At 42.5% G+C, this 129,163-nt stretch overlaps 1 protein-coding gene across 6 annotated transcripts; it reads left to right on the top strand.

Annotated features, from left to right (window-relative positions):
- Positions 1-15,804: 15,804 nt before the first annotated feature.
- On the top strand, positions 15,805-108,730 carry LOC133282714 (nuclear factor of activated T-cells, cytoplasmic 3-like). Of its 6 annotated transcripts, none has more exons than XM_061478906.1 (11): positions 15,805-15,911; positions 29,320-30,451; positions 60,482-60,644; positions 72,092-72,291; positions 73,455-73,627; positions 74,413-74,553; positions 76,842-76,897; positions 77,510-77,636; positions 78,987-79,834; positions 79,950-80,039; positions 105,200-105,330. In XM_061478906.1, exons 1-10 carry the CDS (start codon positions 15,812-15,814, stop codon positions 79,995-79,997), a joined length of 2,988 nt encoding a protein of 995 aa, XP_061334890.1. In that variant the 5' UTR covers positions 15,805-15,811; the 3' UTR covers positions 79,998-80,039; positions 105,200-105,330. The 6 variants fall into 6 exon arrangements, with proteins under 6 accessions (XP_061334890.1, XP_061334893.1, XP_061334889.1 ...); XM_061478909.1 differs by having other exon boundaries at positions 78,987-79,291; XM_061478905.1 differs by lacking the exon at positions 105,200-105,330 and adding an exon at positions 89,304-89,385.
- The last annotated feature ends 20,433 nt before the right edge of the window (positions 108,731-129,163 follow it).

Here is a 129,163-nt window from a genome sequence, read left to right on the forward strand (position 1 = left end):
CTGTTATATTATGTCTGACCATGGGTAATGGACAAGTATACTGGGCACATTTGTTGAATACACCATTATTCCAATCTGTTACATGGTATGTAGGATTCACTGGTATGCCACATGTTATAAAGGTTCAAGTGACTTCAAATCTGACTAATCTTACTGAAATAATGCTGCCTGGAGTAGTGTGTGGTTATGTTAATTACACAGGTCAAGCAGTGATAGAGCAGGCACACCAAATTGTTTAAAAAAAAAACAAACCCAACCAACCAAACAAAAAAACTTTTAGTAAAACAAAAAAGGGGGAATGATAGGGGAGATCCCAAGTCCACAAATCAATAAAGCAGTGTTTGTCTTAAATTTTCTAACATTACCCAGTTCTGATTTACACACAGGCAGGAATGTCCTCCCAGTGATTAGGCATTTTTCTGCACTAACCCATGTAGGCCCAGATCTGATACCAGGGAAATAACCCTTTATGGTAATGGTAAAGTCTTTGGAAAATCATAACTGGGAAAGTCCTTTTAGGTTAATAACTTGGGGAAGAGGCTATGCTTTTGTCTCTATAGAACGAGGACCCCGATGGATCCCGACGCGATGTGCCCATCCGTTCATACGCGCGATGGCTGCCAATGAAGATTGATGCCGATTCATCTCTGGTTTGAAGTTAACTCGTGGGAACTGTACAAAGTTAACCGGTCTCTTTTTGGAGAACCAGTCAACAGAGAGCGTATCTCTTCAGGAGCGTATCGCAACTGGACTTTCCAGCCACTAGTAACAGACTGGGAACATTTAAGTATGGAAAGGGTACCACTGGACAACAGGGTTGCTTTTAGACGTTGATTCTGTAAGGCATGCCTCACTACAGAACAGCTGTGTATTTTTATTGTTAGCTCAAGACCATGGGTGTGAAGATTTTGATGGTATGTGCTGCACGAATTTATCAGATCATCCATAAAAACATTCCGGACTTAATAACAAGGACAGCACGCCTTCAGGAAGATGAAGGACTGAATTGGTTGAACAAAGTGTTTTCTGGCTTGAGCATTACAGAATGGCTTTACCTTAATCATTTTCTTAGCCTTTTTAGATATTCTAATGTGTGTTCCTTAGTCTTTTTAGGTATTCTAACCTGTGTGCCTTGTTTGGATTAATCATACTGTTAGTCTTTTTAGGTATTTTTAATTTGTGTGCTGTGCTTACAACAACTTATTGATACATCTATAGAGGCTGTCTTTTAGTAAAACAGAAAGGGGGAGATGTGGGTGATGTATAGAAATAGTTAATGAAATGGATCCAGACATTACCGCCCTGGCCCGGCTTAAGCCTTGGGAACAGTAAAGAAAATACCAGGTGCTGTTGCCCTGGACGGGCTCAAGCCTTGGGAACCGTGAGGAAAACACCAGGTGTTAAAGCCCTGCTAGGGGCTAAGCCTTGGGAACTGTAAAGTGAACTATGAAGGGTAAAGATCTGTTAGCAAAACAAAGCAGGCGGTTTGCAAGATAAAGCAGGATGTGCATCTCAAAGACAGACCAAACTGTGAATATTTGTAACCCTTAGTAGTGTTGCTAAATCGGGATGATAAGGGAGTAAAAGAGTGGAAAGTTACTGCTTAGCACTTACTAGACCATAAAAGGGATGTGAGATGAACAATCAAAGAATGCGTGATCACGTGTAAAGGAAGTAGAATGTTATAAATATGTGCTTGTCACATAATAAAGGGTCTTATGCTGGATTTACATTGGATCGGGCATAGTCCATTTCTTCCCTCAGGAACTGACAAAGCATTTGCAAGAGGGAAACAGTCCCTCAGCCTTTGGAGGTGGGTCTTGGCAGATGTGAGAGAAAGGTTTCCATACAAGGATGATGTTATGAGTTGTTCATCCAAGTGAACTACTCTAGAGAAAGGCATCCACTCTCTGAGGGAATCAGCCATTGTAGAGATGATCTATCACAAGCCAGATGACAGGGTTGCACCCAGAGATCCAGATGAAGTCGAATGTACATGACTCATTTGACAGAAATTTACACGGAATGCACCATCATCATATGCCCACTCATTGGCATCAATAACCTGGCATGAAGTAGCACCACCAACAGAGGATGAAATGATTCATCATCTCCAAGAGCTGGAAGACAATCTCAACCTTTCCATCATTTCAGCTGTGGAAAAACTGTCTCAGGAGTTCAAAGAATTGAGAGATGATCTATCCAATCTATTCAGCTCCCCACATGTACCTACCCATGTCTCAGCTATCAACAAAAGGCGTCCTACTGCTCGAGAGAGAAGATATAGGCAGTACACACCATGGGTCACCCTATGGTTTTAACTGCGGGATCACGGAGAAGACATGACAAAGTGGGATGGAAAACCTACCTCAGCTCTGGAGGAAAGGGTGAGTGAATTGAAGAGGGGAGCAAGAGCCAAGACTGATCATCCCATGAGAGCTGCGGCTTCAGTCTCTGGTGAGCAGGTTCCCAGATGGAGTGAAAGAGCTGATTTTATTTCAGCTCCTCTGATAAAGAAGACTAATCCCTTTCTACAAGACATATGTGACCAATGTTGTAATGACTATTAGAAGGGACCTGCCTCCAGCCAGGTGGAGGTAGGGGACAATCAGGTTTACTGGACTGTGTGGATCAGATGGCCTTGCACATCAGTCCCACAGGAACATAAGGCTCTAATAGATACCGGTGCACAGTGTACCCTGATGCCATCAAGCTGTCAAGGGGTGGAACCCATCTATATTTCTGGAGTGACAGGAGGATCCCAAGAGTTGACTGTGCTGGAGGCTAAATTCAGCCTGACTGAGAGGAAGTAGCAAAAGCACCCCATTGTGACTGGTCCAGGGGCTCCGTGCATCCTCTGCATAGACTACCTCAAGAGAGGGTACTTCAAAGACCCAAAAGGGTACCGATGGGCTTTTGGTATTGCTGCTTTGGAGACTGAGGAAATTGAGCATCTGTTCATCTTGCCTGGTTTCTCAGAGGATCCTTCTGTTGTGGGGTTGCTGAAGGTCAAAGAACAACACGTGCCAATAGCAACCACAACAGTGCACCGGCGGAAATATCGCACCAATCGAGACTCACTGATTCCCATCCATCAGCTGATCCGTAAACTGGAGAGTCAGGAAGTGATCAGCAGGACCCGCTCATCCTTTAATAGCCATATGGACAGTGAGAAAGTCTAATGGAGAGTGGAGACTAACAGTAGACTATCGTGGCCTGAATGAAGTCACACCACCATTGAGTGCTGCTGTCCCGGTCATGCTAGAACTTCAGTATGAATTGGAGTCAAAGGCAGCCAAGTGGTATGCCACGACTGATATTGCCAATGTATTTTTCTCAATTCCTTTGTCAGCAGAGTGCAGGCCACAGTTTGCTTTTACTTGGAGGGGTGTCCAGTTCACTTGGAACCGACTGCCCCAGGGGTGGAAACACAGCCCTACCATTTGCCATGGACTGATCCAGTCTGCACTGGAACAGGGGCAAGCTCCAGAACACCTGCAATACGTTGATGATATCACTGTGTGGGGTGATAGACAGGAAGATGTTTTTGAGAAAGGGAGGAAAATAATCCAAATCCTGCTGAAAGCCGGTTTTGCCATAAAACGGAGTGTGGTCAAGGGACTTCCTCAGGAGATTCAAGTTTTGTGAATAAAATGGCAAGATGGACATTGCCAGATCCCCGCAGATGTGGTCAACAAGATAACAGGAGTGTCTCCACCAACTAATAAGAAAGAAACGCAAGCTTTCTTCGGTGCTGTGGGGTTCTGGAGAATGCACATCCCACATTGGAGTCTGATTGCAAGCCCTCTCTATTATGTGACCCGGAAGAAAAATTATTTTAATCATTCAGGGCTCATTGCCCCTAGCAAAAACCAGCCTTTGAACAATTTAAATGAGAGATAGTTCATGCAGTAGCCCTTCGACCAGTCTGGACCAGGCCAGATGTACTCTACACTGCAGCTGGGGAGAATTTTCCTACCTGGATCTTCTGGCAGAAAGAAGACTCTGGAGAATCAAGTTCAACCCCTCGGTTTTTGGATTCCGGGATACAAAGGATATGAGGCCAGGTATACCCCAAATGAAAATGAGATACTGGCAGACTGTGAAGGGTTTCGAGCTGCTTCAAAAGTGATTGGCACTGAAGCACAGCTCCTCCTGGCACCCCGGTTGCCTGTGCTGGGCTGGATGTTCAAAGGCATGGTCTCCTCTACACATCATGCAACTGATGCTACATGGAGTAAATGGGCTGCACTAATTACACAATGATCTCGAACAGGAAATCCCAGTCATCCAGGAATTCTAGAAGTCATCATGAACTGGCCAGAGAGGATTTTGGAATGTCACCAGAGGAGGAAGTGATGTGTGCTGAAGATGCCCAATCGTATAATAAACTGTCAGAAAGTGAAAAGCAGTATGCCTTGTTTATTGATGGGTCCTGCCGTATTGTGGGAAAGCATTAGAGATGGAAGGCAGCTGTATGGAGTCCTGGACGACAAGTTGCAGAAACTGATGAAGGAGAGGGTGAATCGAGTCAGTTTGCTGAGGTGAAAGCCATCCAGCTGGCCCTGGACATTGCTGAACGAGAAAAGTGGCCAGTACTTTATCTCTATACTGACTCATGGATGGTGGCAAATGCCCTGTGGGGGTGGTCGCAGCAATGGAAGCAGAGCAACTGACAATGCAGACGTAAACCCATCTGGGCTGCTGCACTGTGGCAACATATCACTGCCCAGGTGCATAACCTGGTGGTGAAGGTACACCATGTAGATGCTCATGTACCCAAGAGCTGGGCCACTGAGCAGCACCAGAACAACCAACAAGTCGATAAGTCTGCTATGATTGATGTGGCTCAGATGGACTTAGATTGGCAACATAAAGATGAATTATTTTTGGACCCATGATACCTCAGGCCATCAGGGCAGAGATGCAACATTTAGATAGGCTCATGATCGAGGGGTGGACTTAACAAAGGAAACTATTGCCCTGGTTATTCATGAGTGTGCAACATGTGCTGCAATTAAACAAGCCAAGCGGTTAAAAACTCTTTGGTATGGAGGACGATGGCTGAAGTACAAATATGGGGAGGCCTGGCAGGTTGACTATATCACACTGCCACCAACCGGCCAAGGCAAGCACCATGTGCTTACCATGGTGGGAGCAACCACCGGGTGGCTGGAAACATAGGCTTGTGTCCCATGCCACTGCCGAGAACACTATCGTGAGCCTTGGGAAACAAAGCCTGTGGCGACACGGCGCCCCAGAGAGAGCTGAGTGGGACAGTGGAACTCATTTCCAGAACAATTTTATAGACACTTGGGCCAAAGAGCATGGCACTGAGTGAGTACATCACATCCCCTATCATGCACCATCCTCTGGGAAAATTGAACAGTACAATGGGCTGGTAAAAACTTCACTGAGAGCAATGGGTGGTGGGACTTTCAAACATTGGGATACACATTTACCAAAGTTCACCTGGTTGGTCAACAGCAGAGGATCTGCCAAAAGGGCTGGCCCAGCCCAGTCAGAATTTTTGAATACTGTAGAAGGGGATAAAGTTCCTCCGGTGCACATAAAGAATTTGCTGGAGAAGACAGTTTGGGCATTCCTGGTTCAGATAAAGGCAAACCCACTTGTACGATTGCTTTTGCTCAGGGACTCAGATATACTTGGTGGGCAATGCGGGAAGATGGGGAAGTCCAATGTGTACCTCAAGGGGGTTTGATTTTAGGGGAAAACAGCCAATGAACTCAATTGTATGCTGTTGCCTGATATGTAGCACTTTTATAGCCCACTAACTAGATGTCTTCAGGTCACCAGAGACTGGGCCTGACTTCTCTCTGATCATCATCCCAACAAAGAATGAACTTTGATGAAACCAGACAAGCTCAGCAATGATCAAACGAGTTCCGCAGTGTCATCAACAGGCAACAACCCAACACTGCACACAGCCTCTCCTGCTCTGAAAGACTGTTACAAGAGATGGAGCCCTACATCAGGGACCAGATGAGCTCAGCAGCTTTACGGGGATTGGTCCGTGCACTAAGGAATGATATCTCTATCTTTGTGTGTGTGTTTGGTTATATATATATATATAAAACAAGGTTGATGGTATATTTAAAAATGTGTGATCTGAGCATGATGTGAAAGGTATGGAATAAGGGGTGGATACTGTCCTGGGTTCAGCAGCAGCAGTCATTTTTCTCCTTCTTTCTTAGTAGCTGGTGCAGTGCTGTGTTTTTGACTTTCAGCCTGGGAACAGCACTGATAACACCAATGTTTTTAGTTGTTGCTAAGTAATGTTTCCTCTGACCAAGGACTTTCTGAGTCGCATGCTCTGCCAGGGCTGAGAGGAAGTTGGGGGGAAGCAGAGACAGGACACCTGACCCAAACTAACCAAAGGGGTATTTGATACCAGAGCATGTCATGCCCAGTATATAAACTGGGGGCAGTTACTCAGAAGGGCTAGATCACTGCTTGGGTCTGGCTAGTTGTCGGTCAGCAGGTAGTGAGTGGTTGTACTCTCTTCCCTTGTTATTTCTTTTATCATTATTATTATTGGTGGTAGCAGTAGGGGTTTTGTGTTATACCTTAGTTACTGAACTGTTCTTATCTCAACATGTGGGAGTTACATTCTTTTGATTCTCCTCCCCATCCATCCAGAAGTGGATGGAGGAAAGGCGGATGGTTAGTGAGTGGCCACATGGTTCTGAGTTACCGGCTGGGCTTAAACCATGACAATCTGTGATTCTATGAATCTGTTTACAGTGACAGTGTCACAGTCATTCTACTGTAAGCTTTGGAAAATGTGTCCTTTCTTGTCCTATATTGGATCTCAATCCGGCACCCTCTATTCCTGGTGTCTCAGTGGCTAACCAGGTAAGAGTCTGTATATAAAGCACCTATTTCCTTCAGTTTATTTGCTGTGGTTCTGTGGAGGGCGTTTTCAGTGTTGCCTACGTATAAGTGCATTTACTCAGCTCTTGACATTCCTCTTATAACATCTTCCTCTTCTAGATGTTTACATAAAATCCCCTTATATCTACAGTCTACCTGTTTTCTTTTTTTATAATCATAGAATAAAAATTTATAAGTTAGATGTCATATCAGCAGTAGATATTTTACCTTGGAAAATTATCCATCTTTTTTGAGAATGTTTTGCTTGGCTTTTAGTCTATAAAAAAAGGAAGAGTAAAGGGAGACAGAATAGGCAAAATGATAGTCTTCAAGCTTTTTCCCCTTATAATTAGATGAATTCCCAGGTGGTGGATCTTTCTTGTTGTTCCTTGATTTTTTTATTTTTGTTCTTTTTCTTTCTCAAATGGTCATCAAATTCCCCATTTTATTATCGTTATCAAAAACTTATCTTTAAAATCTCATTATGTCCCTATGAAAGAACATTTTACTCTGTGTCATGCAATAGTTCTGACTTTTTTTTAGATATTCAGGGGGTTTGCATTCTTTTTCATCCAGATACTTGTTTCATAGCAGTCACTGCTAAAACTCTGGTTTGTTTTAGTCTTCCGTCTGTAGAAAATGCCTTGAAGATGGCTTTCAGAAATCTATGGCATCTTTTAATCTTCAGGATATCAGTTGAAACATATTCTTTCCCTCCCAATTGCCACTACCATTCTGGATATAACTGCTATGCGATTTTTGCCTAACAACAACAGAAACTAGATGTAATTGACAGGATTAGAGAGTAGCCTGCATGCTGAGCAATTTTCCAGTGACACATTTTGCAATTTTAGGCTGCGTTTTGATTAATTAACAGATTGTGAGCCTTGGTATCAGCAAATGTTTTATTAAAAAAAAAATCAAACTAAGAAAGAATAAAAATTAATAGGGTTTTGTTTGTTCTTTTTAAACAGTAACCAATGCAGTCTTGAACACTTTAAAGGTAAAGTGGATGACATTTTAAGTGATAAAGGCACATAACATATTGTACACTTAATTGTATCTTCAGTCTGTCAATCCTGAGCAGTTTTAATGCCTCAAAAGGATATTATGCAGTGAAGTACATAAGAAAAAAAGATTTTGAACTCTCAAAAGTCATGCTTCAGAATGGATGCATTCTTTATTTTAACATGAATCACTGTTAATGTCAGGGCTTATACAATTGTTTCAGACAAATTTTATCTTATAATGGGAAGATAATCTATTTAAATTTGGTAAGGACTTCATAGAATTATTTACTGATCAAATAATAATGTCATAATATTGAATTTAACAAGTTTAGTCTTTTCTTACCAGTTTTCTTAATCTGAAAATATTTGTTCTGCAGCATATCATTACTTCCTTGTGGGATATTGATATTATTTCAGCATATGGGAGCAACAGGCCCTGGTCTCCAAAGGAGTAAGCAGCAGGTCAAGCATTTTATTTTGCATCTGTGGACAGATAATTTGTGCATATTCAGACATCTGTGGCCTTATTTGTAATTAAAGCAAAAGGACTGACCATATGATTTGGTTTTGCTCACCACCTAGATGATATAAATCCTTGGGATAAAATGGATTTTTAACATGTATTCAAAATAGAAGCCTTATGTGAGCATTCATTGAAACTCAGTTGTTTTGTTCAATATAAATTAACAGCTAAACCATTCTTTATACACCTCTGATGAATTAAGATACAGGATCAAAGACAGCAAAAATAAATTAATTTTAAATGGGTGAACCTTTACTGAGTGATAGTCTTCCAGATCTTACTGTGATCACTTTATTAATGGAATAGCTCATTCTCCAGCTTGGAAGAATACTTAGTTATTCCTTTCTATGTTTTGTCTTTTTTGCTGTCCATACATTTTTAATATACAGCAGTACCTTTATCCCAGTCCAGTCTGACACATAAAGAGCCAGAGGCTGCAGCTAAGCCCATTCCTGAGAAGGGTTTAGGGTAGAAAGATATGGACCCAGACCAGCACCATAATATCAGATGACACATTGTAATGAGGATTGATTCTGTGACTGAATTAAACCTCCCAGCCCCTGCTCTGTCAAAGAACCACCAGCGCCCTTACACGCAATCTGGACAGCAAGCCAGGCAGAAACTCAATCAACTAAACAACTGAGAGGCAGGAGCTGCTAATGAATACTACTGCCTCTATTCCAATGCAAAGTTATAAATAAATGCAAACCACCTGTCTGGCCTGTTTGACTTTATACTGGAATGGATCACAGCAAATAAGACACACAATCACCTGCCACAGTTGGGATATGGCAATCCTGCTTAACACCTCTTGCCTCTCAGCTGAAAGTTCTTGTAGTCAAATTAAGATGTCGGGTCAGAAAGCTCATCAGGCAAGCGGTGTGAGCATATGTAATCTAATGACTACAAAATGGATCCAGTTCCATGAAGAAAAGGTTAGACGTCCAAGATCCAAACTACCAGGGAGCATTTAAAGTTTTTCCGCAGCATTAGAAGCTATTGTTTTATGTTGGCTTAGTCTGATCTAAGTAAGGACAAAAGAGTGATTTGCAAAAGGGTAACAGTCCTTCTCACTGAACAGTGAGCCCATCAGGCTTCATACAGAAACCTGGGAATATGCCTATCAAGAAAAGATTAGTAATACATTATTCCGGTTGCTTATTATGAATTATGGTGAAAAGCTGTAATGAGGGAAAACGTTATTTTGCTACCCTGAAGACAACTAATATACTGATAAAGAAACCTTAATTTACTGATAAGCAAGGGCTATGTATCATTTATTAAATTACAATTTAAAAGGAGTGACTTAAGCACATGAAATTGTGGTTATATCTAAACTAATCAAAGGACATCAAATGTATATATGGAATACAGAAAAACTGGTGCACCTTAAACTGCACAGGCATTACACTTGAACAAAACAAAACCATATCACAAGAGTATTACATTATATATAGATCCTATAATAGAATAGCTAAAGGCTCAGAGACTGGGGTTCCATTTTGCTCTAATAGTTGTGTGATGCTTTTCCTTTTCCAGTACAAAGATAATATTAGCCCAAATCATCTAGTCAGGCTGCTTGACTCTTCAAACACAGTGTATAAGTATTCCAGACTTGAGAGTTCTTACTTGGAGCCATTTGCAATCTAAGTGAAACAACAGAAGTTTTATTACCCTCACCTAAATAGGAACAACAGAAGTTTTATTACCCTCATCTTAGAGAGAAATGAAAGCTGTGTTTTCAGTGTCTATATAAAGCACAAGTTATTTGTGCTGCTTTGAGAAAGTCTGAAAATTAGACTACAAGAAATTGGAAGCTTGAAACAGAATCTGTATTTTCTATATCCCAGTCCTGTACCGGAGGACTGTTTGCTGGCTAATGAACAGTAAAAAAAAAAAAAAAAGTTAAAATATAGAAAAGTAAGTAAAATGCTGCCTTAGTCTTTGTATCAAGCCTAAGAGCTTTTATGAAACCTCATTTGAGTTTCCACAAATATTTATCTTATGTAAACATCACTGTGCATTAGAGGAGTTTGTTCTTGTTCTGGTAGCAATCTCAGTTATTATCTGATTTCACTCACAAACCACTTTAGGCTTTGTAATAAGACTGTAAGGTATCTGTAAAAGTAATAATTTCAGAAGCAAATACCCATGCCTGGAGAGTCCTTATATATTGATATATATAATGTATAACGTATACATATAAAATATAATGTAGCTGATAATTTTACATTGCTCTCAGATCATCAAGTGAAAGCAAAATACTATGTAAATCTGTGAAGAGAGCCATGCAGTTAAGTGCCAGATTTCTAGACTTTCCAGTCTTATTAACATGTGTGATGGGGGGGGGAGGAGGGGATTCCAACCTGCTCCATAAAACTATAGGAATATAAAGCAGCATCAAACTTTATGAGGTAATGTCTGCTTTACATGGCAGAATGTTAAACAATAAAGCAAGGCAATGATTGTTTAATGTAAAAATATACTGAAGAAAAAGATATTAAAGTGTACTAATATGACTGCAGTAAGTTTAGGAGAGCAATGAAACTTCTTGGGGGAAACTGTAAAATGGTTAAATGAGACTGTGTGACATCATTAAGTTTTTATGTAGGTATGGTTTTGTCAATGCACACCTTGTAGGCAATCTCTTTTTTCCCTTTTAAACTTTATAATCACTATTACAAATGCCCCATTGATCAAATGCTGAGCACAAGATCTAGATAGGAGTCCTGTAATTAACAGTCATGACACAGAAAGTCTGAAAAGGATGACTGCAGATTTTCACCGGAAACTTAAAATTCACCCATAGTCAGTTACATTATTCCCTTTTACTCTATCTTCTGTTACCATGTATTCTAATGCCTGAATTAGGACAACTCCTAATTTTCCTACAAAGCTTTCCAATGCTATACAATCTACTTTTGGTTTTGTTTTCCTTTTAATTCCCCAATGACAGAAGTTTCATATTTCACTCAGACACTGGTAATTAGCCAAGGAAATTATTTTAAATGCCAGATGTCACATATTAAATATAAATACCCTATGACCCTGAATGCAGAAAGCAAGCCCTTTTTCTATATGACTGCTCAATTTAACTTTCTTGAACATAGCTTCTATACTGAAATAGCGTCTTTCTCACACATAACCCCATTCTTCATGCATAAAAAATGGATGTGCCTTCTTAGCTGTAAGAGACATAAAGGTAGTGATAGTTTTTTTTGTATACCATTTGCAAATGAGTTAAAGTGTGTAAGTATACATTCACACTGGTCAAAAAAAAATCCCTTGTTGTACCTATGCTTTCTTCAATAGCAGCTGTAAAAGGCATAACCATAGACACAGGCAAGGAACACTATCTGCTGATTCCAGGAGTCTTTCTCTGTGCTTTCTCATATGCCCTTTCTATGCCATGCTGGTATGTGTGTCTTCTAAACAGGTCCCGATTCAACCACAAATGGGAACGAGATCAAGCACACAAAATGCAACCTCATGCTTTATATTCTTAATTTGAGGCTGTTTGGTTTATTGAATCATGCAGAACAAATGCCTGACCATGCTTCTTCCAAAGCCTACTCTGGCTACAATTGCACAGCTGGGTTTGATTTGCTACCCATAGGAAGGGGGGAGGAATCCCTATTGCTCCAAGACAAATACAGATCTGGGATGTGGCTGAAGATCCAGAATTCCTAGCTATCCAGCATAGGATGATGTGTGGAAAATAAAACACAGCACAATGCAGCCCTTAGGTTTTTGCAGCCGAAATTCACAAAATACCTAGAAAATAGCCCCAGTTTGGAAAGGATTCCGATACCACAGGAAGTGCATTCCTTCCTTCTTGAGCCACATGCAATATCTCCAGCTTCTGACCAGATCAAGGTGTATTCCATCTGGATGCAATAATGCAGCCTAAAAGCAGCAAGGACAGAAACCACCTATGCATATTAAATAAATGAACAAATGAAAGCACCCCTGCTCACAAAACCACAAGTGAAATAAATTTGCCCTTATTACTGACACTGTTTCACCTCTCAATAGCAAGCAAAAGCCAAATCAGCCATCCATGCCATGTACCTCAAGCACAGAGCTTGACATAAGTCCCTGGAAATTGATGCAAGTTCACGTCAGTCATTTCAGGGCTTCTGCCAACTCACTCTCAGTCACACCGCCAATCGTTCTTTAGCCATATAGAAAGGGATTGAAAACAGTTTTATTTTTATAAATTCAAATGGGAAGGATGCTCATTTTGGTGCAGCAGGACAGAGATAGCAAAACAAAAATTAGGGTGAAGACAAGACAAATAGAAAGGATATTGCTGGCAAGAAAGAGAAGTTCTGAACACAGATATATCTGATTTTGATATAAAAAGCTGAATGAAGATGACTGTAAATAGCTATTAATTGCTCACAATGCCACCTTAACTTCCACATATTCTGTAAATTCTTGTTAGTTAGATGGTCAAGACATAATCACTCTATTTTAGGATGTATACTTCTTTTTCTTTTTAATTAACAGCAGTAGGTAGCACTTAAAGCACTGCCTCATGACCTGCATATATCAGTTTTCTGAATGAATACTATCTCAAACAGGGGAGAGAACATTTCTTTTACAGTTAAGGGAAAGGAACAAGACAATAATATACATATTTTTCATGTAGCATTCTGTTTAGAAATATACTTGGAGCATCTTATTAAAGAACACGGGTCAAATACTTGTTTGTGTTCACATTTCCCCTTATGGAGAGGACAAGTTTGGTTGTATTTTTCTCAGGCATAACGAATAATTTACTGCTATAGCAGAAGAGGAAACTGCTAGGGTTACTCCACCTGCTGTAATCTGACGGAACAATTAACAACAAGAAAAATTCTAATATATCTGCTTTGAAAATGTGAAAGATCACCCAAAAGTTTTTAGACAAAAATAAGCTGCTAAGAGCCATTTTATAGACAGTGTATTTTACTGAATTGTTCATCATAGATCTGGTTTCATTCAAGAACGCATGATGTTTTTTCTTAACCACGGCTAATGCAATTACACATTCTTTTCCAGCTTCTCTTGTTACATGACCTTGAATTTAGAAGTAAAAATAGGCTACAGGCCAATGGGCTTCCTTCAGGAGAGGGAGTTGGCTACTCTAACAAGAGCATCAACCTTTACATATTGTAGGAACAGTAGCTGTAGTTGCTCATGCATTTTAGATAAAGAAATAGCTAGTGGTGTGGAGGAAGCGACAGCAGAAAGGACAGTGCATTAGAAGAGTAAGTAAAAGATAAACACATGGCTGCTTTGTATTCTGGGCACTAGAAGCAACTTCCCATTTTCACTTGGGCAAGCTCTTGTTGCAAGTTCTACACAGTGTTTTTTAATATGATGCTTTCTGTTTCCACTAGAATTGCGGGGTCACAAAGTAGCTTTTCACTTAGGCTTGTTTTCTTCAGCATAGATTACCCATCTTCCTCTAGGAGTGCACAGACAGAATTAATCAAACTCTTGTAAAAGCCTGCTGGACTGGGAATTTTGCACTGTAGCCAATATCTCTTCATGTCAGCCTTCTTTTCTCGCTTTCATTCAGAGTCTGTAAAGGGAACATCTAGATAGAAAGCCATGCATGGGATTATGATATGCCTAAACTGCAACAAACACAAAAAGACCCTGTGCATAGAAACAATTTGAATTATTTATGACTCAAATAGTATAAACCAATAAACCTACAATTTCCACATTCATGTACTCCAGTTAATTTTTCAACTAAGTAATTAAACCTGGTCCTTTGATGTTTAAAAGATATAGCAATGATATTTTTGATTAATGAGTTTCACAGTCCATAACATAAAGCTGTGCATATCACATAACTGCCTATAAGCAAATGGGACTGGCTGTGAGTAGCTTAATTCCTATCAATGCCCAGCTTTCAGCAGAAAGCTAAAATCTCCCCAAATTCCATAATTGAGTGCACTCAGTGATGGTTTCATTAATTTGTTCTGGGATTTCTTAGACTGTGAATTCCAGACACATCAGGCCAGTTATGGTTTCTGCACCACCATCTGCTGCTGAAAACAGATGCTCCTGCTAGAAAAAGAGCTTGAATATTTTTTTGTTTTTACCCTTTTGCTTTTCAACCTTAATGCAAGGCAAAACAGTAGGCAATGGTATGTTATTGTGCTGGCAGAGTATTCTGAAACATGTCTGTTCTTTGTGACATCTCCATAAGCTCTCTTTGTTATAGAATGTGGCTCAAATAAATTGACGAGAGCCAGACCAATGAATCAAATCGGTTTATTGAGCAAGCGACAGCAAGCAAAACAGCGCTGGGCGGCCGGGGAGTCTCTGCTCCGCCAACGGCACGCAAACCACTTCCCCAAAGTCACTGGTTTTATACTCTTCTTCATCCAATATACGTGTCACTTCCTGGCGTACTCTGCGTCTGTGTGACCTATTGATAAGCGGTCTCATTCTGCCTCCCGGTGGGTGTGGGGAGGAAGGCTCCTTATCTCCTTCCCCCATACATCGTTTACTTTACCGGACGCCTGCGGTCTATAAGTAAAATGTTGAAGTGTCGTAATTTTCCAGTAACTCTTAAGCAAGCAAGATTTGATTAACAAACAGGAATTTACTCATTACACCTTCATTGATGCCACACGTTACTAAGGAGTTTTTTAATTCACCTCTTCGCAGTTGCTTCTAAGGAGTCCGGAAAGTAAGTAGCTAACAACGCAGAGTCCTTCAGCCAGCATTTGTTATGCAAACTGCATTCCTCAGCCCCCGCTAACGTCCCTAATTACCCGAGTCGTTAATTGGTACAAAGAGCAGCACCTATTCACACACAATGCTTTAGCAGACTAACACAAAACCTGTGTCTCAGAGAATTCTGGGCCGGGCCAAACGAAGGTCGAATACAACTCACTCCACTTGCCCAGCCCCTTTATGTCAGCTGGCTCTCGAGGATTGGGAGCCCGCTTCAGCCTGCCCAAGCAGCTACAACCAACTACAATATCCGAGGCGGTCTTTCCACAGCATGTGATCTGCCGCGAGGCGTCCCCCCACCTCCCTCTGTAGCGTTGGCGCGGGTCACGAGGTATCGCTGGTGTTGCTGACGTCACTGTGCGAGGGAGAGTGAGAGAAAGGTAAAGAAAGAGAGAGAGAAAAAAAGAAAGAGAAAAAAAGAAAGAGAAAGAAAGAGAGGGAGAAAGAGAGAGAGCCTCCTCCGCTGCCTCCTCCTCCTCTTCCTCTTCTTTCTCCTCCTCTTCCTCCTCCTCCTTTTCTTCTTCTTCTTCCTCCTCTTCCTCTTCTTCTTCCTCCTCCTTCTCCTCCTCCTCCCCCCCTCATCATCCCCCCCCCCCCCCCCCCCCCCCTCCCACGCGCCACACTTTTCTCCCTCCTCCTCCCCATGACTACAGCAAACTGCGGCGCCGCCGGTGAGTTCGACTTCAGACTGATTCTCGGGGAAGACGGCCAGCCGGGTCCCGGGCCGCCACTGGGGCCTGCAGGTGCGCTTCTCTGCTGCCGGGGGGATGTTGGCTTTCAGTTTCCTGTTTTCAGCCTAAGCCGTCCTGTCGGGACTGAGGACATTGAAGAAGCCGGGACACTCTAGGCCACCCACCGTCGGTATAACTTTCTGTGGGAAAAGTAACTCTAGAGTGGTCGTCGCGCGGGAGGAGCCTCCTCGGGTGTGGTGCTTTGGAGGGGGGTAGGGTGGTGTTGAGTTGAATCGGATCGGGTGGGCCTAGACCCTTCCCGCACGTGGGCGGCTCCGCGTCCCGGCGCAGGTAGCTGTGGGGACCTGCTCGTGATCCCCCTCGGTGCCGGTTCCGGTGCCCCTGCAGGGTTTGGGTGAGTGTTCCGTTAAACTTGGCACAGGGCACGGAGCGACAAAACTGATGGGTCTGCGTTCGAGACTTGTCGGGGCTCTTGTGATGGAAAGTTTCGACCCAACTGTTCCCCGTACGAAAAGCATTGTACTTACTCCAGTGTGTTCTTAGAAACTTGGAAACAAATGGGTTTCCATTTTATTTTGTTTTGCAGTATTGGAGCCTGAAAATGCCTTTTAGAAAATCCTCATATTTCTTTAAAATGTAGAATATAAAATATTCCCTCTGAATCGTGATGTAAGGAATCAGTAAGAGCCAGCTGTGCTGTGTGTAGCTGTACCAGAGCTCGATGGCTGCGTGCTGTTTTTTCTGACTTACTTGAAATAAGTATTAATCAGTAATGCATTATCTTAAGTCTAACTGGATAGATGATAATGTAGCTCTGGAACATGACTGTCCAGGCTAAATGATGCAGCCATGTTTTGTTCTCTGATTTGGTTGTCTGCGTAAGTTGATGTCCTGGGTTCAGCAGTAGCAGTCATTTTTCTCCTTGGTAGCTGGTGCAGTGCTGTGTTTTGACTTTCGGCCTGGGAACAGAGCTGATAGCAATGTTTTGGTTTGGCCAAGGACTTTGTGAGTCTCATGCTCTGCTAGGGAGGAGGGGAAGCCGGGAGGAAGCCGAGACAGGACACCTGACCCAAACTGGCCCAAGAGGTATTCCATACCACAGCACGTCATGCCCAGGATGTAACTGGGAGTGAGCCAGAAGGGCTGGGAGACTGGAGGGTTGTAGGAGGTATCGGTCGGTGCTTGGTCGGGCTGAGGGGGGCAAGTTATCAGTCGGCTGGTGCTGAGGTGTTATGTTCTTTTCCCTTGTTATTTCCTTTACCATTGTTATTATTGGTGGTAGCAGTAGTGATTTGTGTTATACCTTAGTTACTAAACTGTTCTTATCTCAACCCGTGGGAGTTGCATTCTTTTCGATTCTCCTCTCTGTCCCTCCGGGAGTAGGGGGAGGACAAGAAAGGGGGGGAAGTGAGCGAACGAGTTACCTGACTGGGTTTAAACCACAACAGTTGATTATAAAAAATATTTGTTTGATACAGTCTGTGTGTAATCCAAAGTGAACGCTTGGGGTGGAATTCTTACGAAATCTCGAACTTTCTTGATGCTGTGATTTAGTTTTTACAGATTTCATATAAAGAGAGATTTCCTTTGCCCGTTTTCCAATTTAGTGAAATAGGAAGATGGTGTTGTTGGGAAGGGGGCCTGAATTCTGCTGACTAAATAAATGCATTACAGGGCTGGAAGAAGACAATGGGAAATGTTAACAAATTACAACAACAGTAATTATGACACCCCTATTAGTATTCTTTTAATGTAAAACTAGTGGTCTGAGCTATGTTTCTTTGTCAGTGATAGCTGAGAATGAGAAAACAAGTTGCTCAGAAAACTGGAAATACTAGTGGTACTCAATTCACTTTAATATTTGTATTTTAGTAGCATTCCTTAAAAAGCACTTCAGCTTTTACTCTAAATATAGAGAATTTTCCATGCTTGATAAGTTAAAACTGTTTTTAAGGCAAATTTGAAAATGTGATCTTTGGACCATGACCTATCTGTTTGTTGGAACTTTCGGTAAGAAATCCTGCATCTGTAACTCAGTAATTCCACTGCTTTGCAGAATACTGGAGATGGTCTTGCCTGCTGTGCACGGATGTGGTCTTCAGGGGCAAGGTTTAGAATAGGTTTCTGCCTTCAAGTATCCTATTAAAAGGATTGCCAGAGTTTAGCTGTTGATTCTGCCTTGTGTTTTTACATATGAAGAGCTAGATTGCATATAAGAGAGGATTTGTATTGGAAGTCTTATTAATTTTTTTCCTTTCCCCTTTTCCAAGTATATTAGTTATACGAACAAAAGTTCCTGTTTCTCCCCAAAGCATATACTGAATAATCCCCTACTGCCTGCTTCAGTGTTGATGTCTGTTGTGCAGCAAAGTAAGCATAAGGGATTTTTTTTTTCCTAAAATATGCTAATAATAAAATGCATAGGTCACAGGGGAAGTTGCTGAATTTGATATAAATAATATTAAAATTACTGAGTTTTCCATGATCGTGGAGAACACTTGACACTTTCTCATGCTTCATGCTGTATCTCTAGAAGTTTGGGATTGGCATCCTTGTAAAAGAGGTGTTTAGTACCAAGTTCTTGTGTAAATAACATGAAAATCTACATAAATGCTTTCTTTTATGCTGAGACTGCTTTAGTGTTCTGAGGGTTTTGCTCTTTTATATATGAGCATATATAAATTGGTAACTGATTTTTAATCAAAAGCAAGAAAAAAAGTGAGCTATTATTTCATTTCCTTTAATATACTTTTGAGTTCTGAACTACTAAGAAAGTGCTAGTCCTAGGCAGTAATTACCCTTATTGTGACATTGAAAGGGCAATAAGAGAAATTAAATCAACTGGAATTCTGAGTAGTTGTACAGGACAGTTTTTGTGGGTTGCTGAATAGTAGAACTAGCATACTTAGTTTTGTGCTAAGTGCAGGACTAATGTTCTGCAGTAGTGCTTGTGTGCTTGATCTGGAAGTTGTGGCTTGTGCTGCAGAGGGGAATGAATGAAAGATGTTTTAAGGATGTTGAAAGTCTGTACTTTAATATTGCAGTCTTTGCAGCATCCTTCACTTGGAATCAGAGGGATAGCCTATTTCATACAGCTTGTGAGCTGAAGTAGGAATTTGCTCAGGTGATTTGTAAATAAGAGATCTTCAAAAGTTTTTTGGCTACTTTTAAGTGAAAGTTAGGTACTAAGAACTTTCTGCAAAATCTTGTTCTCTTTTTCTCTGATAGTTTAGTGTCATTGTCCCAAGGAAAACAGAAATTGTCACTTTGATATTGTAGTGCTCAGCACTCAAAACAGGATGTGCAGTTCTAGGTACTATGAGCTTGTTCTTTTTCTGACAAAATAATTTGGGCTCCCAGTGCCCAAAGGAAAAATGCTGTAGAGTACTCGGAAGGGAGCCAAATCTCTTTGTTCTTCTCTTCCTTGCAGAACTGTTTGGTTAGTTGCAGTAGCATCTTACTGCATCTTGCCACCTTATATCAGTTATGTTTGAAATGCCTAAATAAACATTTGAATTACAGTATTGTTCAGGTCCTGTACAGCCTACCAAAATAGATTGTCATGTAACGAACTTTGTCAGTTAATGTATTTGAGATGCCACCATGTTTGGCCCTTTTAATGAAGAGAGTTTGGGGATGCAATATGTGACATTGGAAAAATTGAATTTATCTTTAATATTTTTCTAATGATACCTCCAGTTTTACAATGCTATACAGTATAATTTTGGGAAGTTTGCCTAGAATTTATTAAGCATTAAGCAAGCAAACTGCATTAAGGTCTTCACACTACTTTAAAAATTTCTACTGAGAATGCAATATGCTGTTTAACGTCAAACTGTGCGAAAGAGGAGCAGATACAAGTTGCTGTGATTACCTATTTTTTTTTTTTTTTTGAGGATTCACCTAACTTAACAAATGAGTTTTTATAAAGGTAAGGGCCTTTAAAGAACTTGGAATATGTAGTACTAAACTGGAAATTCAGGATCTTGTAAGGTTCTGTAACATCCAAAGTTTATTTTTTGTTAGTTTGTAAAATGGGGACTAACTTAAAATTAGAAGCTGCAAATGGTTCAATATTCAGAAAATTATTTAATTACTTGGGAAATTCTGAGTGACGAATTATTGATACTGCTGTTTAGAGTCCTGTCTAAAATGTTTTACTGTGACTTAATATTTGGTTAAGTAATACTATTTAGTAATCTTGTTACAGATGAGTCTTACAATCTCTCTTACTTTTCTCCTGAACAGTATGGTATGAAAAGTATTGAAAATATCCCTATCCTGTGATGAATTCAGTGACAGTTCAAAACATTTTTGTGAGCTAGAGCCTCACTCTGGATAAGGACATTTGACCTGGCTTTGGATCTTTAGTTTATTTGAAAACATCTTTTTTTTAATTTTTTTTTTGAGTTTTTTCCTCTCTAGCCTAGAGCTGTTAGTTTACTGGTTTGAGGTTGTTACTGAATATCGGGATTGAAATATACATTTTGCTGTTGTGACTGTCGAAGTAATACCTGATCTTTTCATTTGAAGGTTTCTGTGTCTGACCTGCTTTCTGTGAGCTGCTTGGGCTGCTCAGCATTTGCCTCCTGCCCATATGTTAAGTGCTCTGACTGTTCATGTGTTAAGGCCATTGATTTTTTTTCTTAGTAGCTAGGCAGAGATCTCTGTAGAACTGGCACTATGTACGTGTCATTTAGTTTAGATGTGTAGCAAAAGTCTTAAAACCAATGATTTGTACTGAAATACCACCATAAAACTAGTCTTTATAGCTTTGCCTTGATGGTTAATATGTATTCTTCACTTCTTAAATGTGTGTTCGTGACAGGTATTGCTGTCAGGGATTGCTGGTAGAGAATAGAAAACAGTCTAAGCTATTTGCAGAAGTTTGCAGTATGCTTGAACTTTTTGTTGTTTTCCCTAAGATGGTGATTAAAGTAAGCAATACTAAGAAAGCCAAGCTGTGGTAGGAAAGAGAGTAGGCTCATAATTAGACTGAGTGCAAAATTAAGGGCTGGATGCTGGCAGTAATTGTGAACTTCAGGTGTGAGCTGACTGAGGGTTGCTCTTGTTAAAATTCATTTTTGTGATCACAAATACTTTTGATCCAGAACTGCTACAAAGTGGGAGTTGTTGCCTAAAGCTGCTCTAGTGGGCCAGAGAAGTAGGTAGAGCAGACTTGGCAGGAAGCCCAGTCTGCAAACCAACATCCAAGTCTTTGCATTTGTCTGGGCATGCCATGAGGGGTTAGAATGACAGTGGAATTTGAGTGAAATGATCAGTAAGGCTAAGTAAAATTGCAAGGCAGGAGCAAGCTTATTAGCAAACCAACATTTTCTTCTACCTTTAATACACCCATCTGTGAGTATTCTTGTGAAATACTGGCAAAAATAGAACATTAAGAAAATTGTGGAACTGTTCAAAGTCATTCAGGGAATACCAGTTTAAATCTGAAGAACTGCGGAACTGGTTGATGTGCAGGCCACAACACAGCCTGAATATCTGCTTATCTTGTGAGTTAACCAAACAGCTGAATTTAATCATTTACATGGCTCTTCTGATTAAATGTCTTGGTGGCACTGAATGCTTATGGTTACTTTTGGGACAAAGGATGATAGGTGTGGCAGAAGACACTTTTGTCAGTTTTCTTTGGGGAGCCCAGCCCTCATTTTTATGTACTTGGGTGAAAGAGAGACGAATCAGCTTTCTGAGGATCTGACTACAAACCCATGATCTATCAGCAATAAATTAATGAAAATAGAACTTTGGGTTTAGCTTGGGTTTGTGTTGTGTTGCTGTTTTGGTTGTTTGGATTTTTTTGTTTAGGGTTCTTTGTGTTTTTTTTTGGGGTGGTTTTGTTTGTTTTTTCTTTGTGTGTGTTCTGTGGGATTGTGGTTTTTGATTTTCTGTTTTTTTGTTTTGTATTTTTAGCAGAAATAAATTTTATTTGAGGCTGCATAAAACATATTTGTAGACAGAAATGTGGGCAGGTACTCACAGCTAATTTATTACTCCAAGGAATTTAAATTATATTATTCCTATTAATCTAAAGATTGCTGGTTTAAAAAATGGCTCTCGGACTGCATTTTGAAGATGAGTCATCACTTCTAAAAAATGAGAAATATTTTTAATATAGCAAAATTGCTGAATGGTGTTGAATTGTTCTGGATTTTTTTTTAACAAGTTGGTGGAGAGATTTATTTTTGAAATATAAATATTCCTCTTTGGACTTAACTCTTAGGTCCTTTCAAACTGTTTTTTTTCCACTTTCTTATGTATGAGGCTCTTCAAGATTGCAGGAGGCAAATAATTTTCAATTCAGTGCTTAATGAGTGTCTTCATGTTTTAGTGGCTGCTAACTTTGCATTTTGGGAACAAGTGCTGGGAGAAATGTGCTTTTTTTTTTGTGCTTTGGTAAATAGAATAAATGGGAAGACTGCTTAAACATAAATTGAGTGATAGGTAGCATTTGTACTGTGCTGGAGAGGGAATGGAATTGTGACTGTAGTTGGGACAGGGCAGAAACCTTCTAAGTAGAGTTGTTTTGCAGAGTAACCCTTCATACCCAAAATGAAAGCATACACTAAAACCAGAATGAGAAGCTGAATACACAGTCCACTTATTAACCATTAGTAACAATGATTCACTGTTTGTGATGGCTGCATAATGGGCTGTAATAATGTGTACAGTGATTTATAGCTACTCACGTGTATCTTGAATGCTTTCTAGTAGTTATTCCCTGCATCAGAAACACAAAGTCAATGGGATAGAATAACTGTTATTACAAAAGGCTTTAATGGTGTCATTTGGGATAACTGTGTTCAAGTGACAAGGCCACAAGAGGATATCTTGTTTAATCCAAAGAAACTAAGAATATCTGTCACCATTTTTTATATTGCATAGCTTCGTTAAATTAGGTCAGTGTCTATATTTTGTCAGTGTAATTTGTCAAATTTAGGCTTTTGAGAGCAAATGCTAGTGTCTTTCATAAAATCATAGAATGGTTAGGGTTGGAAAGGACCTTAAGAGCATCTAGTTCCAACCCCACTGCCATGGGGAGGGATGCCTCACACTAGACGGTGTTACCCAAGGCTTTGTCCAACCTGGCCTTGTATGCTGCTATGGATGGAGCATTTCCCACTTCTTTGGACAACTTGTTCCAGTGCCTCACCACCCTCAGAGTAAAGAACTTCTTCCTTGTATCTAACCTGAATTTCAAAAAACCCTCAAATGACGTTAACTCCATTTACTGCAACAGAAATACATAATTTTCTGAAACATGCTTCATGGCTTAAGCAGATGCATTTGATTTTTCATGTGTGTTTAGTCTGTTTTTCTTACACCCCAAATAAAATTTCATGACTGTTACTTCTCTATTTGGAACTCAATTCTGTTACTTCAGCGTGAATCTGGATGTACACTGACAGCCATTCTAGTTTAAATGCATACCAGGTCAGTAGTTGCATGTTAGGTTTTTATTTGATAGTGAAAACGCCTGCAGTTCCTGGCCTGGTTGATTTCTCCTCATGTCCCAAAGCTTGCCATCCTGTTAGTTATATATATACACAGGTGTTTATGTTAGTGCACTGCAGAGCTGATTGCTAAAATCATCTGGGTTAAGAATATCTCCCTTCTCAGTTCTCCCCCCCTTTGTGTGCGAGTGTGTGTGTGTGTGTATGTTAGGGTAGTTGCTGCTTAAAAAAAGTAACACGTAGTTACACCCTGGGAGCTAGTACGTTCTTATTTTATTCCATGTCAGTTGTAAATATTTATTATACTGCATTATTCTCTTGCTTAACCTAATGCAGCTTCATTATTCTGCATTTCTACCAAGGACAATGAATTCTCATCCAGACTAGAATTTGAAAAAGACTCATTGACAAACTCCCATTATTGAGAAGATTAATTTTCTTGTGTTAAGCAAGAATATTGAAAATGTACAAGAAAAACGGTCGAGTTCTGATGAGCACGATAGAGCTGCCCCTTGTGTACACGGTTGGCAAGTAAAACTTATTTTTTATCCTCTTTGAGTAATCTGATATGCCCATGAAACAGCAGAAAATCATTGAAGAGAGAGAACTGCTTCATAAAATGACAGTTCTTCTAACTTGAAGAACCATAGAATGGTTAGGGTTGGAAAGGACCTTAAGAACTTCTAGTTCCAACCTCCCTGCCATGGGCAGGGACGCCTTGCAGCAGACCATGTTGCCCAAAGCTCTGTCTAACCCGGCCTTGAACACTGACAGGGATGGAACATTTACCATTTCTTTGGGCAACCTGTTCCAGTGCCTCACCACCCTCACAGTAAAGACCTTCTTTCATATAGCTAACCTGAACTTCCCCTGTTTTAGTTTAAACCCGTTACTCCTTGTCCGATCGCTACAGTCCTTGACGAAGAGACTTTTCTGAAAGCATAAACTTGCACTACTGTGTTGTGTGTTGCTAAACTTGGTCTGTAAAGTTGTGTTTTCCTGTTCCACCTTGCTACCTAAATTGCTGTCACAATTTATACTTTTTTAGTATCATATTTGGTGGCTTACTAGCCAGTTATACTCTTATAAACTAATGCATAGCTGTGGTTTATGTGTGTTTTAAGTTGCTGTTTAAGCTTGTAGGAAGTGTCTCTGGAGAGCTTACAGCTAGCAATGGAAAAACTGGAGTTCAAATATGCAGTTAGAGAGCTTTAATGTGGTAGCATACCAGGAAGAATTCTCATCAGTTGCCTTTTTAAATACATAAAAGGAAAGCTATGACTATTGGGTATTTTGGTCCTAGTGGACGACAGGATGACCATGAGCCAACACTGCCCTTGTGGCTAAGAAGGCCAATGGCATCCTGGGGTGTATTAGAAGGGCGGTGGTTAGTAGGTCGAGAGAGGTCCTCCTTCCCCTCTACTCTGCCCTGGTGAGACCGCATCTGGAATATTGTGTCCAGTTCTGGGCCCCTCAGTTCAAGAAGGACAGGGACCTGCTGGAGAGAGTCCAGTGCAGGGCAATGAAGATGATTAAGGGAGTGGAGCATCTCCCTTATGAGGAAAGAATGAGGGAGCTGGGTCTCTATAGTTTGGAGAAGAGGAGACTGAGGGGTGACCTTATTAGTGTATATAAATATATAAAGGGGGAGTGTCACGAGGATGGAGCCAGGCTCTACTCAGTGGCAAACAATGATAGGACAAGGGGTAATGGGTACAAACTGGAACACAAGAGGTTCCACTTAAACTTGAGAAGAAACTTCTTCTCGGTGAGGGTGACGGAACACTGGAACAGGCTGCCCAGGGAGGTTGTGGAGTCTCCTTCCCTGGAGACATTCAAAACCCGCCTGGACGCATTCCTGTGTAACATTATCTAGGTGTTCCTGCTCCGGCAGGGGGATTGGACTAGATGATCTTTCGAGGTCCCTTCCAATCTCTAGCATACTGTGATACTGTGATTTTGGGTTCTTTGTGAAGATTAAGACTCCTCTTTCATCCCCAGAAGTATATGAACTGCTGCAAATCAGTAGGATACTAGAATTAAAAAATTGAGCTGCATATGCTTTTTGTTCTTATTTACAGGTATTTCTGTCATGACAGCTGAAAAACAAGAGGTTGTAATTCTCCTAAGGTTGGGAGTGGAGACAGATTAAATGATTTGCCTGCGAATACACATGATGTCTGTGGCAATGGTCAAGTCTTTCCTCATGCTATTTAAAGGACTTGATTGATACTGTTTTCACAGTAATATTTTTATAAGACCTAGGTCGTGTTGCACTTTCTTAGTACCTTATAACAACTCCTATTGTCTGAACCTGTTTGCTTATGGGCTCACAAACCTAGAATAATATTTTGGATAATTTTGGCACAGGGCTCATATTCAGACATTTGATAGTAATTGACCTTCCTTCTGTAGAGAAGTCTGGCTCACTGAACAGTTGCACATGTGCATGTGCCAGTACATCGATCCTTTAGGAGTGAACAACTGGTGGGCAAGCATTCCAAGTCCCGAATGTACAGTCTGATATGGCAAATAGTGAGCAGAATGTACTTTAGGCGCAGTTGTTCTGGGTATTATTTAATTATATTCTCCAGTTAGACAGCTTATGTTGAAGTGTAGTTAGCAGCTTAGTAAGCTATGAGCCAGTGTTGTTTTTAATACTGAACAGGAGCTTCTGTAAACTAGTCTTTCCTGACTGTAGCAAATGTACATTCAAAATGACAGACCTCCTGCTTCTCATGGATTAAGGATGATACAGATGTCTGATGTAAGGTCTACAGCTTTATATAGTTTATAAGCACTTTGTGAATATAGAGCATCTGCTGACTTCATGACCCCTCAGCAGTAAACCTGATCTCAGCAGGGTGGGGAAGAAGGCTTCACTAAATTTCTGAAGACTCAGTGGATACTACCAGTGCGTGGTAGTGTTAAAAGTCCAAAGTTAAAGCAAAGCTTGAGTTGCTTCCTGTGCTAGCTATCCAGAAGACCTCCTTTGATAGTAAAACAAAATTTGTTTGACATGGTTTTGTTCTTGGCAAACATTGACTTGTTTTGTTTCCTTGTCTCCTTTTAAATGCTTACTGGAACAAATAGCCTATTAATGTTACTTCTAAACCTGAAGTTAAACTTACTGGCCCATAATTTTTCAGTACTTTTTAACCTTTTATTTAGTCTTCTTCACTTTCCATTGCTATTAACTTTGTAAACAATTTACTCAGTTGACTTTACTAAAGGAAAAGCATTTAACACACCTGCCTTTTCAGAGTCATGGCAGGCTTTTGATGTGAATGGCACTGCTTCTCTTGGTCTTTGTATTTTGTTGTGTGCTTGTGGTGGCTTTTATGCTCTGCCTTAGTAATCTGACCTAGTATTTGTTTCTTGAATGCTTCTTATATTTTTATGGGCAGTAAAGGCCTCATGACTTGGCCAACTCCACTTCTTTATTTCCTTTGCTCACCCAGTAGGATGGTTTGGATATAATGGCCCTCCTATTAAGTAACCAGATTTCCATAACTCAATTTTTTCCCTTTGGCTTCTCCATAACTTTCTTTGCCTGGCACTTGCCTATTGTGAGACTTGCCTGAATTTGTTTACTCTCTGCGTTCTTGAAGACCTGTGTTGGAGCTTTTTGAGCCATTGTCACTCCTTTCCATCTTAAGTGTTATTGGCTAGGTTGGGTTTGGTTTTTTTTGGTAGTTGTTTTTCTCCCCCCCCCCCCCTTTTTCTCATTTCTTTTGCCCAAGTTACATTCATCTTTCTATGTTTACTACTTCCTTCAAATTTTAGTGCTCTTCCAGATTCAGAGCAGCCCTGTGGAGAAGGACTTGGGGGTGTTGGTTGATGAGAAAATGAACATGAGCCAGCAGCCCAGAAAGCCAACCATATCCTGGGCTGCATCAAAAGGTCGAAGGAGATAATCCTGCCCCTCTCCTCTGCTCTCATGAGACCTCACCTGGAGTATTGTGTACATTTCTGGTGTCCTCAGCATAAAAAGGACACAGAACTGTTGGAACAAGTCCAGAGGAGGGCCATGAGGATGATCGGGGACTGGAGCACCTCCCATACGAAGATGATAGGCTGAGAAAGTTGGGGCTGTTCAGCCTGGATAAGAGAAGGCTGTGTAGAGACCTTATAGCAGCCTTCCAGTATCTGAAGGGGGGGCTATAGGGATGCTGGGGATGGACTATTCATTCGGGGCTGTAGTGACAGGACAAGGGGTAAGGGGTTAAAACTTAAACGGGGGAAGTTTAGATTGGATATAAGGAGGAATTTCTTTATTGTTAGGGTGGTGAGGCACTGGAATGGGTTGCCCAGGGAGGTTGTGAATGCTCCATCCCTGGCAGTGTTCAAGGCCAGGTTGGATGAAGCCTTGTGTGGCATCGTTTAGTGTGAGATGTCCCTGCCCATGGCAGGGGGGTTGGAACTTGATGATCTTAAGGTCCTTTCCAACCCTAACTATTCTATGATTCTCTCTGCAGGGCAAACATAATTATTGGTGAACGGTCTAATAGAATTAATGACATGATTTGTAAAGGTCATAGTAGTTAGTGTTGCCCTTTTCATGATCAACTGACAGGTTATTTTAACACATCACTCTAAGAAGGGGGGGGGTGGGGGTTGTGTGTGCAAACTGAAATAAAGCTATCTGTTTAATGATCATGTCTAAAAATGGTTCATATGATTTAGACTTCCAAATACATTGTTTCTACAGTCTTAAGCATGCTTTTGGGATTTGGTGTTTGTTAGATGCATAGTTCTTACCCTAGGTCTCTAGCTTCCTGTTTGAGTGTGTGCATGTGTGCTGCTGGGGAAGGGTAATGAGGAGAGCACAGTGCCGAGCTCATTAGACATTGTTTGTTGTGGAGAGGGACCAAAGAAGCCTGAGACAGAAGAGTGCTCTCCTGCCTTCTCCACTTCTTCCTCAGCTCTTCCCATCTGCTGTTGATAATTCTGTGCTAGTCTGATCTCTCTACCTCAACTCTGTGAAACTTAAATTTTGAACATATATCTGCATTTTGTAAATTCCACTGAAATTGAAAGTTGACAACTTAAGTATTTTAAGATTTCTTGAATATTGATGCACACAAAGTAGGACTCTGCAACAGACAAATGTCTCATACTAGCAGTTAATTCAGTATTGAGAAGTGGGGCAAGAAAACCTGCTTTGGTTCTGTGAGACAAAGCTGCTGATTGCATTAACTGGACTTGCACTCCCTCTTCCCTCTCAGTTGCTTGTTTTTCTTTAGAATATTTCCTGTGTTCTGGATAAGTTAATGGGATCTGATAATATTTTTTGGAGCTTTTGTTTTGTTTTGCTGAACAAATCGTGCTCAAACTTCGTGAAACTGCACTTGAAAAATTATATTCTATGGGATGGACACTTGAGAGTTTCTAAGCAACAACAAAAATATTCTTTGTAATATCTTTAATAATCTTTGTTAGGTCTCTTGAATATTTTTAGTTGTTTGTAGTCTTCATTGAAGTTTGAGTCACTGTAAGATGCTTTCTGGTGTTAAATTCTGGTGCTTTTATCTCCTTTAAGTATTGCCTAGTGGGCTTGCAGAAAGTATCATAGTATGGTTCATGTCCAATATATTTTTAATTATGATTAAAAATGTTTATGAATGGAATGTAGTTATGATATAGAAAGTTTGAATTGAGTGTTCTGCCTTAGATACTTTCAAGATTTTAAACCCATTTTCTGAGTATTTTATATTTTCAGCAACTGAAGATGTGTATAAACTATGGAATCTGATTGAAAACAAGGTTTGTGACACAAAGCTACGCTGTAGTCCTATTCAGCTGTAAATATGGTTGGGGAAATTTTAAAATCAAGCATTAGCTTTATTTTGTGTGGGTAATGTGATGGGAAATGCCTAGAATGTTGAAAACAGACCGTATCTGTGAAACAAAGGGGTTTGTTTATGGCGTTTTTACAAGTGTTGCATTCTGACTGTTCCTTTTTTTTTTTTTAATGTTGTTTTCAGATCTTGAGTCAGATGACTGTGCATCCATAGACATCTTTAATGTAGACCAACCATCATCCCCTGTAAATCAGCCAATTTGTATTCCTTGCCATGGATTGCAGTCTCACTTCTCTCCTCTTTCACCACCACCAAGACTTCAGAGTCATAAGAACTATGAAGCAACTGGTGAGGTACCAGAATCCAAATATAATCCGCTAGGTGGATCCAAACCCTTTGAGTGCCCTAGTATTCAAATTACATCTATTTCACCTAACTGTCATCAAGGGATTGAAGCCAATGAAGATGAATTGCACGCAAATAACACAGAAAATGAGTATATGGAAAGGCCTTCACGGGACCATCTCTATCTTCCTCTTGAACCATCATATAGGGAATCATCCCTTAGTCCAAGTCCTGCCAGCAGCATTTCATCCAGAAGTTGGTTTTCAGATGCTTCCTCTTGTGAATCCATTTCCCACGTTTATGATGATGTAGACTCAGAGCTAAATGAAGCGGCTACTCAAATTACCCTGGGCTCTCCTTTGGCATCCCCTGGTGGTTCTCCAAGAGGCCCCAGTGATGAATCTGGACAGCAGCCATATGGATTTGGGCATGCCTTGTCACCTAGGCAGTCTCCCTGTCATTCTCCTAGAACTAGTATTACAGATGAAAATTGGCTAAGTCCTAGACCAACATCAAGGCCCTCATCAAGACCTACATCCCCCTGTGGGAAGCGACGACACTCTAGTGCTGAGATTTGCTATGCTGGTTCTCTCTCCCCTCACCATTCTCCAACTCCATCACCTGGCCATTCTCCCAGAGGAAGCATAACAGAAGACACCTGGCTAAACACTTCCATCCATAACATACAAGGCCTTAATTCTGGCCTTTCACCATTTCAGTGTTGTACGGAAACTGATATTCCTCTAAAAACAAGAAAGACCTCAGAGGATCAGACTGTCACTTTATCTGGAAAAATAGCTATCTGTTCTGAAGAACAGGGTAACTTACCATCATCCCTTGAAACTGCAGTAGATGACTGCTCTGGATCTCAGCACACCTTGAAAAAAGATTTGCCTGGAGAGCAATTTCTTTCTGTTCCTTCACATTTTACTTGGAGCAAACCAAAGCCTGGTCATACTCCTCTATTTCGGTAAGTGATTAAAAAGTCCTTCTCTCCCATTTGTCGCCTCCTGTGCATCTTAAATAGACATGTAAATGTGCTTGTATTTCAGTGATGTATTAAGACTTCTTAAGGAAAACTACTTCTAGGCAGGTAGGTGATATAATTAGGAAAACCAATTTGAGACACCGAACATCCATCTTTTTCTTTTAAGAATACAATAGATGCCTTGTAACATCAGATTAGTTTTATTTAAAGATAGTTTGTTTGCATACATACACAGAGCCCAGCTGAATCAAATGTCTGCAGATTTTCTGTGCTCTTTGCTGTTCGGTCTGAGCAGTTAACATTTTTAATATAGCTAAAGAAATTCATGAGTTTGTAAAACTGTGAGACTGCAGAAAAAAGTAGAGAGCTTATTTGCTTTTGGTTTTACTTGCTTCTTTGGGCTGATAGAATTCTAGAAATAGAATTGAGAAAAAATTTGCATGCCATACTGAAAATCATCCAGAAAGAATTGATTGCTGGGCTGTAGTTCCAAGGGCATTTCCACCATCATGGTGCTGAGTTAACTAGATCTTTTCCTTTTGTAGTCCTTTCATGTGCTAGCAGGAGGATTTGTGGAGGCTCAGAAGAGGGAACTATTTCACTCTGGGGAGGAAAATTCACCCTCTTTCCCATTCTGTTACCTTTTAGATGGAACAGTTCTGTGATCTTTCCAACTGTATAGCGGTGTGTGGAGTAGAAATGAGAACTCCTTAAGCAGCATTGCTGTTGGATGGATGGATGGATGCTATGATTACTTGTTCAAGTTGTCTATTTGATTCCTGAACCTTTCCTTGCTCTACTAGGTTTTAAAAATAAGGGGTAAGGAGGTACTGGGAGCTGCGGGCATATTTTATGTAGACATTTTGTAAGAAAACTATATCTGATTAATGTCTGTAAAGCACAGTTATCTGTATAAAAGCTATATTATAGGTTTAAATGTTAGTGTTTCCATGCTGTTCTGTATTGATTATTAAATAACTGATTAAAATAGTACCATTCTGTCTGCAGGCAGTGCTTAAGATTTGCTCTTCAAGGATGTAGTGGATGAAGCAATTCCTCTTTCTTAAAGTGGGGGCCAGGGGGTAGGGTAGGATCCTCCACATACTTTAATTTTAAAAAGGCAAACTTAAATACTGAAAGTTAATGACAAAATAGAATGTTCTTATTGCAAATTCATCCTTGCAAAGTGCTTGTTTTCATTCTGTATTTTTAATTTTAGAAAGAATGGCTCAGAAAATATTAATGGTTTTGAAATTCCCCCACCTCCTCCCCCAAAGTAAGCAAAGCAAAATAAAATACTTTCAGGGTACAGTGAAACTTCCTTAAAACAAGCAAATAATAGCTTTAAGAGTTTCCTGAAGGGTAGCTTCTTATGGATGCAAACAGATTTCAGTGTCCATCTGAATTCTAACAATGAACATCTTAGGTTTACTGCTGAATGTATTCCTGTGTGTTGGGTTTTATTTATTTATTTATTTATCATCCTTCCACATCTGTTTATGAACATGATCTTTAACAGTAAAGACTCAAAACTGCTAGATGGAAAATTCTGTTTTACTAGATATGCAAATACTGTGTTGACAGATACGTTTACTGTCATAGAATCATAGAATAGTTAGGGTTGGGAAGGACCTTAAGATCATCTAGTTCCAACCCTCTTGCCATGGGCAGGGATATCTTGCACTAAACCATGTCACCCAAGACTCTGTTCAACCTGGCCTTGAACACCGCCAGGGATGGGACCTTTACCATTTCTGTGGGCAACCTGTTCCAGTGCCTCACCACCCTCACAGTAAAGATAGTTTATATCTAACCTGAACTTCCCGTTTTACTTTAAACCCATTACCCCTTTCCTGTCACTACAGTCCCTGATGAAGAGTCCTTCTCCAGCATTCTTGTAGGCCCCCTTCAGATCCTGGAAGGCTGCTATGAGGTCTCCATGCAGCGTTCTCTTCTCCAGGTTGAACAGCCCCAACTTTCTCAGCTTGTCTTCATATGGGAGGTGCTCGAGCCCCCTTGTAGCTGTTTTTTGGGTTTTCTTTAATTATGTTGCATTTTGTTCATCTCTTGGTAAAAGGTGTTCAGTCTGTTGCTAGAATCTTTTCATTCTAACTAAAAGAATAACTTTTTTTTTCTTAATTGTGTGGGTTTGAATTAGATTATAATTATGTAGATTACTCAGCAGTCTGAACTTGCCGTTTTTGTCAGCTCACAGGCTAACATAGTTTGTTAATGGTGAGCAGTACTGAAGGGTAAAAGCACATGAACATATAGGCATGAGGCCAGATGGGGTGTGGATCTATGGTTCTTCTGTAGTATGACTATATTAGTTACAAAAGTAGATATTAAGTTTGCTTCCTGTTGTAGTGGGGGGAACTGAGCAGAACTGAATAAAAATTTTACTGTTTGCATTAAGAAATAAAAGTATTTTTTAAATGTCAGAATTTAAAGTTGGCACTGAAGAACTTCTCTAATTATAAAATGGGCAAATAGGCAGAAGATAGACTCTACACCTATTCACAAGTAAACTAAATTAAATTATTAAACTGTATACATTTGCTGCCAAAAATATATTCTGACTATTGAGTTAGTGGAAATGGCTGCACTGGCAGCTGTATCCTCAGTGAAATGTTCAATTACTTAGCAGTTGTAGCCTGTTCCATAGATGCTGTGAAGGTATGCATCTTCAGTATATTAAAATATTTCTATCTGCCATGTAATATTTTATAATTTGATGCTTATAAAGTAGGGGAGCTAAGTTGACTTTTATGTTTTATTAATAAAAATAAAATGCAAGAAGATCCACTGTTTCTTACATAGTTTATGGCAGATGCCAAAAGTGACTACGTCAGTTGTCATAGTTAACTATATAAATTGCAATTAATATCTATTACATATTCTATGTAGTAGTATATTGTTGTCCTGGGTTCAGCAGTAGCAGTCATTTTTCTCCTTCTTGGTAGCTGGTGCAGTGCTGTGTTTTGACTTTCGGCCTGGGAACAGAGCTGATAGCGATGTTTTGGTTTGGCCAAGGACTTTGTGAGTCTCATGCTCTGCCAGGGAGGAGGGGAAGCCGGGAGGAAGCAGAGACAGGACACCTGACTCAAGCTAGCCAAAGAGGTATTCCATACCACAGCACGTCATGCCCAGGATGTAACTGGGAGTTAGCCGGAAGGGCTGGGAGACTGCGGGGTTGTAGGAGGTATCGGTCGGTGCTTGGTCGGGTTGGGGGGGTGAGTTATCAGTTTTCTGATGGTGAGGTCATGTATTCTCTTCCCTTGTTATTTCCTTTATCATTGTTATTATTGGTGGTAGCAGTAGTGATCTGTGTTATACCTTAGTTACTAAACTGTTCTTATCTCAACCTGTGGGAGTTGCATTCTTCTCGATTCTCCTCTCTGTCCCTCTGGGAGTAGGGGGAGGGAAAGAAGGTGGGGAGTGAGCGAACGAGTTACCTGACTGGGTTTAAACCACGACAATTGTTAATAAACTTTTTTAAATATCTTGATTGCATTATCAAGCCCAAAGTAGTGCATGAAGTAAACTGGAGTATTGATCCAGCAGCATGCACACTTGGCAGCAATAACCTGACCCCTGGTAGAAGTGGGGGTAACTTGCCTCCTATGTGACACGGTGTGAAGTGTGCAGATAGCACCTTCTTCTCTGAATGCTATCTGAAAGTTTGTAATCAAGTTCAGCTATCAACTCCTGACCATGTTTTCCTTCTTTTCTTCTGTGTTCAGTAAGTATGCAATACTTAGCAACATTTAAAATTGTGGAACATGCTTTTGAGCTTTTTAATAGTAGTTCAGATGCCATCCAAACACTTTTCACAGTATCACAGTATGCTAGAGATTGGAAGGGACCTCAAAAGATCATCTAGTCCAATCCCCCTGCCAGAGCAGGAACACCTAGATAATGTTACACAGGAATGTGTCCAGGCGAGTTTTGAATGTCTCCAGGGACATTACCCCTTGTCCTATCATTGTTTGCCACTGAGTAGAGCCTGGCTCCATCCTCGTGACACTCCCCCTTCATATATTTATATACACTCATAAGATCACCCCTCAGTCTCCTCTTCTCCAAACTATAGAGACCCAGCTCCCTCAGTCTTTCCTCATAAGGGAGATGCTCCACTCCCTTAATCATCTTCATTGCCCTGCACTGGACTCTCTCCAGCAGGTCCCTGTCCTTCTTGAACTGAGGGGCCCAGAACTGGACACAATATTCCAGATGCGGTCTCACCAGGGCAGAGTAGAGGGGAAGGAGAACCTCTCTTGACCTACTAACCACCGCCCTTCTAATACACCCCAGGATGCCATTGGCCTTCTTAGCCACAAGGGCACAGTGTTGGCTTATGGTCATCCTGTCGTCCACTAGGACCCCCAGGTCCCTCTCCCCTACACTGCTCTCTAACAGGTCGTTCCCCAACCTATACTGGAACCTGGGGTTGTTCCTGCCCAGATGCAGGACTCTACACTTTCCCTTGTTATATTTCATCAAGTTATTCCCTGCCCAACTCTCCAGCCTGTCCAGGTCTCGCTGGATGGCAGCACAGCCTTCTGGTGTGTCAGCCACTCCTCCCAGCTTAGTGTCATCAGCAAACTTGCTGATAGTACACTCAATTCCCTCATCTAAATCGTTGATGAATATATTAAATAATACTGGTCCCAGTACTGATCCTTGAGGCACTCCACTAGTTACAGGCCTCCAACTAGACTCCGCCCCATAGACTACAACTCTCTGGCTTCTCTCCTTCAGCCAGTTCACAGTCCACCTCACTACCTGATCATCCAGACCACACTTCCTCAATTTAGCTGTGAGGATGCTGTGGGAGGCTGTGTCAAATGCTTTGCTGAAGTCAAGGTAGACCACATCCACCGCTCTGCCATCATCCATCCACCGTGTTATTTCCTCATAAAAGGCTAAGAGATTGGTCAAGCATGATTTCCCCTTGGTGAAGCCATGTTGACTGCCCCTCATAACCCTCTTATCCTTGATATGCCTTAAGATGGCACCAAGGATAAGGTGTTCCATCACTTTCCCAGGGATGGAGGTGAGGCTGACCAGTCTATAGTTACCCGGGTCCTCCTTCTTGCCCTTTTTGAAGACTGGAGTGGCATTTGCTTTCCTCCAGTCCTCAGGCACCTCTCCCATTTCCCAAGACTTGGTAAAGATGATGGAGAGTGGTCTAGCAATGACTTCTGCTAGTTCCCTCAGCACCAGCAGGTGCATCCCATCTGGACCCATGGATTTATGGATGTCCAGATTGCTTGACTGGAGATGACAGCTTGTTATTTGATCACAGAAACCCATAATCTGACAGCATGTAGCATATGAAAAATGAGTGTGTATTATGTGCCGAGTCATGCTTTTGCTTCCTTGTCAAAGGTAAGTCTAGACAAGTGAAGATGGACAGAACCACTGCTGCAACAATTCCTTTCAAATAGGGGAAAAAGGAACTAGGTAGTGTCTCCTGTATCTAGGAATAGTGAGGGTGTCTGTTGATGATGTCATTAACGAAATACCTGGGCAAACGAGCACTCCTTTGGTGGCAGATTAAATTGGTAATTTTATGGAATATTTATTTTTTTATGAATGGAATATTTATTGGAATATTTATTTATTATGAAATAAGCTATTTGATAATTTTATTTGTTGCATAGTTACTCTTGTTACTGTTATTTAAGGTACCTCTTTCTTCTACCCCCTCCCCCAACCTCCCCTCAGGATGATGGATAGGGAAACGGCTTTATCTGTGCGTCTCATGTTTCCCTCCCCTCCACTTGGAAAATCCCTTTCTTTTGGGTATTTTGATGTAGTGATAGTAGATGTGACCTCCCCGTTTGCTTATTACCCCAACATTTCATAAAGATGCTGATTTTACAACTTACTTGCACATCAACTATTAGAGCTTGAGTTTTACTCGCAGAAAAAAATAATCAAGGTATGTATTTGTTTCTCACTAAATCTCTTTGAGGCGTATTTCTGGGCTTTCACATATAGTTGTTTCAGATTCTTTTATTAATTGGATTCTCTTTTTCTTTCGCTCCTTTCCCAAATTCTGTATTGGCCGTTGGAAGGGAAACGGATGCTTTAAGTTCACTTTCTTATTTAGATAGCCTATGTCAGTATAGGTTATAAATAGTCCAGAAGAATACCAGAGAAAGTGTTTATTCTAGAGTGTGTTCATAGTCAAATATCTAAAATTTGGTCTGCTGGCTCACATGAGGCACCATCTGAAAGGGGTTAGTATGCTCATGTGAATTATCTTAAGTTTGTCCTTAAGTCTTTGAAACTTTGTGAAATTTTTTGTTTAGTAGCTGTTTTCATAAATATTAATGGACCCATGTAATATTGGGAAGCTCTTCAAGACTGATCCTTTTTATTAACATTTTCTTATTTAGTTTCCAGTCAGGTTCTCAAGTACAAAGCTACTATATGAGGAAGATGAGTAGCAAATAGTATTTTGAAGTGATATATGTGTGTATATATATACACACACACATAGTTGTTTTAGAAAAGTTAATGTTCTTGGTTACAAGATATATAGCTCCTGTGAGAAAGTCTGTTTTACAAACTTGATCAAGGGGAATAAAAAGAATATAGTGATGATCCAGAAACCTCTACTGAGTGATCAATATAATGCTTCTGGTGAGGACTTGTGACTAAAAGTACAATTTGTAAGAGACTAGCAACATTTATGATGTTAACAACCGTGGTTGGGGTGTTCTGGGGTTAACAACCATCACAGACCTGGCCAGCACTGATGTAGGTAGCAAGGGGCATTTTGTCAGAAGAGTGGGCAATGATGATGCAACTGAAAATTATAGGATCTGTTATTTTTGATTTTAGGCTTATTGGTTTGTTTTCTTTTGCTATAAACTTAAATATGAATGGCTAGTGGAACAGTAAGTTTCAGGTTATGTAAAGTAGATAGAATTTACTTTGTGTCTCAAGCAAATAGGCACTTTGCAGGGTAGTAAATTTAAGGAATCATTAATTTATTTATTTTTTCTTTCTTTAACCCCTGAAGTATTTGATAGGAACAGATGGTGTTTCTGTGTCTGGTAGATAATCAGGCAATATTCAGTAATGCTAAAAAAATTTGAAATAAAACCTAGTTTCTTTTACTGTCTTCCCTCATGGAATTCTTAGACACTTAGACATTGATTTTAAAAACTACTGTATAAATTGATATTTGTCTTCAGTCTGCTGCATCACAAGTTTAATCTAGAGCACCGAGAAGTAATGGGATATAAAGTAGTTTATTTGTTTCAGTGGTGATGAACAAACAGGCTTTGATAGATGTATCCACAGACCAGGAATCTCTTTAGTGATGGATACTTAATGGCAACTTGAGAGTATGTTACGTGCAATTATCTGGTGGTTACCACTGGAAACTAGGATTGCCGGCAGTGTTGCTTAATCTGACAGAAAAGTAGTTTAGATACAGCGGTATATGGCCAAATAGTTGGAAAAGTTGCTTCTCTTATCTGAGACACCTCTTAGAGTACTGTGTGCAGTTCTGATGTCATGAAGCTGTTGAAGCAAGTCCAGAGGAGGGCCACGGGGATGATAAGGGGGCTGGAGCGCCTCCTTATGAAGACAAGCTGAGAAGGTTGGGGCTGTTCAGCCTGGACAAGAGAAGGCTGTATGGAGACCTCATAGCAGCCATCCAGTATCTGAAGGGGACCTATAAGGATGCTGGAGAGAGACCCTTCATCAGGGACTGTAGCAACAGGACAAGGGGTAATGGGTTTAAACTAAAACAGGGGAAGTTCAGGTTAGCTATATGGAAGAAGTTCTTCACTGTGAGAGTGGTGAGGCACTGGAACAGGTTGCCCACGGAAGTTGTGAATACTTCATCCCTGGTGGTGTTCGAGTCCAGGTTGAACAGAGCTTTTGGCGACATGGTGTAGGGTGAGGTGTCCCTGCCTATGGCAGGGGGGGTGAATTAGATGTTCTTAAGGTCCTTTCCAACCCTAATTATTCTATGATTCCTCTTGGAAGTCAGGGTTTAGAGAGGAGCAGAATTAGGTTCTATTTTTAACTCTTTATCTAGATTATTTTAATCTATTGGGATTTTGGTCTTAATTTTAAGAGGACTAAATCTTTCAATGTGAGTGGACTGTAGGCCAGCTTAGTCTGCTAAGTACTTATTTTGATGCATAGAAATAATACTAGCTGTGCTATGTTAGAAAAACTTGAAATTGAAAATATTTAAAAATTGCTGACTTTGAAGGTAAATAACCACTTAAATGAGACAAGCAAGAGAACTTTGAATTTCCTAGTTTTTTTTAATAAGCTAGGCTATTGCTGTAATGTTCACACTCCATTAATGAATCCAGAGAAATTCAGGCAGTGTTTAATATGGGATCTTTGAGCTGTTGTCGTGGTTTAAGCAGTGTGCTATCAGCACTGTTCTCAGGCTAAAGTCAAAAACACAGCACTGCACCAGCTACTAAGAAGGAGAAAAGTAACTGCTACAGCTGAACCCAGGACAGTATCCACCTCTTATTCCATACCGTTCACGTCATGCTCAGATCCCATATTTTAAAATGTGATATTGCTTTTTGTCTTATACACACACAAACACACATACACACACACACATATATATATGTACACCCACACACGGATATCATTCCTTAGTCCATGGACCAATCCCTTTAAAGTTGCTGAATTCATCCAGTCCATGATGTCAGGCTCCATCTCTTGTAGCAGTCTTTCAGGGCAGGAGTGACAGTGTATAGTGTTGGATTGTTGCCTGCTGATGACACTGCCAAGCTTGTCACTGCTGAGCTCATCTGGTTTCATCAAAGTTCATTCTTTGTTGAGGTGATGATCAGAGGGAAATCAGGAGATTCTTTTGATTCTCCTCCCCATCCCTTCGGGAGTGGGGGGGAGGGGAAGAAAGGGGGAAGTGAGTGAGAGGCTGCATGGTTCTGAGTTACCGGCTGGGCTTAAACCATGACAGTTGTACATGGGATTCAGCTCTCTGCTTTGTTCTGAAATGATAGAATATAGATTTTTACTTGGCAGTATACAGTATCAGTTCTCCAAAAGCACAGTTAACTGTGGGTCTGCTAGCAGCAGAACAGTGAGGTTTTGAATGGAAACAGTGTTTAAAAACTCTGTTGATAAGCCACTATGGCAGCTGGAATAACCCCAAAAATCTTAACTCCAAAATTAGTTCACCAGGGAAAAAGTTGCTTTTTCCTAGGTAGCAAAGAGCATCCACAGCAGTATTTTTGGCTCTACAAGCCTTCTTGAAAAGGACCATAGTATTTGGTCATAGTTATAGTTTGAGATTCTCAGGGATTTGCTGTGTTTTTTTTTTTTTTTGTTTGCTGTGTTTGCATTGACTTGTCACAGGAAATGCTGTTGGTTAATCTCTGCAAAAATTTGGGATGAAGAAAAGATGTGGCATGTCCATTGTATGGTCAGTGAGCTTTTCCCCTGTTGATGTGTTGGGAGGAGCTGTAAGTTGAAAATCTTACTTTTGCTAAAACTAAAAGATAATAAAAGAATCATTGTAGGAGAAGTGAACCTCAGCCAACAAAAGAAATAAGAACTGGAGTTAGTGACTACAGAGGCAGGACCATGTTGTACAGAGTGGCTAAAATGATTTCTTATATCATTTCCACCTGTGTTTAAAAGATTTCTAAGCAAGGAGTCCAGGAGAGCATTAGACTAATTTAGCTAATTGCGTATGTGCTTCAGCGAACTGCATTAGCAGTTTGTCTGCACAGAACCCCAGCTATTTGTCCTACAAGTTACTTAGGAAGCCTGCTACAAATGAAAGGTGTGTTAAAGATTTAAATGAATTATTTTTAATGGTTCTCATAGGCTTTGTTTTTCTTTCTGTCCCACATGTACTGCTCTGGGGCCACAGTGAAATGCAAACAAGCAGTCTTGTTTTGGGGATTTGTCTCTTCCTGCACAAGAGAGGTATAGTCAACCCATGAGCTGGGCCTTGACTTCTGCAGGTCTGAATACTGAAGTCCGTATGGACACATTTGGCTATCCTAATGATGAACATTAAATGTCTCCTCATCAGTTTGTGCAGTCTGAATCGGTTCTGTTTTAGCAATGTTAAATTAATATTGATCAAATTGTCACTGAACTGACAATTTTAAATGCAGTGGCTTCTGCTGAGGATGCTACTGAAGGGTTCCTTCTTCTGAGTTCCCTTTAATAGCTGCTGAAGGCAGAAGCCTATAGTCTTGATGAGGTAAGAGTACGAGCTTTTGGAAGCTTGCATTAATGCTGCTGTGCTGTGTGTAAGCTGCAGAAGAGAGAAACCTTTAAACTTTTTGCAATACCAAATTCTTGCTCATTTCTGAAGCAGCTGAGCTGCTTCTTAAACATGTTCCAGGTATTTTAAGAGTAATGCAGCACTAAACTTCAAACTTGGGTAAGTTCTGAACTATCAGAGCTCACTGGAGTTCAATGCACAGTTTCCAACCAATAAAATAGCTGTGGCGAGTTAAAAATATAGCAGTTTTGTTGCTGATCCTCACCTAATAGTGCAGACTGAATGGTAGTGTCCTAGGTTCAGCTATACCAGTCATTTTTCTCCTTCTTAGTAGCTGGTGCAGTGCTGTGTTTTTGACTTTGAGCATGGGAACAACGCTGATAACACTGGTGTTTTTAGTTGTTGCTAAGTAATGTTTACTCTGACCAAGTACTTTGCAAGGGAAGAGGGGAAGTTGGGAGGAAGCAGAGACAAGACATCTGACCCAAGCTAGCCAAAGGAGTGTTGAGTACCACAGCACATCATGCCCAGTATAGAAACTGGGGGGAGTTACCAGGATGGCCAGATTGCTGCTTGGGTCGAGCTGGGTGTTGTTAGGGAGGTGGTGAGCAGTTGTATTTTCTCCCTTTGTTCTTTTCCTTATTATTTTTGGTGGTGGTAGTAGTAGTTTTGTATTATACCTTAGTTACCATATGGTTCTTATCTCAACCCATGGGAGTTATATTCTTTCAGTTCTCCTCCCCACCCCTCTGGGAGCGGGGAGAGGAAGAAGGTGGGGAGTGAGTGAGGACTGCATGGTTTTGGGTTGCTGGCTGGACTTAAACCACGACAGTATTTTGTGGTGCCCAATGTGGGGCACAAAGGGTTGAGATAACAACAGATCTGAACAGAGTTTGTCTAATCATATTTGTGATAGGCATTGATTGTTTTGAATTAATAGTCACTCATCACGGTGCTGGTTTATTTGCTCTCAAAGTTGTTGCTCTTGATCATGGAGTTTCAGCGTGTCGTACCTTACTTAGAGCCAGCATTTGCTGTTTTAGTGTTGTCCTGGGTTCAGCAGTAGCAGTCATGTTTTTCCTTTGTGTTAACTGGTGCAGTGCTGTGTTTTGACTTCTAGCTTGAGAACAGTGTTGGTGAAGCCGATGTTTTCGGTTGTTGCTAAGTGATGTTTACCCTGACCAAGGACTCTGTGAGGCTCATGCTCTGCCAGGGAGGAGGGGAGGCTGTGAGGAAGCAGGGACGGGGCGCCTGACCCGGGCTAGCCGGGGAGGTATTCCATACCACAGCACGTCATGCCCGGGGTGGGGGGGTAACTGGGAGTTACCCGGAAGGACAGGGGCTTCCGGGTGGAACTTGTTTTCTTGGCCGGTGGTATTGTATTCTCTTCCCTTGTTATTTTCCCTTATCATTGTTTTAGCTGATAGTAGCGGTGGTGATTTGTTGCTGGACTGTTCTTGTCTCAACCCGTAGGAGTTGCACTCTCTCGATCCTCCTCCCCGTTCCTCTGGGAGCGGGGAAGGGGAGAGCCCCGGTGGGGGGGGGGGGGGAGACGGACACGGACCTCGATTGTTGTCAGCTTGGCACCACTCACTGGGAGTGAGTGAACAAGTTACCTGACTGGGTTTAAACCACGACAGTTCTTTTTGGCGCCCAACGTGGGGCACAAGGGGTTGAGATAAGAACAGATCTGACTGGATTGATAGTCACTCGTCACAATGCTGATTTATTGGCTCTCAAGGTTGTTCCTCTTGATCTCACAGTTTCAGTATATCATATCTTACGTCCATCCGGTATTTGCTGTATTAGTGTTTTTCAAGTGTGGGGCTTGGGCTAAGGTTTTTGTCCCATTGTACTTTATGGTAATGACTTGTAATACAATAGAATCATTGATCATGAAACTGATCTGGCTTATGTTCCCAGTGTGGTCACCACCTTTATACTTTGGGAGGTATATGATGAAGGTGCTTAGCAATTACACATCTTTTTTCTCCTCCTCAGGTGCTCAACCTGTGAAGGAGACATCCTTTTACCCTCCTAGTTGTCCCCCCCAGACCATTTACATTTGAGAGTTTTGAATTTTTTGAATGGCCTTTTAATGCTGTTGAGACTTGTTTGCTGATGGTGATGGGAATCACCATGCTAACACGCATACAGAGTGTGTTTTGCCCACTACTGATTTCAAGAGTTAAGCAGATTCAGGTTTGGGTCTTGTCTGGGGTCAAACGACGATGTAGGAGGACCAAGAGATTTTCCCTGAGGCTAGACAGCCATGAGTGGCAGGGTGTGTGGGATAGTAAGGGCAAGTATCTAGGTCAGTGGGCCCCTCCAGTACTTTGGAATTTCACTACCGAACAACTGCAAAATCCAGAAGAATTAGTAAAACACTTAAATGAGGTGTGTGGTCATTCTGGCCATACCAGAGATGGACAAATCACGGTAACGTGCTGGGGCTTGACCTATGCTTACAGGGCCTTGTTCAACACTATCCAGCACCTTCAAAAGGAAAAGAATGTCGGCGGATCTGAGGGCAGGGTGACGGTCGCTACTCAAACTTTGGCTGCAATGAACAGCACAGCTACCCCAGTGGCAAGTACAGCAGCTGCTCAAACTTCAACTGCAACAGACAGCGCGGTTACCCCAGCTCCAAGCTCAGCAGCTACACCACCCCCAGCAACAAGTACAGTTGCTACTCAAACCACAGTGATAATCACTGCAGCCAACCCAGAGGACCAATTCGTACCAATATCAGTTGCCCCTGTACGCAAGAGAACAAGCAAAAAGGAGGCAAAAAGGGTGAAGCGAGATGAAGAACCAATGAATTCACCACCTGGTCCAGAATCTGATCAGGAGTCATCATCACATGACGAAGAAGAAGAAGAAGAGGTAACTTCTCGACCTCGGACCTCAACCAAGCTGCGGAATATGCGAAAAGATTTTACCCGTCAACCAGGGGAGCACATCATCACCTGGTTACTCCGATGCTGGGACAATGGGGCCGATGGTCACGAACTAGAAGGTACAGAAGCCAAGCAGCTGGGATCACTTGCTAGAGAAGGGGGAATTGACAAAGCAATTGCAAGAGAGAAAAAGTCCCTCAGCCTTTGGAGGAGGCTCTTGGCAGCTGTGAAAGAAAGGTTTCCGTACAAGGACGATGTTACGAGTCGTTCGGCCAAGTGGACTACTATAGACAAAGGCATCCAGTCTCTGAGGGAATCGGCCATCTTAGAGATGCTCTATCACATCAAGCCGAATAACGGGGATACACCCATAGATCCAGATGAAGTTGAATGTACACGACCCATGTGGCGAAAACTTACACGGAATGCACCGTCATCATATGCCCATTCATTGGCAACAGTGACCTGGAATGACATAGTACCACTAACAGTGGATGAAATGGTTCATAAACTCTGAGAGTTCAAAGACAATCTCACCCCTTCCATCATCTCAGCTGTGAAAAAACTGTCCCAGGACCTCGAACAATTGAGGGACAATCTATCTGATTTATCCAGCTCCTCACGTGTACCAGCACACGTCTCAGCTATTAACAAAAGGCATCCTATTGTTCAAGAGAGGAGATACAGAAGGTATACGCCACGGGGTACCCTATGGTTTTACCTGCTGGATCACGGAGAAGACATGACAAAGTGGGATGGAAAACCTACTTCAGCTTTGGAGGAACGGGTGAGTGAACTGAAGAGGGGAGCAAGGGCCAAGACTGATCGTCCCATGAGAGCTCCGGCTTCAGTCTCTGGTGAGCAGTTTCCCAGATGGAGTGGAAGAGCTGATTTTACTCCAGCTCCTGTGATAACGAAGAATAATCCCTTTCAACACGACTTAAGTGTCCAATGCTGTGACGACCATTAGAGGGGCCCTGCCTCCAGCCAGGTGGAGGTAGGGGACAATCGGATTTACTGGACTGTGTGGATCAGATGGCCTGGCACATCAGTCCCACAGAAGTATAAGGCTCTAGTAGATACCGGTGCACAGTGTACCCTGATGCCATCAAGCTGTCAAGGGGTGGAACCCATCTATATTTCTGGAGTAACAGGAGGATCCCAAGAGTTGACTGTGCTGGAGGCTGAAATCAGCCTGACTGGGAGGGAGTGGCAAAAGCACCCTATTGTGACTGGTCCAGAGGCTCCATGCATTCTCGGCATAGACTACCTCAAGAGAGGGTACTTCAAAGACCCAAAAGGGTACCGGTGGGCTTTTGGTATTGCTGCTTTGGAGACTGAGGAAATTGAGCAGCTGTCCACCTTGCCTGGTCTCTCAGATCCCTCTGCTGTGGGGTTGCTGAAAGTTGAAGAACAGCAAGTGCCAATTGCGACCACAACAGTGCACCGGCGGCAATATCGCACCAACCGAGACTCCCTGATTCCCATCCATCAGCTGATCCGTAGACTGGAGAGTCAGGGGGTGATCAGCAGGACCCGCTCACCCTTCAATAGCCCCATATGGCCAGTGCGAAAGTCTAATGGAGAATGGAGACTAACAGTAGACTATCGTGGCCTGAATGAAGTCACACCACCATTGAGTGCTGCCGTCCCGGACATGCTAGAACTTCATTATGAACTAGAGTCAAAGGCAGCCAAGTGGTATGCCACGATTGATATTGCCAATGCATTTTTCTCAATTCCTTTGGCAGCAGAGTGCAGGCCACAGTTTGCTTTTACTTGGAGGGGTGTCCGGTTCACTTGGAACCGACTGCCCCAGGGGTGGAAACACAGCCCTACCATTTGCCATGGACTGATCCAGACTGCACTGGAACAGGGGCAAGCTCCAGAACACCTGCAATACATTGATGACATTATTGTGTGGGGCGATACAGCGGAAGAAGTCTTTGAGAAAGGGAGGAAAATAATCCAAATCCTGCTGAAAGCCGGTTTTGCCATAAAACGGAGTAAGGTCAAGGGACCTGCACAGGAGATTCAATTTTTGGGAATAAAATGGCAAGATGGACGTAGACAGATCCCCACAGATGTGATCAACAAGATAACAGCAATGTCTCCACCAACTAATAAGAAAGAAACGCAAGCTTTCTTGGGTGCAGTGGGGTTCTGGAGAATGCACATCCCAAATTACAGTTTGATTGTAAGCCCTCTCTATCATGTGACCCGGAAGAAGAATGATTTTAAATGGGGCCCTGAGCAGCAACAAGCCTTTGAGCAAATTAAACGTGAGATAGTTCCTGCAGTAGCCCTTGGACCAGTCCGGACCGGACCAGATGTAAAAAATGTGCTGTACACTGCAGCTGGGGAGAACGGTCCTACCTGGAGCCTCTGGCAGAAAGCTCCAGGGGAGACTCGAGGTCGACCCCTCGGCTTTTGGAGTCGGGGATATAAAGGATCTGAGGCCAGCTATACCCCAACTGAGAAAGAGATACTGGCAGCCTATGAAGGGGTTCGAGCTGCTTCGGAAGTGATTGGCACTGAAGCACAGCTCCTCCTGGCACCCCGGCTGCCCGTGCTGGGCTGGATGTTCAAAGGCAGGGTCTTCTCTACACATCATGCAACTGATGCTACATGGAGTAAATGGGCTGCACTAATTACACAACGAACTCGAATAGGAAATCCCAGTCGTCCAGGCATTCTAGAAGTCATCATGGACTGGCCAGAGGGCAAAGATTTCGGAATGTCACCAGAGGAGGAGGTGATGCGTGCTCAAGAGGCCCCACCATATAATAAACTGAAAGAAAGTGAAAAGCAGTATGCCTTGTTTACTGATGGCTCTTGCCGTATTGTGGGAAAGCATCGGAGATGGAAGGCAGCTGTATGGAGTCCTGGACGACAAGTTGCAGAAACTGCTGATGGAGAGGGTGAATCGAGTCAATTTGCCGAGGTGAAAGCCATCCAGCTGGCCCTGGACATTGCTGAACGAGAAAACTGGCCAGTACTTTATACTGACTCATGGATGGTGGCAAATGCCCTGTGGGGGTGGTTGAAGCAATGGAAGCAGAGCAACTGGCAACACAGAGGTAAACCCATCTGGGCTGCTGCACTGTGGAAAGATATTGCTGCCCGGGTGCAGAACCTGGTGGTGAAGGTACGTCATGTAGATGCCCATGTACCCAAGAGTCGGGCCACTGAGGAACACCAGAACAACCAACAAGTGGATAAAGCGGCTAAGATTGAAGTGGCTCAGATGGACTTAGATTGGCAACATAAAGGTGAATTATTTTTGGCCCGGTGGGCCCATGACACTTCAAGCCATCAGGGCAGAGATGCAACATATAGATGGGCCCGTGACCGAGGGGTGGACTTAACAATGGACACTATTGCCCAGGTTATTCATGAGTGTGAAACATGTGCTGCTATTAAACAAGCCAAGCGGTTAAAGCCTCTTTGGTATGGAGGACGATGGTTGAAGTATAAATATGGGGAGGCCTGGCAGATTGACTATATCACACTGCCACCAACCCGCCAAGGCAAGCGCCATGTGCTTACCATGGTGGAAGCAACCACCGGGTGGCTGGAAACATACGCTGTGCTCCGTGCCACTGCCCGGAACACCATCCTGGGCCTTGAGAAACAGATTTTGTGGCGACACGGCACCCCAGAGAGAATTGAGTCAGACAATGGGACTCATTTCCGGAATAGCCTTATAGATATTTGGGCCAAAGAGCATGGCATTGAGTGGGTATATCACATCCCCTACCATGCACCAGCCTCTGGGAAAATCGAACGGTACAATGGGCTGTTAAAAACTACACTGAGAGCAATGGGTGGGGGAACTTTCAAGCATTGGGATACACATTTACCAAAGGCCACCTGGTTGGTCAACACCAGAGGATCTGCCAACAGGGCTGGCCCAGCTCAGTCAGAACTTTTACATATTGTAGCAGGGGACAAAGTTCCCGTGGTGCATATGAAGAATTTGCTGGGGAAGACAGTCTGGGTTATTCCTGCTTCAGGTAAAGGCAAACCCACTCGTGGGATTGCTTTTGCTCAGGGACCTGGATATACTTGGTGGGTAATGCGGGAAGATGGGGAAGTCCGATGTATACCTCAAGGGCATTTGGTTTTAGGGGAAAACAGCCAGTGAACTCAATTGTATGCTGTTGCCTGCTGTGTAATGCTTTTATAGCCCATCAACTAGATGTCTCCAGGTCACCAGCGATTGGCCCTGACTTCCCTCCAGCCATCATCCCAACAGAGAATGAACTTGGAACATCATGGACCGAATGGACTCGGCAGCATTATAGGGATTGGTCCATGCACTAAGAAAATGATTTTTTCCTCTTGGTCTGTATGTATATGGATGTATATATGTGGGAGAGCGATGGTGTATTGAAAATGTGGGATCTGAGCACGACGTGAATGGTATGGAATAAGGGGTGGATAATGTCCTGGGTTCAGCAGTAGCAGTCATGTTTTTCCTTTGTGTTAACTGGTGCAGTGCTGTGTTTTGACTTCTAGCTTGAGAACAGTGTTGGTGAAGCCGATGTTTTCGGTTGTTGCTAAGTGATGTTTACCCTGACCAAGGACTCTGTGAGGCTCATGCTCTGCCAGGGAGGAGGGGAGGCTGTGCGGAAGCAGGACGGGGCGCCTTACCCGGGCTAGCCGGTGAGGTATTCCATACCACAGCACATCATGCCCGGGGTGGGGGGGTAACTGGGAGTTACCCGGAAGGAGAGGGGCTTCCGGGTGGAACTTGTTTTCTTGGCCGGTGGTATCGTATTCTCTTCCCTTGTTATTTTCCCTTATCATTGTTGTAGCTGATAGTAGCGGTGGTGATTTGTTGCTGGACTGTTCTTGTCTCAACCCGTAGGAGTTGCACTCTCTCGATCCTCCTCCCTGTTCCTCCGTGAGCGGGGAAGGGGAGAGCCCCGGTGGGGGGGGGGGGGAGACGGACACGGACCTTGATTGTTGTCAGCTCGGCACCACTCACTGGGAGTGAGTGAACAAGTTACCTGACTGGGTTTAAACCACGACAAGTGTTTATCAGCTGGGGGCCTGGGATAAGGTTCTTGCTTCGCTGTACTTCATGGTGATGACTTGTAATATAATAGACTCCTTGATCATGAAATTGATGTGGCTTGTGTTTCCAGTGTGGTCACCACCTCTATACTTTGGAAGGTATATAATGGAAGTGTTTAGCAATTACACATTTTTCTTTTTCCTCCTCGGGTGGTCAACCTGTGAAGGAGACAGTCCCTTAGCTTCCCAGCTACCCCACCAGACTATGTACAGAAACATTTGAGAGTTCTGAAGGTTTTGGATGGCCTTTGGGTACCCTTGAGACCTGCCTGCTGATTGTGAATGGGAATCAGCATGTTGCTACACATACAGAGTGTGTTTTACCCATGACCATTTTGTCTGATCTCGGAAGTTAAGCAGGGTTGGGTTTGGGTCTTGTCTAGGGTTATTTGACAATATAGGACCAAAGGATCTTCCCTGAGGCTGGACAGTCATGAGTGACAGGGCGTGTGGGATGGTACGGACAAGTATCTAGGTCAGTGGGCCCCTCCAGTGCTTTGGAACTTCACCACTGAACAAGTGCAAAGTCCAGAAGAACTAGTAACAAGGTGTGTTGTCATCCTGGTCATACCAGAGAGGGACAAATCATGGCAATGTGCTGGGGCTTGGCCTACGCTAACAGAGCCCTGTTCAACACTATCCAGCACCTTCAAAGGGAAAAAAATGTCTCTGGATCTGATGGCAAAGGAGCTGACAACACAGCTACTTGAACTCTAGTACAGCAATTACACCAATCCCAGTGACAAGTACAGCAGCTACTCAAACCATGAAATCAACAGACAATGCAGCTGTTGATGCTACTCGACCCCCAAGCACAGCAGCTGCACCAACCCCAACAACAGATACTTCAGCCACTAGAACCCTAGTGGCAGACACTGTAGCCACTCCATCCACAGTGATAGTCACTGCAGCTAAACCAAAGGACCAATTTGTGCCAAAATCAGTTGCCCCTGTAAGCAAGAGGAAAAGCAAACATGAGGCACAAAGAACAACCTGTACAGTGAAGACAGATGAACCAATGCATTTAATACATTGAACAGCATCTGAACAAGAGTTATTATTACGTGAATCACAGGAAGAGGAAGGAGGAAAACTGACTTCTTGACCGAGCTACAGAATATGCAAAAAGATCCCTTGCTAGGGAAGGGGGAATTGACAGAGCAATTACAAAAGAGAAACAGTCCCTCAGCCTTTGGAGGCGGCTCTTGGTAGCTCTGAAAGAAAGGTTTCCGTACAAGGACGTTGTTATGAGTCGTTCGGTGATGTGGACCACGATAGAGAAAGGCATCTGGTCTCTAAGGGAATCAGCCATTCTAGAGATCATAGAATAGTTAGGGTTGCAAAGGACCTTAGTAATACTGATGATAATACCGATGATAATACCGATGTTTTTAGTTGCTGCTAAGTAATGTTTATTCTGACCAAGGACTTTCTCAGTCTCATGCTTTGCCAGGGAGGAGGTGAAGCCGGGAGGAAGCAGAGACAGGACGCCTGACCCAAACAAGCCAGTGGGATATTCCATACCACAGCACATCATGCCCAGTATAGAAACTGAGGGGAGTTACCCAGAAGGCCAGATTGCTGCTCAGGTCAGGCTGGGTATCGTTTGGGAGGTGGTGAACAGTTGTATTTTTTTCCCCTTGATCGTTCCCTTATCATTATTATTATTATTGGTAGCAGTAGTAGTTTTGTGTTATACCTTAGTTACTGGACTATTCTTATCTCAACCCATGGGAGTTAGATTCTTTTGATTCTCCCCATCCCTCTGGGAGTGGTGGGAAGAGGAAGGGGGGGGAGTGGGCAAGCAGCTGTGTGGCTCAGAGTTACAGGCAGGGCTTAAACCATGACACGTATTTTCTTGAGAACAGATCTGTAAATGCAGTAAAGCTAGCAGCTTCAGATTTACTTCACCATAATCAGCATCTGGTACAAAACTAACATTGCTTCATATTGACAGGTGCTCAAAATGTGTGTAAATTTGTTACTATTTGCCCCCCAAATGCTGACTTGAAGCAGCTGTAGATACAGCTGGGGCTCTGATAAATTAATAGGATTCAAAAATTTACCTTTCAAAATGAAAAAAGTTAGATTACTGTCATGGTTTAAGCCCAGCCAGTAACTTGGAACCACACAGCTGCTCGCTCACTACCCTACCCTCTTCTTCCTCCTTCTGCTCCTGGAGGGATGGGGAGGAGAATCCAAAAAATGTAAATCCCATGGGTTGAGAAAAGAACAGTCCAGTAACTAAGGTATAATACAAAACTACTACTACTACAAATAATAATAATGATAAGGGAAATAACAGGAGGAAGGAATATAAAATTAAAAGGGGAAAGGGAAGTAAAACAATAAACAGAAGTGATGATGAATGTTACAATTGCTCACCACCTGCCTCCGGATACCCAGCTCGACCTGAGCAGTGATCTGGGCCTTCCTGGTAACTGCCCTCAGTTTCTATACTGGGCATGATCTGCTGTGGTATGGAATACCCCTTTGGCTTGTTTTGTTGACGCAGGAGTCACGGACAGAGCAGAGACGATCAATGTGGTCAAGCGATTGCCATTTATTACAAAGCCTTAACTCCTTAAATACTATTTCTTACATGCACTTACAGTGATTTGGCATATTATGATTGGATACATGCCTTGAAGACCCTTAGAGACTAACATATAATTGGTTAAGCACAGGTGTGGGAACTTGACCTCGAAAGCTTGCCAGCAGTGCACAGTTCTCATTAACTCAGTGAAATCCAGCTTCTTCTTCTCTTGCTTGCTTAAGCTTCCTCGGTCCTCTCATGGCCTTGCTGTATCTTTTGGGATTATTCAGAGTTTTGTACCAATTATCCATTCTCCTGTGAGAACACTGTCTCCACATCTCCCCCTTTTAGTTTTATGTATCTTTTGGATGGCCCTACTTGAGCAGGGGATTTGGGCTAGATCATATCTCCAACATATGCCAGCTACAGGCTGCTGGGCCTGCCCCTTTTTTCTCCTGTATGGCTCTCTGGTAACAGGGGAGGCCATCTCTCACATCAAGGTCTGGCATGGCATGTGTCCCCACCGCTCCACTCCTTCACTCCTTGGCTCTGGTGTCCATCCTAGCCCTTCTGCCAGTGGAGCACCGGGAGCTGAATCGGAGGGCAGCTTTGTTTTTTTTGTTTGGTTGGGTTTTTTTTTAACATTGGTACCGCACTCCTATCAAATAACTTACCCTGCTTTGCATGGCTACAGCTGCCTGCCTGCTTCAGCAGCAACCATAACCATAAATATCTGCTGGCACCCGCACTTTTGCATTAACCTTTTCTTGCCCAAAATGTTAATCTACTACCTGTTAAAAACTTTTGCATGAACCCAACAACAAAAAAAATACACAGAACACTGTCTGCCCTCAACACACACACACACACACACACACACACGCACATATATGGGATCCCACAAGCACACTCCACACAACTACACTATTTGAAGCACAAAATCTAGACAGTCATTACTCCTGCTACACAGTCCCATGTACAGACCGTGGCACAAGGACCCTGTGGAGACTAACAGGAAACCAGCTCCGAGAAGCATCATTGCAGTGCGAGGTGGCAGGCTCAACCTTAGCGGGCGTCCCCGCAGAGTCTCTGTCTCCCCCACATCACATGAGGCTTGGGCTTTTATACTGACCAAAATGCACAGTCATTCCAACACAGGTGGCCTGTCTGTGTTGGAAGAAGTGGCCAGCAATATCTGTTAAGGCCTCCAAAGGTCGATAGAAACATGGGCATACTTATTTTTACCAACTTCTAGTACATGAGTATCACAGAGAAACTGTATTAAATGAGTTGTATATGGGCTCCCAAGTCCATGGTTTGTCATAGTATGTCCAATACCCCTGATAAGAGCATACAAGAGACCTTCCCATCACCGGAAAATCACACAATATGTCTATATCCCACGCTGGTCTCGCTTCCCTGGAGGTTCGGGGGTGGGGGGGTTTGTTGTGGTTTTTTTTTGTTTTTTTTTTTAAACTTTACTGTAAAAAAAAGTTGCTCCCTTCACTTTAAGAAGGACTGAAACCATCCATAAAACGGATGTCCCAAGCTCAAATTTCAGTTCATTCAGTCACTGACAAGGGGGGTGTCCTGGCTCTCCTTGGGCAGTGCTGACTCTTTTTAGGGTTTCACCCACCGCAGACCGCAATCTGTAATTACACACATATAACCTCGACCAGTTAGTTTTACTTCTGCAGGACCTTTCTAAATGCCGGTTTCCAAATCCTTGTACTGGGCCAGAATACCTGGAGTTTTAGTCATATAACCTGAACCTAATGCTTGACCATGTATTATAGCAGGGGAGTCATTAAAGTGTCCTGGCAATTGCACGAAATTCATAACATATACAGCTTGAGTATAAGAGGATTTTAACCCATATGTGGTCACTGCTTGTCAGGCTTCCTTAACTATTTTGAGATCAAAAGTTTCCCCCTCTTTATCCCCCTGCTGTGTAGTAAGCACAGGATATGCAGAGAGGCCCATTGCAGAAAATTCACCCGTAATAATCGCATCTTTGATTAACCCGTGCCAACGGTACGCAGGATTTGTGCCCCCCGATACCTCTCCCACCCCCTCCCCGTTTGCTTTCTTTAAGGAAGGGGTTTTGTGGAGGATAAGATGGTGGCGCCGCCAATGCAGACATCTCAATCTGAGTCTTGAGGGCTTCAAGCTTTTTCATCAGTTGTTGCAGCTGAGCATTTCCAAGGCCAGTGAGCAGTTGCTGATGAGCCGAGCAGACTGACCTGGGACACGAAGAGTTGGAGTCTGGAAGTGGAGGATATAAATCTGGCTCGGATTCAGGGGACTCGGAGTCCGATCCTGGGTCTAACTCTGGGTCTCCGTTGTTCACAGCTATGTCTTTCTTTTCAGGTGTCTCTCGTTCAGTACGTGGCCGTCTGCGGACCTGGCTCTTGCTTTCATTGGCTCGGGGCGCTGATTTTGTTGGCGCCGTTCCAGGTACCACAGGAGGTGCAAAAGTCATAGCTGCAGCACTGTGATGGGGGTTAGGGGAGACAGCCCCTTCTGGAGCTGTGGTGGCAAATACAGAAGCTACTGCCACCCTTTCTGATTTCATCTCTTTCAAAGTCTCGAACACCAATCTCCAAAGTGTTGAGTGTTTCTGTGCCCCTTTGGTTCCTTTACTAACCTTATCCCATAAGGCTTGGCCAATTCGGTCCCACTCCAGAACCTCAAAAGCCGCTTGCACGGTGGGGATAAAACCGCAATCAGGGGACCACTTTAACAGCCTCTGTAAGGCAGCACTATCATATTGCAGTCCTCTCTTAGAGAGAATATGTTGGAGGAGCTTCACCACCGCCTGTTCCTCTTTGGATAGCGTGGATCTCATCTCCTCCCCAGCCGCTCATCTGATCAGGGCGAGATTCCCGAAGTTTTGCACATCTGAATTCCAGCTCCGGGGCAGCGCTGCTTTCGGCTGGCTCTCCGTCCCCTCTTTTCCTGTTGGAATTTCAAACTTGCATTCTGCAAATTACCAATCTGAGGGTCCCTGTTCGGGCGCCAGTTGTTGACGCGGGAGTCACGGACAACGCAAAGACGATCAATGTGATCAAGCAATTGCCAAATTTATTACAAAGCCTTAACTCCTGATATACTATTTCTTACATGCACTTACAGTGATTTGGCATCTTATGATTGGATACATGTCTTGAAGACCCTTAGTGACTAACAGATAATTGGTTAAGCACAGGTGTGAGAACTTGACCTCGAAAGCTTGCCAGCAGTGCACAGTTCTCATTAACTCATTGAATTCCAGCTTCTTCTTCTCTTGCTTGCTTAAGCTTCCTCAGGCCTCTCATGGCCTTGCTGTATCTTTTGGGATTATTCAGAGTTTTGTACCAATTATCCATTCTCCTGTGAGAACACTGCTTCGACATTGTTTGGGTCAGGTGTCCTGTCTCTGCTTCCTCCTAGCTTCCTGTGCCCCTCCTCAATGGCAGAGCATGAGACTGTTAAGTCCTTGGTCAGAGTAAACATTACTTAGCAACAGGTAAAAACATCAGTGTGTTATCAGCATTATTCCCAGCTGAAAGTCAAAAACACAGGAATGCACCAGCTACGAAGGAGAAAAATGACTGCTACAGGTGAACCCAGGAAAGTATCCACCCCTTATTCCATACCATTGACATCATGCTTGGATCCTGTTTTTTGTTTGTTTTTTTTTTTTTTTTTTCAGTATATCATTCCTTCTTGTCTCACATAAATATTTATATATATACATGCACACACAGAGGGAAAGATATCATTCCTTAGTCCATGGACCAATCCCCATAAAGTTGCTGAATTAATTCTGTCCATGATGTAAGGCTTCATCTTTTGTAATAGTTTTTCAGGGCAGAAGGAAAGATGGTGTGTAGTGTTGGATTCTTGCCTGCTAATGACACCAACTAACTCGTCTGGTCCCTGCTGAGCTCATCTGGTTTCATCCAAGTTCATTCTTTGTTGGGGTGATGATCTGAGGGAACTCAGGGTCAGTCGATGGTGACCTGAGGACAGTTCTCCTGCTTCTACCTTCTCTCATGACTTGATTCTCTGCTGATGATCCTGACAGCGCATATCTTCTTTTCAAAGCATGGAGTGGTGGAGATGGGCGTCTAGCTGATGAGCTATGGAAGTATTATATAGCAGACAACAGCATATAATTGAGTTCATTGTCTGTTTTCCCCCAAAATCGAGTCCCTTTGAGGTACACATTGGACTTTCCCATCTTCCCACATTACCCAACAAGTATATCTAGATCCCTGAGCGAAAACAATCGTACGAGTGGGTTTTCATTTACCTGAGGCAGGAATAACCCAAACTATCTTCCCCAGGACATTCTTTATGTGCGCTTTATGTGCACTACAGGAACTTTATTCCCCTCTACAGTATGTTTGGGTTAGGCCAGCCCTGTTGGTAGATCCCCTGGTGGCTTTTGATAAATGAGTATCCCAGTGTTTGAAAGCCCCACCACCTATTGCTCTCAGTGTAGTTTTTAACAACTGGTTTCACTGTTTGATTTTCCTAGAGGCTGATGCATGGTAGGGGATGTGATAAACCCACTCAGTGCCATGCTCTTTGGCGTAAGTGTCTATAAGGTTGTTCCGGAAATTAGTTCCATTGTCTGTCTCAATTCTTTTTGGGGTGCTGTGTTGCTACAAGACTTGTTTCCCAAGGCCCAGGATAGTGTTCCGGGAAGTAGTGTGGGGCGCAGCATATGTCTCCAGCCATCTGGTGATTCTTCCACCATGGTACGCACATGGCACTTGCCTTGGCGGGTCGGTGGAAATATGATGTAGTCAGTCTGCTAGGCCTCCCCATATTTGTACTTTAGCCATTGTCCTCTATACCAAAAATGCTTTAACTGCTTGGCTTGCTCATTTGCAGCACATTTCTCATTCATGAATAACCTGGGAAATAGTGTCCATTGTTAAGTCCACCCCTCAGTCACGATCCCATCTGTATGTTGCATTTCTGCCTTGATGGCATGATGTGTCATGGGCCCACTGGGCCAAAAAATTCACGCTTATGTTGTCAATCTAAATTGAGCCACTTGAGTCTTAGCAGCTTGGTCCACCTGTTGGTTGTTCTGGTGTTTCTCAGTGGCCCAGCTCTTGGGTACATGAGCATTGCCATGGTGTACCTTCACCATCACATTCTGCACCCAGGTAGCGATATCTTGCCACAGTGTAGCAGCCCAGATGGGTTCACCTCTGCGTTGCCAGTTGCTCTGCTTCCATTGCTGCAACCACCCCCACAGGGTATTTGCCACCATCCATGAGTCAGTATAGAGATAAAGTACTGGCCGCTTTTTTCGTTCAGCAATGTGCAAGGCCAGCTAGATGGCTTTCACCTTGGCAAACTGACTTGATTCACCCTCTGCTTCAGCAGTTTCTGCCGCTTGTCATAGGGTATTCCATACAGCTGCTTTCCATCTCCGATTTCCCACAGTACGGCAGGACCCATCAGTAAACAAGGCATACTGCTTTTCACTTTCTGACAGTTTATTATCTGGTGGGGCCTCTTCAGCACTTATCACTTTCTCCTCTCAGCGTTTTTCGCAGGCTAAAGTCGAAAACACAGCACTGCATCAGCTACTAAGGAGAAAAATGACTGCTACTGCTGAACCTAGGATAATCGCTGATCCAGTTCAATTTATATCTCTACAGCATTTTTCTCGGAAAAAGTGAAAGGGTGATGTGGAAGCAGAAATATATTAAACTGTTATCCATACATTGCAGAAAGGTGGATGTTAGTGTACCCTAGAACTTTTTAAGATTCCACTGCTGCTGAGAATTTGAGGGTGATGGAGAGAGCAACAAAAATAATCAGAGAAACAACAGCTTGGGTATCCAACCTCGAACTCTAAATGGAAAGCAGCTGTAACTCTCTACCCTGCTACATCTGGAAAACATCAGTTTGATGAAGCACAGCCTCAAAGACTGTAGTTTATTTGGAGAACTGTATTTTGAAATATTTTAAATTTGGTGATGTTTTAGGCATCTGTGCAAGTACTGTGTGCTTGCTTGCTCTCTCATGCTGATGTTTTCTATTTGTTTTTAAAGAATGAAATAATATTGAGACTTGGTTATTTTCTTGTCTCTGTTTTTATTCTAGTATTCCAAATATTTTTTCAGGATAATGACAAGTCTGATATAGCTTGTGCCATGTTTTTATTAGCTAATTGCAAAAAATGTAAATCTCTATGAGAGGCTGTATGCAGAGTAGTCGTGAGCAACACATACCTTTTTGCTTGACTGAGTTTAGTAATAAATTTAGTAATAAATTCCCAGTAATTTGTACATAGTCTGTGGTACTCTTTGGCTAGTTGGTGTTAGGTATCCTGTCTCTGCTTCCTCCCTGTTTCCCCTCCTCCCTGGCAGAGCATGAGCCTCAGAAAATCCTTGGTTGGTGTAAAAATTACTTGGCAACAACAAAAAACATTGGTGTTATCAGCATTGATCCCAGGCTTAAAGTCAAAACCACAGCACTGCACTGGCTCCTAAGAAAAAGCGATCGGCATTATGTATGGTGTGTCTCCAAGTTTCCCGATTGGAGGCCAAGGTGGACATGGTAGTTAATATGGCCAAGGCTAAGGTATTGTTTCAGGGAGTCCTTATATCTCTTCTTTGGGGCACTTCTCTTGCAGCAACCAGTGGCAAGTTCACCATAAAGCACGATCTTAGGGAGGCGATGATCCTTCATCCTAGAGACATGCCCTGTCTTCTTCAAGCTGACTTCCAGCCCAAAAACTGCAGTCGCCTCTGCAAAGCAAGATGTTAAACGCTGTATAGCTGCTTTTGTGTGGGCAACAAGGGCAGGATCATCAGCAAAAAGCAGTTCATGGACAAGATGATTTAAGTTTAGTGTGGGCCTTCAGTCTCCTTAGGTTGAATAGGTTCCCATCAGTACGATATTGAATATAAATTCCGTTTTGTTAGTCAAGGTCTACCAGAGCCCTTTGGAGCATCACGCTGAAGAAGACTGTGAATAAAGTTGGTGCGAGAACGCAACCTTGTTTCACACCATTGGTTATTGGGAAGGGCTTAGAGAGTGCATTGCCATATCTGACTTGGATTTTATACTTGTTCGGTGGTGAAGTTCCAAAGCACTGGAGGGGCCCACTGGCCTAGATACTTGCCCAGACTATCCTACACACCGTGCCACTCATGACTGTCCAGCCTCAGGGAAGATCTCTTGGTCCTCCTATATCATCGTCTATCCCTAGACAAGACCTAAACCCAACTTTACTTAACTTTTGAGATCAGACGAAATAGTCATGGGTAAAACACACTCTGTTTGTGTGCAAACATGGTGATCCCCATCACAATCAGCAGGCAGGACTCAAGGGTACCCAAGGGCCATTCAGAGCCTTCAGAACTCTCAAATGATGCTGTAAACGATCTGGTGGGGGGGCTGGGAAAGTAAGGTAATGTCTCCTTCACAGGTTGACCACCTGAGGAGGGGAAAAAGGATTTGTAATTGTTAAACACTTCTAATATATACCTCCCAAAGTATAGAGGTGATGACCACACTGGGAACACAAGCTAGATCAGTTTCATGATCAATGAGTCTATTGTATTCCAAGTCATTGCCATAAAGTACAATGAAATGAGTACCTTAGCCCAAGGCCCCCAGCCGATAAACACTAAAACAGCAAATACTGTCTTTAAGTAAGGTACGTCATGCTGAAACTCAGATCAAGAGCAACAAGTTTGAGAGGCAATAAATCAGCATTGTGATGATTTACTATTACTCTGAAACAGTAAATGCTTATCACAAATATGTTTAGACACACTCTCGTCTGTAGCAAGGAAGAAGTTCTTTACTGTGAGGGTGGTGAGGCACTGGAATGATTTGCCCAAGGAAGTTGTGAATGCTTCATTTCTGGCAGTGTTCAAGGGTGAGTTGGACAGAGCCTTGGATGACATGGTTCAGTGTGAGGCGTCCCTGCCCATGGGAGGGGGTTTGGAACTAGATAATCTTAAGGTCCTTTCCAACCCTAACTATTCTGTGATTCTGTGTGTGGTGCTGAAGGCTGAGCCCGAGTCCATCCAGATACTTGCTGAAGGCAGAGCTTTCTTTTCTTTTTTTGTTCAGTCCAAATGTTATCTTCTTTCTCAACTGTGGATATTTCTTATAGGTCTTAGCTAAATTCTCAAGAAGGTATAATTTATCTTTCTTGGACCTGTGGCTGTTTGTGTTTGTGGAAATTTGCAGGTATTGGTGGTGGCTGTTTTCCTGACTTCCTTTAAAACAGAAAGAAATGAATTTGAGCTTTCTCAAATGATGATACAAACCAATATTTGTCCATCTCTTCAAAACCTCATTTGCTTTCCTTGTTGGTCAGAGTATGGTAGTACAAAACTATTTTAATGGAAGCTAATTGTTACTGTAAATGTTCTTTTTCAGTACACAATGCTCTAAACATTATCTTCTAAATGTTCATAAAATAATTTGCTCTACCAAGTAGTTACTGACTTGAATCTGACCATTCACCTTATTAGAATAGTAAGTCTATAAATGTGTGCAGGTAAAAGGATAGGTATGAAAACACTGGTGATACCATGTGGCTTATTTCCCTTTGAGATTCTTCCATTACTGTGTATTTTTCTTCTTTTCTGGAGCAACTTTGCTATTGTGTGTAAGGGTATATAGAATCTGTGGATAAGCTAAGCATGTGCTGTAGGTGTCTTTGTTTTTTGCAGTAAGTCTTTATGGTTAGATAGGACTACTAGCTTTAAAATTTTTAGTCATCATATAGGGTTCATTTTAATGATTGTTAACAAAGTGCAGTGCTTACCAATCTTAGACAAACCAAAACCAACAAGCTGGAAGATCATAATGCAGAGAGTTAAAACTCTATGGCTTGTAAATTGACTTTAGACTCTTCTCTCTAAATAACATTTGAACTTGCTTGCTGATATATATGGGGATTAAAAATAGAATAGCACTGGCAGTGTGGAGCAGGGGGGGTCATACAGTACCATCCTTTTAATCGAGTATTTGAAGGAAGAAATTCCACTCTAACAACCCCAATGGAAATAATTGGAAGATTTTAATGCATCAGCAAAATATTTGAATTTTCAAGTAAGTTTTAGGCTAATAGCTATTCTTACTTGGTCATCATTTGTTAGGAAAGTGATATCATTGTCAGTATTTTACAGTGAAGTTACTTTGTACTGTGGCCAGACAGCATAGTTCATTTCATCATAGTGTGCTCATCTTGATTGCAGCACATCTTCGTTGCCACCTCTTGATTGGCCTTTACCAAGTCATTATGGGCAGTGTGAACTGAAAATAGAAGTCCAGCCTAAAACTCATCACAGAGCTCACTATGAAACGGAAGGAAGCAGAGGAGCAGTAAAAGCGTCTACTGGAGGACACCCTGTAGTGAAGGTAGGAAGTCTGGTTTTCTTGAATAGAAGATATTTTTTTAACTACAATTATTGTTTTTTATAATGCTGTGAGTTGTTACCTTGTGTGAAGTTTACAGTCCTTCCTGGGTAAGATTTTCTCCCTTAAATGTAACTTGTTCAATACAAAAGTTATTTTTCCATGTTCAAAAACTTAGTTTGCTACAGTTACAGTGAAAGTCACAATTTTATGCTGCATGTAGTTTTATGCTTGTGAATGGATTCACTGTGTGATAGTGTATTAACGTATTCAACATGAACTTTAAAGAAGAAGGGGTACACATGAGGGCAGATTAGAAAAATCACAATAATAGATTAGTTGAAGCTATACTGAAGTATGATACAGAATCATTTGAATCAGAAATCATCTGTCTTTTGGTGTTGAGACAGCTTCTGAACACTGTAAATGCCTCTTGTCTGTGTTTTTGTTAGGTTATTTCTATGAAATGGTACCCATACATTCTGTTAACTTTCACTTAAATGTTTGGAGTAAATTAAACTTGACTCTTTTTAGCATGAACCAAAGGTTATTACTCACAGTGTAATGGTAGCTATTGTCTTTAAAAAGCAAGGTATCACCTAATTTCATTAGATTTGGACTGGTTATCTATAAAGGCAAGTAGGAGTTTTTCTTGCCCTTTTTTTTTGGGGGGGTGGTGTTTGTTTTGTTTTTGTTTTGTTTTGGATGTCAGTTCCAGAATCATACAAGATTTATTGTCTCTTAGGACAGTTTCAATCACAGAATCATAGAATGGGTTGTAAGGGACCTTAAAGATCATCTAGTTCACCTCACATTTGACCATGTTGCCGTGTTCCACTAGACCAGGTTGCTCCAAGCCCCATCCAACCTGGACTTGAACACTGCCAGGGATGGAGCAGCCACATCTTCTCTTGGCAGCCTGTGTCAATGCCTCCCCACACTCCCAGGGAAGAATTTTATTTTTTCTAATACATAATATAAATCTACCCTCTTTCACTCTACCCTCTTCTGAGTTTCAAGAAAATCCAGTAGTGCAGGCAACAGTACTCATCTGGCTAACAGAGGGTGGTGATGTACTGACTGTTTTGATAACTGGTACCTTCCATTACTGGTTGCTTTGGCTGGGTTCCTTAGCTAATGCTAAATATTTCAAATGCTAATGGCATCTAAAGTGTATGATTTAAATACTTTGCAAATACCGTCCAGTTATTGTTGAGCTCAGAGTTAGATGTAAGGTCCTGGTAAATCGGGCTTGGCTCTCATAAGAAAGCTTTGCTGTCATATTCTCTTTGAAGGGAAGCATGTGTGGGTTTGACATATGCAGGTATAACTGTCTGCGCAAGCTGTGACATGTTTCTCTATGACTTCTGGAGTTCAGGTGTGTACACAATATCTTACTCTAGGCTGGGAAGACTTCTGGACTAGTTAGGGATAGTCACTGATGTCTCCTTTAATATCTACGGTGACAGATGGCTCATGAAGCTTAAAAGGGAATCCACCTTCTCATTCACTGGGCATGGGGAAGATTGTGCCAAGGAACTGTAGGACTTCTTAAGTTGCCTTGATTTATCAGTTTGTCATATTCTTGGGTGAAAGCAATATCTCTGTATTCACCTCAATGCTGCTTAATAGTCTTTATCTTAATCCTAGTCCAGGTTCAGATAATATTTAACTGTTCATTTATAAGGCAGATCAGAAAACAGTTATAAAATATTTATAAGACAAATAGGAAAGGAAAAAAATAATCTGATGGCATCTAGGTTACAGTAGGGTTTATCTTTTCCCCCGAATCTGGGATATAATCCATAATATTTCCTCTTCCAGCAAAATGTCAGACAGGGTTTCAGTCCTTAATCTTTCACTATAGCAGTCTATACTTTAAAAATGTATTTGATCTACTTACCCTATTCCAGTGGTTGGAAATAACTCACCACTATATGAGATCAGATGCAAAATGCTCATGGGATTGGCATAATCAGTCCCCATTCATACTGTAGTATAAACATGTTATTTTTTTCTTTTTATAGTTTATTCCTCCTCTCTGGCAATTAAATTCTGTCATGCTTTATAATTACATCAGGTTTGGAACACCTCTAATGTTATAGAACTGTTATATATATAATTGCTGAGGTAAGTAGCTCAAGAGAGGATGCCTTCAACACTTGAGCAGAGGGAAGCTCAGCATCCAGGAGCCTCAGTTCACAGCAGCAAGGGCCACCGAGGGAGCATCAAGTCCTCGACAGGACTTGCCCAGAAGCCAGCAGCTCAGTTACGCGAGCAGCTGACTCACAAAGGGTGGCACCAGGAGGAGCGGAATCAGCCCTGACTGGTTAAAAACCTGCCCCAGGGAGTGCAAGCGACCTGGAGCTGAGCTCGAGGCAGTTTGCGCGGCAAACAGAGCAGGTCGAGACAGTTTGCACGGCAGTTTGTCTGGGCAAGAGAGTGGGATGGTGAGCATTCACCTTATGACCAGGGCCCGGTCTGGGAACTCTGCTCTGGCTGCCCTGGCGGTGGCCAGAGTAGGCACCCAGACAGAGCCGATGAGAAGGGAGGCTGCAGTGCAGAGCTCGGAGTGTAGAGAGCGCCTGCACTGGTCTCTTGAGGCGAGGGTGCACAATGGGCAGGGCTAATAAGTCCCACTGACTATTACCCACTTCTAGTGATCCATGTGGGTGCTAGTGATATAGATAGCAGTAGCCTGGAGAATATTAAGAAGGGCTACAGAACCCTGGGAGAGTTGGTTAAGGGCTCTGGAGCTCATATAGTCTTTTCATCAATTCTCTGTGATAAAGGGGGGGACCTTAAAAAGGCTAGGAGGATTGGCCAGGTTAATAAATAGTTAGAAGGGTGGTGCTATAGTCAGGGGTTTGGGTATCTAGAGCATGGAGCTCAGTCTAGGAGGCCAGGTCTACTGGAGGCTGCTGGAGCTGGTCTAAGGGGAAGAGCGGTTTTGATAGGAGGCTTGCCAGGCTGGTCAAGAAAGCTTTGAACTAGATTTATTGGGAGAGTTTGGTATCATTCCATCCCAACACACCCAGTCAGTTGCCAGCACCTATAATAAATGCTCAGAGCAATGCAGAGATATTCCAGCCACTACAGCCAATGAGCCAGCTTTCTTTGGAGCTCGGCTCAGATGCCTCTATACAAACACCTGTAGCATGGGGAACAAACAAGAGGAATTAGAGATGTGTGCATGTCTACAGGGGTATGATATAATAGGCATCACAGAAACATGGTGGGATGGCTCCTATGACTGGAGTGTTGGAATGGAAGGTTACTGTCTTTAGAAAAGACAGGCCTGGCAGACGGGGAGGGAGAGTTGCTATTTATGTTAGGGATAGGCTGGAGAGTATGGAATTCTGTCTGGGGACAGGTGAGCAGTCAACAGAGAGTTTGTGGGTCAGGGTTTAAGGGAGAATAGCTATGGGAGACATTACTGTAGGGATCTGTTAAAGACCGCCTGATCAAGAGGACTCTGTGGATGAAGCATTCTATAGAGAGATAAGAACAGCCTCACGCTCACAGGCCTTTGTCCTCATGGGGGACTTCAACCACCCTGATATCTGTTGGAGCGACGGTACGGCCCGGCAGAAATAATCCAGGAGGTTCCTCGATTGTGTGGAAGACAACTTCCTTCTGCAAGTAATAGAGGAGCTGACAAGGAGAGGTGCCATGCTTGACCTTGTGCTCACCAACAGGGAAGGGTTTGTTGGAAATGTGATGCTCCAGGGCAGCCTTGGTTGCAACAGTCATGAGAAGGTCAAATTAGAGATCCTCAGGACAGTGAGAAGAGCGTGCAGCAAGCTCACTCCCCTGGACTTCAAGAGAGCAGACTTTGGCCTCTTCAGGAACCTGCTTAGTAAGGTTCCAAGGGAAAAAGCCCGAGAGGGCAGGGGGGCCCAAGACTGTTGGTTGATATTCAAGGATCACCTGCTACAAGCTACAACAGTAGTGTTGTGTTCCAATTCGAAGGAAGTGCAGCAGGAGGGCCAGGAGACCTCGTTGGATGGATAAGGAGCTGCTGAGGAAACTTTGAGGGAAAAAAGAGGCTTATAAAAGGTGGAAGCAAGAACAGGTGGCCTGGGAAGAATACAAGGATGTTGTTTGGGAAGCTAGGGACCAGGTTAGGAAAGGTAAGGCCCAGTTAGAATTAAACTTGACTAGGGATGTGAAAGATAACAGGAAGGGTTTCTATAGGTACATTGGAAATAAAAGACAGACTAGGAACAACATAGGCCCCCTCAGGAAGCCTTTGGGAGAACTGGCTACCTTGGATTTTTAGAAGGCTGAGGTTCTGAATGACTTCTTTGCCTCGTTCTTCACTGGCAAATGCTCTGATCTCACTGCCTAAGTCTTGGAGGGCAGATGCAGGGACTGTGAGAATGAAGACCTTGGGCCCACTGTGGGAGAGGATGTGGTTCGAGACCATCTTAAGATCCTGAATGTATGCAAGTCCATGGGACCTGATGAAATCTATCTGCAGGTGCTGAAGGAGTTGGCGAATGAAGTTGCTAAGTCACTGGGCATCATATTTGAAAAATCATGGCAGTCAGGAAAAGTTCCTGATGACTGGAGAAAGGGAAATATAACCCCCATTTTCAAGAAGGGGAAAATGGATGACCCGGGGAATTACAGACCAGTCAGTCTCATCTCTGTGCCTGTCAAAATCCTGGAGCAGATTCTCCTGGAAGGCATGGTAAGGCACATGAAAAACAACAAGGTGCTTGGTGGCAGCCAGCATGGCTTCACTAAGGGGAAATACTGCCTGACCAATTTGGTGGTTTTCTTTGATGGGGCTGCGGAAATGATGGACAGGGGTAGAGCAGTTGATGTCATCTACTTGGACCTGTGCAAAGCATTCAACACTGTCCCGCACGGCATCCTTGTTTTTAAATAGGAGAGACATAAATTTGATAGGTATACCACTAGGTGGATAAAGAACTGGCTGGATGGCCACACACAAAGAGTTGTGGTCAATGGCTCAATGTCCGGCTGGAGACCAGTAACAAGTGGTTTCCCTCAGGGATCGGTGTTGGGACCGGTCTGCTTCAACATCTTCGTCGCTGACATGGACAGTGGGATTGAGTGAGCCCTCAGGAGGTTTGCAGATGACAACAAGCTATGTTGTTCAGTTGATACGCTGGTGGGAAGGAATGCTATCCAGAGGGACCTTGACATGCTTATCAAGGTGGGCTGATGCCAACCTCATGAAGTTTAACCATGACAGTGGGATTGAGTGAGCCCTCAGGAGGTTTGCAGATGACAACAAGCTATGTTGTTCAGTTGATACGCTGGTGGGAAGGAATGCTATCCAGAGGGACCTTGACATGCTTATCAAGGTGGGCTGATGCCAACCTCATGAAGTTTAACCATGACAGGTGCAAGGTCCTACACTTGAGTCGGAGCAACCCCAGGTACATCTACAGGTTGGGAAGAGAAGAGATTCAGAGCAGCCCTGTTGAGAAGGACTTGCGGGTGTTGGTCAATGAGAAAATGAACATGAGCCAGCAGTGTGCACTCACAGCCCAGAAAGCTAACCGTATCCTGTGCTGCATCAAAAGGAGCGTGACTAGCAGGTTGAAGGAGGTGATCCTGCCCCTCTACTCTCCTCTTGTGAGACCTCACCTGGAGTACTGTGTGCTGTTCTGGTGTCCTCAACATAAAAAGGACATGGAACTGTTGGAACAAGTCCAGAGGAGGGCCATGAGGATGTTCAGGGGACTGGAGCACCTCCTGTATGAAGACAGGCTGAGAAAGTTGGGGCTGTTCAACCTGGACAAGAGAAGGCTGCGTGGAGACCTCATAGCAGCCTTCCAGTATCTGAAGGGGGCCTATAGGGATGTTGGGGTGGGACTCTTTATTAGGGACTGTAGCAACAGGACAAGGGGTAACAGCTTAAAACTTAAGCAGGGGAAGTTTAGATTGGATATGAGTCGGAAGTTCTTTACTGTAAGGGTGGTGAGGCCCTGGAATGTTTTTCCCAGGGAAGTTGTGAATGCTCCATCCCTGGCGGTGTTCAAGTCCAGGTTGGACAGATCTTAATGTCCTTTCCAACCCTAACCATTCTATGATTCTATGATTCTATGATTCTATATCTATATAAGTAAAGATTACCAGCGGTATTTAAATGTCTTGGACTATCTGCTTCACTTTCCTTGCCTAAGGATTTTCATCCCTCTAGGCTTTTCATTTGATGAATTTCTTCTCTCACTCTGACTCCTAATCTTATTCTTTGGGCTATTTATCAAACTCTGCTTCTTCTCTAATAGCTTATATTGAAATTTTTCATTCTTTCTTTTTTCCTCTTTAGACTTTGTATCTTTCCTTTCTCTCCCTCCAAACAAAGGCTGGTTATCTGTATCCCATCTCTTTTTTAATATCTTTCCTTATCCTTCCATTTCCATTCTTAATCAGAGCTCGTCATCCAACTTTCATATTCCCTACAAAGTTGCTCAGTGTTTTCCTTGTCATCACAATACCATGGCCTAACGAACTCCAACTTTCTCCTATTGTCATACCTGCTAGATTTTGTAGCACAGTAGAGGCAAGGTGAAGTGTTTATCAGGGAAGTCTGTGTTGCAATCTAGAGAAAATTGTGGATGCCTGGACTAGTCTGGAACCTGGAAGTTGGCCAGGCACATTTCTTCATGTTGAGCATTGTGTTGCTTTAGTTATGGAGACATAGGAACAATTTTCACAACCCAAGGTGCTGGAACTGAAATTTAACACATCATTAATGAGGGCAGAAACTTGAGAGATTCTAGCTGACAAGTGTCTGCTGAGCTTTTGTGAACTGCATTCAATTTTTTAACTTTCTTTTTTTCCCTTGGGTGCTTGTCTTGCTCTAATATTTGCATTAAAGGAATTTGTTTTGCTTTATCTGTATACTGACTCATGGATGGTGGCAAATGTCCTGTGGGGGTGGTGCAACGATGGAAGCAGAGCAACTGGCAACGTAGAGGTAAACCCATCTGGAGATTGTACATCACAAATTACAGCCTCATCATAAACCCTCTCTATTACATGACCCAGAAGAAGAATGATTTCAAATGGGTCCCTGGGCAACAACAAACTTTAAACAAATTAAACGAGAGAGAGTTCATGCAGTAGAACTTGGACCAGTCTTGACAGAGCAAGATGTGAAAAATGTGCTTTCCACTGCAGCCAGGGAGAATGGTCCTACTGGAGGCTCTGGCAGAAAGCTCCATGGGGAGAGTCGAGGTCGACCCCTTGGCTTTTGGAGTCAGGCCTACAGAGTATTTGAGGCCAGCTATGCTCCCACTGAAAAAGAGATACTGGCAGCCTATAAAGGGGTTTGAACTGCTTCAGAAGTGTTTGACACTGAATCACAGCTCCTCCTGGCACCCCAGTTGCCTGTGTTGGGCTGGATGTTCCTCTACACATCATGCAAATGATGCTACACGGAGTAAGTGGGCTACACTAAATACACAATGAGCTCGAATAGGAAATCCCAGTCGTCCAGGAATTCTAGAAGTCATCCTGGACTGGCCAGAGAGCAAAGACTTTGGAATGTCACCAGAGGAGGAGGTGATGCGTGCTGAAGAGGCCCCACCATATAATAAACTGTCAGAAAGTAAAAAGCAGTATGCCTTGTTTACTGATGGGTCCTGCCAGATTGTGGGAAAGCATTGGAGATGGAAAGCAGCTGTCTGGAGCCCCCTGCGACAAGCTGCAGAAACTATTGAAGGAGAGGGTGAATCGAGTCAACTTGCCGAGGTGAAAGCCATCCATCTGGCCTTGGACATTGCTGAACAAGTAAAATGGCCAGTACTTTATACTGACTCATGGATGATGGCAAATACCCTGTGGGGGTCGTTGCAACAATGGAAACAGAGCAACTGGCAATTCAGAGGTAAACCCATCTGGGCTGCTACACTGTGGAAAGATATCGCTGCCCAGGTTCAGAACCTGGTGGTGAAGGTACCCCATGTAGATGCTCATGTACCCAAGAGTTGGGCCACTGAGAAATACCAGAATAACCAACAGGTGGATCAAGCTGCTAAGACTGAAGTGGCTCAGATGGATTTAGACTGGCAACATAAGGGTGAATTATTTTAACTATGGTCAGGGACACCTCACACTAAACCATGTCACCCAAGGCTCTGTGCAACCTGAGCTTGAACACCTCCAGGGATGGAGTATTCTCAACTTCCTTGGGCAACCTGTTCCAGTGCCTCACCACCCTCACAGTAAAGAACTTCTTCCTTATATTTAATCTAAACTTCCTCTGTTTAAGTTTGAACCCATTACCCCTTGTTCTATCACTACAGTCCCTAATGAGGAGGCCCTCCCCAGCATCCTTGTAGGCCACCCTCAGATACTGGATGGCTGCTATGAGGTCTCCCATGTAGCCTCTCTTCTCCAAGCTGAACAGCCCCAACTTTCTCAGCTTGTCTTCATACGGGAGGTGCTCCAGCCCCCTGTTCATCCTCTGAAAGCTTCAAGAATTGCTATGTAAATTTCCAGACTTTGTTGGAAATCAAATTTCTGTTCTCGATTGAGAAAGTTCTAATAATATTGATGAGACTGGTAGGTAACTTGAATATAGAAAACAGGCATTCATTTAGCATACATACATCTTCCTGCCAATAGTAAAGCATCAAGGTACAAGGAATCCGCAGCGGTGCTTCTGATTCCTGCATGCCGGTGTGCTTTGCTTTTTTGTACTGCTGACTGCCATTGTTCAATTACTCTTCGAAGTAGGTTAAATTGTGTTTTTTGTGGTCTTTAAGTGTTAGTTATGTAAAGAGCTTGGATAATATTGTTGTGTTACCAAATAACTCTTCCCTAAAGACAAAAATATTGACATGACAAAACCACATTTAAATAATGACTGTCTGGCCCTCCCTCCCTTTAAACATCAGTTGATGTCCTAGTGGATGAAATGTAAATTTGCTTCATTACTTTTTAGAAATTGCATAACTTGCATGTGCATCAGTCTGCCGGCTGCAGGAAGGGGAAGCGGATTTCATGGATGTGTAAGACATTGTATAGGTTTCAGATTTAAAATTGCATGTTATGGTTGTTTAAATTTGTTTCTTTAAATCATGTGGATAATTGTTACCAATGTACTATCATAAAACTAGCATTTTACTTTAGAGTTTGTTAACTTTTATCCTGATGTTTCAATGTGTTTTTTTGCCTAGAATTACCACTTTTAGCTCAAGCAACAGGTGGTTTTATGACAACCAAGTGCATTGGTGGTTAGTCTTATATTTAACAAAAGGAAAAATGCATGAATTAACATTTACCCAGTTTTGGTTTTTAATGATTTTAATTTGCCAAAAGTTAAACCATACATGATCTAGTTATGAATTAAATTTTCTTTGTCCTAACATAGAATCATAGAATAGTTAGGGTTGGAAAGGACCTTAATATCATCTAGTTCCAACCCCCCTGCCATGGGCAGGGACATCTCACACTAAATCATGTCACCCAAGGCTTCGTCCAACCTGCTCTTGAAAACTCCCAGGGATGGAGCATTCACAACCTCCCTGGGCAACCCATTCCAGTGCCTCATCACCCTAACAGGAAAGAGTTTCCTCCTTATATCCAATCTAAACTTCCCCTGTTTAAGTTTTAAGCTGTTACCCCTTGTCCTGTTGCTACAGTCCCTAATAAAGAGTCCCACCCCAACATCCCTATAGGCCCCCTTCAGATACTGGAAGGCTGCTATGAGGTCTCCACGCAGCCTTCTCTTATCCAGGTTGAACAGCCCCAACTTTCTCAGCCTGTCTTCATACAGGAGGTGCTCCAGTCCCCTGATCATCCTCATGGCCCTCCTCTGGACTTGTTCCAACAGTTCCATGTCCTTTTTATGTTGAGGACACCAGAACAGCACACAATACTCCAGGTGAGGTCTCACAAGAGCAGAGTAGAGGGGCAGGATCACCTCCTTCGACCTGTTAGTCACGCTTCTTTTGATGCAGCCCAGGATACGGTTGGCTTTCTGGGCTGTGAGTGCACACTGCCGGCTCATGTTCATTTTCTCATCGACCAACATCCCCAAGTCCTTCTCCACAGGGCTGCTCTGAATCTCTTTTCTTCCCAACCTGTAGCTGTGCCTGGGATTGCTCCGACCCAGGTGTAGGACCTTGCACTTGTCATGGTTAAACTTCATGAGGTTGGCATCAGCCCACCTCACAAGCGTGTTGAGGTCCCTCTGGATGGCATTCATTACCTCCAGTGTATCAACTGAACCACGCAGCTTGGTGTCATCGGCAAACTTGCTGAGGGCGCACTCAATCCCACTGTCCATGTCAGCAACGAAGATGATGAAGCAGACCAGTACCAACACTGATCCCTGAGGGACACCACTCGTTACTGGTCTCCAGCTGGACATTGAGCCATTGACCACAACTCTTTGTGTGTGGCCATCCAGCCAGTTCTTTATCCACTGAGTGGTCCATCCATCAAATTGATGTCTCTCCAATTTAGAGACAAGGATGCCGTGTGGGACAGTGTCGGAACGCTTTACACAAGTCCAGGTAGATGACATCAACTGCTCTACCCCTGTCCATCATTTCCGTAGCCCCATCATAGAAGACCACCAAATTGGTCAGGCAGGATTTCCCCTTAGTGAAGCCATGCTGGCTGTCAACAATCACCTTGTTGTTTTTCATGTGCCAGGAGAATCTGCTCCAGGATTTTGACAGGCACAGAGATGAGACTGACTGGTCTGTAATTCCCCGGGTCATCCTTTTTCCCCTTCTTGAAAATGGGGGTTATATTTCCCTTTCTCCTGTCATCGGGAACTTCTCCTGACTGCCATGATTTTTCAAATATGATGGCCAGTGGCTTAGCAACTTCATTCGCCAGCTCCTTCAGGACCCACGGATGGATTTCATCAGGTCCCATGGACTTGTGTATGTTCAGATTTTTAAGATGGTCTCGAACCAGATCCTCTCCTACTGTGGGCCCAAGGTCTTCATTCTCACAGTCCCTGCATCTAACTTCCAAGATGGGGGTGGTGGGGTCAGAGCACATTTCATTCACCGAGCCTCTTAATTTTAATAAAACTCACTACCACATTCTGTAATAGAAAAACTAAACTTCAAAACAGTTTTTGTATTTCTGTAAACTAGGTGTATCTTTGTACAATTGGTAATTTGGCTTTGATTAAAATCAGTATCAGAAACACACCAGTCACTTTGCTGTAGAAATCCTGTACAGAGGTATTGAGAGGTCTGAAAGTAATAAAAATATTTTGATATTAGTTTGTTCTGGTAAATGTTGTTCCTGATAATTGTACTGGAGGACAGACAGATGCCTGTACTGTTTTCTGATTTTTGAAGAGACTGAATAAGTTTGTAATTAAATGCTACTCTTTGACTCCTAAGCCTCTGTACTAGTTGCGCATTTATATTATGCCTCTGCAAGTGCAGTAAAAGTCAACTAATACTTTAATATGACATCTACTTTTTCATCAGCTCCTGGGCTACAGCGAAAAGCCAGTATACCTACAGTTGTTCATTGGCACAGCAGATGATCGGTACTTAAGACCTCATGCATTCTACCAGGTGCACCGAATCACTGGAAAAACAGTTGCAACAGCTAGTCAAGAGATAATAATTGCCAGCACAAAAGTTCTGGAAATACCACTTCTTCCTGAAAATAATATGTCATCCAGGTATGTCACAACGTAACTTAGCTGTGTAGTTTTATGTACCTTTTTCTTATTTTCTTTTGTGCAAAGGTGAAAGAAAATCTTGTAGAATAGCATATTTTCTGCAAATATGGTTCATGGTTAAGGTAGACACATCTATTTAAATGTGTCAGCGTTCAGGTAGTCAGAAGTAAAGGAGGAGAGAGACAGGGAAGCTCATAAGATTGACAGGGAAATAGATGAGCACTTCTGGGATTACTTTTCCTCATACAATCCATACATACATATGACTCCACTGTGGGTTACTGGCAGTGAAGATTTTCTTTGATTTTACGAAGACATAAAACTTTTTTCTATGAAAATACAGTCATACAGTTTAGTTCTTTCTTTCTTGACTGAATGTGGTGATTTAACTTCTGGTATCATAGTAGGCCTTCTCCTTGTTCTGGTTATTTTATTTTTAGCAGTTGTGTTATTCTGACTTTTAAGGTCTTGCCAGGTAGAACGTGCTAAATAATAGTTTAATGGTTAGTTATAGCAACAATTAAATAGCTCCATTCTAGCTTGGACGGTCAGGGAACAGAGCAAAGCACAATCATTTGTTTATATAGCACATTATTTCTTCTGAAGTCAGCCTAAATTTTCCTAGTTGCAGACTTCATGCTAATTCCATTGAAGGCTATGAACCCACAATGATGTGCAAGAGAATACTCCTCCCAAGTTTACATATATGTATTACTTGATTAAAGTATGTGTGTCATATGAATAACCATTCTATTTGATGAGCTATTTGATGACTACACTTTTGTCATTCTCTGGTCCTTCCTAAGGCAGAGCTAAATATAGTTCTCTTGCTCTTGATGATGTTTATTATGTTAAATAGCTTACTATAAAGGTTAAACATTGTACAATAACACATAATCTTTTAAAGGTTCAAAAAAGCAGAAGCTAGACATATACACGGCAAAATGTTTCGACAAACAAACAAAATGTTGCTGCCATTTTTGACACTAGCAGATCTTTTAGTCTCAGACATTTAAAATAACATTTAAAATAGCATAACATGGGGTAAAACAGAATGCTGTTTGTTCTTTAACAAAAGAAAGGTTTACAGAGTATATTTGGCAGTAGTTTGATTCATTTTCTTCCATTTCTCTTCTGATCCCTCTGTCCTCACCTACCTCCAGTATCGATTGTGCTGGTATTTTGAAACTTCGCAATTCAGATATAGAGCTCCGTAAAGGAGAGACAGATATTGGAAGAAAGAATACCAGAGTGCGGCTTGTGTTTCGTGTTCACATCCCACAGCCTAGTGGAAAAGTCTTATCCCTGCAGACTGCTTCCATACCTGTTGAATGCTGTAAGATTGCTTTAACTGTACATGATTTGTACTCATGTTTTCTGCATGTGTTAGTAGTATTGTCATTCTGAAAATATTTATTGCCAGATTTATATGTAACAAGTGTGTGTAAAAAGCATTGTGTGTAAAGAGCTAAATTACCAAAACTGAATACAGCTTTATAGAAAGATGGGACTTGCCAAGTGGCAGCCTGAAGGTTTGGAGGAAAACCAATGTTACAGGCTTTAAACCTAATACTGCAGTCACGCAGCTAGCAGCTTCAGTGGTTCCTGAATCTGAGCAGAGGCATATGATGTATCTCTGTGAAATAAATACTAATTTCAGGAAGAACTAATACCATTTCATTTAAAAGAGTCTATACCATTACTTGTCTTCATACAGTATTATCTAATGCACAGCTGAACTTCTAGAGAGTTCATTTGTTAAATGCTGGCACTGAAGAATCAAAATATGACCTTAAACAAGCTGAATTTCTCCTAGAATTAATTTTCTCTATAAAATAGTAAAATAATTTTTAAACTAATATTCTTAAATTAAATATAAAATTTTCTGTAACAGTAGAGACTGTTGGGATTCATGGCTCCTTAGTGTTTCTTTTCTATATTTATAAAATTTCAACATAATTTTAAAACCAAAAATAATACAAAAAATATTATTTTTATATGTAAATAGATGGTCAGTTTGGTTTCACCCCTATTCTTCAAGATAGGATCATAAAAGACATGTCACTATGATTAAAGTTAAGAATAATACTTTTTCCCTTAATTGTTGTTTTTTTTTAAAAGCTCAGAGATCTGCTCAAGAACTCCCTCAGATTGAGAAGTACAGCATCAACAGTTGCTCAGTAAACGGAGGCCACAAAATGGTGGTGATAGGATCCAATTTTCTTCCAGAATCCAAAATTATATTTTTTGAAAAAGGGCAAGGTAAGTGCTATCTTAGTTTTTGCTTAAAATAAAAGCCAAAACCACAAGCCTGAGCTTGATTTTAGGAAGTAGGGATGTTTTTTTAAAGTAAAACAAAAATAGTCATAAGGAGTAATCCGAAACTCCAGGTTGGGCATTGAACTACATGCTGGTTGACAATTATTAATGAAGTAGTACTTGAGATTCAAGAAGACAATTACAGGCTAACTAACTTGGAATTGTGTGTATTTCAAAGATGTTGTTGACGTATCTTACTGGGTATTTTGTCATTAAAAAAAAAAGAAAAATTCTAAAAGGAAATGTACTATTTGGCATTGATGTTACATCTGATTTAATCATTGCACAGGAACTGACTTACTCCTAAGCTAATGCAATAAACATTAGTTAGAAAACACTACTGATTTTTTTTTCCCCATATATTTGCATAATATTTTCTGTAGAAGTTACTCTTCAGGGCTGCAATTTTTAACAAGTCTCAAGATCTGGCTCAGATTTGGGGTGTAATGTATCCTTCAGCTGTGTCTATGTCCAATTTGTAAACAGGCAAGTGTGCATCTAGGTAAAATACTGGCAGTAAGCAGTGGTATGAACGGTAGTAACCTCTTGTACATGTATTAAACATCAGTGAGTTTGACACCTGTCAATTACTTAATCGCCAAGAAATCAGAAATGTTATAGTTAGTTTGCTACATGATTCTCATTCTCTAGAATCCAAGTTCAGTCTTCTACGCAGCACATAGTCATGGGTGAGAACTGCAGTAGGCTTACACGTGTGTATTAGAACAGTAGAGTTCACAATTATATTTCAGGCACATAGTTCAGTTGTACTAAAGACACCATGTGTCCTTCATGCAGTGAAATTGGTAGGAAAAATTAACTGCTTCATACTGACTTCGTGAAATAAAACCAATATTAAATTTTTCAGTCTAACATATAGGACATAGACTCTCCAAGTAAGCAAGAAACTTGCAGATTTTGGATGAATATTTCTAAAACATCTTTCTTTAAATGCAAGTTCAGGTTTGAAAGCTGCTTTTTTTCCCCTAAACCCATGTTCTTTTCTCTTTTCTATCACTTTTATAATGATGCAACTCCATAAACTAGAAAATTTACCACCAAAAAAAAACCCATTGAATACTTTTACTACAACCAGATATAATGAATATTTTGCAAGTTTTCTTATTTTTGTTTTGTATTATACACACACTTAGGTACATACATACATATTACTCAAAGATCTTCAGTTACTCATCATTCCTTCCTGCTTATGCAGCTCTTCTGGATATGCATCTTGATCTTCATATTTCTTACTTAGACTAAAATGCATGAAAATTAGTTGAAAATTTAGGAGCAACTGTCTTAATACTTATTTAATATAGAGAACATAAAATTTGAACAACCTAAATTGTCATTTGCTGTGACTTGAATACTTGCTTTGAACTTTTGGGAAAACAATAGCAAAAGTCAATCATTAAAAACAGAAGTTGGCAACCAAGTCCAATACTTCTACGCTGTTTCCTTAAATATTTAAGTATAAGAGCTGGATCTTTTTTAATTAGCAAATACAAGGTATCTGGAGGTTTTATGTAATAATGCATTTGGACACACAACTTGAATGCCTTTTGAAGAAGTACTGCTGCTAGACAACAGGTTCCCTGATAGCTTGTACAAAAATCAGTAACAAAGAGCACTGAGAGTTATGTTCAGGCTAAGGGGTTATGTAAGGTCAGAGCAGAAAGAGGGTTACTGGGCAATTTACTTCCCTCACACCTCACAACACAGACTGCTTGCCCTGCATTTGAACCACAAGGCCTTTCAGGTCAGGGGAGGGTGTTTGTTTTGCATGCATAACCTGTGGGTATGTGCATGAAGGTCTGTGTTCTCTCTTACATGGTGACTTATCTTGGAAGTCATCAGCATGTGTGTTGGATAATTGCAGGTGTTAGCAATTTAGCTACCTTTCAAAAAGGTTTTTAGAAAAATGGGATAAAGAAAATCCCTCTGTATACTTACAGTGCACTGGCTCCTTTGGAATTGACTCTAAGTGAACATAACCAGCAGCTTCTGTTCAAATGCAAAATCCTGTGCAACAGTCAACTTGTGGACATTGTAGAAACTTCTAAAGCATCTCTGTACTTCACACTTTGTTTACAGGACCTCTGTCAGTTGAATGGCCTGTTTATGACTGAAAATAAATGCAGTTCTGTATTAATTATTTAAGTATTTTTAAGATTAAGTGTTTTAGAAAATGCTTTTTGCTTGAATTGCTTGTAAATTTCTCTCAACAGATGGACGACCTCAATGGGAGGTAGAAGGGAAAATAATTAGGGAAAAGTGTCAAGGGGTGAGAAACAATTTTTCTTACTTTAGGAAGCTTTCTGTTTTAAAATAAGAAACTAGACATCTTCATTGTTGTTCTGAAATTTAGGCTTAATTTAGTGAAGTAGATTATTGGCTGTTTCAGCTAGACAACTGGAGACTTCCAAATTGGTTTAATACTATAAAGTAGCCATTAAGATGATGCTTTGAAGGAACTGGAAATATCGTGCTTGTTGTGAATGTAGTGAAAAAAGAAATTGAAAAAAAAAAAAAACCCTGAAGATAATTTTGCTAAGATGACAGTTTCCAGTGAATTAAAATTTTTCTCAAAAGCTAAATGATACAAGATGCAGTTCTTTGACTGCTAGAGGTTTTTTTTATGCTCTGGCAGATAAAGCATCCTTTAGATGATGTGTCTGTTTAATTAAAAGTATTACTTTCGGAACACTTGTGTTTAAAAGAAGGAAAAAGTCTCCAAATAAAAGTTTGCTTATAGCACTGTTTTACTGTTTAATGCATGTAAACTTGCAGTTTACCAACTTCAAAATATCAGTGCTCTAGTTTTGCAATAAGTGCAATAAGTTTTTTTGTAATTAATAGCAGTTTCATTTGCATTTAAAACTCTTGTTTCATACAGGCAAACATCATACTTGAAGTTCCTCCATACCATAACAAAGCCATTACAGCCGCAGTTCAGGTGCAGTTTTATCTCTGCAATGGCAAGAGGAAAAAAAGCCAGTCTCAACGTTTTACTTACACACCAGGTATTAAATAAAAAAATTAAATTTGCATTTTAATTTGTGTTTCAAAGTAGACATTTGAATGTAATTCAGACAATCTTGTACCTGACAGGTAGGTAAGATTAGCTTTGAACTGTTTGTAAAACAACTTACTTAAGGTTGTCTAATTCAAAAGCTGAATTCAGCACAATAAGCTACACTGCTATGATTACAGCCAGGTATTTCTTTGTTAATGTGTTTTACAGAACAATTTGCATTCTACTTCTCTTTGAGAATGATGATGAATCTCAGAAGCTGCTCTTTAAGTAACACTAGTGATGACATGGGGAATAGTGAGATCGTAGAAGAACAGGTTTTATGTATTTTTTCCCCCTTCAAATGTCAGAACCCCCCAACACAGGTTTAGATACAAGGAAGACTTAAAAAAAAAAAAAAAAAAGTCTGCTCCTTTGCCTTTCACTTACATTCTTTTCAGAAATTCATACCTCTTCAGAGTAGTTGGAGTTCACAAGGTCCCAGTGATGGGGCTAAACCCTGTAGTACTGCTTGGAGGATGTGCGGTTGGATATCTGAAGGAGTCTTTCAAGACAGATACAAATATTAATATAAACTTCTTGAAGCTAATGTTTGTGCTGGCAAAGCCAACTTCCATTAGTTTACACAATTTAAAATAGTTTTGCTTACTTGTGCTCTAAAATTACCTACTTACCTTCATGTGTAATTCAAGCAGTGTTAGCGAGGTATCTGATACACTAAGTATACATTAATTGTGTTATCAGATTTATGGGGTCTTTTTCAACCATTCTTAAGAATCTTGCCTTCTAAGATAGTTACAAGATACATCTTAAAACTATATTTTTGTTTGAGAAATCCATATTTAAATTATTTAAATGATGGAATTAAGTAATGACACTGCTTAAATAAGAAGCAAATTTAATTATAACTGCACTATTATTGCACAGACATTTTAAAATCCATTTTATCTGTAAATATATATCACAGTTCACTTAACAGTGTATTTTATAAAGTAGTAATTAGGAGTTGTTTTAGCATTTTTCTGCTATTTGTACTTAAAATCAGTATCTCTTCATGAGCATACCAGTAGCTTAAAAAATAAATGCTGTGTGTCAGTTTCTAACTGTATTATAAGAACAGTTGCTGCCATCATTGAAATTGGGGGATATGCTGAAAGAGCTGCTGTAATTAAAACAACACACACAACTTGAGCTAGTTTGTAACTAACTGTGTTGCCAAAGTTCAGCAGTCACCTTGCTCAGAGGCTGAGGAAGGTTTGAAGCCTGGTAGCAATATCTGTATATTTATCACAGGGTACAAATGGGTTGGGTTTGTAATTCAGTATTTTACTTTTTGTAGTTATAATGAAGCAAGAGCACAGGGATGAGGTGGATTTGTCTGCCATTCCGTCTTTGGCCCTGCATCACACAAGCAATGTCCGGGGCCTGCATTCTATCCAAACTCAATTGCCTTCATCAGAGCAAGGGCATTCTCACAACAATTTACTGTCTACATCACCCAGGAGCCTCGTGTGTTCCGTTCAACCACCATACACAGCCATGGTGACCTCAGCAGTATCCCACCTGCCACATATGCAAGGCAGAAACCTTAGTCCAAGTGAAGAGTGTCATGTTTTGCCTCCTGCTGTGGTTCAGTCTTTTCAGGTAACATCAGCACCCCCTGTGAGGCCTTCTTACCAGCCTATGCAGTCTAATGAAGCATACAATGGACAGTCTGGTCTTCCTATGAACTCTGCCTCCAGCCAAGGATTCAATGCTATTTCATTTCAGCAAGGCACAGCTGTATCTCATTTGATAAATCTTAGCTGCCAAGCCCTACCACCGATGCAGTTTCATTCTGCAAGCCCAGGTTCTGTGTCAACACCAAGTACAGCAGGACACCTGCTAGCACACCCAGCTCATTCAGGACAGTCATCTTCTCACCTGCCATGGATGGGATATCACTGTCCAAGCACTGGGCAGTGCTCCATCCCATCTGCAATGAGTCGGTCCCTTGGGCAGTCTTCTCCCCAGCTGCAGCAGGTCTCATATAATTCTACAAATCCAGCATCTGCTTCATTCCCATCCCCAACAACTTCCCACCCTTTGGTCTTCTCACCCCTGTCTGGACATTCTTCATCCCAGCTCCAACCTATGCCTTACCAGTCTCCTAGCTCAGGACCTACCTTGTCTCCCCCACCAGCCACTGTAAGTCACTCGGGACAGCACTCCCCTCAAGCACACAGTCCAGTGCTGGGCAGTCTGAATGCAGCGTCATCCCTGGTGCACCACCCCACATGCATTTCATCTCCATTCCCGCCAGATGGGGCAGGTATTAACATTAAACCAGAACCTGAAGATCAAGAATTGAATTTTCAAACAATAGGACTACAAGACATCACACTAGATGATGGTAAGTGGATATAGTATTTTAATACCAGGATATAATCTACATTAAGATACAGAGTGGGTGTGGGAGAGTTGTTTTGTTTTGTTTAGACCACACTCCTCTTCACAGCAGTAAATTTGTGTTATCAAAATGGAGTTATATTTTTGTGTCCAAAGCAACAAGTTGTTTAAAACTGCTGTAAATTTGTAGTTACACAATTCAAGTACTTTAGTCTAATTTGCCCATAGACGTTTTTGGGGGGGGGGGGGGGGGGGGGAATTGTTTTTTTTGTTGTTTTTTTTTTTTATAAAACAGGGTTTGAGGATTAAGTCCTACACATTGACACCTTATGTATAGGAATTAATTTGAAGCTTTTTCTGATGGTCTTGTTGGTAGGTTTCAGTGAGAGTTGTCATAATATATATTAAGTTGCAATAAATGTAGTTTGGAGTTCTGTTTCTTGGAGGGGTCCCAGTTGGAAAGGGCAGGCTAGTTTTTTAAAATATTTCACAGGCATTTTGGCACTGTCTTAGTCTCTTCACAGGCATTTCATTTTGTAATTCTGCTGTCATCATTCAGCACCTCTGCTCACAGTAGCTGTTTGCTTTCTCCTTACCATTTTAGCCTTTTGAGGAATTCACTTGTTTAATACCAACAGAACAAGGACATTCTAGTGCTAAAGGCCAGGCTGTAAAGTTCTCTACTTCAAATACTTGGACAGTGTTCAATTACCAAACATGTCCAACCAAGTGAAAAAAAAAAAACAAACCAAGAGATCAGATCCTAAACGTCATACTGTTTGAGGCATAGATGCAAAGCAATTTAAAGAGAATGTCATGTTAATAGGACTGGAAGAACAGAAGGCCTGGCCTTAAAAGGTGTGTAAAAGCTGTTTGGTGTTGATGATGGGAATCTTTTTTCACAATAGCTTTAACTGTTGTGGTTTGTTGTTTTTTTTTGTGTCACATTAGAACCTACCTTTTTCTCATCTTTCTTCCCTTCATGCTTTTCACCACATAAACAGAAGTGTTTGGCATTTATGAGCATCTTGGCAGTTAGTTTGTACTGGTTCAAAAATTAAAATCAGTGGACAGTAAAAAGAAAGCTTCCCCTCCCCCCCCCCCAGCACAAATACTAGTTGCTTTTAGAAACTTTTCCCATTTCTTAACACTGTGAAATGACCAAGTTGTTTCTGTGCTGGCAAAGACATGGAATCATGGGAAAATCTGCAAGAGCCGCACTTAGAGCATGGTCACTTCCTAATAAATTAGAGAAGTATAACCAATACACATGAGTCAAATGGCCACAGTTTCATTGGTTTCTTTTTGTAAATAACACTTGCTATAGAAGTTTATAGTTTAATCACCAGCTATTGGACCTTCTTTAAACTTCCTATATGGAAAACTGAACAGGGTTTTAAGCATTGAACTTAGCAGTTGGCAGCAGCAATATGTTTGCGAGTGTAGAGATTACCTTCAGTTGGGTTTCACAGTACACCCACTCAATGACTGCTTGGGGGGGTTGGGGTTGGTTGGGTTTCTTCATTTCCAATCAGGTGTCTAACCTGAAACCTGCTGTTCCAAAAATCTTGAAGGGCAGAGTGCAAAGAAACAAGCTGCTCAGTTCTCTCAACATGAGTAACTTCTCCTGCTTAATCAGCTTTAAATAAAAACCATGTTTGGGCAGGAACACTTTTTTATAATGTCTCTAATGATTACTGTGCTTTTAAAAATAATTTCAAAATTTTTCTTCTGTCTGTAATCAAATTTATGTCTATACAAATAGAGCTAGACACAAATAGCAAATCAGTTACTCTGCATTAATGGTATAACAATTAAGGAAAAAATCTAAACATGATTGCATACATTAATGAATGTTGATACAGTATGTTCTCCCAGCTAATATATCAAACCTGAAGCTGTATTTAGTTGTAAAGTAGGTTTTTATAGGTTAGCAATTAAGGCAAGTAAACCTCTTGAAATACTAAGGCAAAACCAACTGAGAACTGTATAAATCATGTCTGTATTGCTGACCTTAAATATTTAAGTCAGTAGTCTTAAAAAAAGAAACAACTCAAAAATAAACACAAACAAACAAAAAAACCCAACACACCAAAACCCAAACAACCCTGCCAGCATAAATAATCTTCTTTCTTTTAACAAAATTTGAGTGTAGTATAGAAGTGCTACCTCAAGCTAAAATTAGTCCTGGAATTACAAAGTTCTTTAGGCTTGATGGAGTGATATTTAAAATTCTTTAAAAAAATACCCCAACACGTTCTGGGTAGTAGTTACCTAATCCCTTTAAGCAAGACTCCTAAAAGCTAATCTTACTGCCTCTTCTTAGATCAGTCAGGCTTTTTTTCTTCAAAACCCCCAAATCCACTGCTTAATACAGAACTACAAAGCTGCTTCATACATCAGTGCTCAAGGCAAGAGCATCTGGATTAGTCTTGATCTAGCATCTCCCAGAAGGTGTATCGCATCTGGATTCACCACTTACAGCTTCTCTGCAGAGCCAGTCACTTGCCAGTGACCAGCATGGGGTAACTTTTTGTGTTGATTTGCCCTTCATCAGTCAGAGTGAAAAGGAATTACATCATTTAAAGACAGATCCTCTGCCTGGGTGTTTGCACAAAGTACACATTTTACCTTTTTTTTTCCCCTCTGATGAAGTTTAGGTGATTCTTTGTTTTCTTGTTTTTCAACAGGATCTGGTTGATGTCTTTAGGCTTTTCTCATCTCCGCCTTGAATTTGATCTTTCGTTTGGCTTCCCTTCTTCCTGTACTTACTTCCTACAGGAAACACTTTCTAATTCACTTGAAGAAACAAGGGATCAAAATGCATGAGGACACCTAGATATTAAATTTAAATGATATTACAAAAAAAAACATTTAAAATATAACACGATTTTAAAGTAATATGTACTGTATGCTACTACTTAAAAGGTGTTCTTAAAAACAGTACTTCTTTCTGCTTAGGTCTTTTCAGTAGTAAGTCTGCACAAGCAGGTAAACTTTTGGACTGGAAGTATGTAAAAGTACCTTCTTGCTCTTTGTCCCCTCCATTTTTACTCCACCTACCCTGGTATGTTGGACCTTCTTTTTTCCTTGCCATCTTTCAGGAAGTCTGCCCTCTGCCCAGATCCTCAGGCTAACAGCTGACTATATAGACCACAGAATATTTAGTGCTGCAAATAGGTGTAAACAAGGCAACTGAAATGACTAGAAACAGGCAGTTGGTGATATCTGTCCTTTCCAACATCCATCATCCATCCTGTGCTCTGTTTGTTGTACGTTCCCCTAATATAGGTCCCATTTCTTCCCCACTTGAAAAAAAAAGACTCAGTCTAGTTATATGATTTCCCCACTGTTTTTGAAAAGTGCTCCTAGTGTGGGGGTTTACCTATCCCACTGTCAAGTTTTAGATTTAAATCTATTCTAATACTGTTGATCTAAAACTTAATCTCTTGTGGTTTGCAGTTTAGGAGTAAGTTTACCTTGGATTTCATGATTTTCTACAGTGATGAGATTTCTAACATGCACAACTGTATTTAACCATTTTTAAGGTATTATTTTAGGCTGTATTCAGCAAATCAGGATGACCTTCTACTAATCTTCTTACATTTTGTTATTCATTGCATCTCCATTATCTAAAGCTGGAGATCAGCAAATCCTGTGGATTTACTACAAATCATAACTAGAAATCCTCTAACAGTTTTGTGCACACAAAGCAATAAGCTGCTTTGTCAGACACATTCCATGTAGAATTCTAAGCCATTTGTATTCATTCATTTTAGTAGTTCTGTGATAACTCTCTAGTTGAATTCTCTTGCTGGGAAGCTCAGCGTTTATCCTGATCTTTGCTAGAGAATTTGTGCGTCTTCACAGATAGCTTTTTACTGTAGCTTGAGCTTAACTTGTGGAGACTCACAGGAGTAACTAGTAAGAAAGCATTGGAGAATGACTGTATCCTGTATTTTTCTCTATATTTAAAATCTTATGCATTAACAAGTCATTCTTAATGAAGGCAGCATCCTGCCAAACAGAGCATTGAAAGTCTACAGAAACACAAAAAATATTGAATGCTAAAGTCTAGCTTAGTATGGAGGAGAGCAGCTCAAAAAACTGTCTTCTTGCCAGTGCAACTCCAACTTGAGATGTTTGTCTGCAACTCCAGTTTTTGGTTTTAGCTGTCTCATCGGCACAGAACAAAATGTTGCATCTTGTAGCATGCCTGGCAGGATTTGTGTGACAAGAACTCAGCTAGAGTTCTTTTATGTTGTACATAGAACCCTCAGAATATTCCTGTTGATAACAGGCATTTCCAAAATTATACTAGTATAAATTCTTTAGTAAGGTTGTGTTCAAACTCCTCCTTTCTTAGTATTCTGTATATTAAATATATAATGTCAAGCAGTATGGAGATAGCAATAAAAAGCAGTGTGGAATTCTAATTCTCCTCATAAGCATATGATGACAAGTCAGAACCTGAAATGTATTGGAAGAGAATGGGAATTTACTTTTAGAAATGGGTGGGTGTTATGAATGAAACAGAAAGATCCAGACTGAGCAGTAGATTAAAAGGAAAAGGTTGGAACAGTGAGGAAAGGTGAAGAGGATGTTATCCATATGGGCTGCCAGCGGTCATGTCTTCTAGTGGGTTCATTCACTGTGTTCATAAAATGTGTGCCAGCAAGGCACCTGGTGAGAAGACCATTTAGAGATTGCTGATGTGTAAAGAACTCAGATAAATCCTCAGCCATCTATGACCAGCTAACATATGATACTTCCTATTTCCCTGAGAGCCACAGAACACCTTGTAACAGATTCAAAGCTCAACTAGTTGCACCACTGCAAAAAGATTCCCATTTAAGACTTAGAAGAGTAAAAACTTACTTTGTGAATGCAGGTGGCATGTCTACATCATGGTGCAGACACAATAGTAGCGGAACTGGAAGGCGTTAGGCATGCCCTGGTGACACCAGATAAAGTACACTTAGATGCTTTCACACTATTTTCTGCTTTGCAGCATGTGTCCTCCAGCTCCAAGGTTCATGCTTTATACTTACTATGTTAGACTCGTCTATCTTCTTGCATGAGAGAAAAGGGTAAATGTATGACACTGAGATGAGGTGGCTCACTATGATACGTAAATTCAGAGTGTGATGACATAACCATGACATGAACAGGGATGTTTGTTACTGAACTAAATAACTGCAGAGCTTGTGCTGTGACTCTGCAGGCACGTTCAGACTGTTTATGTAGCTATAAACATAATATACACAGGAAAACTATACTCCTCCTAACATTTCAAACAGCCCTTTTTATCTATTAATAAAATTAAAAAAAAGTACTTCTTAGTAAAGTTGGCATTGAACCTGAAATTACTTGAAGAAACCCTGTCTTATGGCTTGGGATGGTAACTTGCAAGGCAACCCACCACATTCTCGATAGCTTGCCATAGCAAACACAGCCTGCCATACAACTGGTTTTGATCACAGACCAACAGAATGAGCTGTCTGCTCCACAGCAGAGAGCACTGAGGGTTAATTATAGCCTGGCAGTGCCTTTTGGGTTTTTTTTTTAGGGAAAGTTGACACTGGTTGCTGGTCACGTGGAGTCAAAACCAGACTACATATACTGCACTAACCCCTGTGATGTAGCTGCAGGGATTCTTTACATGAATGCGGCTGATTGATGGAGTTCCACCTGGAGATGACAAAGGCCTGTCCCCAAGGAAGTGTGCACTGCAGTCTAGCCATGATGTTCTTTGAGGTTTACTGATCCTCATTACCTGTAGGTACAGCAATTCACTCATCTGTCCTATAAGTTACGCAAACTCCTGGGTGGATGCAGCAAATGCTGTGAAACCTAGACAGTTGATATGATCTGCTATTGATGGCTTGGCTTCGTGAGCGAAGATTTGGGAAGGGCTTTAACCACGCTTACTACAAGCACAATGACCAAGGGCATGTGGGATATGCAAATCTAGCTGGAAATAAAAGGGTGCTTAGACAGTCAGGAAGTGTCTGACCAGGACTGTCATCTCCTGCGCAATCTCAAGCTACCCATGCGCTGGTCCGCCTGCATGCAAGGTTGGATCTGCAGCTTCCCATGCACCTTGTCACCTACCGTTTTGACCCTCGCCTGTCCATACAGACAAGTGAGAGTAAGCCCTTCCAGCCTGCGCAGTGGATTTTTTAGATGAGGCACAGCTTGCGCAGAACTGGCCCTACCCTTTACACCTGAGGTTTAACTGCCATGGCCTAGCTAGCTAGGATGGTGACAGCAAAGTCCACAGGTCGTAGGTTTTGTAAGAGTGTCCTTCTCTTCGATGGAGGACCATACAAGGTTAGATGAGCTCCATCAGCCCGGGTTTGAAGATAGGAGTTCTCCTATGAGGAAGGCCTGTCTTTGCTAGCGAAGATTCAGGAAGGGCTTTAACCCACATATTCTGAACAAAACTGTCATTTCCTGTGTCAGTCTTGTGCGACCGATGACGCAACAGCACAGCATCAAGTGTCTAGGCGGGATTCTGACTTAGAAGCGTTCAGTCATAAGCCCGTAGATGGTAGCCTTGCGCCAGTGGCTCCTCAGCCAAGCGCACACACCAGGGGTCTGAACCTGCAGATCTGCTATACAATTATATCAAACATCTTTTTTCAAAGCATATTAAAATCTCCACTCTCTGCTTAAACCACAGCACCCCTGCAAACAACCATGAATTCTAGAATATTTTTGGGATCCACTTTTCTTAAACCAGTACATCTTCTAGACCTAGTCCCATTGCCCACACATCCTGCTTCAGTTCAGTAGTAGTAAGGGATAGACAGGCTAAAATTTGAACCAAGTAGTGGTACAAAAATGAAGTTTCTTGACTTCTGTAGGAAGAGATCCTTTGAACCAAAGCTGGTGCATATAATTGAGGGTTTAAAGTTTTTCTTAACCTTTCTTTACTTAAGGGAGGAATCAAGACAAAGAGGTGGTTCATAAAAGCATGGATTTTTTACCAGTTAAATAGATTGATCTACAGGATGTCCATTTGCTTCATTTCTAGTTCAATGTAATAGTTTTGATTTTAGTGTTATATTCTTTGGGTTTGAAACGCATTATAGTATTGCTTAAGGAAGTAAAAACCTCTCTCAAATGTTTATGAAATTATGAGGTAGAAAGGTATTTTAATGTATATTTACCCACTACCTTAAGTCCTGCCTGTTGAACAAAATCTTTATGTTATATTGCATGATTTTAAAAGGCTGTTGAATTATTTACCATGTTTCACAAACAACAAATAAATATTAGCTGCCTGAGGCAAGTGAATGCTTCATTCCAGAAGGTGCTGGCTGGAGATGTGCTACACATGACATGTTTTATCAGGGATTTGTAAGAGCAAAACCTCAGTGCTGTCAGCAGCTTCATTAGGAGCCCTCAGTGTGCAAAATTGATTAGAAAAACTGCTTTGAATCGTATTTCTCTTCTAAAGTGATAGATAATCCTTATAATCTAAGCTATGCAGAGTTTATGGTGCAGAGGCTGTTGCTTATAAGAGCTAATTAACTCCACTGTCCTTTCTAGAGGCTTTTTGTCAGCGTTTGTTCTCTGCTCCTTTGAAAGCCTGAGATTTAAAGAGGATTACTAGTAAAAGTTAATTTGTTTCATCCCAAGGTAGTTTTCTGCCCATCTCCCTGGATTCATTAGATCTTTATTTAAATGTCACTTTCTTGCTGGTTCTATCATAGTTGGTGAGAAAAACATTATTTTCTTAATCTCCTATTTGACAAGAATTTGTCTTTTATCTACTCCTTTCTTTCAAAATGGCAGTGGACATTTTCATTGAAACCCAGATCATACTTTCCACTTCCTCTAACTTTAAGGTTTAAATAAGCATAAGAAGTCATCCAAAGAAGTAATTTGAACTGCTTGAATTTCAGGAGGAAGTGTAAGAATAGACTTTTTCATTCTTCCAGGAATCACCCCTAAGCAGGGCTTAGAAATCATGCTGGCAAAGCAAATGTGTGGTTCTATCCAGGAGACACAAATTAGCCAACTTTCAGAGTAATTTTGTTAATTGTATTAAAGCTTGATGTACTAAACTTGCAGCTCTCTCTTGGGCAGGGAAAAGCCCCCAAACCCAACCCAGTATACTTTTGCATGCTCTGCACAGTCATGGATCACAACTGAACAAACAAGCATTTGTTAGTTAAAATAATAAATACACGAGTCTACATTCATATTTCCTCCAGGAAAAACAGTAGAATCATAGAATAGTTAGGGTTGGAAAGGACCTTAAGATCATCTAGTTCCAACCCCCTGCCATGGGCAGGGACACCTCACACTAAACAATCTCACCCAAGGCTTCATCCAACCTGGCCTTGAACACTGCCAGGGATGGAACATTCACAACTTCCCTGGGCAACCCATTCCAGTGCCTCACCACCCTAACAGGAAAGAGTTTCCTCCTTATATCCAATCTAAACTTACCTTGTTTAAGTTTTAACCTGTTACCCCTTGTCCTGTCACTACAGTCCCTAATGAAGAGTCCCTCCCCACCATCCCTATAGGCCCCCTTCAGATACTGGAAGGCTGCTATGAGGTCTCCATGCAGCCTTCCTGAAGGGAATTCAGTTCTTCACTTCCTCCTTGTTTCTAACTTTTCCTTGGTCTGCCAGAGCCACCTCTACCAAGATCATAGGTTTCCAACACTTCAGCCTGCATATGGCCTGACTGCAGATCAGTACCTGGGACAGAATATGCAGACAGCCTGACAAGTAAAGGGGAAGCTAACACCTGTTTACAGCAATGGTTTCCTCTGGTGAAAGGCTAGGAAAAATAAAAATAAAGGTGTTATTTAATAGTACTCTTTTGCCTGCCTTGTTCAGTGGAGGTGCTGTAAAATGACATAAGCACTTTTAATTTGACCACAGTAATTAAAGCAGATTGAGAAAATTGCAGGAGGAATGTTCTAAATTAACACACATACTAAAATGAGATATATGTAGTATAAAATTCATCATGATACAACTAGGCAGACATCCAAAAATATTAACTATTACCTTTATGGCTCTGGCTGCTAACTGAAATTAACTAAATATATAAGTGATATTGGTTTTAATAGGCACTCTGATACTTTATAAATGCTTATGTTGACATATGTAGTAGTTGTAAATGAAAATATTTAATGTTAGTGCTATTAAAAGAAAATTGAAAGTCACTTCCTGGTTGAGTGAACTGTAACATCTTGGTTTAGTCCAGTCAGTAGTTATGTCTGTCTTCTTCTCTGACACAGACAGTTTTATCTCTGACCTGGAATACCAGCCATCAGGTTCAACAGAGAAATGGACTCAACATTCAGCACTCATGTCTAACTCCTATGTGGAAAATCTATAGGGTGAGTCTACTTACTGAAATGTTTGAAATTGGAACACGAAGGAAAGGAGAAGGTGTTTTATTAGTCTTAACATCTACAAGTGAACAGTGTTATGCAATGCTTAAGTATTGCTATAATCGCACACCTGTGTATTCTGAAATAGTTGTCAATTCAGAAGCTGTGAACCAGGTGTTCACTTATTCATTAAAAATCCCCACTGAAAGCATATGTAGCTTCCACAGAACTTCCTCAGTGCTGTAGGATCTAGTTCAGCAACAGGATATGAAAAATCTTAAGTCAGATATGGGCAAGGATACAGAGTGGGCAAATCAGTTAACTGTGACAAATATAGAATGCTTCCCCTTTTTTAAAAAGAGGAAGCAATGTTAATTTAAATAGATGGAATGCAGTGGCATGCACTGTCAATCCAGGTATTTGGGATACAAAGTCATAAATAGATTTCTAGTTGAATGTGCACTTCTTAATGGGGAAGAATTGTCTGGATTTATTTTAAGATGCTTTCAGCTTCTTCATGTCACATATAAAGGAGATAATTTTGCACCGTGACTTTTAAATAATGATATTAGAAATTGATGCATGGTATATTGGTCTCGTTCGTGTTTATACTTATTCTTAAGTGTTTTTCACTTAATTATAAACATGCCTAAAATGCTAAACAATACCAACCCTTTTTTTCCCCCTATATATATATAAACACATATAACACATTTTACTTTCCCCATAGATTTTTAAAGGGGGATACCTGTAAGTTTACAGTTGATTTGGAATTGGTACCCGGAAAGTGACCAAGCTCTGTGTGTAGCCTTAAAACTCTCACACAGTGAGTGTGTAGACTGATCTTAAGTTTGCCCATGAACCTAAAATAAATCACAATGCTTTACCACCTTTCAAAAAACTGACATAGTTCTGCTTTCCTTACATATCAAAATGTTACTAGTAAAGCAAGTAGCTACTATTCATAATGCCCTTCCAGGTAACTCCCCCCACTTTATATACTGAGCATGACATGCTGTGGTATGGAATACCCCTCTGCCTAGTTCGGGTCAGGTGTCCTGTCTCTGTTTCCTCCCGGCTTCCCCTCCTCCCTGGCAGAGCACGAGACTCAGAAAGTCCTTGGTCAGAGTAAACATTACTTAGCAACAATTAAAAACATAGGTGTTATCAGCATTGTTCCCAGGCTGAAAGTCAAAAACACAGCGCTGCATCAGCTACTAAGAAGGAGAAAAACGACTGCTATTGCTGAATCCAGGACACAAAAAGAGTTAACATTTCTACATCTTGAAACAGCAAATCAATTAATAAGATAGCAGTTATGTCTTAGATTATTTTAGCTTTCTTGACTATGTATGTCCTGTGCAACTTATTCTGGTGCTACAGAGTAATTGTTGAAAAGCAACCCCCCAAATACCATTGCCCTCAAGTGTGGACACACAGGAATGTTAGAATGGTTCTGTACACTGAAGAATGTTTAGCATCAGACAAGCTGACTGTATCAACTAGTATTACAGAATGCTTACAGATACAGATTTCAGATCTAAATTAGGAAGAGAATAGGTTCTAAATTACACTGCTGAACAGGAGAGCAGCTGTAACAATCATGTGGGAGGATATCAACCAATCTGCAAAGAAGACAGGAAATACACTAATGGAATACTTGAGTCATGCTTTTTAGAATGGATGTGATGACTGCTTCATGGAGCACTAAATCATAAGAACCCACAAGGGGAAACAACTCTTTATTTGGTCCAAAGGAGCATACAGAAACTGCCTAAAAAAAAATAATTAAATATCTTACTTTGTTTAGTATCAGTTTCAGCATTACAGGCTGTGATGAATTTCAGAAGGGGAATTACAGGAAAACAATAAAACTAACTTAAGAAAACACAGGTGGTCAAAAGGATATAGTTGTGAGAAGTTTGAGAACTATTTATGAGGGTTAAGATTAAGTGTACAAATACTCTGCAGTGAGAGAGACTACAAGCTGCTTCCAAATGCAGAGGACAGAAGAGAACATGAAAATTACTAGGTTAAATGTGTTGGGTTAACCTGGCCCACAGATGATAAATCAGGAATTCAGTTATAATTAGATAAATGAACTTCGAAAGGCTTCTTTATTGATGTTCAGAGTTCTGTTGAGGAATTCCTGTCTTGCATCCTGACAAGAAGGAAGTGTGGCAGGAGGGCCAGGAGACCTCCATGGATGGATAAGGAGCTGCTGAGGAAACTTAGAGGGGGGAAAAAGAAGGTTATAAAAGGTGGAAGCAAGAACAGGTGGCCTGGGAAGAATACAGGGATGTTGTCTGGGAAGCTAGGGACCAGGTTAGGAAAGGTAAGGCCCAGTTAGAATTAAATCTGGCAAGGGATGTAAAAGATTACAGGAAGGGCTTCTATAGGTAAGTAGCAAATAAAAGACAGACTAGGGACAAAGTAGGCCCCCTCCGGAAGCTATCCAGAGAACTGGCTACCCTGGATTTGGAGAAGGCTGAGGTTCTTAATGACTTCTTTGCCTCAGTCTTCACTGGCAAATGCTCTGACCACACCACCCAAGTCTTGGAAGGCAGATGCAGGGACTGTGAGAATGAAGACCTTGGGCCCACTGTAGGAGAGGATCTGGTTCGAGACCATCTTAAAAATCTGAACATACACAAGTCCATGGGACCTGATGAAATCCATCCGTGGGTCCTGAATGAGCTAGTGAATGAAGTTGCTAAGCCACTGGCCATCATATTTGAAAAATCATGGCAGTCAGGTGAAGTTCCCAACAACTGGAATAAGGGAAATATAACCCCCATTTTCAAGAAGGGGAAAATGGATGACCCGGGGAACTACAGACCAGTCAGTCTCATCTCTGTGCCTGTCAAAATCCTGGAGCAGATTCTCCTGGAAGGCATGGTAAGGCACATGAAAAACAACAAGGTGCTTGTTGACAGCCAGCATGGCTTCACTAAGGGGAAATCCTGCCTGATCAATTTGGTGGTCTTCTATGATGGGGCTACGGAACTGATGGACAGGGGTAGAGCAGTTGAAGTCATCTACCTGGACTTGTGCAAAGCATTCAACACTGTCCCACATGACATCCTTGTCTCTAAATTGGAGAGATGGCAATTTGATAGATGGACCACTTGGTGGATAAAGAATTGGCTGGATGGCCACACAGAAAGAGTTGTGGTCAGTGGCTCAATGTCCAGCTAGAGACCAGTAATGAGTGGTGTCCCTCAAGGATTGGTGTTGGGACCTGTCTTGTTCAACATCTTTGTCGGTGACAGGGACCGTGGGATTAAGTATGCCCTTAAGAAGTTTGCCGATGACAACAAGCTATGTAGTTTGGTTGATACGCTGGAGGGAAGGAATGCTATCCCGAGGGACCTTGAGGCGCTTGTGGGGTGGGCAGATGCCAACCTTATGAAGTTTAACCAAGTGCAAGGTCCTACACCTGGGTCGGAGCAATCCCAGGCGCAGCTACAGGTTGGGCAGAGAAGAGATTCAGAGCATCCCTGTGGAGAAGGACTTGGGGGTGTTGGTCGATAAGAAAATGAACATGAGCCGGCTTCAGTGTGCACTCGTAGCCCAGAAAGGCAACCATATCCTGGGCTGCATCAAAAGAAGCGTGACCAGCAGGTTGAAGGAGGTCTTGTGAGACCTCACCTGGAGTATTGTGTGCAGTTCTGGTGTCCTCAACATAAAAAGGACATGTAACTGTTGGAACAAGTCCAGAGGAGGGCCACGAGGATGATCAAGGGGACTGGAGCAGCTCCCATATGAATATAATCTGTTCACTGGAAAAGTGAATGCTGCATGCAGTCCTCATAGCAGCCTTCCAGTATCTGAAGGGGGCTTATAGGGATTCTGGGGAGGGACTCTTCATTAGATACTGTAGTGATAGGACAAGGGGTAATGTGTTCAAACTTAAACAGGGGAAGTTTAGATTGGATATAAGTAAGAAGTTCTTTACTGTGAGGTTGGTGAGGCACTGGAATGGGTTGCCCAGGCAATTTGTGAATGCTCCATCCCTATTGGTTTTCAAGGCCAGGTTGGACAGAGCCTTGGGTGAGATGGTTTAGGGTGAGGTGTCCCTGCCCATGGCAGGGGGGTTGGAACTAGATGATCTTAAGGTCCTTTCCAACCCTAACTATTCTATGATTCTCTGATTAATCCACCACTTCCCTGGGGAGATTATTCCAGTCGCTGTTTGTTCTCAGTGTGAAAAACTTTCCTCGTGTCCAGTTGGAATCTCTTCAATATTAACGAACTTCTGCCCATCAGCCCTTGTCTTTAATGTGTGACTTCTTGTTAAAAGGGAGTCTCCATTTGCGTTGTAGCCACCCTTTAAGTGTCAGTAAAACAATTTCAGAACAAGCAGATCAACAGATAGTGACCGTTCCCCTCAGATAGATGACATGCCAGACAGTAGCTCTGAAAGAGTAAGCAACAGTTGAACTATTAACTGTAATATATAACCACTTGCTTAAATCTTAGTTGGAGCCAGGGTACTGGGAGTTGGTAAATGTGACACTGCTGCTGCTCAGCAATTGAAAGTAGTGAAATAATCCCAAGCTGTCTAGAAATCTCTACAGGAAGACCTTGTGATTTAAGAAAATCAATTAGTTAAAGGACTGGAAATTAGTGTAAGTGAAGGACAAAACCCTGCCCTAATTCCATACATACAGGGATAAGCTCTTTGAACTGTTCTTATTTAAAGCTGTCTTAAATTTAAAATGCACAATTCCATGTAAGCTTGCTCCATAGTGTTAAAAACAGTCTTAAAAGGGTGAATAAATTATAAGAATATTTAGAAAGCCAGCAGAAATAAAGAAATGCTACTATATAGATCTGTTACATGCCCGCATCTTGTCCCTGATGTCCCAGAAGCATTAGATGTTGTGTTGTGGGGTGCTTAGAAGTCTGGATTGCAAATTACAAGTTTTAAGAGAGAAATCTTCATGACCAGTCTGACTGTTCATGCAGCAAACAGCTGGAGCAGCTCTGTCCCAAGCGAGCCTTCAGTGACCAAGAGGCAAAGCCCTTGGCTTTGAGGATAAGGAGAGAAGGGGAAGCCTCCGAGGGGTGTGGCCCAGCTTTCTGTCAAGCTCAGTAGCTTGGCTGTTGTGTGTGGGGGTCAGTAGGGACTTAAAAAAGCAAAGAGAACACTATGTACAATCAAAACAGTGGGAACAATCCAGTCTAACAGAATTGGTGGTTGCTCTGATTTTACAAGCCTGATAGCAGGTCCAGAAGTCAGAGCTGGTTATCTTCACTCTGTTTTTCTGCTGATGCTGATGTTAGTGTGCTGCTTCATGGTTTTTTTTAGAGGTTATAGGGGCTTGAGCCTCCAGATGACTTCCAGGGCTTTTCAGTACAGCAAAGAAGAGGAAGAACAAAACAAAACAAAAACCACCTTAGCATTTCCTAGCAGCTGCTGCAAATTTGCATGCTCTAACATCTTTTACAAGTGACAAATCCATACAATACAAGGTGTAGTTTCTTATTAGCAACTGGCTAGTAAATACAAGTAGTTTTATACACAAAATCATAGCTTCTAATAATAGCTACTTTACAAGCAAACATATATTCAAGCTGTTACTTTTCATTTGCCCCCAAGTGATGTTTCACAATCATTCGTTTTTCTCTTCCTCTATCTCATTCTGCTTGGGGTATTCATGGTCAGCTGCTCATTTGGCTTCAAAATCAGCCAAATTATTTCCAATTTCCTGATCAGAGTCACCTTGTTGATGTCCTTTACAGTACATAATAGCTACTCCTTCAGGTAGCTGAACAGCTTCCAGTAATTGTAGAATTTCTGTAGAATGTTTAATCTGTTTCCCTTGTGTGTTCAAAAGTCCTCGTTCTTTCCAGATAGCACCATGTGCATGCACCACACCAAATATGTATTTGGAATCAGTCCAAATATTTATCGTTTTATCTTTAGCCAATTCCAGGGCTCTCGTTAACGCTATTATTTCTGCCTTCTGGGCAGAGGTGTTTGCGGGTAAAGATTTAGCTTCTATTACCTGTGAAGTGGTGGTAATGGCATATCCTGCCTTTCGTTCACCATTTTCATGAAGCTACTGCTATCAGTAAACCACGAATCAGCATCTTCCAGAGGTTTTTCTTTCAAGTCTGGTTGGCTCGAATATACAGTCTCTATAGTGGCCAAGCAGTCGTGTGTTAGTGTCGTGGTTTAAACCCAGTCAGGTAACTTGTTCACTCACTCCCAGTGAGTGGTGCCGAGCTGACAACAATCGAGGTCCGTGTCCCCCCCCCCCACCGGGGTTCTCCCCCACTCCCGGAGGAACGGGGAGGAGGATCGAAAGAGTGCAACTCCCACGGGTTGAGACAAGAACAGTCCAGCAACCAATGTACACAAATCACCACCGCTACTATCAACTACAACAATGATAAGGGAAAATAACAAGGGAAGAGAATACGATACCACCGGCAGGGAAGACGAGTTCCACCCAGAAGCCCGTGTCCTTCCGGGTAACTCCCAGTCACCCCCCACCCCGGCCATGACGTGTGGTATGGAATACCTCCCTGGCTAGCCCGAGTCAGGCGCTCCATCTCTGCTTCCTCCCGGCTTCCCCTCCTCCCTGGCAGAGCATGAGCCTCACAAAGTCCTTGGTCAGGGTAAACATCACTTAGCAACAACTGAAAACATCGACTTCACCAACACTGTTCGCAGGCTGGAAGTCAAAACACAGCACTGCACCAGCTAGCACAAAGGAAAAAAAAAAAACATGACTGCTACTGCTGAACCCAGGACATTATCCACCCCTTATTCCATACCATTCACGTCGTGCTCAGATCCCACATTTTCAATACACCATCGCTCTCCCATATATATACATCCATATACATACAGACCAAGAGGAAAAGATCATTTTCTTAGTGCATGGACCAATCCCTATAATGCTGCCGAGTCCATTCGGTCCATGATGTTCAAAGTTCATTCTCTGTTGGGATGATGGCTGGAGGGAAGTCAGGGCCAGTCGCTGGTGACCTGGAGACATCTAGTTGATGGGCTATAAAAGCATTACACAGCAGGCAACGGCATACAATTGAGTTCACTGGCTGTTTTCCCCTAAAATCAAATCCCCTTGAGGTATACATTGGACTTCCCCATCTTCCCGCATTACCCACCAAGTATATCCAGGTCCCTGAGCAAAAGCAATCCCACGAGTGGGTTTGCCTTTACCTGAAGCAGGAATAACCCAGACTGTCTTCCCCAGCAAATTCTTCATATGCACCACGGGAATTTTGTCCCCCTCTACAATATGTAAAAGTTCTGACTGGGCTGGGCCGGCCCTGTTAGCAGATCCTCTGGTGTTGACCAACCAGGTGGCCTTTGGTAAGTGTGTATCCCAATGCTTGAAAGTTCCCCCACCCATTGCTCTCAGTGTAGTTTTTAACAGCCCATTGTACCGTTCGATTTTCCCAGAGGCTGGTGCATGGTAGGGGATGTGATATACCCACTCAATGCCATGCTCTTTGGCCCAAATATCTATAAGGTTATTCCGGAAATGAGTCCCATTGTCTGACTCAATTCTCTCTGGGGTGCCGTGTCGCCACAAAATCTGTTTCTCAAGGCCCAGGATGGTGTTCCGGGCAGTGGCATGGGGCACAGCGTATGTTTCCAGCCACCCGGTGGTTGCTTCCACCATGGTAAGCACATGGCGCTTGCCTTGGCGGGTTGGTGGCAGTGTGATATAGTCAATCTGCCAGGCCTCCCCATATTTATACTTCAACCATCGTCCTCCATACCAAAGAGGCTTTAACCGCTTGGCTTGTTTAATTGCAGCACATGTTGCACACTCATGAATAACCTGGGCAATAGTGTCCATTGTTAAGTCCACCTCTCGATCACGGGCCCACCTGTATGTTGCATCTCTGCCCTGATGGCCTGAAGTGTCATGGGCCCACCGGGCCAAAAATAATTCACCTTTATGTTGCCAATCTAAGTCCATCTGAGCCACTTCAATCTTAGCCGCTTTATCCACTTGTTGGTTGTTCTGGTGTTTCTCAGTGGCCCGACTCTTGGGTACATGGGCATCTATATCGTACCTTCACCACCAGGTTCTGCACCCTGGCAGCAATATCTTTCCACAGTGCAGCAGCCCAGATGGGTTTACCTCTGCGTTGCCAGTTGCTCTGCTTCCATTGCTTCAACCACCCCCACAGGGCATTTGCCACCATCCATGAGTCAGTATAGAGATAAAGTACTGGCCAGTTTTCTCGTTCAGCAATGTCCAGGGCCAGCTGGATGGCTTTCACCTCGGCAAACTGACTCGATTCACCCTCTCCTTCAGCAGTTTCTGCAACTTGTCGTCCAGGACTCCATACAGCTGCCTTCCATCTCTGATGCTTTCCCACAATACGGCAAGAGCCATCAGTAAACAAGGCATACTGCTTTTCACTTTCTGACAGTTTATTATATGGTGGGGCTCTTCAGCGCGCACCACCTCCTCCTCTGGTGACATTCCAAAATCTTTGCCCTCTGGCCAGTCCATGATGACTTCTAGAATGCCTGGACGACTGGTTGCACGTTGGCGCCACGTTGGGCGCCAAAAAGAACTGTCGTGGTTTAAACCCAGTCAGGTAACTTGTTCACTCACTCCCAGTGAGTGGTGCCGGGCTGACAACAATCGAGGTCCGTGTCCCCCCCCCCCACCGGGGTTCTCCCCCACTCCCGGAGGAACGGGGAGGAGGATCGAAAGAGTGCAACTCCCACGGGTTGAGACAAGAACAGTCCAGCAACCAATGTACACAAATCACCACCGCTACTATCAACTACAACAATGATAAGGGAAAATAACAAGGGAAGAGAATACGATACCACCGGCAGGGAAGACGAGTTCCACCCGGAAGCCCGTGTCCTTCCGGGTAACTCCCAGTCACCCCCCACCCCGGCCATGATTTGCTGTGGTATGGAATACCTCCCTGGCTAGCCCGTGTCAGGCGCCCCATGTCTGCTTCCTCCCGGCTTCCCCTCCTCCCTGGCAGAGCATGAGCCTCACAAAGTCCTTGGTCAGGGTAAACATCACTTAGCAACAACTGAAAACATCGACTTCACCAACACTGTTCGCAGGCTGGAAGTCAAAACACAGCACTGCACCAGCTAGCACAAAGGAAAAAAAAAAAAAACATGACTGCTACTGCTGAACCCAGGACAGTTAGTGGTTCTGTCAGTCATTCCTGCAAAAAAGATGCTGGATTCACAACATTAGTGACCACAATTTCTATATCATCTTGTTCCACAAGGGTGGCCTGGTATTTTAAGAAGCGTGAGGGAGATAACCAGTGGGCTCCTTTCTGCTCCAGGTCTGTTGATACAACATGGGACACTAGCACAGTAATCTTTTGTCCCAAGGTGAATTTGCAAGCCTCTTCAATATTCATGATGACTGCTGCCATAGCCCTTAGGCATCCAGGCCATCCTTTGCTTGCTTCATTCAGCTGTTTTGAAAAATACTCCACTGCCCTTCTGTATGGTCCTTGTTTCTGAGCAAGGACCCCAAGGCTATTCCCTGTTCTTCATAGGAATATAGCCAAAACAGTTTAGTCACATCTGGAAGTCCCAGAGCTGGAACTCTCATTAGCTCTGTTTTTAAATTTCTAAAAACCTCCTCTGCTGAATCAGTCCAGTCCAGAGAGGGAGGGTTTCCCTTCAACAGTTCATATAGTGGTCTTACCAGAACACCATAATTAACAGGTGGCCAGCCTATGTTGGAAGAAGTGTCCAGCAATATCTATAAAGGTCTCCAAGGGTCGATAGAAACATGAACATATATTTGCCAACTTCTAGTACATGAGTATCACAGAGAGACTGTATCAAATGAGTTGTATATGGGGTCCCAAGTCCACGGTCTACCACAGTCTGCCTGATACCCCTGATAAGAGCATACAAGAGACCTTCCCACCACGGGTCTTGATCCAGAACATAAACCACCAGGAAAGCACACAAAATATCTGCATCCCCCACTGGTCTCGCTTCTCCCTTTACAGCTGTGCATTTATCATGAGGATCTGGGAGATATAAATCAGGCTCCTTTTCCAGATGAAAAGGCTCCAGGTCAAAAGGACCATCCAGGTCAGCATCAGAATTATCAGGCATCAGAACCTCAGGAGCAGCAACAGCAGACTGATGAACATGCACAGGCTCCTTCTTGGGGTCAATAGGGCCTGGGTCAAAAAGATTGTCTTCATCTCTGTCCTCAGTCTTTGCAGCCGTGGCGGCAACCGGCGGAGGTTCAGGAGGGGGGGGGGGGGGGGGGGGATATACTGGGCTCCATGATCTCACTTTTTGACTTTAACATCTCTAAAATAGTTCTCCAAATGCCTAACAAATTTTTCACAGTGTCATTGCCTTTTGTAACTGCACCCCACAATTTAACTCCTGCCCCATTCCACAAAGAGACCTCAAATACGGTAGACTCATCAATCTCTGGATAATGCGTCTTCAACCATTTCAACATTAAATTTAAGTCTGTCTCTTTAAAGGTTACTCCCTTCACCTTAAGAAGGACTGAAAACATCCATAAAACGGAGGCTTCTTCCTTAGCGATTTTTTCCCAAGTCCCAAGCTCAAAGGCTTCATTAACCCCCGGATCAGCTCTTTATCTTTACTCCAGAGCAATAGTCTTTTTACAAGAATATCATCATACTCTATCCCTCTCGCTGAGAGGATATGCTGGAAGAGCTTAAGGATGACCATTTCTTCTTTGCTTAAGTGATTCCCCATCCTAATCCTCTTCCAGCCCAGTCGTCTGTTACCTTATTTGCACCACACAGTGTCTTCCGGGCTCACAAGGCTATGTTCCGAGGCATCTACCTCCCGATCCTGGTCCTGCCAGATTGAACCCAGCCAATGTCCCTGTGGCTCCCCGTTTTCCACTTTCTTCAGTGCCATGCGCTTTAATTCCTTCAGTTTCAATATGAAAAATAAGGGGGTGCCCCATGTTGGGCGCCATTTGCTGCAGAAAAAATATGGACTCAGTAAGAGATCAATATGATCAGACCAAAGCCATTTATTGCAAAGCCTTAACTCCTTATATACTATTGCTTACATGCACTTACAGTGATTCGGCATATTATGATTGGATACATGTCTTGAAGACCCTTAGTGACTAACATATAATTGGTTAAGCACAGGTGTGAGAACTTGACCTCAAAAGCTTGCCAACAGTCCACAGTTCTCATAACTCGGTGAATTCCAGCTTCTTCTTACCTTGCTTGCTTAAGCTTCCTCAGGCCTCTCATGGCTTTGCTGTATCTTTTGGGATTATTCAGTGTTCATGTACAAAATATCCATTCTCCTGTGAGAACACTGTCTCCACAGGTTATGTATTAAAAAAGCCATGCATCTTGGTTTCCCAGTATCTAGTTGCTAACTGGATGGCTTTTAAGACTAAGCAAAAAGGCATATGAAATCTTTCTAACTGTATTTCTAGGAGAGCATAGCCCATGCACCATATAGTCAAAAAGAGGAAAGGTGGGAAGTTCTTCTGGAAGTATAGAAAAAAAGTTTTCTTTTGTTTCTAAAGCATCATAGAATGGTTAGGGTTGAAAAGGACTTTAAGATCATCTAGTTCCAACCCCCCTGCCATGGGCAGGGACACCTCACACTAACCCATGTTACTCAAGGCTCTGTCCAAACTGGACTTGAACACCGCCAGGGATGGAGCATTCACAACTTCTCTGGGCATCCCATTCCAGTGTCTCACCACCCTTACAGTAAAGAGCTTCCTCCTTATATCCAATCTAAACTTCCCCTGTTTAACTTTGAACCTGTTATTCCTTGTCCTATCACTACAGTCCCTAAGGAAGAGTTCCTCCCCAGCATCCCTATAGCCCCCCTTCAGATACTGGAAGGCTGCTATGAGGTCTCCACACAGCCTTCTGTTCTCCAGGCTTAACAGCCCCAACTTTTTCAGCTTATCTTCATACAGGAGGTGCTCAAGTCCCCTGATAGTCCTCGTGGCCCTCCTCTGGACTTGTTCCAACAGTTCCATGTCCTTTTTATGTTGAGGACACCAGAACTGTACACAATACTCCAAGTGAGCTCTCACAAGAGCAGAGTAGAGGGGCAGGATCACCTCCTTCAACCTGCTAGTCACGCTCCTTTTAATGCAGCCCAGGATACAATTGGCTTTCTGGGCTGTGAGCGCACACTGCTGCCTCAGATCCTCTCCTACAGTGGGCCTAAGGTCTTAATTCTCACAGTCCCTGCATCTGCCTTCCAAGACTTGGGTGGTGTGGTCAGAGCCTTTGCCAGTGAAGACTGAGGCAAAGATGTCATTAAGAACCTCAGCCTTCTCCAAATCCAGGGTAGCCAGTTCTCTGGATAGCTTCCAGAGGGGGCCTACGTTGTCCATAGTCTGTCTTTTATTTGCAATATAACTATAGAATCCCTTCCTGTTATCTTTCACATCTGTAGCCAAGTTTAATTCCAACAGGGCCTTAGCTTTCCTAACCTGGTCCCTAGCTTCCCTGAGAACTTCCCTGTATTCTTCCCCGGCCGCCTGTTCTTGCTTCCACCTTTTATAAGCCTCTTTTTTCCTTCAGCATTTCCTCAGCAGCTCCTTATCCATCCATGGAGGTCTCCTGGCCCTCCTGCTGCACTTCCTTCTTGATGGGACGCAACACTCCAGAGCTTCTACCCGGTGATCCTTGAATATCAACCAACAGTCTTGGGCCTCCCTGCCCTCTAGGGCTCTATCCCATGGAACCTTACTAAGCAGGTTCCTGAAGAGGCCAAAATCTGCTCTCTTGAAGTCCAGGGCAGTGAGCTTGCTGCACGCAAATCATTGCTATAGCCTGATTTCTGTCCTTGCTCAGGACTGTTGCAGTTGATTTTTTCTCCCAGTTTGTCACCCACGAACTTGGATTTTGCTAGGTGACATTATAGAAAACCTGTGTTTATGCTCATAAGTTAAGTTTTCAGCTTTAATCACAGACCACTAAACATTCTGTTGTTGACCCTGTGTGGAAGAAAGTAATATGTCATTCAAATGATATGGCATTCAAATGATAACCTATGGATTTTTGTTTAAGCCTTTAAACAAATACAATTTTCTCCATAACAAATTAGTACAAAAAGGAAAATGCAATAGGTATGGTTTTACCTTCAGTCTTGTACATTTCTGTGCAGGATTTTAACTCTTCTAACTGACTATGTGATTTACATTTTAAGTGTCTTTCTTTAATTTATGCCACTCCACTGTCAGAAAGACAAGTTAATTACATCAGTGCTGGTAAACACATAATGACCTTCTTATAAAGCTAAACGTTTCTGAATTAGATACATGGTATCCTCTCAGTATTTTGTGCCTTAAAGCTCAGTTGTACAGCTCTTCAGAGAGCTGTTCCAAAGGACTTCCAGGCTGCCTATTTTTGGTAAATACCCAATACGGCTTCTTTACAATGTTTTTCTCAGGCTGTAAAAACCAGCCTTATCTAGAAAAGCTGCTCTTCTGATTTAAACACCCATTTGCCGTCTGCTAGCCTGCATGCTAGCTCCGGACTCCCCAGGTTCTCACTCATCCTTTTCACAGCTCCCAAGCATGTTGTGCACAACCTGCAGAACTTTGGCAAATAAAACACCACATGAGCAGCTATTGTATTCCCAGTTTAACATGTTTTAAGGAAGATTTACTGCCACATGGCTACATGTTGATCAGTTAAACACCCTTGCCTGTGGGAACTACAAAGCGTTGCAACAGTATAGTCCAGTTTGCCCTGATGTTGTCAATACAGATACATGTCATCAAAACTTAAAGGAAGTAACCATCCAGGAATTGCAAAATATAGAAGGTGGTTTTATTTAATGTTGTTTTTTATTGTACCACTCAAAGTTTTAGTAGTACTGAACAGCTGCAATATTATATTTGCACAAAGCAATTGTTAAGTCACATAGAATAGATTATAACTGTGAGAGGTCCTGTGGTTACAGCAAGCTACGAGTGCCTGACAGAAACTGATGGGAGCATAGTTCTTGTAAGTGAACATCTAAATTCTGTTTAAAAAATAAAATAAGAAGTCTTGTTTTTTAACAGCTGTTTACTTATACATTGTGTTGTCATAATAAAAATACTTGAAAGAGGATCCTACCTGCAGTCACACCATTTTCAGTGTCATAGTGAAAGTGAAGTTCATTGAATGAAAGATCTTTTGAAGCCAAATAAATTGTAAGTCTCATGATGCTCGAGGGAGTTGGTTACTACGTAGCTCATCTGAACCTTTGGGCGGCAATAATGTGCATTTTTAACAAGCTGTCCTTGCACTCATGCAAGAGAACACCATTGCCATTGACTGACCTTTAGATAACAAGGACCTCCTCCATGGTTACATATGGGTGCATGACATAAGGTGATTTTAAAGCTTTCCTAAGTAAACTAAGTGTCCCTGCCCATGGCAGGGGGGTTGGAACTAGATGATCTTAAGGTCCTTTCCAACCCTAACTATTCTATGATTCTATAATCTAGACTAAACTTAGTTTCAGAGTTGGGTTTTATGTACATTATACATACTTCAGAGCATTCACAATATTATTACATTTTCTTTCAAACCCACTCATGCTAGTGCTGCAGCAAAAGGTGAAGCTCAGACTGTTGAACACCCTATAAACATTAAGAGCAATTGACACTGCCTGTAGATTCATTTTGTTATGTTTCTACCAGACAGGAATGATTAGGAGGAAGCTAAATCCTGCTATGGAAAATGAAGGAAGCATTAAGGGTGGTGAAGTATATCAGTATTTTTCTGTGAAGCTACCCAATGGGGAACAGAAGAGTGAAAGCCTAGGTTCCAAGGCTGCTAAGATTTTAAACAAACAGAAGCAGCTAACTAGCAAAACAAAATTTCTTATTTTTACTAGGAATGGTTCTTACTCAACAAAAGGATCCCGTTAAATGCCTGTTTATAGAAGGTCCAAACAAATTCATATCAGGGGGTTCCTTTTGTTACTGTAATACGTATTCTTGCTGAATAAGAGATACTGCATGCCTACTGCCACTCAGTCATGGAAAACAACAAACAGGAATGACTGTCTCTTCTATTAAATAATTTATATTTTGTTTGTCATCTAATATTTATCTAAAATTTGTCATTACTATTTAATGTGATAATTTTCATCTCCATTTAAAATATTCCCTTTTCTTAAATTTACCATTGCCCATTTAGTAAAATGGACATTTATATCCCTGCATTTAGAATCATAGAAAGATAGAATAGTTAGGGTTGGATCTTTGTCATCTTCCAAAGTCAGTTGGACTGGAATCAATTACCCAGGCTTTAGTGTATCACTCCAAAATTGTCATCTGGTGATAACTTAAGTGCTGCTTTATCATATTCACCATGGTTTCCATCACTTTTAAGTAGTAATGGTTGACTGATCTCTGCTGAATTTGACACACACACAGACGTACAGCCTTATGTGACCTGCTATTAGTCAATCCTAATTCTTCACTGGAGAAAAGCTGACTAATAACTAAGGAAGATTTTCTTAATGCAGTTTCAGAAACAGAAGTATTCAGAAAACTGGGCAATTAAATAGGTATCTGTGTTAAAAATAAGTTAATCCAAGTTCTGAGGAAGTTCCGTAAGTAGCTTGAAAGAGCCAATAGTTACTGGAGTTATTTGTTGTGCCTGCAACACCCTTGAACAGGAGGAGTTCCATGGGAAAACCTATACTAGACTGCTCTATGTTGTGCCTTTCTCTTTAAAAGGGATACACTGATGAGTTCTGCCTTTTGGAAAGCATAAACCCAGTCACTTTTTATTTTTTTTTCCTTTATTTCTAGTGAATGAGATCATAGGAAGAGATATGTCACAGATCCCAGTGTTACATGGACCAACAGCAGCCAGCCAGTCTGCACATACATGTCCTGGATCTCTGGAGACAAGAATATCTGATGGAATCCAGTAACAGATAAGCTTACACCTAAATATTTCTTCGTCCTCTTCCTCTTTAGACTTACTGTGCTTCCAACACTGTGGCCTTTATGAAATGGAACAGTGGATCCTTGTAAAGCCCTTTCAGTGGGTTACATTTTTGATGTAACAGAGCATTTTAGTTATAGTTCCTCAAATACTGTAAAGAGACTTCTTAAAATGGACACAGAATCTACAACAGATATTTTAACTGTTTTAAAGTTAAACAAGCTTTGCTTTCTGCATTTAAATAGAATACTTTTCTATTGTAAGTGCTTCAGATGTGTGGCGATATTAGTTTGGTCTTATAATATTCACAGTACTAAATGTGGAAAAAGATTTAATACACATCTTCAGTGTGCTCCTTTCCCTTAGAGGTAGCATAGTTTGTAACTGATGATTTGTAACACCTTTTGGTCATTTTGGAAAGCCTTTAAAGCTTCTATTGTTTATTTTTTTTAATACAATCTTCCAGTGGCAAATCATACCTGCCATCTGAAGCCAATGCCACGGAAGCCATTGTGTATATAAATACTTTAGTGTTTTCTTTCTTAGATTCATAGGAAGCAAAGCCAAATGTAGACTTGCACTTGTTTATAAACTGAAAATGTTACTTGATAGGCTGCAAAAAGACCATTCCATCATGAAAGTGTTGGGAAAGGACATTCCAAAATTTAACTTATATAACTTTGTGGATAATCTTCCTGTTCTTTATTAGCACTGGCTCCTTCTTGAAATAGCTTTTTAGAAAGTTACACTTGTAATCAAATTTGAGCAGTAGGATTTTAGATTAAAGAACAGCAACATCAAAGTCATGATAGTTACAGGAGAAATTTCAATATTTGCTGAGGATCTAGGTGTTCCTGTTATCCCTGCGGAATACAGTTTTGAAATCACAGATTCAGTGGCATTCAAGTTTTCCATGCAATAAATTGTGTAATCACGTGTATCTTTCATATGCTGTATGCCTGACCATGCCACTTGGAAGTTCTGAGGAGATGACAATTACACTTCCTTAAATTTAAGATGCTTATAAACATCAGTTTTCTAAAAAGTAATTTACTGTGAATTAGGGATTAGGTAGTGTAATTTTCCCTTATTTAATTGTGAATGTGGGAAGCAGAAACTACCAAAGAAACACACGAGATTAATAGCAGCAGTAAACTTTGTGCTGTGCTCAAAGGATGCATTTCCCTTACCTGCATAATCTGATACATTTGAGACAATCTATTTAGATAGCTATTAAAAATCTCAGGCCTCTATGATTAGAAACCTAGGAGAGGATCTGAAACTGCCTACACAGGCCACAAATGCTTCCCTCCACCAGAAGACACTGTTGTTTACAAAGCTTTCTGACATGGAACACACAGGGTACAGCAATCATGGCAAAGTAAGATCAGAAATACATGGAACCTCAAAACACTGAGGGTGTTAGTTCTAGCTCCCCATTTGGGTGAGCCATGATGCTCTAATGAAAATTAAGAGCAAATACACTCTAAAATCTCCAAATATAGAAAGTGTGTTTGCATTGAAACTAGTTAAGACAATTGTGGACATTTCAGCTGTTTAACATATGTGGAGCACATGTGTCTTTCTGTAGAAAATTTACCAGAGATTCTTAAAGTGACAGTAAAATGGTCTTAAAGTGGATACCAAAACTGAATTCTAATACTTGTGAGAGCAAACAGATTCTACTGCTGTTGCATTTTGGCAGATGGTCACAGGGAAAAATTCCCATTGAGCCTTTTGCAAGCACAACATTACCCCTACATTTAAGCCATCACCCAAGCAATACCATAGTAGTTACAAGTAGTTGTAACTGCATTTTTGTAATAATCTGAATCATGAACTTTTTAGAAGAGCATACATTAAGCGGCTGAAGTTATAACTCTTTATCATGTACTTCCTTTTAAGAGTGCAGCCTAAGGCTACTATCTTGATGTTTCATAGTTATTTCTTATAACTTAATGCAAGGCCACTATGTGTGTGCTGGGAATCTTCAGCATCCTTTTTGTGAATGTATTGTTCAGCGGTGCAAATTTTCAAATTTGCAGGAAAAAAAATAGGCAGGGTTGTAGTCTGAAAAGTGTAATACTGCAATTGTCCCTCAGCAATGGTGCTTTACTCTGTCCTCTACTCATTTACATTAAAGAACCTAGAAAAGGATTCAGCTTTTCATACTATATGGGATTTATGCTCCCTAATCCTACTGGCATAGACTCTCCTTGTCAGTTCTCCAAGTAGCTTGAATTCACACTGTACCTAAAATATAGGAGCCCAAACAATCTGGAGTTGCTATGCACTAAATTTTCTGATGCCTTAAATACCTTGATGCCTGTAGACATAGAGATGCTTTCCTATTTAAAAATGAAATTAAAAAAAAAAAAAGCTTTTGATACTAAAGCAGTTTTGTATTTATTTGCCTTGTAAAACCTTCAATATAGGGGTCATTACTTTAGCTTGTATGATAACAAGAGTAAAGAAAGACTGTTAATCTTACATAATTTTAGTGATATAAAAAGCACACAATCTCTGAAGGACTTAGGGGTGTTGGTTGATGAGAAACTTAACATGAGCTGGCTTTGGTGTGCGCTCGCAGCCCAGAAACCAACCACAAGTTGGTTGGACCTAGGCTGCATCAAAAGAAGCATGACCAGCAGGTCGAAGGAAGCAATCCTGCCCCTCTACTCTGCTCTCATGGGACTCCACTTGGAGTACTGTGTGCAGTTCTGGTGTCCTGAACATGAGGACATGATGGTGCTGGAGCAAGTCCAGAGGAGGGCCACAGGGATGATAAGGGGGCTGGAGCACCAGCCATATGAAGACAGGCTGAGAAAGTTGGGGCTGTTCAGCCTGGAGAAGAGAAGGCTGTGTGGAGACCTCATAGCAGCCTTCCAGTATCTGAAGGGGGCCTACAAGGATGCTGGGGAGGGACTCTTCATCAGGGACCATAGCGACAGAACAAGGGGTAATGGGCACAAACTAAAACAAGGGAAATTCAGGTTAGATAAAAGGAAGAAGTTCTTCACTGTGAGGGTGGTGAGGCACTGGAAAGGACTGCCCAAAGAAGTGGTAAATGCTCCATCCCTGGCAGTGATCAGGTCCAGGTTGGACAAAGCCTTGTGCAACATGGTTTAGTGTGAGGTGTCCTTGCCCATGGCAGGAGGGTAGGGTGCTCTTAAAGTCTTTTCCAACCCTAACCATTCTATGATTCCATGCAAATTGAATTACACCACAGAACTCAATAACTGTCTATTTTGTTGACATCACTTCCTTACCCTTAAGTCCTTTCTTCTCCCCAAGTACTTTTCGAAAACTTTTTAATAATTTAGATTATCCTGAAGGAAAGCCTTAACGATGAGGTAGCTTTTCTATACGGAGGGTCAAAGGTCAATGTTAAACCAAAAAAATTAAGGGGTAGTATACTCATCCAGGGGGATAGGGGGGTGATTTCTGAGATCACCACAAACTAGCAATCTGAATTTCTGTAGTAAAACTTACGTGTTATCAGGGTAATTACCATCCTTTTTAAACCAAAGAATGAATATAACATCATGGTTTTGTTCCAATACAAAGAAAGCTTTGAAATTATATTTTTGATACTCATAAAGGATTTCATTCCTTGAGGTTTGGAAACTGTTCAAATTAAAGTTTTATATTTAAAAATGTGGGACAATAAAGATTAAGTTCTAGATGTTTACAGAGCCTTGCATTGTAATTTCATGTACATTTTGTATTTAAAACATTTTTGTAAGTTATGAATGCAGTGCTACTTGCAGAAATAAAGGGAAAACTTGCATTTAGGCTGTTAAATCAGAACATTCAAATAAATGAAAAGAATGCAAATGCATTGTCCTTTATTTAAAATGCAGACCCAGAGGGTGGGAAGAAACTCCCTATTTGTGATGCAACAGTAAACAGCTATGTGCAGTTGTGCTATAGGAAGTGAGGGACGTTTAACATTCCCCCTAGAAGAGTGGTGATTTTGAAGCAATTTGAGAAGAGTTTAGGGCTCAACTTTGAGCCAGCACCAGTGAGCCCATACACACATAATGACCAGCAGTGCTGACAGCATTTCAGCTTGCACAGTAACTAGTGATCTACTTGAAAGTATCTTAAGGTCTTTTCCAACCCTAACTATTCTATGATTATATGATTAGACAATCACAGAACTATTCTGAGAAAGTACTCCAGAAATTGCTATTCAAGAGAGCACATCATAAACAGTAATTGCCATTCCTGAGGGATATTATCATAGGGAAGATGCAGTTAAACTGTTCCAGAAATAAATGTAAAATTCCTATTATTCTACGCAATTTGCCAAATCTCTACTGAACAAGCAATGCTGAGAGAAATGTCTTTGGGAATGGCACAGTAGTCAGGCTTTATAATCTCTCTCATCTCGGTGATATTAGCGATACTGAAATATTTTTATCTCCCTTGAGCTCTGGTTACAGGGTCTTTTACTTCTCTGTAGAATCCCTGTTAATGTACACAAGTGTTCCAAACTCAGCACTGAAGCAGAAGCTCTGGCCTTTGGTTGGCAATACACGCCTGCCCAAGCACAAAAAGGAGCAGCAATCACACAGTGATCTCTTACACGTTGCCCAGGGAGAACACGGGCCAGTTTGGGGTTAGCTTCTTTATCTTAGAATGCACATCCCAACTAATTACCTTCACCAATGTTTTTTATCTATAAATACAGCAGAAAAGGGTGGCTACAGTGCCAGTAAATGAACGCAAAGTAATTATATCTGTTTTACTAAAAATAGCACAAGCTGTTCCACGTTTTCTAGTATGATTACCCAGTATATAATTAGCACATACCAGCACTAATAATAATCCATGGATTGACAGCATATACTTACTGTCAATTCAGGTCTTCTATCAGACACAAATAGGTTGAAGGCTGATTCACCAAGATCGATGGGACAGGAGAGATGATAGGAAACGTAATCACACCAAGGCATTTATAAAGCAGAGGGTGGCTAACCCTGAGCACTAACACTGACACCTGGATCTGCTGTACTTTATTCCAGTCATTGTGAAAACATCATTTCTACCTCGCAGAACACTGTTTTGTAACTTCAGGTAATGGGAGAGGAGGAATGTCAGTTCCTTTAAAAGAGTAACCATAAGTTCCTGTTCATTTAGGACTCAAACCTAAAGGAAGTGCTGGCAGAAATCAAGGCCTTTTACTTCTCTTACTGCAAATAGTATTTCCTTACAACTTTCCACCACATTACTTGTGCTACATACTCACAGTGCCACTGCATACTTTAAATCCAGCACTTGCTCCACTGCAGGCAATTAGGGAGGATTGAGATCTTTTCCAAATGGTCCCCCCACCTTTTTTATTTGGCCTTTGGCTTTAATTAATTTACAAGAAGAATATTCAGGAACTAGCCACTGCTGTAGTGATTAAAGTATTAAGGTATGTGAAAGGCCATCTTACTCAGTCCAGCATAAAAAAGAAAGTATTTTAACATATTTCAATTACTGTGCAGTTTTGCATACAGACTTCTCTGGTAATGGAAGTTTATTCTGTCTACTAAAAAGGATAATGTTTATCCGTCATTCTTGGCACACAAAAAGCATTGTAGCTTGTCAAGATTTTCTAAGAAACAAATTATTTTGCATTAACCTACTGTTACCTTTGCTACCAGTAACATGTTACATGTAAAAGAGAACAGACCTGTCCTGGGTTCAGCAGTAGCAGTCATGTTTCTCCTCCTTGGTAGCTGGTGCAGTGCAGTGTTTTGACTTTCAGCTCGGGAACAGAGCTGATAGAGATGTTTTGGTTTGGCCAAGGACTTTGTGAGCCTCATGCTCTGCCAGGGAGGAGGGGAAGCTGGGAGGAAGCAGAGACAGGACACCTGACCCAAACTGACCAAAGAGGTATTCCATACCACAGCACGTCATGCCCAGGATGTAACGGGGAGTTAGCCGGAAGGGCTGGGAGACTGCAGGGTTGGAGGAGGTATCGGTCGGAGCTTGGTCGGGCTTGGGGGGCGAGTTATCGGTCAGCTGGTGCTGAGGTGTTGTATTCTCTTCCCTTGTTATTTCCTTTATCATTATTATCATTGGTGGTAGCAGTAGTGATTTGTGTTATACCTTAGTTACTAAACTGTTCTTATCTCAACCCGTGGGAGTTGCATTCTTTTGATTCTCCTCTCTGTCCCTCCGAGAGCAGGGGGAGGGCAAGAAAGGGGGGGAAGTGAGCGAACGAATTACCTGACTGGGTTTAAACCACGACAAGACCTTAAGATTAAGAAGCAATAGAAACAGGATACTTGTTTTGCAAAAACTTCTATGTGCCATGAATTTTGTTTTAGAAAAGATTCATCTACTAGAGAAGTCAAGCTATATAAGTTATCTGAGCTGTTTCTTCAAATTTAGAGTGGAGGTTTTGTTGGTTTATTATTCTTGACATTAATTATCTTTAAATATTGTCTGGAAACAGAAGAACAAAGGAAGAAACCAGCCTTATTTGTTACTTACTGTCATTGTGACGCTGGTAAGAGCTGGAAGAGTGTTTGTAGTCTGTGCTTGCTCCCATTAAAAGGGCTCTCCCTCCCTACCTACCAAAAAGCCATTCTATGACATTTCTCACTTGACACCTTTATTCATAAAAATACCGAGTTAAACGTTGGCACAATTGATGTATGTTGCAAAGAAATGCCTACAGTCATAGACAGAAGAAAACGCCAGTAGCTCATGTCTAAATGAGCCGAACAGAAGGCACCTCAAGCTGCCCATGCATAGCTTAGCCCATTAGCAAGCTCTGGTAACGTAGTCCTTCCTGGAGTCTTAAAGCACTGCAGAAAAAGTTAAACCTTCCATAGAGAAACACTCAGAATGTCTCTCAGAACATGATAGTAGCTTGAGACAGAACGCCTTCCACACCTAAGCAGGGGAAGCTCAGTGTCCAGGAGCCTCAACTCAGAGCAGCAAGAGGCACCCAGGGAGCCTCAAGTCCTTGACAGGACTTGCCCAGGAGCTGGAAGCTCAGCATCCAGGAGCCTCAACTCAGAGCAGCAAGAGCCACCGAGGGAGCCTCAAGTCCTCGACAGGACTTGCCCAGGAGCCGGCAGCTCAGCTGATGCGAGCAGCTGACTCACAGGGGACAGAGCCAGGAGGAGCAGCACCAGCCCTGACTGGTTAAAAACTTGCCCCAGAGAGCATGAGCGAACACAAATGCGGCAAACAGGGCGGGTCGAGAAAACTTGTACTGCAGTTCGCGCAGGCCGGTGAGTGGGATGGTGAGCACTCGCCCTATGACCAGGACCCAGTCTGGGAGCTCTAGTTTGGCTACCCTGGCAGTGGCCAGCGTAGGCACCCAGACAGAGCTGATGAGAGGGGAGGCTGCAGTGTAGAGCTTAGAGTGTAGTGAGAGCCTGCACTGGTCTCTTGATGCAAGGGTGCACACTAGGCAGGGCTGCACTTGGTGCTCCCTGGTGGAGGTCCTTCCGCAGCAGGTGGCTGAGCTGCGGGATGCTGTCAATAAGCTAAAAGATGTCAGAGAAGCTGAGAGGAAGCAGGACTGCTTGCTCCAGGTCCAAACTGTGCAGGGGCCTCAAGTGTAGACTGTAGCTCATGGAGGAAAGAAGGAAGCTGTTAACCCAAAAAGCTGGGAAATAGTAACAAAAAAAAAAAAAAAAAAAGGAGGAAGAGTGTAAGCAGCGAGGAGAAGCAGACAGGCCAACCCAATATGGGTGATAAGCAACTTCTAATTTATTCGTGACGCAGTTCACACATATATAGGAGTGGTATTCAGCCACTCCTTCTTGGGATAACAGTATTGGTTAGCCCCCACAGCTTCCTCCACATTCTCCTCCCAGGTCCGGTCTCTGGCTACCTGTGGGGGCCACCCCCTGCCTTGCTTGCACAGTCCTCCAGAACTCTATGGTTCTGCTCTTAGAGTCATTCTGCAACAGAAGAGAACAATTAAAAGCAAGGGGCTTCCTCCTAAATCTTTTGTCCCCACCCAGAGCTGCTTTGCTGTCCTTCAGGGGGCTAATGAAGAAACACACTTGCACCATGAACAAGCGGCTGATGCACTGCTAAAGAAGATCACTACTGGTGCTGCCAGGAAAAAGCTGCTGGCCATAGTGGTAGGGGACTCTACTTTGAAAGGAACAGAAGCACTCTGGCCTGACCCAGTCTCAAGGGAGGTGTGTTGCCTACCAGGGGCACAGATCAGGGATGTTGCAGAGAGGCTGCCTGGTCTAGTAAGTTCCACTGACTAATACCCACTTATAGTGATCCATGTGGGTGCTAGGGATACAGATAGCAGTAACCTGGAGAACATTAAGAAGGACTACAGAGCCCTGGGAGAGGTGGTTAGGGGGTCTGGAGCTCAGATTGTCTTTTCGTCAATTCTCCAGGATAGAGGGGAGGAACCTAACAAGGCTAGGAGGATTGGCCAGGTTAATAAAAGGTTAGAAGAGTGGTACCATAGTCAGGGGTTTGGGTGTCTTGAACATGGGACCCAAGTCTGTAGGCCAGGTCTAGTGGGGGCTGGTGGAGCTGGTCTGATGATAAGGAAGGGAAAGAGCAGTTTTGGTAGGAGGCTTGCCAGACTGGTCAAGGAGGCTTTAAACTAGATGTGTTGGGGGACGGGGGCATCATTCCATCCCAACACTACCAGTCAGGTGTCAGCACCTATAATAAATGCTAGGAGCAATGTAGAGATATTCCAGCAACTCCAGCCAATGAGCCGGCTTCATTTGGAGCTCAGCTCAGATGCCTCTAAACAAACACCTGTAGCATGGGGAACAAACAAGAGGAATTAGAGATGTGTGCATGTCTACAGGGGTATGATATAATAGGCATCACAGAAACATGGTGGGATGGCTCCTATGACTGGAGTGTTGGAATGGAAGGTTACCGTCTTTAGAAAAGAAAGGCCTGGCAGACGGGAAGGGAGAGTTGCTATTTATGTTAGGGATAGGCTGGAGAGTATGGAATTCTGTCTGGGGACAGGTGAGCAGTCAACAGAGAGTTTGTGGGTCAGGGTTAAAGGGAGAATAGCGATGGGAGACATTACTGTGGGGATCTGTTACATACCGCCTGATCAAGAGGACTCTGTGGATGAAGCATTCTATAGACAGATAAGAACAGCCTCACGCTCACAGGCCCTTGTCCTCATGGGGACTTCAACCACCCTGATATCTGTTGGAGCGACAGTACAGCCTGGCAGAAATAATCCAGGAGGTTCCTCGGCTGTGTGGAAGACAACATCTTTCTGCAAGTAATAGAGGAGCTGACAAGGAGAGGTGCCATGCTTGACCTTGTGCTCACCAACAGAGAAGGGCTGGCTGGAAATGTGACTCTCCGGGGCAGCCTTGGTTGCAGCAATCATGAGATGGTCAAATTAGAGATCCTCAGGACAGTGAGAAGAGTGTGCAGAAGCTCACTGCCCTGGACTTCAAGAGAGCAGATTTTGGCCTCTTCAGGAACCTGCTTAGTAAGGTTTCATGGGAAAAAGCCCGAGAGGGCAGGGGGGCCCAAGACTGTTGGTTGATATTCAAGGATCACCTGCTACAAGCTCAGGAGTGTTGTGTCCCATCTAGAAGGAAGTGCAGCAGGAGGGCCAGGAGACCTCCATGGATGGATAAGGAGCTGCTGAGGAAACTTAGAGGGAAAAAAGAGGCTTCTAAAAGGTGGAAGCAAGGACAGGCGGCCTGGGGAGAATACAAGGATGTTGTTTGGGAAGCTAGGGACCAGGTTAGGAAAGGTAAGGCCCAGTTAGAATTAAACTTGGCTAGGGATGTTAAGGATAAAAGAAAGGGATCCTATAGGTACGTAGTGAATAAAAGACAGACTATGGACAACGTAGGCCCCCTCCGGAAGCTATCGGGAGAATAGCTGTGTGATTTGGTTTATACACTGGAGTGAAGGAATGCCATCCAGAGGGACCTTGACACGCTTGGGAGGTGGGCTGATGCCAACTTTATGAAGTTTATCCATGACAAGTGCAAGGTCCTACACCTGGGTCGGAGCAATCCCAGGCACAGCTACGGGTTGGGCAGAGAAGAGATTCAGAGCAGCCCTGTGGAGAAGGACTTGGGGGTGTTGGTCAATAAGAAAATGACCATGAGCCGGCTTCAGTGTGTTCTCACAGCCCAGAAAGCCAGCCATATCCTGGGCTGCATCAAAAGGAGCGTGACCAGCAGATTGAAGGAGGTGATCCTGCCTCTCTACTCTGCTCTTGTGAGTCCTCACTTGCAGTACTGTGTGCATTTCTGGTGTCCTCAACATAAAAAAGGACATGGAACTGTTGGAACAAGTCCAGAGGAGGGCCATGGCGATGATCAGGGGACTTGAGCACTTCCCATATGAAGATGATAGGCTGAGAAAGTTAGGGCTGTTCAGCCTGGAGAATAGAAGGCTGTGTGGAGACCTCATAGCAACCTTCCAGTATCTGAAGGGGGGCTATAGGGATGCTGGGGAGGAACTCTTCCTTAGGGACTGTAGTGATAGGACAAGGGGTAACAGGTTCAGTCTTAAACAGGGGAATTTTAGATTGGATATAAGGAAGAAATTCTTTACTGTGAGGGTCGTGAGGCACTGGAATGGGTTGCCCAGGGATGTTGTGAATGATCCATCCCTGGCAGTGTTCAAGGCCAGGTTGGACAGAGGCTTGGGTGGCATCGTTTAGTGTGAGGTGGCTGTGTCCGTGACAGGGGGTTTGGAACTTGATGATCTTAAGGTCCTTTCCAACCCTAACTATTCTATGATTCTATGAAACCAAATCAAAAATACGTGGTTTTAATGAAAGAAATGTAAGCATTTAAGATGAGGGTAATAAAACTGAGTGTGCAGATAAGCAAAGAAGAGAAAGTCTTAGAGTCACCATTTGCTTTATCAGCAAGGCTGTGTTTTGGTGCAAGGTCATTAATTAACCACCCCAGTCTTGTTTAAAGTAGTCTTCCTGATGCCTAGAAAGCACATATAAATATCTTCTTCAAATCAGTGACTTGATGTCTGAGGGCCTCAGCCCTTGCAGATTTATTTCAAAAGACAATGTTGCCATTCAATTTTTCTTACAGAAGGATTCACTATGACAAATCAAATAAAAAAAAGACAAGTATATTGATGATAAACACTGCTGCATGTAGGAGCTGGGTTATCCATACAAATAAAAGGGAAACAATGAAAGCATAAAAAGTTGGGTCTAGAAGAAATCAAAAAAATATACAGCATGGAACATTCCAGAAGGTTGGACAGACTGAGGCTAGGTAAGAAGGAAGTGAGCATGGGCTAAAGGGCCTGAAAATGAGATAAGCAAGACAGCCTGAAAATAATGCAGAGCAGTTCTGATCTGAGATGTCTTGCTCCTTGCATCAAGAAAGTCAGCGTCAATAGATAATTCTCTGAAAGTTCATATTGCAAATAACTGACTGAATATTTGAGCCCCAGATGCTTTTTGTTGGGTGTTTGCTTTTTGGTTTGCCCCCCAACAGTCATAATAATCAGACTCCACTTTTGTTCCTAGTGATGTGAAGGGTTAACTGATGTACAGGGGGGCTCGGGTTAAGCCGCTTGCTTAACAATGTTACTGCTTACTCATGCTTACTCAACAAATGCATGCTCAACACTTATCATGCTTGCCGGAACAGGGTGGGAGGACCAAGGCTATTGATAAGAGGAAGGAACAGTAACTCGGTTCCTGCTCTCTGGGCCCCTAAACCAGCTGAAATCAGCTTTGTGGTTTGGACAGTGACTAAATCACCAGAGAACATGTGCAATGACTAGAGGTGAAAAGTTCAAGGAAGACTCGTTTACTTCATCTTGAGACCCTGGCCCATGACCACCAGGAGACACTACGCAAGTGCAAAGGACCTTTTACCTCATTATAATATGAAGCGGGGATAGGTCATGAATATGTATGAGTGTGTTGTGTAATAGTTTAGAAGGTAAATATAGAGGAGAACAACGCTGGGGCGCGCATGCCTATGGAGGAGCGATCCCCCATGTGCCTTAGCACTGAATAAAGCATACCTACTTTACAACTTTAACAAGTTGTGATGTTTATCCGCGTATCAATTTGGCTGAGGGGTAGACATCCTAGGCTCACAACAGGGGCAGACAACAACCTGTGCCGGCTGCAGAAAAGGTATGCTTGTAATTTAGGGGGCCTATAAATTGTACGCTTGGCTGGGGCTGCTGGTAAGCCACGCAGAGACATCTGGCGCACAGCGTAGTCCCCATACTGGGAAAGGCACTCGTTGACCGATAGAGCAGCCGCTAGCAATCCTGAGGGTGGATCGGGTGAGTCCAAGGATTTGTCAGCCGAGAGCAGCCGTAAACTAGGTGACTCTGGGGTCTCTGCTGCATCCCAGGTTTTGGGAGCCAGGACAGACCTGCTAATGACTGTGTAGGAAGCAGGAGAAGGGTAAGCGGAACCACTGTGTGGAGTGCGTCTGTGGGATCCTGTGTGGGTGTGAAAGTGTTTTGTGTGGCTGAGACGTGGCATAGATACGAAGCGAGTGTGGAGTCCCGATCCGCGGTTCCATGTTCTCCAGGAGGAGGGTGTCTGGAGACGGACAAAGCGTATTTGTTTTGTGTTGTGTCTAAGTGTTTTGTGTGACTGTGTCATGGCATAGCTACGAAGTGTATTTGTCTTGTGTTGTGTCTATTTGTTTTTGTGTATATGTCTGTCATTAGTGCTAAAAATTACGGTGTTTAAGCAGTAGGGGAGGAGTAACCGTGGCTAATTGGGGGGGTTAAGAAGAGTTCCCTTTCTGCACCCCAGTGGCTGTATAAGAGAAGTATAACCTCTAATATCTGTAGTCCTACTCTTGAGACCTGGACTTTACACTCAGTACCAGAGGATTGTAGCCTCACATATGGGTGCATAATAACTTCTGAACAGTGGAACCTGCCATGGATACGAGGACAGTGTAAATTTTGTTGGAACCGAAACTATGAACTGACAATAGGGGAATTGATCTGCAGAACCCAGAGATATTATTCTACTGAACCCCCTGAGAATATCATAAAACTCGTGTGTAGGTGCTGTCATATTTTTATAAGTACATTTGCAGAGCACTGGGAGAGAGAGGCTATAGAGATTTGTCAAAGATTGTTTGAAATGGGAGCTGGTCAAAGCAAGGGAGTTCTGAAGATAAGCCCATTAGGTTGCATTTTGGCACATTGGAAGGAAATTGCAGGAACTGGGGGGACAGAAAATAAAAGGACTCTCGTTAAATATTGCAATCAATGGTGGCCACTATATAAGATGGAGGAGGGGGTGAAATGGCCACTTAATGGAACTTTAGATTATAAGACTATGTTACAACTAATGTTGTTCTTAAGGAGAGAAGGAAAATGGGATGAAATATCATATGTGGATATGTTTTTCACCCTCCAAAATCATCCTGAATGGCATCATACCTCCCCAGGGTCCTTTAGTATTAGCTTTAGAAAAAGAAAATAATTCAAGCAAAGACAAGCCTGGGAGGCTCAAACGATGCTGCTCTGCATGTAGCATTGGTCAGAGATGCACTAAACAAGATAAAATCCATCAGGATGTGGATCAGGAGTTAGTAGATGTGTTTAAGCCTCCCCCTAAAAAAAAAGGAGGAAAATGCAGGTACGAAAATAACTCACCTGGGCAGCCCAGGTTCCTCTCGAGCCAGGCAAAAACAGATATTGCAAGCCCCTCTCCGAGAGGCAGTAGGGCCCGAAGGGACTACAATGCTGATCAAGGTACCTTTTTCCACGCCAGATATAGAAGCATGGAAAAAGGTAGTCTTGAGACCCTGGCCCACGACCACCAGGAGACACTACGCAAGCGCAAAGGACCTTTTACCTCATTATAATATGAAGCGGGGATAGGTCATGAATATGTATGAGTGTGTTGTGTAATAGTTTAGAGGGTAAATATAGAGGAGAACAATGCTGGGGCGCGCATGCCTTTGGAGGAGCAATCCCCCATGCACCTCAGTGCTGAATAAAGCTTACCTACTTTACAACTTTAATGAGTTGTGGAGTTTATCCGCGTATCACTAGGATCAATGTAGTTCCATCCTGCCATGTGCTTGTACTTTTTCCTGTCCACCTGACTTCCTGTATATGAGAAAAACTGTTGGTCTGTTCTTTTCTGTAATTTTTGATCATGTCACAATTTTCAAAGAAAAGTGATGCACCTAAAGAGGACTCTCATATTCCTGAAAATACTGCTTGGGAAGGGAGTGTTGGATAATCAGTGGCATCACATGGAACAAAAGCAAAAAAGAGAGCAACTACTTTTAAAAGTTACCATGTCTGGGGAAGGAGAAATGAGTGATGACTTGGAAAGGTCCTTTGTTTAATGAAAAGCAGGGAAGAAAAGAAAGCAGACTGTTTGAAACCCTGACAGCTTGGCAGGCCCATATTTCTAGAAAACAGTTTTAAAAAACAATAAGCACCTCTACACATTAACTGTAGCACCTAGTATCAAATACATGAGTCCCTAAGCCAAAGTTCTGAAAATGCTAGATGTTCTGCAAGCAGCAAGACTAAAGCTAGCATAGCACTGGCTTTGACACCAACATCAATTTTCAGGATTTAATCTGGTATTCAGCACTTCTTAGGACAAGAAATTGTCCTGGGTTCTGCTGCAGCAGTCATTTTTCTCTTTCTTAATAGCTGGTGCAGTGCTCTGTTTTCAACTTTAGTCTGAGAACAATGCTGATAACACACCAATGTTTTTAGTTGTTAAGTAATGTTTACTCTGATCAAGGACTTTCCAGTATTACGCTCTGCCAGTGAGGAGGGGCACAAGAAGCCAGGAGGAAGCAGAGACAGGACACAGGACCCAAACTAGCCAAAGGGGTATTCCATACCACAGCATGTCATGCCCAGTATATAAACTGGAGGGAGTTGCCCAGAAGGCCAGACCACTTCTTGGGTCAGGCTGGGTATTGGTTGATGGGTGGTGAGCAATTGTATACTCTCCCCTTGTTATTTCCCTTATTATTAACATTGGTGGCAGTAGTAGTAGTTTTGTATTATACCTTAGGTACTGGACTATTCTTAACCTGTGGGATTTACATTCTTTTGATTCTCCTCCCCATCCCTCCAGGAGCAGAGAGGGAAGAAGAGGGGGAGTGAGCAAGTGGCTGCATGGTTCTGAGTTACTGGCTGGGCTTAAACCATGACAATTCTTTTCTGGTGCCCAACGGGTTAAGATAAGTACAGATCAGAGCAGTGTGTGTCTAATCATCTTTGTGATAAGCATTCATTGTTTCAGATTAATAGTCACTTGTGACAATGTTGATTTATTAGCTCTTGGAGTTGTTGTGCTTCATCTCAGAATATCAGCATGTCATACCTTACTTGCAGCCAGTATTTGCTGTTTTAACGTTTATCAGATTTGGGACCTGGGCTGAGGTCCTCATTTCGTTGTAATGACTTATAATACAATAGAGTCATACACTACAATAGAGCTGAAATACAATAGAGTTGTAATACAATAGAGTCATTGATCATGAAACTGGCTGGTATGGGTTCTCAGCATGATCATCACCTCTATACTATGGGAGGCATGTAATGGGAATTTTTAACAATTACACATCTTTCTTTTTCCTTCCCTCAGGGGGTCAACCTATGAAGGAGATATTACCTCACACCCTCAGCTCCCCCCCCCCCAGCCTCCACACCCCCAGGCCATTTACATTATGAGCAGATTCTGGAAAAGTTAAAGAACTTGATTATCCTTTCAATGCCCTGAAAGCACCCTACTCCTTTTGCTAGGAACTTTTGCTGCGTATGCTCTCCCTGTTTTGCCTACGACATGACCACCCTGAGAATTCCCTATCTTATCCGATCTCGGAAGCTAAGCAGGGTCCCACTCGGGTCTTGTCTAAGGTTAAACAACTATTTAAGAATATTACCAAGAGATCTTCCCTGAGGCTGGACAGTCATGGGTGGCTTAAACCAAGACATGCATGAAAGGTCAGGGTTGCCCTCCTAAATTTAACATAGCTTGGTATAAAAGGTGCAATGGATTCTCTTTGGCAAGGTGGCAACACCACCACAAGAAACTTACACAATACAGAAAAGCTGAGCCTTCTCCTGGTTCTCTTACATGTATCATAAATTTTCCCCACTGCAATAAAAGGATCTGTTAGTAAATATTCCATTAACTCTCTGGTGTATTCATCAGCCAAGTCCTTCTTACAATGTGCTGGAAAAGGACAAGACAAACTTTCAGAAGTCAGTATGTCACTGTTCTCAAGTAGGAAATTCTGTGAGTGTAATGTAAGAACAGATTTTTCCAGCCTTGTCATTTGAACAAATGCCTTCAAACTGGCCGCACAGTGATCCCGATCTACCAAGAGATCTTCCCCGAGGCTGGACAGTCCTCAGTGGCAGGGTGTGTGGGATCATATGGGTAAGCACTTAAGCCAGCTGGACCCTCCAGTGCTTTGGAATTTCACTCCTGAACAAATGCAGAATCTGGAAGAATTAGAAGAACACTTAGACAAGATATGCTGTTGTCCTGGCTATACGAGAGAGGGACAACTTGCCACAACATGCTGGGGCTTGGCCTATGCCTATATAGCCCTGTACTGTAAGGCGCAGGAAGATGTGTCTGGATCTGATGGCAAAGCAACAGGCAACGCAGCTACTCAACCCCCAAGCACAGCAGCTACACCAACCCTGAAAAACAGCCACTGGAGCCACTTCAAGCCAAGTGAAAGAGAGTGCAGCCACTCCAATCCCAGTGAACAGACACTGTAGATAAACAAAAGGACCAATCTCATGCCAATATCAGTTGTCCCTGTAAGCAAGGCAAAAAGCAAATGACAGCCACAAAGAGCAACTCATGCAGTGAAGAAAGATGAAGACCCAATGTGAGTAATAGGGGACGCCACCTGAATGAGAGTTATTACTACAGGAATCAGATGAAGAGGAAGAGGTGACTTGTTGATCCTGGACCTCTACCGAGCTGCAGAGTATCTAAAAAGATTACAGCCATCTTCCAGGGGAGCACATCGTCACCTGGTTGCTCTGATGCTGGGACAATGGGGCCAACAGCCATGAACAAGAAGGTAGGGAAGCCAGGCAGCCGGGATCACTTGCTAGGGAGAAAGGAATTGACAAATGGATTGCAAAAAGACAAACGAGTCCTCAGCTCTTGGCGGCAGCTCTTGGCAGATGTGAAAGAAAGTATACAATGTTATGAGTTGCTCAGGCAAGTGGACCACGACAGAGAGAGGATTCTAGTCCCTGAGGGAATCATCCATTCTAAACAAGACCTATCATAGGCTGGATGGTGGAAATGCACCTGTAGGTCTAGGTGAAGTTGAATGCACATGGGTCATATGGCGGAAACTTACACGAAGTGCACCATCATCATATGCCCGCTCATTGGCATCAGTGACCTGGAGTGAGGCAGAACCACCAACAATCGATGAATTGAGTTATCAACTCTGAGAGCTTGAAGACAATCTCACCCCTTCCATCATTTCAGTGGTAGAAAAACTGTCCCAGGAGATCAAACAATTGAAAAAACATCTGAAATATCCAGCTCCCCACATGTATCAACCCACGTCTCAGCTACTAACAGAAGGTGCCCTATTGCCTGAGAGAGAAGATACAGGAGTTACACGCTACAAGCCACCCTATGGTCTCATCTGCGGGATCATGGAGAAGACATGAGAAAGTGGGATGGAAAACCCACCTCAGTTCTGGAGATAAAGGTGTGTGAATTGAAGAGGAAAACAATGGTCAAGGATGATTCTCCCAAGAAAGTTGCTGCTCCAGTATTTGGTAAGAAGCCTCCCAGATGGAGTGGAATAACAGATTTTACTCCAACTCCTATGATAAGGAATTCTAATCCATTTCTACAGGACATATGTGGAGAATCTTATGATCACTGTTAGTGGGGCCCTGCCTCCAGCCAGGTGGAGGACAGGAACAGTCGGGTTTACTGGACTGCATGGATCAGATGGCCTGGCACATCAATCCCACAGGAGTATAAGGCTCTAGTAGATACTGGTGCACAGTGTACCCTGATGCCATCAAGCTGTCAAGGGGTGGAACCCATTTGTATTTCTAGAGTGACAGGAGGGTCCCAAGAGCTGACTGTACTAAAGACTGAAATTAGCCTAACACAGAATGAGTGGCAAAAACACCCTATTGTGACTGGTTGAGAGGCATCCTTGGCATAGACCCTTCAAGGGGATTTAATTTTGGGAAAAACAGCCAATGAATTTAATCATATGCTGTTGCCTGCTCTATAACATTTATGTAACCCATGAGCTAATCCTCATTTCTGCCACTCTGTAATGTCCAACACGACAAAAAAAAACACTTACAGTCCTCTGCCCAGTACTCACCAGAGCTGTTAAACATAATACAGTTGCTCCTCCTGCTTCCTGTTACTAACTTCCACAGACTTGCCTGTTATCTTCACAGCTATCTCCAGTTCTTGTGTAATATGTGCTGCCTGGCCTTTGATGGGGTTCCGAGCTGTGCTCCCAGTGGCACACCAGCCAGCTCCAGGGAGGACTTAAGTCTTCACCCTGAAAAGAGCAATGGGGGATGAGGCAAGGTAAGAGAGGAGAAACAGTGGTGCCAAGGCCAGAGTAACAGATGAATAATGATCTTTATGGTCCCTTAGAGCATGGACCAATCCCTATAAAGCTGCTGAGTTCATGTGGTCCATGGTGTCAGGGGGCTCCATGTCTTGTAACAGTCTTTCAGAGCAGGAGAGACAGTGCGCAGTGTTGGAATGTTACCTGCTGATGTCACCATGGAACTCATCTGGTCACTGCTGAGCTCATCTGGTTTTGTCATTCTTTGCTGGAATGATTATCAGAGGGAAGCCAGGGCCAGTTGCTGGTGACCTGAAGACATCTAGTTGGTGGGCTATAAAAGTGCTACATAGCAGGCAACAGTATATGATTGAATTCACTGGCTGTTTTCCCCTAAAATCAAATCCCCTTGAGGTACACACTGGACTTCATTACCTCAGGGGAGCGGGGAAGGGGAGAGCCTCGATTGCTCTCAGGCCGGCACCACTCACTGGGAGTGAGTGAACAAGCTGTCTGGCTAGGGTTTAAACCACGACAGATCTTTTTGAGGCCCAACATGGGGGCACGAGGGGTTGAGATAACGACAGATCTGACCAGATTAATAATCACTTGTCACAATGCTGATTTATTGGCTCTCAAGGTTGTTCCTCTTGATCTCACAGTATCAGTATATTGTATCTTACTTCGAGCCGGTATTTGCTGTATTAGTGTTTTTCAAGTGTGGGGCTTGCGCTAAGGTTTTTGTCTCATTGTACTTTATGGTAATGACTTGTAATACAATAGAATCATTGATCATGAAACAGATCTGGCTTATGTTCCCAGTGTGGTCACCACCTTTATACTTTGGAAGGTATAAAATAGAAGTGCTTAGCAATTACACATCTTTTTTCTCCTTCTCAGGTGCTCAACCTGTGAAGGAGACATCCTTTTACCCTCCCAGTCCTCCCCCCAGACCATTTACATTTGAGAGTTTTGAAGTTTTTGAATGGCCTTTTAATGCTGTTGAGACTCGTTTGCTGATCATGATGGGAATCACCATGCTAGCACGCATACAGAGTGTGTTTTGCCCGTGACTGATTTCAAGAGTTAAGCAGAGTCAGGTTTGGGTCTTGTCTGGGATCAAACGACGATGTAGGAGGACCAAGAGATTTTCCCTGAGGCTGGACAGTCATGAGTGGCAGGGTGTGTGGGATAGTATGGGCAAGTATCTAGGCCAGTGGGCCCCTCCAGTACTTTGGAATTTCACCACCAAACAACTGCAAAATCCAGAAGAATTAGTAAAACACTTAAATGAGGTGTGTGGTCATTCTGGCCATACCAGAGATGGACAAATCATGGCAACGTGCTGGGGCTTGGCCTATGCTTACAGGGCCTTGTTCAACACTATCCAGCACCTTCAAAAGGAAAAGAATGTCGGTGGATCTGAGGGCAAAGCAACAGTCAGCGCAGCTACTCCAGCTCCAGGCACAGCAGCTTCACCACCCCCAGCAACAAGGACAGTCGCTACTCAAACTTTGGCTGCAATGAACTGCGCAGCTACCCCAGTGGCAAGTACAACAGCTGCTCAAAGTTTGACTGCAACAGACAGCGCGGTTACCCCAGCTCCAAGCACAGCAGCTACACCACCCCCAGCAACAAGTACAGTTGCTACTCAAACCACAGTGATAATCACTGCAGCCAAACCAGAGGACCAATTCATACCAATATCGGTTGCCCCTGTACGCAAGAGAAAAAGCAAAAAACAGGCAAGAAGGGTGAAGCAAGATGAAGAAACAATGAATTCACCACCCAGTCTAGAATCTGATCAGGAGTCATCATCACATGACAAAGAAGAAGAGGTAACTTCTCGACCTCGGACCTCAACCGAGCTACGGAATATGCGAAAAGATTTTACCCATCAACCAGGGGAGCACATCATCACCTGGTTACTCCGATGATGGAACAATGGGGCCGATGGTCACGAACTAGAAGGTACAGAAGCCAAGCAGCTGGGATCACTTGCTAGAGAAGGGGGAATTGACAAAGCAATTACAAGAGAGAAAAAGTCCCTCAGCCTTTGGAGGCGGCTCTTGGCAGCTGTGAAAGAAAGGTTTCCATACAAGGACGATGTTAGGAGTCGTTTGTCCAAGTGGACTACTATAGACAAAGGCATCCAGTCTCTGAGGGAATCAGCCATCGTAGAGATGATCTATCACAACAAGCCAAATAACGGGGATACACCCATAGATCCAGATGAAGTTGAATGTACACGACCCATGTGGCGAAAACTTACACGGAATGCACCGTCATCATATGCCCATTCATTGGCAAAAGTAACCTGGAATGACATAGTACCACTAACAGTGGATGAAATCGTTCATAAACTCCAAGAGTTCAAAGACAATCTCACGCCTTCCATCATCTCAGCTGTGGAAAAACTGTCCCAGGACCTCAGACAATTGAGGGACGATCTATCTGATTTATCCAGCTCCTCACGTGTACCAACACACGTCTCAGCTATTAAGAAAAGGTGTCCTATCGTTCGAGAGAGGAGATACAGGAGGAATACGCCACGGGGTACCCTATGGTTTTACCTGCTGGATCACGGAGAAGACATGACAAAGTGGGATGGAAAACCTACTTCAGCTTTGGAGGAACGGGTGAGTGAACTGAAGAGGGGAGCAAGGGCCAAGACTGATCGTCCCATGAGAGCTACGGCTTCAGTCTCTGGTGAGCAGTTTCCCAGATGGAGTGGAAGAGCTGATTTTACTCCAGCTCCTGTGATAATGAAGAATAATCCCTTTCAACACGACTTAAGTGTCCAATGCTGTGACGACCATTAGAGGGGCCCTGCCTCCAGCCAGGTGGAGGTAGGGGACAATCGGATTTACTGGACTGTGTGGATCAGATGGCCTGGCACATCAGTCCCACAGAAGTATAAGGCTCTAGTAGATACCGGTGCACAGTGTACCCTGATGCCATCAAGCTGTCAAGGGGTGGAACCCATCTATATTTCTGGAGTAACAGGAGGATCCCAAGAGTTGACTGTGCTGGAGGCTGAAATCAGCCTGACTGGGAGGGAATGGCAAAAGCACCCTATTGTGACTGGTCCAGAGGCTCCATGCATTCTCGGCATAGACTACCTCAAGAGAGGGTACTTCAAAGACCCAAAAGGGTACCGGTGGGCTTTTGGTATTGCTGCTTTGGAGACTGAGGAAATTGAGCAGCTGTCCACCTTGCCTGGTCTCTCAGAAGATCCTTCTGCTGTGGGGTTGCTGAACGTCAAAGAACAACAAGTGCCAATCGTGACCACAACAGTGCACCGGCGGCAATATCGCACCAACCGAGACTCCCTGATTCCCATCCATCAGCTGATCCGTAGACTGGAGAGTCAGGGAGTGATCAGCAGGACCCGCTCACCCTTTAATAGCCCCATATGGCCAGTGAGAAAGTCTAATGGAGAATGGAGACTAACAGTAGACTATCGTGGCCTGAATGAAGTCACACCACCATTGAGTGCTGCCGTACCGGGCATGCTAGAACTTCAGTATGAACTAGAGTCAAAGGCAGGCAAGTGGTATGCCATGATTGATATTGCCAATGCATTTTTCTCAATTTCTTTGGCAGCAGAGTGCAGGCCACAGTTTGCTTTTACTTGGAGGGGTGTCCAGTTCACTTGGAACCGACTGCCCCAGGGGTGGAAACACAGCCCTACCATTTGCCATGGACTGATCCAGTCCACACTGGAACAGGGGCAAGCTCCAGAACACCTGCAATACATTGATGACATTATTGTGTGGGGCGATACAGCAGAAGAAGTCTTTGAGAAAGGGAGGAAAATAATCCAAATCCTGCTGAAAGCCGGTTTTGCCATAAAACGGAGTAAGGTCAAGGGACCTGCACAGGAGATTCAATTTTGGGGAATAAAATGGCAAGATGGACGTTGCCAGATCCCCACAGATGTGATCAACCAGATAACAGCAATGTCTCCACCAACTAATAAGAAAGAAACGCAAGCTTTCTTGGGTGCTGTGGGGTTCTGGAGAATGCACATATCAAATTACATTTTGATTGTAAGCCCTCTCTAACATGTGACCCGGAAGAAGAATGATTTTAAAAGGGGCCCTGAGAAACAACAAGCCTTTGAGCAAATTAAACATGAGATAGTTAATCCAAGTAGCCCTTGGACCTGTCCAGACAGGGACAGATGTAAAAAATGTACTGTACACTGCAGCTGGGGAGAACGGTCCAACCTGGAGCCTCTGGCAGAACGCTCCAGGGGTGACTCGAGGTCGACCCCTCTGCTTTTGGAGTCAGGGATACAAAGGATCTGAGGCCAGCTATACCCTAACTGAGAAAGAGATACTGGCAGCCTATGAAGGGGTTCGATCTGCTTCGGAAGTGATTGGCACTGAAGTACAGCTCCTCCTGGCACCCCGGTTGCCCGTGCTGGGCTGGGTGTCAAAGGCAGGGTCTCCTCTACACATCATGCAACTGATGCTACATGGAGTAAATGGGCTGCACTAATTACACAACGAACTCGAATAGGAAATCCCAGTCGTCCAGGCATTCTAGAAGTCATCATGGACTGGCCAGAGGGCAAAGATTTCGGAATGTCACCAGAGGAGGAGGTGATGCGTGCTCAAGAGGCCCCACCATATAATAAACTGTCAGAAAGTGAAAAGCAGTATGCCTTGTTTACTGATGGCTCTTGCCGTATTGTGGGAAAGCATCGGAGATGGAAGGCAGCTGTATGGAGTCCTGGACGACAAGTTGCAGAAACTGCTGAAGGAGAGGGTGAATCGAGTCAGTTTGCAGAGGTGAAAGCCATCCAGCTGGCTCTGGACATTGCTGAACGAGAAAAGTGGCCAGTACTTTACCTCTATACTGACTCATGGATGGCGGCAAATGCCCTGTGGGGGTGGTTGAAGCAATGGAAGCAGAGCAACTGGCAACGCAGAGGTAAACCCATCTGGGCTGCTGCACTGTGGAAAGATATTGCTGCCAGGGTGCAGAACCTGGTGGTGAAGGTACGATATAGATGCCCATGTACCCAAGAGTCGGGCCACTGAGGAACACCAGAACAACCAACAAGTGGATAAAGCGGCTAAGATTGAAGTGGCTCAGATGGACTTAAATTGGCAACATAAAGGTGAATTATTTTTGGCCCGGTGGGCCCATGACACTTCAAGCCATCAGGGCAGAGATGCAACATATAGATGGGCTCGTGATCGAGGGGTGGACTTAACAATGGACACTATTTCCCAGGTTATTCATGAGTGTGAAACATGTGCTGCAATTAAACAAGCCAAGCGGTTAAAG

Source organism: Pezoporus flaviventris, unplaced genomic scaffold (genome assembly GCF_033815535.1).
Source record: "Pezoporus flaviventris isolate CSIRO_AGI_PZ_B2104156 unplaced genomic scaffold, CSIRO_AGI_Pfla_v1 ptg000136l, whole genome shotgun sequence".
Classification (NCBI taxonomy): domain Eukaryota; kingdom Metazoa; phylum Chordata; class Aves; order Psittaciformes; family Psittacidae; genus Pezoporus; species Pezoporus flaviventris.

Coding starts and splice junctions, on each gene's coding strand:
- LOC133282714 (XM_061478904.1), top strand. CDS start 15,812: ATGACTACAGCAAACTGCGGCGCCGCCGGTGAGTTCGACTTCAGACTG. Junction 74,554..76,841: donor ATTTTTTGAAAAAGGGCAAG/GTAAGTGCTATC, acceptor TTCTCTCAACAG/ATGGACGACCTCAATGGGAG. Junction 76,898..77,509: donor TTAGGGAAAAGTGTCAAGGG/GTGAGAAACAAT, acceptor TGTTTCATACAG/GCAAACATCATACTTGAAGT.